Source organism: Triturus cristatus, chromosome 7 (genome assembly GCF_964204655.1).
Source record: "Triturus cristatus chromosome 7, aTriCri1.1, whole genome shotgun sequence".
Classification (NCBI taxonomy): Eukaryota; Metazoa; Chordata; class Amphibia; order Caudata; family Salamandridae; genus Triturus; species Triturus cristatus.
The window spans coordinates 814,336,724-814,480,902 of NC_140590.1; the positions used below are offsets into that span (position 1 = coordinate 814,336,724).

At 46.0% G+C, this 144,179-nt stretch overlaps 1 protein-coding gene across 1 annotated transcript; it reads left to right on the top strand.

The window, feature by feature from the left end:
* Positions 1-30,182: 30,182 nt before the first annotated feature.
* LOC146810636 (protein NDNF-like) lies at positions 30,183-105,634 on the top strand. The gene is made up of 4 exons (XM_085617694.1): positions 30,183-30,421; positions 58,111-58,337; positions 95,109-95,233; positions 102,301-105,634. The coding sequence occupies exons 2-4, from the start codon at positions 58,147-58,149 to the stop codon at positions 103,710-103,712; spliced, it is 1,728 nt and encodes a 575-aa protein (XP_085473820.1). The 5' UTR covers positions 30,183-30,421; positions 58,111-58,146; the 3' UTR covers positions 103,713-105,634.
* Positions 105,635-144,179: the final 38,545 nt, after the last annotated feature.

Genomic DNA, 144,179 nt, shown 5'->3' on the forward strand with positions numbered 1-144,179 from the left:
AAAATAAATCAGGAACACCGACATTTTTAAACAATTGAAATACCTGTGAAACATGCAAGTGATTTAACATATACAAAATGCAGACTGTGCTAGATCCCAGTAATAGTGCAAGTGGTGCATTCATGGTGAGCTATAGCATGATATGTAACAAAATGGTCAGTGGATATGTGCATAGGTAGTAGTTCCTGTCAGGGGTCAGAGGATGGTAAGGGGGAGATCGATCCCATGATATGTCGCCCATCAGGTCCAAATTTTTCTATGTTTATGAGGACAGCCGCGGGCCAGAAACACCGCAATCTCCGCACCCACTCATCTGTCAAGTTCGGTCTTGCATTTGCCTATAGTCGGAGGAGAGGTCCCCTTCCATATCTGGGCAATATCGTGCTTGGCGATGGTGAGGGCTAGGAAGAGTAGATGTTGCTTGTACTTATTTCCCCCAATGTTGTAGGTACTGAGAAATAGGAAGAGTCACGGGTCAAGTGGGAGTTCCCATGATAACACCTCCCTTAAACATGATGCTACCTTGCGCCAAAAGGGCTGCAATGCAGTGCAGCTCCAGACTGTATGCTAAAATGTCCCATCCTCCATCTCGCAGCGTAAACATGTGGGGGACTGGATAACGCCCATCTTCCAGAGCCTAACCCGTGTATAGTATGCGCGGTGTAAGTACTTGAACTGTAAAAGGCGATATCGTGTGGACACAGCATTGCCCCAGGGGCTAGCAATGGCCTTGGTCCAGTCGTCGTCTGTCATGTCAGGGATATCTTCTTGCCACGCTCTTCTAGTCTTATCAAGCGTCATCTGTGTATGAGTCGTGAAGGTTTGATATATTTGCCTGATTTTATGTAGACCCAAGTCCCCCATCAATAGGCGGCCCTCAAGAGGGTGAAACTCTGGTACTGTCTCCAAGGCATGAACCAAGAGGGTCAGAGCATGGCGGAATTAGAGGTATTTGTAGAATTGTGACCTATGTAGCTGGAATTCTACTTGTAGCTGTTAAAAAGATTTCAATGTGGTGCCTTGCATCACATCACCCTGGGTCCAAATCCCTACTAGGTCCCACCCGCAAAATCCCCTCAGCGCCGTCACCGGGCAGAGGTATGTACCGTGCCACAATGGGGTTGTTTGGGTGAGGGTCCCGCTCTATTCCATCTGTCAGACCGCAGTCTGCCAGAGCTGTATAACCACTCTACTAGCTGGGGGTAGAGCGTCTAGGTTCCTAGTACTATAGAGGAACTGAAGAAGGGGGGCCCCCTCCATTGCCGTATGCTCTATTGCAAAAGCCGGGTCGGTTGGGGAGTTATACCACTATTCATTTATTATTGGTAAATGAGAGGTTACATAATATGCATAGATATCGTCTGCTGCTATACCCCCAAAGTACGTAGACTGTGTACAGGTGTGAAGTGCAACCCTAATCGCACCTCTGTTCCAAAGAAATTTATTCTGTATGGCATTGACTTGTGCAAACCAGGATCATTGAATTTTGTAGGGGAAGTTTTGTAATCTGAGCAAAACTCTGGGAAAAGAAACCATCTTAAAGATGGCCGAATGTCCATATAGTGACAATGGGAGGGAGGACCACATTGCTGTTTCACAAGTGAGACTCGTAATCAATGGATTGATGTTGTTTGCCCATGAGATCTTAGGACATAGGGACACGAAGATGCTCAAATATTTAAAACCTCCTATTGCATGCAACAGCTGTGTCGCCTAGGTATTGCGCCCCTGGTTGCCGCAAACTGAGAAAAGCACGGATTTGGCAGGGTTGGTGTGGAGACCAGTAGTTTCCCCAAACACTCTAAGGATTTGTAGGATGCGAGCCCCCAAAAACCATGGGTTTGTCATAAAGAAAAGGACGTCATCCACATATAACGTGATGTGGTCTGATCTCGACTGGGACCATGAAATCCAAGGAGCACTGGGTCGCTCCAAACCCATCCAACAAAGGTTCCACTGCTAGGGTGAAAAACAGTGGGGACAGGGGGCATCCCTGTCTGGTGCCCCTGCGGATTGGCCAGGGGTCTGAATGGTGTCTGGCTATACGAACGGAGGCTGTTAAGTCAGTATACAATAAACGGACATATGCTATAAAGCGAGGACCAAAATGTACTGCCTCAAGCAACTGAAATAAGTAGACCCAGCTAAGCGAATTGAATGCCTTATCTATGTCTGCCAATAGTATAGCAGCAGGGCATAACAATGCTGGGGCATCCATCATGGCGTTATGTACCCTTCGTATTTTGTGGCAGGTAGCCCGATGGGGCATAAAGCCCGATTGGTCTGAATGGATTAAGTGGGACATGCATGACCGTAGGCGATCCACCAGGGCCTTCCCTAGTAATTTTGGCTCGAAATTAATGAGTGAGATAGGACGGTATGATGAGGGGTCTTCCAGAGGGCGACCCGGCTTGAGGAATAAGACTATCTCCGCATGTCGCCAATCTTGGGGTCAGATATTTTGTTCCTGGGCATCCTGTATAGCAGCCAATAGGTGGGGGCCTAACACGTGCATATTCAGCCTCAGGAGTTCCAGAGGGAATCCATTAGGTCCAGGGGCCTACCCTGGGTGTAGAGCATGCAGGGCCCTGCTCAGCTCGTCCATTGTGATAGGGGCGTCTAGTTGTTCACGTATGTGGTCCGTGAGCTTCCGAGGTGGAATATCTACCAGGAATTCTGCTTTTTGGGCTTCTGAGATTTGTTTGCGACCCTCGTAGAGGGTGGAAAAGTGTTTTGCGAATTCACGGGCCACCTGTTCTGGCGATGAGCATAGGAGTGGAGTTTTAGGGTGATCAGGGAATGGTCTGAGAGCCCTCGGGCGAGGTGGGCTACTTGGGAAAACCTATGGAGATATATGCGAAGTGTGAAGAAGTAATCTAATCGGGATTGGGAACCGTGGACCGCGGACATAAAAGTGTAGTTGAGTTCTGTGTGGTGATATTCCCGACGGATATCCGCCCAGCCTAAGGTGGATACCAAAGTGTTCAGTTTAGAGGGACCCGCTGGTGGGTTGACGGCTGGTATTATGCTGTCTATCTAATGGCCCCTTAGTGTCATTCCAGTCCCCGCCTAGGAGGTTGAGCCCTCCGGCAGTTCTCCCCAGATCCAGAGATCCTGTCGACAAAGGTCGCCCGTTGCGGAGGGGGAGCATATATACTACCGATGGTGATGTGCTCTCCATGCAATGTTCCCATTACAATAACAAATCTGTCCCCTGGATCCACCCAGTGGTTTGTGGCTGAAAAGGGACGATGTATAAGGATGGCCACTCCTCGTGACCCCCTGGTGAATCCTGCGTGGTAAACATAATGATAGCCAAATCTAGCCAGACAAGGGGTTTTTGTACCTAGGAGCTGAGTTTCTTGTAGGAGTAGGAGTAGGATGTCGGCCCCATATCCAGGATCAAATTCTGCTCTGAATCGGTCCTCTGGACATGATAATCACCGGATTAATTACGGATTTTGGCATGGACGCTCGGAGCTCGTTTAGGCTGCGTCAGCCATGATGGCTCTCCAAGCCACACCCCTTATACATAACTTTTAATAATTTATACTACAGAGTAAATACCTTTAAGTGCTGTACTTTACAAAGTTGTTTTACAATATATTTTTATTTTAATAAACTGTTAACTTTTTTCCTATACTTTACTATATGGTCCAGCTTAGATCTCCACCTACATGTTCAGAATTACAGGTAGTACCTTTACACTCATAGTTATGCTCCAACCTTTAAATTCAGTGAGTGGAGACATGTAAGTCAAACACTTTTGAGTAACTTTACACTTGTAAATGGTAAATAGACAAAGTAGTAAAGTTACTCATAAGCGTAAGAGTAAACTTTACTCATATTTAAATTTACCTTTGTGAATCAACCCCTTCTTCTCAGAAAGTTTCAAGCTGTTAAATGCATGGCATCAGACACCCATCTCCGCCTACAGACATTCACACACACATTACCAGCCACCCATTCATGATGAGACACAATTGTAGATGATCAGATATCAATGCACACCAGACACCCACCCAAATGGACACGTATACCACTGACACCTATGGTTCTACCAGACATCCGTGCATGTTTCCAAACAATCATTTTCCCCCCCAGAGACCCATCCACACTCCTATGGATAATCATACACTGATGTACACAATTAGAAATCCAGTACAACGGCATACACTCAAGAAATCAATGAGATAGCCATGCAGAGTCATACATTGCATTCAGACACTCATGCATGGTATCAGGCTCTCATGCATGCCACAAAACACCACACACTCCATCAAACACCAACTGACATAATCAGATAAGACACCATTGCAAAACAGGCACTTATGCACAAAGTCTGCCATGTGTACTATAAAGCACCCACACACAACACACACAACCAGACACCCAGAAGACTCATCAGACACACATTTTCCCACTCCCATGTATCCCATCGGACCCACATTGAAGCAAATAGACGCCCTCACACAGAGTCTGCCATGCTCACTGTCAGACATCCACACACACCCACAAACAGCATGCAACACTTGTATATACCATCAAACACTCAAGCACATAGGGGCATATATGCGAAGTGTAATGAAACAACAAACATCTGTGCTAAAGTGCAATGTGGAATTACACATATGAAATGAAATATGGTAATATTTTAACTAAATGTATGTATTAAAATATACAGTGGGTATGTTGTGACTAAAGAATACAATGTGGTATATATTATGCATAATACTAAAACCCAATAAACAATTGTGAATAAAAATCTTGTGCACGAGACAGCTCAATGTCATTTAAGAAGCACACATCATCGCACACCCATGCATGTGATCAGACACCCATGCATGATAGCAAACATCCATGCATAGCCATGACAACGACATCAGTAGACTCACCAGCAGACACCCAAGTGCACCACCAAACACCTTTGCACTGCTATGAGAGGGTGGACGGAGAGGCATGCATTTAGGGTAGATTGTTGGAAAGGAACGCTGGGTTGGAATGTAGTTCTGGAGGCAGGCTCTGCGGCCGGGAGGCAATGGGATTGTATTGGAGAGGCGCTGGTAGAGGATGTGGGATGTTGCAGGGTTTGCTCTACTGCAAGTTAATAGTTAATGAAGGAAAAGGTTTGGCAGAGAGCAGAGGCTTGTGAAAGGTGATTCCTCACAGCACACAAGATACCATTCTGTAGTAAAAGTTTCCACAAATCCTGTTGAACTCAGGTTCAGACTTTACAACCACCCGCCTATGGTTGCAATGCAATGAATCCCCGTATTAGAGCTTGTGCTTTCAAGAGATAAGGACAGCGAATCATCGGTACCTCAGCAGCCAACAACTCTTCCAATGCTAGCAAAAGGAACATGACTGTAGTCTGCCTGTAGATTCCTAGGCAGCCTTTTTTTTTTCTAGATATGTACAGTCCTTAATTGAGCCAGTGGTTTCCAGTGATCACCACAGGCACTTAATCATCAACACCAGAGCGTTTCATGAGCACCTGTTAAGGACACCTTCATTTATGGTAGGCACAGGGAGATTACATTATTTTCCAGAATCACAGGATGTTGAGCCGACGCTGAGACTTGAACCCGGTTCTCCAACTCCGAAGTCTGCAGCTCTGGCCATTACACCACATCCTCTCCCCACTTTCATGGTGAGTAGTTGGTTCTGTTTTAGGTGGCGCGAACAAGAGAAATGGGCTGGTGCAAGCTGCCTCCTGTTGAGAGCCCCGGCACTTGTTTTAGTACACATGGATATGTACAAGAAGTTTGGAGAGAAGTTTCAGTATGTTTATAAATGTCATACGTTTATCCCCCTGTAAAGACACAGCTTTTCCCACCCTGTCTCCTATGGATCCAATGCTTTGCCTTCTCTGTCACATACTCACCTCTCAAACGGCCTACACCAATCTCAGACTCCAGTTGCTCTACAGACAGAAGCAAGTGGGCAGCCAGACTGCAGCCCCGGACAGAACGGTAATGTGTGGAAAATATAAGTGGGACTTATACATTTGTTTAATAATCTATTGCCTAAGTCTATGTGAAGACATTTAGGCATCTGGCACAACCGACGTGCCTTTGTCAGGATTTATTTAGCGTTTAAAACAAAAGCACTATCCTAATGGGATTTTAGATTTTGCAAAAGGTTTATAACACGTCAATGCAGAACTAAAACAATATGATAACCCTACAGTTTTTTTATCTGTGTTATCTGCTGCACCCATTCATATGATACAAACACTTTTAAGAAGCCCAGGGATTTCAGAGGTGACTTGGCTATCATTGTGGCAATCAGAGACGTTTCCTGCTGGTGTCCTTGGGATTAACCCAACTACTGGATCTAAAACTGAGCACCAAGTAGATGCCTTTAGCACTTGACCCTCAGGGTATTGAAATTAAGTAGGCCACGTCTTAACATATAATCAGGGAGGTGGTGTATGGTTAGCGACTCAGCCCTTAACAAGTTAAACACCACAAGTCATTCATTCAATGCCCAGCCAATGGTTGTTTTAAAAACAATTATCTTATTCAAAATCACACCAAACGTAATAAAGTATAAAAGATCTTAGCAGCAAATACATGATATTGACTAGTTCTGACTGCTAGTACTATTAAATCTCAGTGATTAGAGGCCTACGCTGTTCCTGACTGAGGGGGCAAACCTCCTAAGGTATCTGTTTGTAACAGTCCTTAACCAGTCACTGAGGAACCCCTCACCCAGTGCTTAATTTGAGCCGGTGTTTTCCGGTGCTCAACACCGGCACTTAATCATCAACACCAGAGCTTTTCATGAGCACCAGTTAAGGACACATTCATTTATGGTAGGCATGGGAGATTAAGTGATTTGCCGAGACTCACAAGATGTTGAGCTGATGCTGAGACTTAAACCTGGTTCCCCAGTGCTGAGGTTGGCAGCACTGATAATTACGCCACCTCCTCTCCCCACTTTCGTGGTTAGTAGTTGGTTCTGCTTTAGGCTGTGCCAACTGGTGCAAGCTGTCTCTGGACGAGAGCCCCAGCACTTATTATTTTGCAGATTAACCACTGCCCTCGCCAAGGATTTGGTAGCCAGAGAAACTCTAAGGGGAATACTGCTTTCAGCGCAGGTCAACAGGTCTCAGGATTCCCTCCCTGTTGGTTGCAGTCTACCTCTTCCCACTCACTTCCTCAGCTCTCATGGGTTTCCACAGTAATTTAGTAATTGCCTCATTTAGTTCTTGTTGCATTTAGCACTACTGAAATTGAAAGAATACATCCCCTCTAAGAGATTCACTCATAAAATATACCACACTGCTGTAGGGGTGGCTGTCATGTTTTCATTGTAGAGGCCTGAAGTATTAGACTGAACAAACAAAACTATGACAGGGTCCTACCAACAAGATAAGTTACCCAAAAACATCCATTGGTGGTGACTCCCTCAGCAACAACAAATAAATATGGCAACTTTTTAAGGCCTGATCCCACTACAAGTGATCAGACAGATACCACATTGCACCAGTCACGGATGCTATGAAGGGCATTGTTCCCTTGTGGGGAGCCATGTCTAGTAGTCTCAATATTCGAAGACTCACTAGGGTGGTGGAAGGGGTAATAAATGCAACGGCTGGAATTCTGACTAATATTACAGCTGAGTTCCAGGCTACGAGACTTGTTGCCCTTCAGAACTGGATGGTGTTAGACATCATCCTTGCTGATCGGGTGGGGCCTGCCATGTCATTGGTAGTAGTTACTGTATATACACATTGGACCACACCCCGAATGTATATGCTTCTATACAGAAACTCCATAGGCTTTCCTCTGATATACACCAAGAGAATGGTACATGGTCTCTCAGTGGGTGGTTTTGGGGGCCTATTCACATCCTGGAGTTGGAAGATTATTATCTTCTTGATCGCCAAGGCTGGTATCATCTTAACATGCTGTCTCTGTGTACACTGCCTTTCTGCCTGTTGTGCCTGCTTTATAAAAATATTGACACCTCGCTCCAAATGCATGAAACATGACCCAAAGGGCAAGGCCATGATGATGCACGATATCCAGGATTTGATGTGCATAGACTAGCACATTTTCGAGTATTGATGGTGTGTTTTTAGGTTTGTTATATGCCCATTACGTAATACAGAGTTCTAGCTCTACGTAGTAACAAAATTAGTTAGCCAATGCTAAAAGGGGGGTCTGTTGGACTGGAAAATACTTCAGATCAGCTCCCCTATTGGATTGTGCTTAAGTTAGCATTTGCGGCACCATTTTTGCCACAGCCGCCATGTTGTCTAATGATCTAAACTAACTTCTGTCTCATTCTGTCTGCCTCAGCAGAAAGCAGTTCTGATATTTCATTTTATATTTCTTCAAGGTTAAGCACTGCTGTCTTAATGAATACATGAATGTGCCTTTGCATACCTTCCTTGTTTGATAGGCCCGTTCCCATGCTCTACCGTAGCGGGCATGGGCATAGTAACCTTGAGGTGGAGATAACATGTACCCGATCCCAGGAGCGTAACTCATCTTCTGTGTCTCCTTAGTTAGCGTGCTCAAACTGTAATTTTCAAGTTTTGGGCGGGTCTTGCTGGGCATTGGAAATGTATAACAATTGATGTAATGTTGGAGTGGGCCATTCCCCTTGGTAGCATCTTAGGAGGCTAGTCAGACAGGACTCCGCTCGAGTGAATACTAATAAATAACTTGGTTTGTATTCTTTACTGTCTGAGCGACTCTTCATTTGTGTGGAAAGCTAAGAGGTGTTCGCGAGTGACCCGGGTGACCCTGATCGGGTCACTTCCTTCAGGAGCTTTGAGATAGCACACAACAGAGATGACAACCTGGGAGTCGCAGATGGCCTGAGACTACCATGAAAAATATGGATTTAACAAAAGTAACACAGGGAGGCTCTGCTGCTACACCACTATCCTAGACACAAACCCTTTGCCTGCTTGCGTGATTAGTCAAGAGAGAAACAAACAATTGCAGTCATAGTCTCAATAAAATCCAAGCTGCTGAGTGGGAAATGTAACAGCAGAAATAAAAGATACGTGTAAATTCAAGTAGATGAAAGAATTTGGAATGACGTTAGATGTGTACTACTGAGGAAACTCTGGGTCAAATGAATGAAGCTGTGTAGGGGTCATTATTTAGAGTTTGGCACACAAGTTACTCCTTCACAACATCATCATAGAGAGGCATTGCATCAGCATCAGTCTGTATTCCCAGACAGATGCTGATGCAATGCCTCTCTCAGAACTCCTTAAAGTGTGTGCTTCCATGAATTCAGGAAGCCGTGCTAACTCAGAAGAGGCGCTGAGTAAGAATGCGTCTGTAGAAGCAGAAAGTCCCTGAACATGCTCCCTCCCTTCCCCGAGAAGGCGAGCTGGAAAAAAATCAAAAACATCCCACCGGGTGGGATATGGCTCGTACTTAGGAAAGCTGCATAACCGGTAACATCATACCAAAATGAGGAACGAGCAGGCCCTGAAGAAGTCAACTGATAGAGCGTAAACGTTTAATGACGGTTGCCTCTATCAATTCTCACCATCAAATGAGATTTATGAAATATTTTTTGATAAAAGCATGTAAAATGGTTGAAAACGAAAAACATGAGATTTATTACTGCATCGTAAAAGCATGCAGAAATGTTTTGAAACATGGAAATGTGAAAAACATCAATAAAGAGAGAGAAAAAGTTAACCTAGAAAATGTGCTTCTCATGAAATGTGATAAATGAAATTAATGCTTACCTAATGAACACTTGAAAATGGTTAAAATGCCTAGTATATGAAGAAAACTTGATAACATGAAGTTTCGCAGTTTTTTCTTCAGCATTATGTGATACAAACGTGTATAACAAAAATGATGCACATTTTAATTTGTTTGAAAATGAGTAACCTGCTAAATATTTTTTTTAGCAGTACCTAATACTGACATGTAACTTTTAAAAGGAAGAATAATGAGTAAATGAACTAATAAATCTGAATTATTCATATTAATGTGTGTTTTATATTAATCATAACGTGATAGTGACTCAGCAAGTTTACACGTAGGCCTCAAATGCTTCTTTTCCTTGTTCGAAAACACAGAATCTAACTGAAGTAGTCATTTTGGACACTGTGAGAACTTTTCATGAAGTTTCTTTCTTATGCTCACAAACAAAGGACTCTCTTTTGATTCAGCAACACTTTTGACTGAGATGTTTCAATACAATTGCAAACCCAGAGAGAGCATCTGGGAACGGACAGACTGTGAACAAAGTGAATTTTCGTACTTCTGAGGAAAGGATGGAAATATAAAGTTACCATAAGCAGCCCACTGTGGACAACCAATGGAAACCATATGGCAGGATGGAAAAGATACTTTGTGGGCATAAACTGAGAACTTCTGGAAGTATAATTGCCCCTTGGAGCAGGGGTTGGGCTGGTTGTTAATTTCAATTTCCCTGCCTGGCATGCTATCGAACTGAACTCTGATTTGAATTTTTCTATGCCAAACTTATTTGAACTGAACTTTCCGAACTGAACTCAAACCTGTACTTTGCCAGCTGGTAAAGTGTGCAGGTTAAACTCTTCGGCTGAAGAGTTTATGGACTCTTTCCTGTGACTCATTGTGCTTTAACTCTGCATATTTGGTTTGTATAACCTAAATGCTGAAACATGATTTTCCCATGTTTTTTCTTTCTTCTTTTCCTAGGTCACCAGGAAATGTTTATCTTGTTGAATCTGTATAACATTGTGTGACTAATTCTACTAAATGATTTCTATTAAATCGGATTGTAAAATGTGATTTATGTTCTTGACCATTCAAATTGAAGCTTAGATAAATGGTTTATATTAGCAAATATATCATATTTGAGTCATTTTTGGGGTGAACTTTGTTGTTGTAAGTCTTATCATTAGTAATATCCAAATAAATGGTTATATGTTGTTAGCATGAATTTAGCATTTTCTTATTCCAGGTCCTCATAAGAATTTGCCTCATGTTTTCTAAATATCCAAGTCCCAGCTAGCTCACATAAAAGATCCATTGGAGGACCAATGGCAGTTTAGTGATATGTTATGGGCCCACAGAGGAAATAGTTTGACAAAGGAAAAATATGTGATGTGAGTATAAGGAAACATTTGCCCAGCTTTCTGCTGCATCACAACTGAAGTGGACAAAACGTGTTGGGTGTCTTTGCTGTATCGTTTGGATTTCTGTCTTTAACAAGCAAAATAAAAAGAAGAACTGGAACACTTTTGGAAGTTTTATAGGACTTCTGTTTGCGAAAAAATCAAATGTGGTGCACAGCTATTTGTATTATAATTATGCTTTGACCATAGGCTTTCACTTTGGGGCAGCAGGTGCTCATTGTGAGTGTGCACGGATACAAATTGGACTATTTGTATTCATTTGGATTAGGACAAGTGGGAGCAACAGTGATTGCTGGTCCACTGCTCAGTTTCTCTTTTGTTGTATTAGATATATATTTTGGTTATAAAAAACAGAGGCAGAAGGGACAGAGGCAATTTGTCACGCAGATGGAAAATTTTGGAAGACTTTTCCAGGGTCACATCCTTATAATTTATTTTCTAGTGCTGAGGTTTTGGTTTATTAGAAGGATGTTAAAGATAAAGGCTTGATTCCTGAAACAAGTGCTTTTAGTAAGAGAATGCCATGCCACCTTGAATACTTACATTAAAACAAAATAGTGGGGTCTATTTGTAAATTCTCAGGTGGGCTATCAACGCAGTTAGCAGATTGTGAAATGTTTCTAATGGGGATGGAAGTCTCCAAGTTCTGAACTAGGAGAATTTCCCCAATTGGAGAGTTTCACAAAGCAGGGGTCTCTTCTGCAGTGATCTTTTCGATCCATGTGACCACAGACACCGTGTTTCTGTGTGATAATCTTATGCATTCTGGACATTGTGGTTTTGACTTGCTTCCAGTGGGATAACTAGACTAACACAACTGATAGGATTAACTTGTAAGTGAAAATTCCAGGACAGAAAACTTAGTGTTCTTGATGACGTGGAGTAAGTCAGACGACCCAGCTTTATGGCCTGTTTATTGGGATGAATTATAGCCATGCCCACATCATGCCCCTTGTTAGAAAACCGGGCAACCGGGTTAGCAGTCACCCGGCCTTTCCAGCATAAGGGGTAGCTTGGCTCGAGCGGTCGGGGGTCAGGCACCGTGCTAAGCGTACGTCACACCCTCACAATAACCATGCGTTCATCCGTTCCAAAAACGACACTACACCGTAAAAATTATGAAAGAATCTCTTTGTGTTTATCTTAATTTTCTCTTAGTTGCAGGGTTATGTCACAAATACAATACAAAAGGATTTTCTTCAGAAATAGCAGGTCAATTAAATAATAACTCTTCACAGGTGCAATAAATAGGTTTAGGTCATAAATACACAAGGAATAAATAGAGGTGCGATAAATACATAGGGCAAATAAATACTGTCAGACAATAAATACCAGGCAGGAATAAATACAGTCAGACAATAAATAACACTCCTTCAATAAATAATATAAGCAGTCAAACAATTGCAAATCAGATCACATTTATGAGGTAGATTGATTTTACCATGCCCAAGTACAGCTTGTGGTCACTGGGGTGGCCTGGGGATGTCCCACCTAGAGTGGTCAAGGCTGGGGCCTAAGCTGAGGTAAAATGAGGGTACTCTAAGGTTCTGGCTCACCAACTACACAGTCCCTCACACAGGTCCCTGCACCAGTCTCAGTTCACCCCCCTAGCACCTAGAATGGTCTTAACACCCCACTAGCCCCTAGAATGGTCTTTTAGGGCTCCACAGGGCCTCAGATGCCCTTTCTACCACTTACTGCCCTTTTCTCGGTGTTCGGCTCCACTCGGCGCCGGGTCGACGTCGATGGGCGGCTCCGGTTCGATGACGAGTCGATCGGTTCCGCTTGACGCCGTGTCGATGCCGTCGGCCGGTTCCGGTTCGATGTCGCTGGGCGGCCTCAGTTCGATGTCGGGTCGATCCGCTTTACCTGACGCCGGGTCGATGCCGTGAGGCGGCTCCGGATCGATGACGCTGGGCGGCCTCGGCTCGATGTCGGGTTCCGGCGTCACAGGGTCACGGTCTCCCCGCTTCCGGGCGACTCCGGAGTGCGACCTCCACTCCCGACCTCCGTCGGCTCTACTTCGGGTTCCGGCGACTCCGGAGTGCGATCTCCACTCCCGACCTCCTGCGCGCTTCGCCTCGACCTCAGGCGACTCCGGAGTGCGATCTCCACTCCCGATCTCCTGCGTGCTTCGCCTCGACCTCAGGCGACTCCGGAGTGCGATCTCCACTCCCGACCTCCTGCGCGCTTCACTTCAGCTTCCGGCGACTCCGGAGGGCGGACTTCACTCCCCCGTTGACGCCTCACCTCGACCTCAGGTGACTTCTACTTGACCTCCGGTGTCTCTCCACGACCTCCGTCGGCACCCTCACTCGACCTCTAGCAGCTCCGGGTACGACGTCTGCCTTCTGTCAGCGCCGCTTCTCCACCTCGGGCTCCAGGTCTCCAGGCTTCTCGACGTTGGGTCTCCAGGAGGATTCCACCAAACAGGTCAGGAACTTGCTGTTCTTCTCCTTTAAGGCCTGTTCCGGCTGTTCAGGTCCTTATGATGATTTTCTGGTCTTTATCCCACACAGGGCACTAGGCTGGGCTTGGTCAGTAGGGACTAGCATCAAGGGTGGGTTTCTGAACCCCACTCCAAGCACTGGTTTCCACCCCTGCTGCCTCACTCCTTCCTCCTTCTGAATCTCTGTCCTCTCTCTTCACTAGTCAGGTGCCAACTGCCAATTCCAACTGCCAACTCTGAGCTGGCTTCCCAACATTCCAAACCTGCCTCACACTGTCACAGGGTTCTAGAATGTTCTGGAAGGTACTAGTAGGTTCCAGTGATGTCACAGGTGACAATGGGTGGCCACCATTTTGTATCTCAGGCCCTCAGACAGAAGTTCCAGGGGTAGGGAAAATGGCTCCTTGACACTGCATCAACACTAAAAAGTCTGGTGGTTCCCAAAAAGGAAAAATCTTAACAGGGTTTGAGGCAAAAGTGGGACAAAATAAATAATGATGAGGAAGGACCACCCAAAGGGCTGACAGGTCTAACACGCGTCCCCCCAGCTGAAAGTTGGGAGAGCTACCCAACCCCTTGGGAGTTCTCATCACTAAGGCGGAAATACCTTGAGAGACCGTCTGCATTGGCGTGGTCCACTCCAGGCCGATGTTCCACCTGAAAGTCCATTCCCTGTAGGGAGATAGACCACCTTAGCAGCTTGGGATTCTCCCCCTTCATCTGCATCAGCCAACGAAGGGGTCTGTGGTCGGTCTGAACCAGGAAGTGCGAGCCAAACAGGTATGGCCGCAACTTCTTCAGAGCCCATACCACTGCAAAGGCTTCACGCTCTATTGCACTCCACTTCTGTTCCCTGGGAAGTAGTCTTCGGGATAGGAAGACCACGGGTTGATCCAGACCCTCTTCATTGAGTTGCGATAATACTGCCCCAATGCCATGTTCCGATGCATCCGTCTGGACAATGAACTCCTTGGAAAAATCTGGGGCCCTTAAGACCGGGGCCTTGCACATGGCTTGCTTCAGTTTCACAAAGGCCTGCTGGCAAGCCTCCGTCCAGACTACCCGTCGAGGTTGTTTCTTGGACGTGAGCTCCGTGAGGGGGGCTACAATGGTACCATATCCCTTCACGAAGCGGCGGTAATATCCCGTGAGGCCCAGAAAAGCTCGGACCTCAGTCTGAGTCTTGGGGGGTTCCCAGGCCATGATAGCCTCGATTTTCGCCTGGAGGGGTTGCACCGCTCCCCTACCCACCAAGTGTCCAAGGTACACTACCGACCCCTGCCCGATCTGGCATTTGCTGGCCTTGATCGTTAATCCAGCTTGTCTCAGGGTCTGGAGAACAGCTTGCAGGTGACGCAAGTGATCCTCCCAGCTGTTACTGAAGACGGCTATGTCATCCAGATAAGCAGCAGAGAAACTCTCCATTCCAGTGAGGATCTGGTTCACCAGACGCTGAAACGTGGCAGGTGCGTTCTTGAGCCCAAAGGGCATCACACAGAACTGGTAGTGGCCATTGGGCGTGGAGAAGGCTGACCTTTCCCTTGCTCCATTAGTCAGAGAGATCTGCCAGTACCCCGAAGTAAGGTCAAAGGTACTTAGATATTGGGCAGCTCCCAGCCGGTCAATCAATTCATCCGCCCTCGGGATCGGATGAGCATCAGTCTAGGTTACTGAGTTCAGTCCCCGGTAGTCCACACAGAACCTCAGTTCCGGTTGGGCACCCGGTGGTGCAGCTTTTGGTACTAACACCACCGGACTGGACCAGGGGCTGTTGGAAAGTTCGATCACTCCTAGCTCCAGCATCATAGTGACTTCACTGTGAATGCTGGCCTTCACCTTGTCTGACATCCGGTAGATCTTGGACTTCACAGGTGGGCTGTCTCCTGTGTCCACATCATGGACGCACAGGTGAGTCCTACCCGGAACAAGGGAGAACAACGAAGAGTACTGTCCCAGGACCTGGCGGCAGTCCTCCTGCTGTTCAGGAGTTAGAGATGGGGAGAGAATCACTCCCTCCACCGACCCATCCTTCTCTTGAGATGCAAATAAGTCGGAGAGAGGCTCGCTTTCCACGTCCTCTGCTCCGTCAGTCACCATCATCAATATGACTTCGGGCCTCTCGTGGTGGGGTTTGAGGCGGTTGGCATGCAGCACCCATAGGGGCTGGCGAGGGGTCTTGAGGTCCACCAAGTAGGTAGCCTTACCCTTCTTCTCCAATACCTCAAAGGGTCCTGACCAGCGATCCTGGAGGGCGCTAAGCTCTCCTGGTTCGATCACCCACACCTTCTGGCCAGGCTCCAATTCCACCGGGTGAGCGTTGTGGTCATACCACGCCTTCATTACTGCTTGGCTGGCTTCCAAGTTGTCAGAAGCTTGCTTCCACAACTTAGCCATTTGGCTCCGGAAGGCCAGCATGTAGCTCACCACATCCTGGGGAAGCTTTCTGGGAGTTCTTTCCCATCCGTCTCTCACCAGGCTGAGAGGTCCACGCACAGGGTGCCCATACAAAAGCTCGAAGGGGCTGAAGCCCACTCCCTTCTGTGGCACTTCCCTGTAAGAAAAGAGTAGACAGGGTAGGAGGACGTCCCATTTCCTCCGCAGGCTTTCAGGCAGACTTCTGATCATGCCTTTCAAGGTTTTGTTGAACCTCTCCACCAGACCATTGGTCTGGGGGTGGTAAGGAGTGGTGAACCGGTATGTCACTCCACACTCCTTCCACATCGCCCGCATGTATGCTGACATGAAGTTGGTCCCCCTGTCGGACACAACTTCCTTGGGAAAACCCACTCGGGTAAAGATTCCCATCAGGGCCCTAGCCACAACAGGTGCAGTAATGGTCCTCAGAGGTATGGCCTCTGGGTACCGTGTGGCATGATCCACCAGAACCAGGATAAACCTGTGACCAGCTGTAGTAGGCGGATCTAACGGACCCACAATGTCGATGCCCACCCTTTCAAAGGGGGTGCTAACGACAGGAAGTGGTTCCAGGGGAGCTTTCAGCTTCACCCCTGTTTTCCCACTGGCTTGGCAAGACACACATGTCCGGCAGTAGGTGTCGGATGACACTTTCATTTGAGGCCAATAAAAGTGTGGGACAAGACGGGCAAAGGTCTTGTCTTGCCCCAGGTGTCCTGCCAAGGGGATCTCGTGAGCCAACTCCAGTAGGAAGGCTCGATAACGTTGAGGGACTACTAAGGCTCGTGACGATCCATGTAGGGGTGCCTTGGGTTCACTGTAGAGGAGGCCATCCTCCCAGTAAACGTTGTAGTTCCCCTCAACGTTCCCTGCTGCCTGGGCCTCGGCCTGTCGCCTCAGTCCCTCAAGGGTAGGGCACTCCCTCTGGCCCTTGCAGAATTCCTCCCTGGTCGGCCCTCCCTCCACGTGCCACTCGGCCGGGATGGGTAGGTCCTCCAGTTTGGTAACATCCCCCACCGCGGACTCCTGGTCCACCACCTCCGGTGGCCTATCCGTCACACGGGGCGCGGATGCCGAGGCAGGCTCCCCCTGTCCTCGGTTCTTCCCTTGGTCGGCAGCTGGCTGGGCCTTTGTTCCAGGCTCCAGCCGAAACGAACTCCCTCTCCGGGTAGTCGCGGACCTTGTGCTGACACAGGCCCAGTCAGGTGTACCCAGCATCTCAGCATGAGTCCGGTATTCCACCTCCTTCCAAGCATTGTGCTCCATGTCATTCCCCAGCAGACAATCGACTGGCACGGCAGGGCTTACGGCAACTCGAAGTGAACCTGCAACCCCCTCCCATTCAAAGGGAACCTCGGCCACTGGATAGTGGCCTGTTCTGCCGTCAGCCATCGCGGCTGGGTGGAGTACATCGGGAATTACCTGCTCTGCAGACAACAGTTGGCTACGTACCATAGTCATACTGGCTCCTGTGTCTCTCAGAGCCTCCCCTCTTTGGCCGTTGATGGTGACCCACTGCCCATACTTTACGGTATTTGCGGGCACCTGGATCTTAGGAACCATCTCCCGTTCTCCCAGGGACACTAAAGTGACACCCGCCCACTCCCTTCCCTTAGTTAAGGGCATCTCCTCCCCGAGCACTGCACTAACTACTCCGGGGGCCTTTCCTCCAATGGGAGGGGGTGGTCTTTTCGGGCACTTTGCATCTCCCTTATAGTGTCCAATACCACCGCACTCGAAGCAATGGACAACCCTTGGCTGCTGACTCTGGCCAGGATTAGGGTTTCTGGGTGGGTTAGCCCTAGGGGTGAATCCTGTTCCCTTCCCTGGGAAACTATTTTGGGGGCCTTTAGAGAACTCCTTTTTCTTTTCCCCTCCCTCTTTCTTCTGGGGGGCACCCTGTCCGGCCTTTTGAGTATCCCCTCCAGTCCCCCTTGTGGACACCCGGGTACTAGCCCAAATGTCCGCCTCCTCAGCAAGCTTCCGGGGATTGGTCAGCTTGCTATCCACCAGGTGTTGACGCAGTTCGGGGAAACATTTTTCGAGCAGGTGTTCCTTCAACATTAAATCAAACAACCCCTCGTAGTCCCTCACCTCACTGCCCTGAATCCAACCCTCTAATGCCTTCTTCGCATAGTCCAGGAAATCCACCCAATTCTATGTGCCCAGTTTGTGGCTACCCCGGAACTTCTGTCTGTATTTCTCGGGTGTTAGTCCAAACTTTCTTACGAGCGCCACTTTCATGGTGGGGTAGTGGGTCTGCTCATCCTGCTCTAGGGCCAATAAGGCATCCCTACCAGCTGGAGGCATGTATTTGTACAATCACCCTCCCCAATATTTCTCTGGAACCCCATGGGCCCTTAAAGAGACCTCATAGGCCGCTAGCCACTGGGCAATATCATCCCCTGCACTATAGCTAGCTACTATGTCTTTTGGCAGATAGGGTTTGGGTTCCCTGGTGATTTCTCTGTCTTGGCTGCCACCATTAGGAACAGTGTGTGCCCCGACTTGTAGGATCTGGAGATCCATCTCGTTGAGCCTCAACTCGTGAGCCATCCTCCGTTCCTCCTTTTCTTTCTCCAGCTCCGCCAACTTCCATGTAAGCTGTCTTTTCTCCCTCCGGTCAATTAACTCCGCTTCAGATAAGCCCCCGCTAGAGACAGTGCTGCCCTTCCTGGAAAGAGTTTTGGGCCCCGCTAACAGGTTCTCCACCTCAGGTTGGTACAACCCAGCCCCCTCACTGTCAGGCTCTCCATCCCTGTCCTCCTGCTCAGCCTTACTTTCTCGTCGTGCCTCCCCCCAAGCCCTCAAGCTGGTCTGGAGTTCACCCTTCTTTGCACCTTGGGGACAAAACACCCCCTCTCTCTGACAGAACTCTCTGAGTTGGGCCACAGTGTAAGTTTCCACATCTTCCAACACAAACTCCATTTTGCCCACTCAGATTAGAAGACAGGTGTTTACAGAAGCTATGCAGGGGGGTACCTTTTGTAATACCTCCTCCCACCACCAGAGTAAATTTGGAAAAAACAAAACTCAGAATTAGGAAGTCCGCTTTGAGAAAACTCCCGGTGTAGGCCTATGGACTACCCACAGTTATTGTCGAGTGGACGCAAGCACAGCTCTATCCCACCACTGAACACCAATTATGTTAGAAAACCGGGCAACCGGGTTAGCAGTCACCCGGCCTTTCCAGCATAAGGGGTAGCTTGGCTCGAGCGGTCGGGGGTCAGGCACCGTGCTAAGCGTACGTCGCACCCTCACAATAACCATGCGTTCATCCGTTCCAAAAACGACACTACACCGTAAAAATTATGAAAAAATCTCTTTGTGTTTATCTTAATTTTCTCTTAGTTGCAGGGTTATGTCACAAATACAATACAAAAGGATTTTCTTCAGAAATAGCAGGTCAATTAAATAATAACTCTTCACAGGTGCAATAAATAGGTTTAGGTCATAAATACACAAGGAATAAATAGAGGTGCGATAAATACATAGGGCAAATAAATACTGTCAGACAATAAATACCAGGCAGGAATAAATACAGTCAGACAATAAATAACACTCCTTCAATAAATAATATAAGCAGTCAAACAATTGCAAATCAGATCACATTTATGAGGTAGATTGATTTTACCATGCCCAAGTACAGCTTGTGGTCACTGGGGTGGCCTGGGGATGTCCCACCTAGAGTGGTCAAGGCTGGGGCCTAAGCTGAGGTAAAATGAGGGTACTCTAAGGTTCTGGCTCACCAACTACACAGTCCCTCACACAGGTCCCTGCACCAGTCTCAGTTCACCCCCCCTAGCACCTAGAATGGTCTTAACACCCCACTAGCCCCTAGAATGGTCTTTTAGGGCTCCACAGGGCCTCAGATGCCCTTTCTACCACTTACTGCCCTTTTCTCGGTGTTCGGCTCCACTCGGCGCCGGGTCGACGTCGATGGGCGGCTCCGGTTCGATGACGAGTCGATCGGTTCCGCTTGATGCCGTGTCGATGCCGTCGGCCGGTTCCGGTTCGATGTCGCTGGGCGGCCTCAGTTCGATGTCGGGTCGATCCGCTTTACCTGACGCCGGGTCGATGCCGTGAGGCGGCTCCGGATCGATGACGCTGGGCGGCCTCGGCTCGATGTCGGGTTCCGGCGTCACAGGGTCACGGTCTCCCCGCTTCCGGGCGACTCCGGAGTGCGACCTCCACTCCCGACCTCCGTCGGCTCCACTTCGGGTTCCGGCGACTCCGGAGTGCGATCTCCACTCCCGACCTCCTGCGCGCTTCGCCTCGACCTCAGGCGACTCCGGAGTGCGATCTCCACTCCCGATCTCCTGCGCGCTTCGCCTCGACCTCAGGCGACTCCGGAGTGCGATCTCCACTCCCGACCTCCTGCGCGCTTCACTTCAGCTTCCGGCGACTCCGGAGGGCGGACTTCGCTCCCCCGTTGACGCCTCACCTCGACCTCAGGTGACTTCTACTTGACCTCCGGTGTCTCTCCACGACCTCCGTCGGCGCCCTCACTCGACCTCTAGCAGCTCCGGGTACGACGTCTGCCTTCTGTCAGCGCCGCTTCTCCACCTCGGGCTCCAGGTCTCCAGGCGTCTCGACGTTGGGTCTCCAGGAGGATTCCACCAAACAGGTCAGGAACTTGCTGTTCTTCTCCTTTAAGGCCTGTTCCGGCTGTTCAGGTCCTTAAGATGATTTTCTGGTCTTTATCCCACACAGGGCACTAGGCTGGGCTTGGTCAGTAGGGACTAGCATCAAGGGTGGGTTTCTGAACCCCACTCCAAGCACTGGTTTCCACCCCTGCTGCCTCACTCCTTCCTCCTTCTGAATCTCTGTCCTCTCTCTTCACTAGTCAGGTGCCAACTGCCAATTCCAACTGCCAACTCTGAGCTGGCTTCCCAACATTCCAAACCTGCCTCACACTGTCACAGGGTTCTAGAATGTTCTGGAAGGTACTAGTAGGTTCCAGTGATGTCACAGGTGACAATGGGTGGCCACCATTTTGTATCTCAGGCCCTCAGACAGAAGTTCCAGGGGTAGGGAAAATGGCTCCTTGACACTGCATCAACACTAAAAAGTCTGGTGGTTCCCAAAAAGGAAAAATCTTAACAGGGTTTGAGGCAAAAGTGGGACAAAATAAATAATGATGAGGAAGGACCACCCAAAGGGCTGACAGGTCTAACACCCCTTTAATTACCCTTAATACTTTTATAACAGGGAAGTAGGAAAGTATATATAGTTGTCAAGCAAGCTTCCATGAGGTAGAAACACTGATTTAATTTCATGTTCAAGATTAAAATGATCTAAAATGACTTATGCCCAACTGCAGGTGTACGTGTCCCTTTGAGGAAGGTTTTACGTCAATATGGGTTTTAAGGATTTGGGAGTCTTGGAGATGTGAGTTGGTTGTTGAGTAGGCAGCACAAGTCTTAATTTTCACGACATTTTTGTTTGGTTAAGAAGGGCTGGAGTTGGTCACAGTTGGGTACCGCCACACTAAACCAAGCTTGCTTAAGTGTGACACTGTGTGATAGTGTTATGCCGTTTATGTGCTGTAATTAATTGGGGCCTAGCAATTTCTAAATACTCCACGCCATAATGGGGTGAATCATCTACTGAAAGACTGCAAGCAGAAGCCTCCCATCAACCAAGAGACAAGATGCAAAAGAGTAGCAGAGCAAGCTTACAAAATTTGATGCCATGGTTCACACAACTTGAAACATGAAATTGTACTTTATAACTTAATCATTACCTCCTCATCTACCTCGCTTAAATTCATTAAAATGTGAGACATTTCTGTCTCCACAGACACCATCAATCAGCATAAAGCTTTACCCCATAAAGTACCACCCCACCACATCCTTTCTTATTGTGCCTTGCAGACCTATCATCAGTCCTGTGCATGGCAGTGACTGCATCAGTGTTTCTGAATTTCTCTGGAGCAGTCTGCAAGCATCACATTGCTGGAGGGCTACTCGCTCTGTGGCAACCACATGGTGATCATCATGCAGTCTGCCGGAACAGCAGTAGCTCTTCCTCTGGCACTATGTGAGAAGGAAGGAAATTCCACTGCTACTCAAACATATAATCTGAGGCTTGGGCCTAACCTGCCCCAGATGATGCAGAGGACCTTTTTTCACAGTGTGACAGAACTCCTTTGGTTGCTCCATGTGCCTAAATAAAAATGTTAAGGACTGGCAGTGAAAGGAGGTAGATTTCTGCAGAAGATGAATGGAGGAGATTATTCCTTATGATTTCAAGGTGGAAACCATCTTAGCTCCCTTGATTGGCCATACTTCGGTGAACCCAGAAAACTGTTCCTCTGTGGATATGGGGAACAGAAAGGTGGATAGTAGTTTAAAGAATTCCTTTGAAGCCAATAATCTGGTCCTCTATGCTAGTAATTACATGCCTCATGCTTTTCATTCTCACGTCAGGTTTTTCAAGTCTTTGACAGTAGCAATCCAGGAGGGTACAGATTGTTCTGATTTCCTGGTACAGATGGAACAGGAAGCAAAGGTTTTGGCTGATGCCTCCTGAGACATTTTGAGATCTGCTTCTGTGTCTTCAGGGGTTGGGGTGCTGGCCAGAAGGAATTTTAGGGATGAGGGATTGGACACAGGCTTTTGGGAGAAATCTGCCTGGTTCAAGATTCCCTTTGAGGCAGGGAATTGTTTAGAGATCACCTGGATTTCATGATCACTAAATCTTTCAAGGAGAGGAAGCATACGTTGCCCTACAAAGAAGGGTCATCATGTTCCTTCAGATCATGGAGTCAGAACTAAAATGACGCTTTCAAAAATGTTTCAAAATTCGACCCTTCATGCAAAGAGAAGTTTCAGCCTAACAAGTCTTCAAAAGTTCCAAGCTTCAGGCAATTCCAAGACCAAAAGTGGTAAGGGGAAGGATCATGACCTTTTAGTCAGTGTGACAGAGAAACATCTCTGACTCAATATTATCAGGAGAGGCTATCATACAGACTTTAGAAAGAGAGAGAGTGAGCGAGATGTTGGAAAAAATTAGTGATCATCCCAGCTCCTTCCGAAGAAAATTCGATATAGAGTATATTCTATAAGAATCAGGATACTACAGACCAGTTCTAGATCTTGAAAGGGTGAATTAATGGATAAAGACATCAGGGTGTTCACTTCGCAGAGATGATTCCAGTGATTTCCAAAGGGGGCTTTCTCTCCATCATCGACCTTCAGGGTGAATATCTAGACATCCCTATTCATGCGAAGTACTAGAGGTTCCTAAACTTATCAATAGAGGATCTTAACTTACTATTCCAAATCCTCCTGTTCTGGCTAATGTCCACTCTGTGAGTTGTTATCAAAGTCCTGGCACCTCTGGTAGTATTGCTTCATTAGGATGGGATCTTTGTTCAACCGTACCTAGATGACTGGATGGTTCATTTTTTGAGTGGTCTAACAGGTTCTCATACATAAAAAGAACTGTTGGTTGTAGGGGAGCATGAGTTTCTAATAAACCTGAAAAAGTCTCAGCTATGGCCCTCACAGGATCAAATATTCATCGTAACAATATTTCACTCATATTTGGGATTGATGACCCTCCAAGACAAGAGTGTTCATAAGTTTCAGAGTCACATAACAAGGGTTCGGTCCATCAGTTCTCCTACTGTGGCAGTCTGGTTACAGGTGATGGGTGATCTGGCCAAGACAATTCCTTTAGTACCTTTTCCGCAGTCTCTTGATCTCCAGATTCCGTTATCTCAAGAGATTGTTAAGGAGCTGCAGTAATGGCAAAACTCTCAGAATATGTTGAGAGGTGTTCTGTTATCTCCACTGGTGCTGTTAGTCATAACAATGCATTCCAGCTCTTTGGGTGGGAGGTCTGAATGGACTCACAGCAGATTAAGGGCCTATAGTCTCAAGTTCCGAAGCTCCGGTCATCCAAATAGAAAGGTTTGGAAGCTGTGCATTTGCCCCCCTTGACCTTCTCCACCCTATTAATTGACAAGTCCGTCTTTATCAGGATGGATAAAATGACAGAAAAACCATCTGGTGGTGCGAGCAACATCAGTTTCTTTGTCAAGTATCTCAGATCACATAATCAAGTGGGTGCAGCAAGTTGTGATGGCAGTTTTGGCAGTCGACATATAGGGTGTGTTGAGCAGAGTAGCAGACAAGTTGAGCAATTCAGTCCATCTTCCCAAGATTTTTGTCTAAACCCACAGATTTTTACTCAGATTTATCATTCCCTTCTGAGACTTTACTGTGCAAGGGTAATGGAGAAGGGGGTTAAGAAAGTGAATGCACTGTCTTGTCCTGGGTGCAGGGGTCTTCTTTATGCTTGTAGGAAGGTAGGATCCTTCTGCATGGTTACCCCCACTTTTTGTCTGGTGTTAAGCTGTTTTTGGGCTAGTCTGACTGTGATGCTGCTAATCAGGACCCCGGTCTATCTGCATTCTCCCTAAATTGTTATGTTCAGTACTTAGGTACATCCAAGATTGTATACTGGGGTACCCTTACAAGTCCCTAGTATATGGTACTAAGGTACCCAGGGCATAGGTACCCCAGAGGTCCCCAATGGGCTGGGGCATGCATTATGCCACCCATGGGAGACCATTTAAAATGGAACTCCATGCCTCTCATTGTAGCTAGCCTGTGTAAGCTGGTGCTAGCACCACATATTAAAGATATAGGTTTCCCATATCTAGGGTCACTGAACTTAATACCTATACGTCACTACTATAGCAGGCCTTTGCAATCCTGAAGGCAGGGTGATTGGTTCTAAGTGAAAGGGTGCCCCTGCATGAGTAGGCCAACCCTACAGCCTGCGGAGCCCATTCTCCCGGGTCGTCAGTGAAGCAGCCATATACTATATAGAGGAACACCGCATAATTATGCGATGACCATCTCGAAAACAACTGCAACAAATTCTATCATGTTTGATATCAAACATGTTGGAATCATACCCCAACACCGTAAATGGTGTGGGAGGTATGATTACAAGCACTGGAAGAGCTCTCCGCTAGGCTCTCCATGTCCACTGTACCAGTCTCCAGACCCAGACAGCACAAAATGGTTGCTGCCGACCAGAGGCATGATTCTGTCCTCCTGCTGTTGAGCCAAGCTCGAGCAGGGGAAGGCAGAACAATAGGCAGCCTGTCACAGGGAGGTGTGACCACCTCCCAGACAGGATTTAATGTATTGGGGCAGGGTGGGTGCACTTGCCAGTACCACTCAGTCTGCATGAGGGGCACATTTGGTCTCCCCATGAATAGTCCAGTTCAAACCAGTCCTGGGAGCCTTTGGCTCCCGCTCTGGCGAGAAACCGGACAGAGGACATGGGAGTAACCTCCCCACAGTCCAGACCCTCCCCTGGGAGGGTCTCCTGAATCGTCCCAACCCTTTCCTTAGGGTACTTAAGGGCTTACCTGGGTGTAAGTCCCTAGATTCTTCGTGGGATAAGATTCAGATGAGACATCACTTCTTCTTCTACCATCTGGGCACTCTGGACTTCGCTGAACTTCGTTTGGGCCGGACTGCATCTCCCTTTCCAGTCTGCTACATCATCTGTGCCTGTGCACCATACAGGAACCTCCCAAGGCCTGTGAAGCATCAAAGACACTTGAAGGAATCGCCCTTGAAGTGAAGGAGTCACTTCCCTGCATCCGCAGGCACTGCAACGAAGTCGACCGGTCTGCTGATCCTGAGATCCTCCTGACTCCAAAGGCTCTGCAACACAGGTTGTTGTTTTCCACAGCTCCCAAAACCTGCCCTGCCCTCTCACCAAGTTTGAGGCCAGTATCCTCCGTGGGGGTTGCAATAACCTAACCCCGTGTACAACGTCAACTTGCAGTTGCAAAGGCTTGTTGACTTTCTTCCAAAAAGATCTTCGGGCTCCTAGTAGCCTCAACCTCGAGCACCTTCAGTGACCAGAATCTTGGGCCACACTGTATCGTGGCCTACATCTTTTGGTGAGCTGCTTGAAGTCCTCTCGCGACTCCAGTGCCACCGGCCTGTGGGTCCATTTGAGGGTCACCTTTGCTTCTCTTGGGCTTCCCTCATTGCTTGGGGCCTGCCCTGACTCTCCTGCTTGTGGGGAGTCCACTGGACCTTGCTGGTCCCGACGTTGCTCCTTCTTCAACTCCTGTGTTGGGTGTTTTGTCAAGGCTTGTTGGTGCTCCCGCCAGACACCGACCCGTCAGCACCTGACATCCTTCATGGGACAGCTCATGCATGGCTCCTGGTCCTCCTCAGCATTGCCTGGTCCTCATAGCTGCAGAGTAAAGGTTATCTTCACCGGTCCTGCAACATCCGACAACGGAGTGACATAGACTCTGTCCATCCTGCTTGCAGGTACCTCTCTTCTAGAACCCACCTCTGGATTCCACCGGACACTTTCCCCTTCACCAGTAGCGCCACTTACCTGAAGTCCTCCATTGGGTTCGATGGCGGTTTCTGACACTACTCCACACCTATACACCCGGCTTCCCTGGTGTAGGTTACGTGGGTACTAGAGTATCCACAGGTGGGGTGGCTCTCCAACCTTCTGTCTCCCACAGGGTTTCTTCAGGGTCCACTGGGAAGGGTCCTTAATCTTTAAAAATCCAACCACGACTTACACCCAGACTGTAGGGAGCATGCGGTTGTGTTCCCACACTGCGCACGCTCTCGTCGGGTCCCTATCTACTCACCTTGGGTGGTCCACGGCACTTTTACGTCCTCTTGACCTTGTCTTGATCAGAGTTGTGGGTCTTATACCACTTCTTACTATATGGTTTGGTCCCCTCCTGGGGTTCACTCTGTATCACGGGCTATTTACTGTGTTGCTTTGCTAAAGTAGTGTGTGCATTGTGTATATCTCCGGGTAGGAGATATTTCTATGTGTTAGAGAGTATTATATAATAAATAGATAATTTAATAAATACTTTGTGTGGTTCTTTTTCACTTAATCTATACTATAAGATTGCATGTTGGTAAATCAAGCTGCTTTACACTCCTTCTGGACTAAGCTGGATTCGGCTCTCCCCAGCTACCACTTAGAGAGCTTAATAAGGTTGTCTGAGATCTCTTAAATCACCATAAGGGTTGTCTGGGCTGGTGCAAGGTGCCCACTTACATAGGTGGACATCATATACCAGGCCATCTTCTCACAATGCTTTTCCACCCTCTCGTCTGATACTTAAGTTCTTGATCAGAGCGAGGGATCAGGGGTCTTCTGTGATTCTTATCAAACACAAGGAGAGGATGGACAGAGCGCTGAAACGTTTCAGACACTCACCCCTCCCCCCAGTCACAGATCTGAGTTGAATCCATCATCATTCTTTAGCTCACTTCCCCATCTCAGTTCAGACCCACCTTGGTTCCACTCCTGCTGGTATCCTCTCCTGATATCAAGAAGATCTTCCAGGATATAGTTCTACCAATTTACCCTATCTTCACTGGCCTTTGCCCTCTCCATCTCAACACCCGAGACTGACATCTGAGAGGTTGACAGGCACTGGGCTGAAGAAAAAGGGCATTTCTGATCTTTAAGCTTTCACTCTCCAGTCTTCCGGGAGGCCATCTACATGGAAATCATACAGTAAGCATTGGTAAATTGGGGTGATGTTTGTCAAGGTATTCTAACCCTCAGGAAGTGTATTTAGTCCAGGTCCTTTCTTTTCTTCAAGATGGTTTCATGTTGGGACTAAATGTTTCCACATTCAAGATCCAGTAGGTAGTCGTAAAGGCATTCAGAGATTCCTGGGACTAGTTTAGCCCAGTGGTTGTTCAGACAGTTTAATAGCCTGACACCTTCTGTAGAACGTTTGCTTCCTTCCGGAGATCTCCTTATTGTCTTAGAGTCTCTTAAGAGTCCTCTTTTTGAGCCAATAAAGCTGGTGAATATTAGATTCTGACTCTAGCTGGTTGCCATATCTTCCAGCAGAAGGCTAGGAGAATTGGACTCTTTGTCTAGTAGGCAGCTGTGTTTTTTAGTTTTTGATAACAGAACAGCATCATCCTGTGTCCAAGTCCCTCATTTATTTTGATTCCAAACTTAATTCTACCTTTGATAAGGAACAGGATATAGTTCTTCGTGTGTTTTATTCTTCTGCTGATTCAGGAGAGATGTGATTGCAGGCCTTGGTTGTGGGAGTTCTCATTTATCTAGACAGGATGTCAGACTTCATGCTGTCCTCATCTTTTTATGTAAACTTTGCTCTGACCAAAAATAAGCCAAACCTTATGTACAAACCCTTAGCAGATGGATTGGACCCTTGGTTACCTTGGTAAATTAGAAGAAGGATTTCCGTACCCCTAGGAGTTCAGGACAAATCAACTAACAGGGATGTCAGCCTTTTTAGCAGAAATTCAGAGAGCTCCCATAGTAGATACATGGGGGCATTGTAGGCTAATGCAAAACAATAATTTCAATTATGTTCTTGGTTAAAATGTTTGCTGTCTGGAATGAAAATGAGGAAGAACTGATGTATATTAAAAATCTGAACATTCAATTGCAGTTGTCCTGGTGTTGCTTGGGTAGATATTACATCGTAATGAATTCAAGGGATGAAGCGGTAATACTTTAATTACCACCGGTAATTGCCTTAATCTGAGTCCTTCCTTCACTTTAATTCATTACTTCACTCCCTTTTATCTCAAGGCCAACTGGTTGATCTGTGGCTTGACACAAACAGGATTTGGTGAGGGGCATAACTTTTGGGCACACGTGTGATTGGTGATGTCTGTGGAGGCATGACTGCCTCCCATGGTAATGAATTAAAGCTAGGGAAGAACTTGGAGTAATGCAACTACCAGTAAGTAACTGAAGCCTTCTTAACAGCTAAATTGACCTTTGTAAGAGTGCAACAAATATTTAATTAGCCTATGAGACACCCCAGGTGGAGCCTTCTCAAGCGTCAGTGCTGCACTATTTATAGCCGTCAAGTGTCCCGCTGCTATGTGTCATGCAAGTCTTAGCATTTTATGAAGTTTATTTATATACAGCTTTTTTAAGACCATGCCTGCAATGGTAATAAAAGCTACAATTCCCATGCAAAGGATAATTGCCAAAAAGGAAAGGATTGGTTAAAAGTATCACATTGGGCATGAATGCACTTGGCACCCATTTTGCACAAGTTTTATTGCTGTGGTTAAATGGGTCTCTTTTATACTCATAATTACGTGGTCAAATGAAGGTAAGTGTCAGCCTGTACGCATCACTGTCATCAGGATGCCTACAATTGAGATGCATCCATCAAGGCTCATCATGTGACGAGCTAGTCCTTTGTTTACTAATTAGCAACTTGAGGCCTATAGGCCCCTACTTATAATCGGCAAAGTGAAACTACAAGTTCCTTGATACTTAGGGCATTTGGCTGAAAACCCTGGAAATACTAAACATTGCCCTTAGGACATGGGTGCCATCTGGCAGCTGGCAGCACAAGCAAACCCCTGTGACCTGGCTTTGTATCAACGGCATATCCATACCTGCCAACTCACACGGTGGCACACGGTACCAGCTCCCTTCACACGGTCTCCCAGTGAGGAGCTGATATAACACGGTGGCGGGGAAACCGAGCTGAAAACCACCCACTCTAGTACCCACGTTACGTACAACAGAGAAGCCGGGTGCATAGGTGTGTCAATTGTAAATAGTGGGTTTCCAGCTCGTTTTCCTAGGTTTTGAACTGTCAACGTCCATTGAAGGCCATGAAAACACCCCAGGACATTGGCACCAGCCTCAGCAAGCTTTTTTTGGGGGGGGGGGAGGCAGGGTTCAAACGTGCCTTGTAGATACTTCTCGGGACGAGGCCCCGCCCCCTCCTCACACAGTGAGATTGTTCTTCAAGTTGGCAGGTAGTGGTGGATGGGCCTACGGAAATTGAGAAGATTTCTAATTTGGCCCTTTGAACGGCAGGGCTGTTCGGGGATGGGTGAGTCAAATGTCAGTCCTGGTCTGAGTGTGACTGACTCTCTGCCAGCCCCCCTGTCCTCTCAGAGAATCGGGTCTGGTTGGGAAACCTCCCAACGTCCCTGTAGTTGAGTGTTCTTCTGGGCACCATAGGTGCTCACCCGGATGCCCGAGAGAGGCCGGCGGTGCGCCGCACAGAAGGGTCAGCAAACAAACAAGTCTGCCGGAGAGGAGGAATCTCCGCAGAGAGAGTATGTCGCTGTTTTTATCTTACGCAAACATGGTCAGGAGGCAACTTTCCCTGCTCTCGTGCGAGGCTGCAGGTGTGTCTGTTGTGTGCGCGCCTGGGTGCGGCTCTTTACTGCAGAGTGTCACGGTGCACGGGCCTCGCCCTGGTACTGGTGCCACCTGGGCTATCAGAAGGCGGGTCCTAGGCACAGGTCCGGACTGCGGACCAGAGACTCGGTGCAGGGGCCAGGGAACCCTCTCCCTTTGCATGGCAGGGCAGGCAGGGCCCGCCACACCGCTGGAGCACACCTGGGGAGAAAGACTCACTCACAGCCTGCCAAGAATCTCCACAGCAGGTGAGAAAACTTTACTGCACGTTGTCGCTCTGCACGATATTTCGGCTGCATGTTGGTACTGGTTCCAAATGACCTTAGTACCGTCTCGCTAGAGCTTGCTGCTATGATTTGGTATTTGTAGTTAACCGGGTGAATTTCTCTTTTCACGATATTTTGCATTTCTGTGAAAAGTTTAAAGGATGACACAAACGAAGAGACCAGAGAGATCGTTTTACAAATCAATGACATCCCGCATAAACCTTTCCAGAGTAAGGGGTCGCTTATGAGAACAGCGAGTCAGTCACAATCCAACATAAGGAGGAATACATTAAATACGCCATACAGCATCGACAAGCACAATCTCCTTAAGCCAGTTAGTAACGCAGATAAGATCTCACACTCATGGGTACATGAACCCAAAGGTCGATTTGCAAGAAAACACAGTGCAGAAATGAACAAGAAAGGATCTACTTACAATGAAGTTAAGGCAGTAGGAAAGAGGCACGCGTATTACCCATATATTAACAGTAATGTAGCAAGTGTGTCGTGGGCTCTAGTGCAAGGAATGAAATAGGCATTCATTCATATAGCGTTCAGGCCTCTGGGTCCCGGTGCCACTGCACCTGCCGCACCAATGGAAGCTACGTGCCTGTCTATTAGTAAGGTCATCATCTGCCTATATAACCTATCTTTAATATGTGGTATATGAACCTCCCAGTCACATACTCCACAAGGCAGCCCCATGTCGCTTTGATTTAATCTCCGCAGTTACAGATGCTGAACAGTTGCTTTTACAAAGCGGCTAAGGCCTTCATTTGAGAAATGCATTCTTCAGTGGAGAGCCTTCCTCGATTTCCATTTCTTAAAGGGGCCAAGCAGTGGACAAGACAATGATCTCTTTTTGCAGTCCATGTGACTGCACCTTCAACAATCCCTGTTTTCAGTGAGCCGAGGCTGTGGGCCATCCGCGGGGATGCTCCTTGCTGGCCCATACCATGGCAGAGAGTCGAATGCGGGCCAGGGTTAGAGGCTGGCTGAACTTACAGCCCAAGCCTCAAGGGCCTGCTGTTCCAGCAACCGAAACCATTCGAGGTGGAGGAACACCGGGCCAGTTATATTTGGACAGAGCGGATTCCTAGACCGGAACACTGCTCCGCCCAACACATATTTGGGGCCTTAATCTAAATTTTTCATTGCTGGTCTACTGCACACATGTAGATGAGTTTATTTGGTCATGTAGAAAGCGTTTCATAAAATGATCCGCTGTCAGATTCCAACAGGACACGTACCACGAATGTACCTTTCTGTAATTCATGTCTTGGTCATCTGAAGTACTAAGGATGTTGGGCTTGCAGCCTAAATTTATAAGGTGAATTGAGATTACAAGTCCAACGTGCTCCTCATCTTACCTACAGCAATGGACCCGATTCACCGGACGTGGCTTCGAGAACTGGACACAATACAGTCAATATGTTTTCTCTGAAACTGGACACAACGCTCCTGGTGTCACTTCCAAAGCTGAAATGATCCTGAAAATGTCACCTCTTAAACTAGACACCAAAAACGACATTTGGCCTCAAAAAGTAACACATTGATCATTATCTGGTATCCAGTTCATGCAATGCTCCAGATGTGGCCACTAGAACTGGATACAATATTCAGATGTGGACTCCATAATATGACACCACGTTCTGGGTGTTTCCTTCAGAACTAGACACAATCCTTTAAATGTTAGGGTAGAGGGATTATCAGAGCACGTGTCCTGGCATTGATACGGTCTCAGAGTACTCTCCGGGTGGACCTTCAGCCCTGGCCTCCTGCATAACGTCACAGACCACACGTGTATTTCTGTGTTTTTAGCTGGATCATCAGCAGTGTGTGGGGCTAATATGATGTTATTATGTACATATTTGTTTCAGTGAATATTAAATGCGGCTAGTGGTGTTTGATGTGTGTATGTTGTTGGGAATCTTTGAGTATGTGCCATGTGCCACGCCTGCTATGCGCCCTGCCAGGCTTGAAGTAGGTACCTTAGGTACCTGGGTGCATGGTATCTTGCTAGGTTTCCGCAGTAGTCCTTCTTGCAAGACTCTGGAGTACTGGTTAAGTGCTGATTTAGCTTCTGTTCTGTTAACATAGAGTTTGATATTGTTTTGCGACGAGTAGAGTGCTGTTGTGAACTCAATGAGATCCAACTTATAGTGTGTCTGAGTATGCTGAATGTTTATAAATTATGCAGTTTCATGCTTTGTGTTGGAAGTTGTTATAATTTGTTGGTATGATTAATACTGTAGTGAGCTCCGTGAAATTGATAGATAACTGTATGGAATATCAGAACTCTGCTGGGTGTGTGGTTGGTGTTTTGTATAATGGGTTCTGCTGGATGTTGTGTGTTCTTTTCTAGTCAAATGTTTTGTTGTATGCACAGTAACTTCAAAATATAGGTGCCCTCCAAAAACAAGCATTGGCAAAGCCAATACGTATTGCCTGTTCGAGATCAATTGACTTTGTCAATGTGTTTTTTATCCCTGTTGTACAGCAGCGTGGCAGCATCCTTCAGAGTTATATTGTTGAATGAGATGCTATTTTATCTTAAAGCAATATAAACTTTATATGCAAAATCAATTTACAGACTTGTGTGTTCTCGACTAATTAATCCATGCTACTCTTTGGCGTGATGGACTTCTGTAAATGAGAGCAACAGAAGGTACTGGCATCTCTTGTTTACTTCGCTCTCTATTTGTTTCTGTAGAAGTGACAGGATATCTCTATAAGCACCTAGAAACCTTCGGTTATTTGCTGTACAATAGAAGACACCCACACAGGACAACATTTCTTCAGTTCAGAGCCGCAGTAAAGAAACCTAAAATAAGTTTTTATCCTTATCCCTTACAAAATGCATGAAACACTTGCTTCCTAATACTACTAATAACGCAGTACACCTAGGATTGTTGGTGTCAAGTGTTGGAAATAAAGCGGTGCTTTTTGAAAGGGCCTAGCCGGTTATCACGGGAATTTGCAGTACAAGGCAATAGATTCCTTTGGAAGGCAGTGAGCAGCTTAAGTGCAGACCTGCTAAAATGGGAACATTTTTCACCCTCTGAGTTTAGATGTGGAGCCTTACAGGAGGCGGGACTAAGGATGAGAGCAGGGCTCTCCGACCATCATAGCCTGGTATCAGCTGGAGGGCAACTGGTGCAGGCATGGCCTGGCGATGGGGCCAGAGCTTAAAAGTATTGCAGGGTGAGCTGCTTTGGAGAAACATGGGAGAGGGCGGGGCCTGGAGGGGTGTCTCCTCCTACTTGAGCCAAAACAAAATGCTTCTGAACTGAAGCTACCACTATGTGTGTTAAGGGAAAATTGTGAAATGCATTAGCAGCCCATCCCCTGCCACGATAAGGGGGCGGGCCGAGTGAGGGAGGTGGAGAGGGAGGTGGGAAGGGTCAGGGACAAAAAAAAACCTAATAATAAAAAAAAACTTACCTTAGCGCCGCTGTCCCCCGCACCAGCTCTTTCTGCTTCTGGGCACAGACTCCCAGCCTGCCCTGCGGCCAATCCTCAAGCTGCTCTCACATGAGAGCAGCTTCAGGATTGGCCTGAGCACCGGCAACTTGCGCTCCCAGGCGGACTGGGAGCCTATGCCTGCTCTCTCCTACCCCAGCAATGCAGCTAAGGCTGGAGAGCATCACTGCGCGTGAGGTGTTTGGCCTGGTTGAGACGGTCAGCCAAACACCTCATGCGTAGTGAAGGGAGTGCCCACCAGGGCCGGACCGGCCGTAGCGGGCACCGGGCAATCCCCAAGTGCGTCGTACGGGTGGGGGGCGGTTTTGGGCCCCTGTGGGCCGTTTTTGTTACAGGGCCATTTTTGCAGCATAGCTGCAAAATCGGCCATGTAACAAAATCGGCCGAAAACCGGCCCTAAGAGCTCGGCGGCAACCCCCACCCCTGGGGGAAGGAGGGGGCGGCCGAGCACTTTGCCAGGGCCGGTTGTGGTTCCCAGTCCGGCCCTGGTGCTCACCACTCCCCACCAGCAGTATCATCCCCTGGACCCGCCCCCAAGACTCGTCAGAGTATTGGGGGCAGGTCCGGGGGATTAAAATAAAACAATTTATCATCATTTTATGTGCTGCTGGTGGCGGGGGCAGCACTCCTCAGCCCTCATGGAGCAGCCGCCACTGGTGAAATCCAGTGGATTTCAGTACTTCAACCACACGCAGCCTGAAAACACACTCTGTGAAAGGGTTTCCAGCTCACCAGGTGTTCACCATGTGATATTGACTCTTCACCACATGACTGTGTGAAATGAGCCCATATTGTGTGGCACACGGTGGCACTCTGTGAGATGGCATGTGTGTTAATGGTACTTTACTCCTCTGTCCCCAACGTTTATGATGCAGGTCAGTCAATAGAGCCCCTCCTCCCATATGTTCACACAAACAGCAGCTGTAGTGTTATAAAAATAAGTATTTATACTCCGTGAGGTAAATGTGTTGGCTGATGGCCTGCCAGTGATTCATCTGCCCCAGTGCACAGTAAACACCCACTTTCCCAACTAAGCAGGCAGCGACAGAATAAAAGCAGTCTTCAAAGAGAGACAGAGCAAAGACCTTTCACAGTTATTTACAGATTAGCAACAAAAGGACCTAGTGAACAAGTGCACAAGTGACTGTTTACCATTCTGAAGGCTGCAGGGATGGAAAGGTCAGAGGTCATTTGAAAATGTTATAAAGCAGACATGTTTTGGAACCAAGTCAGAACAATACCATCAGTTCCAGAGAAAAGACCCTCACAGTGACCCCTGTAATAAAGGGTGTGCTTAGGAAATACAACTGAGGAAGATTGCTCACTACTGGAAAGGGAAGGCTGATTCTGGAAGGCCAGAGACCCCCATCCTTGAGGTATTCGCAAGGTCTTGTAGTCAGGGAGCTGGTTGTACAGACTCCCTGTGTCAGTCTTCTCCTCTCCTGTTCCCTGGTGCTCTTCTCATGCTTGTGGGGGCTTCTTGTGCAGCCCCTCTGCTACCAGCCAGCCACCCTCCTGCCCACACTCCCAAGTTCCAGAGCAAACTAACTATCTTGCAGGGCACTTGAGGTGACAGGAGATTCCAAATATTCTCCCCCCATCTGGTCCTCAGGGGACATAAGGATGCCAGTGTCCCTAGAGAGACCCATATAGCCATATGCAGAGTCCCCACACCTACCCAGAAGTGTGGGCTTGGAAATGAACAGATGCTCCTCTGTGGTCTCTCTAAACCATTTCTGGGGCAGCTCCCCCTCCCACTGGGTTTGGAACCAAGGTGCCTAACAGGGCAATACAAAGGACAGGCCAGGTGTAAGCTACATCTACTCAAGACCCCTTTGAAGTTAAATCAAGTTTCTGGGTACATCCCCCAGACCATTCTGTCAAGAAGCGAAGCTCTCGCCCCACACCCAGGGCCCATTGTCCACTCTCTGGGAGCAATTCACATTTCACTACACGGAAGCGACCAGCAGTCATGTGAATCTGAAAGCTGGCAGAAAGGCCTTTTAGTTTTGGGCAAGAAAATTACAACTTTCTAAAAGTGTCATTTACAAAATAGTAAATTACAATCTGACTTGACCATTAAATTGGATCAAAAGCAAAACACTCTGGCACAATATATGGGCAGAACACACTGCAACATTGAGCCAACAAATTAATATGGAAAGCAGAAACAAAAGGTCTGGCTAGCTTTATAAGCCCATGCCAAGTTGTGAAAATATTTCACATGTACACATGCAACAAATATGATAAAATGTCTATAAATTCAAAAAAGTATATTTCTTCAATATGTAGAAGTGTTTCTCTTTACTATATGAGATAGTATGAAAAGTAGAACATTCTACATCATGGGTACACGAAAACATTTTCCCTGGGGCCAAAACGTTTTGTCTGTGGTGTGACCGAAGGCCGCAGTGTTGCCAGCAGGGTGGCGGTCAGGGAGGAGGGGTAAAGGTGGGTGTAGGGGAAGCAAATAATGTAGATCTAGAGCCTCTAATGAAAAATGCGAAAACAGAAAACCCGGAATCAATCCCGGCTTTTCCACTTGATCAAATTGTGTAATTCTGGGCAATTGTTTTATTTCACTTGCCCTCCTTTCACTTCATTATTACATATTAAAGGACCTTAAAATATACAACTTCAAGATGTGCACTGTACAAAACCTTCTCCTGTGGTTGATTTAATAAACTATAATGTTGTCCACGTATAATAGCAACCCAGGCCAACCGAAGGGTGCTCATAACCATTGACTTGCCTCTTAGTTCACTATTGGCATTGTTGTCAGGGTGGGGGACAGCATGAATACTTCTAAATCCATGATTGAAAGCTATAATTTTTTTAATACTTCTCAATGCACTGATATGAATGTGATGTGCTAAAGTACCGCGGTTCTGCATGTTAATGAAATACACATTTTGAATTTGAACAGAATTTATCTGTATTTATAAATATTTGTTGCAAGATATCTTTAAACGTGATGTTATAACCCGGTCGTTAGACCGCAGTAGGTTAAATCGCAGTTATTACAACGCAAGTCGTTACAACGACTTGCGCTGGAGGGCGCTGGACTTAGGAATAGTATGATTTACTATTCCGACTCCAGCCTACGTAACAGTAGGGAAGGTGTTGGAACGACTTGAGTTGTAATGACCGCGATGTAAACATACCGCGGTGTAACAACCGCGTTGTAAAGGTCGTTCACCGTTCCTAAAGTTAAGTGCTGCAGGACACCCTAGCTGCTTCCTTTTTTTTCTTGAACTAAATTGTAAATTAATGCATTAACGTTTATTTTACATATTTTTAATGTTGGTGCTGAGGCGAGTAAACAGCAGCCTGTTGCCGCTGTTGACGGGATAGTCACATTTAAATGTCAGGAGGGCCTTATGAGACCCCCGTGCCATACTCTGAGTATCACTGTTCTACAACAAGAGAGAGAGAACACAATATACTATCAGTTAACATTGGTTTGATTTTCTCAGTTATTTGAAGCCAATCACAACAGAAGATACTATTCAAACTGAAACTGGATGTTACAAATATAGACTTGACATCAAGTTTAACTGATGAGCCCTCCCAGCCTGTTCACTTCCCTCATCACAGGAAATTGTGGGCTCAAGGAAGGTGATTTGTGGGTGCTGTAGACCTTGTTATACTGTGCCATGTAGTTGTTGTTTCCCACCACAAATGCTCTTTTGGAACAATTGGAAACACTCTCAGGCCTTGTAGCTGTCTGCATTACAACCTTTACGTGCTTCTCCCCGTTTCAACACCAATCATTGTATTGTAACATTTATACAGAGCTTGATATCCCGATGTGGACTGCGGAAGTGCTCTTTCAGACAGGTAGCATGCTACACTGTGGGGGAGTGTAGGCTTGGCAGTGTGTTGTATTTGTTGTGATCCTCTGTGGGAAGTGTTTTGGTATTGTACGCGAGTGATTAGAGAGGTGCTCTTATCTTGTCTAGGAGTAGAGTGGAGGAGACGTTGTGTGAGATAGGCACACAGTTCTAAGGGTACAGTGTATAGGGCTAAGTTTACAAAGTTATAGGTACAAGGACAATAATACAGGATACAAGGATACGGGTAAAGAATATGTATACAGGGCTAAAGGTACAATGTTATGGGTATAGGTCTCGACATACAGGGTTCTGGGTGCAGGGCTAAGGATGCGGGTTAAGGGTACAGGACTAAGGTCAAAGCATACACGGCTAGGGCTACAGGGCTAAAGGTGCATGGTTATGGATACAGGTTAATGGTAAAGGTTATGGAAATGGGGCTATGGCTACAGGGTGCAGGGGTTAGGGTACGGGGTTATGGTATAGGGCCCATTGTACAGGATAAAGTGTTATGTTTACAGGTATAATAATAAAGTCTAAAAGATACATGAATAAGGTATAGGGTTATGGGTGCGGGGTTGTGTTTACAGAAGAAAGGCATACAATTACAGGGTACAGGGGTAAAGATACATGTTGGCTGTGTGTACCATATTTCTGTCCACAGGGCAAAAGATAAATGTTTAAGAGTACAGGGCTTTTTGTGATAGGTACAGGAATAAGGATACATGGCTAAATATATAAGGTTAATGGTTATGGCTTCAGGGAATCAATACAAGATAGCAAATGCTGGTTTATGGGTGGGGGTTTTAAGTATAATGGTATGCTAACAGGGTGCAGGATTAGGGGTGCATAATTATGGATACAGGGATATGGGAACATGGTGAATGGGTATGGCTACAGGCTTAAGGGTGCATGTTTATGGGTACATGTTTAAGAACATAAGGTTAAGTGTGAGGGTTAAGGGTACAGGGTTATGGACAAAGAGTTGTGGATAAAAGGATAGGAGTTATATTGTATTCTATTGTAGTTTTTATATAGCCCTTCACACCTGGTGGACTTTATTGCCCATTTAGTTTGGCCCTTGTGTAATACAAATTCCTGTGGTTTGCTCCCTGCCTCCTTGACACACACTCTGCATGCTCCGAGGAGTGCGTCTAAGTGGAATCTGACTCCTGAGAGCATATAGCACAGATCAATGATCGGTGATGCTACTAAATGTATTTCAAGGAATATAGCACAGCTGGTTGTAAAATGACAACACTTTGCCATGCCTGGTTAGACATTAACGTTGAAGTCCTCTTTACCTCCCAAGGGGAACAACTTTAATACATGGGATCTTTCTGAGGCCCATGTTATTTGTGGTTCGAACTGTAAATGCAGACCACTACTACAACTTGAAGTTGGTAGGTATTTCTCCTACATCCATTTGTGTGGGTAGAGCTATACAATTAAGCATGACATGGTGTATAGGGGTGGGCAGAATTTGCGTAATCGCGCTACGCAAAGCTCCGCGAAATGGTAAAAAATCTCCACGAGCACGCAGAAATTCTGTGAACACGCGGAATTGCTTGTTCGCGATGCTTTTTTCCTGTACCCAAACGCTGTTTGCGTGCTCGGGGGAAATATCTCGCGAGCACACATTTTGAGAACGCGAATAAGCAAAAAATTCCGCGAAGCTGCAGAACGCAGAATTTTGGGCAATTCCGTGTTCTCCGCGGAATGCGAAATTACCCAAATTCCGCAAATTCCGCGAGCGGAATGAAATTTACTGCCCAGGCCTAATGGTGTAGCTAATCTTTGCCAGATGTACACAACCTTAAAACCCTTTCCACAAGGGCCACCTTAAGCTCACACACCTGTACCTATCCATATAGTGGTCTTTAATGTCTAGGAGGCTTCACACTTTTTTTGTTTTGAATTCACACACAGGTACAATAACAAAACACAACACACTACTGATGCATAACATTAAATCATTACCCATATTAGCCACGTGAAAAACCCATAGTCTTCCATCCATAACACTCCCATGGAGTAGCATCCTACCTGTCCGCAAATATGCTTTGGTGCATTGCAACAGGTATGAAGATCTATATAAATGCAACTACAGTACAATGCAATACACCTGTACCTGGCAGCACTATCAGGTCATACTAATGGTGGCACAGCATTATACAAATCAATCAATCAAACAATCAATCAGGGGCTTGTAGAGCGCGCTACTCACCCATGAGGGTTTCAAGGCGATGGAGGGATGAGGGGAGAGGAGGTGCAGCTCCGGGTCAGCCGAAAAGCCAGGTCTTGAGGTTCTTCCAGAAGGTATACAGGGTGGGGGAGCGTATGATGTTGACTGGGAGCTCGTTCCAGGCCTTGGCCATGACATAGGAGAAGGCTCTTCCACCTGTTCTGGTTCTGCGGATGCGCGGGGCCTCTGCTAGGGCGAGGTCGGCGGAGCGGAGGTTTCTTTTGGGTACGTAGAAGGAGACTCCTTCATTGAGGTATTTGGGTCCAATGTTGTGGAGAGATTAGGCATGGGTGAGTAGCTTGAAGGTCACTCTCTTCTCGACGGGCAGCCAGGGGAGGTCTCGCAGGTGTTGAGTCATGTGCTCGTGTTGTGCGGTGCCGAGGATGAGTCTTGCTGTGGTGTTCTGGATGGTCTGGTGCTTGTGTAGCAGGGATTTGTTGATTCCACCATAGAGGGCGTTACTGTAGTCCAGTCTGCTTGTTATGAGTGCGCGGGTGACGGTCTTTCTGGCTTCGGGGGGATCCACTTGAAGGTCTTGCAGAGGATTAGGAGGGTATTGAAGCAAGTGGAGGCGACGGCGTTGATCTGGCGAGTCATGATGAGGGAGGAGTCTAGGGTGGGTGGGTTTCCGAAGGGGGAGGGCCACCAGGTTTTATCCCAAGCAGTGGGGGAGGGCCCAAGGATAAGGTCCTCTGTCTTCTCAGAGTTGAGCTTTAGACAGCTGTTGCTCAACCAGGCTGCAACGTCTTTAATTGTTCCTGGAAGCTGAGTCTGGTGTCTTTGGTGTTCTTCGTGAGGGAGAGGCTGAGCTGGGTGTCGTCGGCATAGGATACTATGCTGAGCCCATGATGTCCGACGATGGCAGCGAGGGGTGCCATGTAGATGTTGAAGAGCATGGGGCTGAGCGACGATCCTTGGGGTACTCCACAGTTGATCTCTGTGGGTTCGGAGAGGAAGGGTGGGAGTCTGATCCTTTGGGTTTTGCCGGCGAGAAAGGAGCGAGTCCAGTTGAGGGCGGTCCCACGTATGCCTGCGTCGTGGAGTCTTGTCGCAAGAGTGCAGTGGGAGACAGTGTCGAAAGCTGCGGAGATGTCTAGCAGGATGAGGGCCAAGGTGTGGCCCTGGTCGAGTAGCATGCGGATGTCATCGTTGGCAGAAAGGAGGGCGGTCTCAGTGCTGTGGTTGCTGCAGAATCCAGACTGGGAAGGGTCGAAGATTGCGTTTTCTGCGATGAAGGTGGTCAGCTGGGCGTTGACAAATGTCTCGGTGACTTTGGCTGCGAAGGGAAGGAGAGAGATGGTCCAGTAGTTTTTCAGGTCCGTTGGGTCAGCAGAGGGTTTTATGAGAAGGGGCTTGACCTCTGCCCACTTCCAGTCATGGGGGATAATGCCAGATTCGAAGGAGGCATTGATGGTGTGGCGAAGTTCGGGTGCTATGGCGGCGGTGACTCTGTGAATGTGTGCGGCGGGTAGGTGTCCGTGGGGGCCCCTGAGTGGGTGCTCTTCATGGTCGTGGTGATATCTTCAGTGGTGACTGGTATCCAGGTGTTGATGGTGGGCTGGCTGTCATTGCTGGAGGGGAGGGTGGTTTCCGGAGTCAGTTCGCTGAAGTTGTCATCGAGGGCCTTGATTTTCAGGTGGAAGTAGGAGCCGAGCTTGTTGCAGAGGTCCTGGGATGGCGTGACATCCGTGGCTTCGCTGGAGAGTTTTAGTGAACTGCTGGATGATGTTGAAGAGTTCCTTTGAGTTGCTGGCATTGGTGAGGATTTTGTTCCGGATGAAGGTCCTCTTGGTGGCTCCTGTGTGTTGGTGGTATTCTGTCATGGCGTACTAGTAGGGGTCTGGTCTTCGGTGGTTTTGCTGTTTCGCCAATGTTTTTCCAGACATCTGCAGGAGCATCTGGCTTCTTGGAGGTTAGTGGTGAACTAGGCAGTCCTCAAGGGGCGTTGTCTGTCCTGGTGGCGGTGGAGTGCGAGTTTGTCTGTGCATCTGGTGATCCAGCCGTGTAGTTCCTGGGCTGCAGAGTTGGCGTTGGTCGTGGCGAAGGGGGGGTCGTTGATGAGGGTGGAGTTGAGGTGCTCCTGTGTGACTTTGCTCCAATTCCTTCATGGTGGGCATGGGGCGGGCTTGTGTACGGTGGTGGTGTTGAAAGAGAAGTGTACGCAGTGACGGTCTGTCCAGAGGGGCTGTGAGCTGTGGCTGAAGTGGATGTTAGTCCCTCCTACAAAGATCGGGTCGAGGATGTGTCCGGCTTTGTGGGTGGAGATGGTGACGAGCTGCTTCAATCCGAGGTTGGCAACGTTGTCCAGGAGGGCGGTGGAATCGAGGTCACTGCAATTGTCTAGGTGGAAGTTCAGGTCTCTGATGAGTATGTAGTCCATGGAGACGATGGCGCCGGGAGTGATGAGGTCGGCAATAGTGGTGGTGAAAGAAGCGGGAGGTCCAGGGGGTCAGTAAGGAAGGTGCCGCGAAGTGTCGTTCTGGGGCTGGGCTGGATCTGGAAGTGAAGGTGTTCAGTGTTGGAGAGGGGCCTCTCGTGCTGGAGGTGGAGATTCGGAGGAAGCTCTAGTGTGTGATGGCGAGTCCTCCTCCTTACTCTTAACAGAAACCCAAAAATCAAAATGCAATAATCAGGCATAAATAGATAATAATGGCGCACGAGGTTAACAAGACTTGACGGACTTGTCAATTTCCCATCCTCCTACAACCTTGTAGATTCTACTTAGTCTTCACCTCTGTATTTGCTTCTCATACTGTGAAGCAGTCATTGTGTGGTGTATATAGTGCTAAAGAAAACAACAAATTATCTAATGAACTGCAAATTAGAGTTCTTCAGAGAGTAGGCTATGTCTGGAGCTAGTTTAGGGTTATTAAGTTGACGTCAGCACTAGAGAAACAGGGCTGACTACCCTTGAAATGTACAACCTGTCTAAGGCTGCATCCAGCAAAGCACAAACGTGCATGTACATGCATGTCAGACTTTAAAGCACTACAGAACAGTATGAATAGTGAAAATGCACTATGCAAATGCTACTAGCACGCTGAAAATCACAGGATAAAAGGTGGACCTGTTTTATTTTGTCAATTCCAGCTACACTTTCAAATCCGGCCCATAATGCCAGGGTTGGGTGTGTTATATGTACACACAGTGGGGCTGCTGATAATGTCTTTCTGTAAGCAAATAACCCCACCTTACAATGTGGCAGTCAAAGAATGAATGAGTGTTTCTGAAGGATACACTTTGACGTTCATCAGGAATGAGAAATCATCTTCTCACAAAGTGACAGATTGCACACACTTCACAAACGCAGTTCCCTGAATATTAACAGCAGAGGTGTTTAGTCTGACCAATCAAAACTGCACAGGTTTTGCAAGGATTATGATCTGTGCTGGCATGATTTTTAAATTTTTTGCCCATATTAGTATAACATTGAAGAATAGCTATGTTTAGTCCATTTCTCCTTTAAATGCACATAGCTGCTACACCATTGTCTGGAAACTATGAAGATATTATTGTCTCACTATGTATGCCACACACATGTACTGATGGGTGGAAAAGCTTTCTTTTACATTTTTATGATATTCAAGTAAAAATGGTGGCATTACTCTTGCTGGTTCTGCACATAAAAGTGCGTTATCACATTAAACTCAGTGTACAGAGAGACATGCTCGAACATGCATATGTTGCAATATCCCAGTGGGCAGACTGAAAACATACCTTTAGTCAGCAATGGGGCAGGAGAGACTTTTTGGATCTGCACTGATAAACATTTCATGCACACATTGTCCTACCACAGACGGATTGTGGATGAATTGGTTAAAACGGTTGACTCCTTGAAATAACTTTGCAAAAACCGGTTCTAGTGTGCTTTATATTGAAATCGGCTGAAGCTGCATTTTAGGTGTGATTGCATTCAATCCCTTTTCCACAGATCACTGGCAGCAGCCTATAAAATATCTAATCCACAAAACTCAGGTTTCTCTCATTGTACTGGGTCTGTCCAATGTTAAAACACACAGTTTGTTGCCACCATACTGCCTCTGTGGTTAACTGTCCTCACTGCTTGAAGCTTTATACTGCCCCAAATCTTTCAAGTGTTATCCCACCCCAAAGTTCAGGTCTAGCTGTGCTCCTGACTATGTGCGTGGATGTGCACCATGCGAAAGAGCCGACTGCTGCCACTCACAGTGAAGTTAGCCAGGATCTGAAGTGGGCGGGCCAATAGCTCTATGCCGAATGCTGTAAAGGACAGATGGAAATTGTGAATGACTGGATAAAAGGCCAGTAAAAGGAGACTAAGCAATAATATTTCTAAAACAAAGGTCAACTAATGACGTAAATGGGAAAGCAACATGAGGAGCAAGAGAATGACAGAAACACAGTGTGAGATAGAGAAATGGAGATTTGAAATGGAGAGCAATGATTACAGAGTTAGAAAATAAAATAATATAGTGGAAAAAGAATGACAGAATAGAAAAATAAGCAGCAAAGAGCTCATGCAATGATATAGATGCTGAATGGATAAAATGACTAAAATGGAGGTGCAGAGAAAACAGAAGATCATTAAATAAACTCTCTGTGCTACAGACTAAATCGTGAGTCGCAGGCCACCTGCAAGTACTGCACCTAGATCAGATGGGTTAATTAATGTATCTACTGAAGAGACCTAGACACCTATTAACCACAGGCTCCAATCACAGTGAGCTACATCAGGGGGTTTAGACAGACAGTGTAGAGTTCTTTATGTCAAAATGAGCACTATAAAACAAATTATTACTTTCAAATGAGGAACCTAAAAACCCTTAAAACATTTGCACCTAAAATGCGACATAAGGTCGTCTCATGCCGGCTTTCGGGCAGTAGGACTAATGCCCCCACACCTGGTGCCAAGGTGAAGGGGAGATACTTCTGCATGACAGGCTGAGCAGTGATAGGAGCAGCCTGGAGAGAACTTTAATTGCACATTTTTTTTCAGGGGATATTTACGGGGGCATGATCACTTTCTTGATTAATGCACTTGAGGGAGAGATTTGCCATTTGTCTAGTTGAACGTTTGAACGTTTGACTCATGATATAGTTGCATAGAGGGTTAATGCTCCTGCGGCAAAGCAAAACATGTGACATGCAGATTACAGATTAGTATTTTATGTAGACCGATTGGTGGGTTAATGCTTTTGTCACAGAAATACTTGCATTACTTGGAGTTCATGATATAGCACATTGAGATATGAAATGGCATTCTATTGCTGCAAGCAAATTGAAAGGTATAGGTTTAGAACCGTATTGTTTTTCCGCTCAACCTTCCATTATTCTAAGATTGCTAAAAAAGGGTTCCTTAGGCTTATAATACAATTTTATTAGTATGACAACCCAGTTATTGTGTTACATTGATAGGGTGGATTCACAAACACTTTCTGCCTGGTTTGCATTGCAAAAGTGATGAAAACCTAGTGCAAAGTTTTGTTCAGGGGCTTAATTTCCAGAGCAATTCCTGAATTGCATTGGACAGAAGCCCTAGGTAATAGAAAGTAGCACTGTGGGATACTTTACATCAAGGAGGTATACCATTGACGTAAATGGACGGTGCCATGAACTCACCCACAGATTCTGACTCTAATTTCTATCTACTAACTATGGTATAAAGGGATTAGTATCAAAAAATCATGCCTCCTTGAGGCAGGTGTATAGTGAGAGAAAAGTTTTACTTTCTCCAAACCTTTCCTACTCTGCATGTGTGCTGCACTGTACAGCACGCACATTGGAAAGTGTTAAACTTTGTCAAGGCATAGCATTTTGCGCTGGAATGGTAACCATTCAGTATAAACCTAAGCTTGACCTGACACAAACACTCTTGCACTATGGTGCACGGGTGTGTGCTTTGTCACAAGGCAGCCTAAGGTACACCAGCACTAGAGGAGAGGGCAACAGTTTCATATCTAAGTAGATATGATGCTATTGTGATCTCTCCTTTTCATACCACTCAGTGCAGCAACGCTGGTTACTGTGCATTATAAACACTTAGTTAATCTGCCCCTTTGTTACTCAAGACCAAGCACTCTTAACATATAATGCCTACCAGTATGGATGACCTGTGACCCCTACACCTTGTAGTTTTCATTGTCTTCAGTAACATATCATAAAGATTGATTTACATACTTGGATGAGTCATTGTCTCGTGTAATAAATAGTTTTGTGATATAAAGTGTTATAAAAGTCTACATTGGAATAAGTAGTGCTATAAAATAAATAAATGTGAGGGGGGCAAAGAAGTGGTGAGGGGCACTATTGGAGGGTGGCAGTAAGGGGATCCATGAAGAAGGCGGTCTGGGGTGGGCACCAACGCTAAAGCTGGCCCTGGATCAATTCAACCCCTGACCCCCTGTCACCCCCAATGCTCTTCCCCCACCCTAAGCGCATCCCCTAGGACTGCATCTCCCCACTGTAGTGCAGCTATCAATGGTGCAGGAGGAGCAGGAGCACTGGGGCACACCACAGCTGCATTATGGACTTCTTTCACTACCCAACCGGGAGGCACAGACTCCATTTTTAGGTCTCGCCTGACCCAGCGCATGCGCTGGTCTGGCGAGACTTATTGAGAGGGCTCCAAAAAGTGCTACCAGGCCAGCCTAGAGCTACAGTGCATGTGCGCGGGCGCGCGCGCCTCGTTTTACCGCGATTACTTTCACTTTCGGCCGCTTTGATGTTCGATCGCAGTCGGATCGCGATCACTTTCACTTTCGCGGACCCACGCCCGCTTTGCATATCCAATAGGTCTCGCTTTTGGGACCTTATAAGTATTTAGTTACGCAACTGTTGCATGGCTAAACACTTATAAGGTCCCAAAGGCGAGACCTATTGGCTATGCCAATGCTTGTTGTTGTTGCTTGTTGCCTCCCACTCACACCTGGGGACCAATCTATCTTGCTTATAGGACTCTTTGCTTTAAATCTAACACAGCCCTAAGCAGCCCATCTTCCTGAATCTCCTGTATAAGATATTTTGTCACAGTAAATGCCATTTTCCAACCACAGGAGCAGGCATCTGACAGAAAATACGAATATCAGCGCGGCTGCTATTTCATCCCAGGTGAAAGGTAGACACCGTGAAGGGCTCCTCGCAGAGGGCGGGGGTCGGCAGCTTCTTGATGCAGTCCCTGGTTCATCAGCAGGCCCGCATTGCTGTCGAGAAAGGAGGAGATTGGTGCTTCTCATCGCTAGTTGGTCCCATGGCAACCAAAGCTCTCCAGACTCGGTCAGTTAGGAGCATAGGTGGGGGCGGTCAGGCTACTGTGTCCTGTTCGTTAATGGACATTCCTGGTAACTTTCCTCTGATTCTTGACAGCAATTTCATAATATGTTTCAGTGGAGCACCTGGGCCCTTTCCCGCCACATCAGAGTTCTGCGCATCTACAGAGCATCTTATTCATCACTCAACTCACACGCTTCACTGATGGCTCACTGACGTCCCTTTGTCTAGACTCACACAGTCACAATCAGGGTTGGATTGGGATCAAATAGGCCTGGTCAACCTCAAAAAAAGAAGTGGCCCACATTTGCAGATTGTGCCTTTTCACAAAAAACTACCTCTGTGTTTTAAGTATAATGAAAAGAAGGAGGGGGTTCTCTAAAAGAGGCATGTTTTCTTAAATTCACTGAGATAAAAAGGAAATGTAAATCTCATCAGGACAAATTGTGCACGGATTAGTTCACAATGGTGAGCCACACCTGAATGTAAGTAAGGCCACTTCTGCTCGGGCCCCGTGCCCCTGCTCAATCTGCATTCGTTAATAGGACGGCCCAGCGAGACACTGAGAATGACACCTCTGCCCTGCTGGCAAAAGGGTGGTAATAAAGGCCCATCTGCCTCCAGAAAGCCCACTCAGGCCCCCACTAGGCCGCTGGCAGCATCTGAACAGCACAGACACAGCACAAATTTGCCCCCACGCTGTCCACAAAAGAGGCTCACAGCTGCAACTCCGATACTGGCCCATTGCCCGAGTGCCCGCCTTACCAATCCAACCCTGGTCACACTCCAGGGGAGTCGCCTTCATTCCTTGCATCACAGGTCACATACTCTTTAATGGAGCCTCACTCATTCCACAACCATTGTTTTTATTTGCCTCAGCAGAGCCCCGCTAATTCTTAACATCACTGGTCTCTTGAACCTCACATCACGAGTCTCATACACATCACTTGAGTCTCACTCATTCCTCACCCCACTCATCCTCAAACACTTCCTTGGAGCCTCACTCATTTCTCAGCATTGACCTCATATACCTTAGTGCAATCTCACGCTTTCTTTCGAAATATTGATACACAACAGTTGGGTTCACACACTCCCCGCATCACTAGCCTCTCACACTTTAATGTAGCTTAACTGATCTCCAGTACTCCCACTTATTCCTCATCACTGGCAACAGTAGATCTCACACTGTCCCCAAATCACTGACCTCTTGCACGTCAATGATGTCTCCCTGATACACCCCATCTAAACTCATCCAAATATGCCGAGTCCCACCTTTTCTCACATTGTTGACCTTATGCAATTCTGTTTGGGGCTACCCAATTCCTTCGATCACTGACTTTGCACACTTCAATAGAGCCTAACATATTACCCCAGTGCCAACCTCACACACTCAGTCGTGGTCCTACCGTTCCCTCGATCACTGGCTTTGCACACACCAATGAAGTTTCACGCATTCCACTACCACTGGCTTCATAACCCTCAATGGAGTCTCATTCATTTAGCCATCAATAGCCGTATATCAATGAATTCATTCTCTCACATTCTCCTTCACTAGCCTAGGACATTCAATGGAGTCTCCTCCTTTCCCAAATCTTTGGCCCGATACACTTCAGTGCAGTCTGCGTAATTCCTTGCATCTCTGGGCTCCCATATATCTGCAAGGGTTGTCTCATTTTCCACATCAGTAGTCTCAGACTTAAGATTCTTTCTGTATAGGATTATGATGTATAAAAAGAATCACTGGAACTACACTATTCTGCAGCATTGGCGTTTTTTTACGCATAATTATGGATTTTCCACATTTCCCTCGTAGCCCATCATCTGCTGCATAATCTACAGATTTTTACAGAAAACTATTTCGGGCTGATACGGGGCAAAAGTTACTAAAAAATTGACATTGTTTTCCCACGCAGTGAAAGGCCCTTTGAAAAGGTCGGCTGGTCATCTTTCAATTGCTTTCAATTGCTTATTGCTGTATTTGGTTGTTGAACTGCTACTAATGAGGTGACATATTTTCCCATACAGTGTTACCATGTATAGAAATTACAAAATAATGAAGTAATACTATCACACATTTGGCTGCAGTGCACCATATAATTTGCCTTTTCTTGCCACTTGATATAGTGATCCTTCCTACATAATTCCAGTGAAGTGGGGCATAAATATCTTTTTTCATAATTTGGTGGCTTGAGCATATGTAAATTATGTATAATGATCAAAGCTTTAAAATCTGTTCTAACTTTGATTGGCAACCAATGCAAGCTTTGGAAAAGGGAAATATATATTTGTGTCCTTGACACAGCCCTTACTACAGAATTCTGTAATCCTTACAGTTTCTTCCTCCTGGCAGTGTTAATCAATAAGGCATTACAATAACCAGTTTGGGATTCTACAAGGGCCAACATACTACAGGCCTCTGGACTACTAAAACACAGTTGTGAGTTCTGTGTCACAGTTTCCAATAGTAAGGTCAAGATGCTACTGTCCGATTGACATATTTATCCAAAGACATGGTAGAATCAATTAAACCCACTGGGTTTTTGTTTTAGCTTACTGAGAGATGTCGTCACATGAAAGCAAATTTAAAGGCATTTAAACTCCAACAATTCAGATTAATCTTGTCTTGAAGCCTAGCAGACAAAGATGTGAAGACCAGTGGATCTTGGTGTGGGCAGCTACTCAGCTTGAATAGTACCTGAGTCTTCTGTGCAGTTATAATAGTGTATTCCGAGGGTCTCTAGACGTTTGTTCCAGAGTAACATGTCAATAAGAGCCCTTTGGAACCCCGTAGATGACTAATGCTTCAGAGAAGGATTCCAGGCCCACACAACCTCTAGTCTATTATACAACAAAAAGGAACAGAACATGTGTGTAGTCTGTTCTGACACCTTCACCCCAACACCATTCCAACAAGCATAGGCTAAGCCAATAGGTCTCACCAATGCAAGAGCTATTTGCTTTGCCAATGTGTTTTGCCACGTTGTACACCAGCATGATTGCTGTTCAGCATAGGTAAAAGTTAGTGGCGCAGGAGAGAGGGGAGTGTTGTGGAGTGCCATGAGTGTTATGAGTGGCATAGAGTGGTGTGGAGTAGCATGGACTGACATGGAAAAGCGTAGAGTGGAGAAGAGTAGAGATGTACAGAGTGTCATGGAATGGCGTAGAGTGGAGTGGAATGTCATAGAGTGGGGTGGCGTAGAGTGTTGTGGAGTGTCATGCAGGGAGTAGAGTGGAGTAGGGTGGAAGGGCGTAGAGTGGTGTGGTGTAGAGTGGAGTAGAGTGTCATAAAGTAAAGTAGAGTGTCGTAGAGTTGGGAGGCATAGAGTGGCATAGAGTGGAGTGGCACTGAGTAGAGAAAAGTGGTGTGGAGTGGCATAGAAGGAGTTCCATAGAGAAGAGTAGCCTGTTGTAGAGTAGAGTGTTGTAGAGTAGAGTGTCATAAAGTAAATTGACATAGAATAGAGAAGAGTGGCATATAATGAAGTGGCACAAAGTATTGTGGAGTGTCGTGGAGGGAGTAGAGTGTCAGAGCGAAGTTGAATGGAGGGGCATAGAGTGGAGAGGAGTGTTGTGTGGGGCATAGAGGGTCATAGAGAGAGTTGTGGAGTAGAGTGTTGTGGTGTAGAGTGGAGTAGAGTGTTGTAGAATGCAATGGCATAGAGTGGAGTGTCGTAAAATACAGTGGAAAAGAGTGTTGTAGAGTTGAGTGTTGTTAAATGTTGTAAAGTCGAGTAGCATATAGTGGAGTGGTAATGAGTGGAGTACAGTTTTATAGAGTGTTGTATAGTGAAGCAGAGTGGAGTAAAGTGTTGTAGAGTGGAGTAAAGTTTCATAGAGTGGAGTGATGCAGAGTGAAGTGGCATAGAGTGGAGTGGTGAGGCATAGAGCTGCTTAAAGTGTCATAGAGTGGAGTGTCCTAGAGTAACGTGGCATGCAGTGTAATGACTTGCAGTGGAGGAGCGTAGAGAGGAGGGGTGTAAAGTGGATGGCTGTGGGATGGAGGGCCGTAGAGTGAAGGGGCGTGTCATACAATAGGATGGTGTGTCGCATGGTGGCATATACTGGAGTGGCATAGAGTAGAGAGATGTACAGTGGAGAAGAATGTCGTAGAGTGGAGTGTTATAGAGTGTCGTGAAATGGAGTGGCATAAAGTGGAGTGGCATAGAGTGTAGTAGTGGGGTAGAGATGAGTGGAGTAATGTGTCAGAGTAGAGGAGAGCAAAGTGGTGTGAAGTGGCATAGAGGGAGCTGCGTAGAGTGTCATAGAGTGGAGCGGCATGGAGTGGTGTAGAGTGGAGTGGCATAGAATGGAGTAGTGGTGTAATGTGTCAGAGTAGATTGGAGTAAAGTGGCGAGGTGTAGAGTCAGTTACGTAGAGTGTTGCAGAGTGGAGTAGAGTGTTGTAGAGTGGCATACGGTGGAGTAGAGTGCTGTAGAGTGGAGTGGCATAGAGGGGAGTAAAGTGTCAAAGTAGAGGGCAGTGGCATAGAGTGGAGTGACGTACAATGGAGTGTCATAAACTGACATAAAATGGGGGAAATGTCACAGAGTGGAGTGTCGTACAGTGGAGGAGCACAGAGAGGTCGAATGGAGGGGCGTAGAGTAGAGGAGCATGCCGGAAAGTAGAGTGGAGTGTTGTAGAGTGACAGAGTGGGGGGCATAGACTGGAGTGCAGTCGAGTGGAGTGGCGTAGTGTGGAGATGTGTGTCATAGAGTAGAGTGGAGTAGCATGTCGTAGAGTAGAGAGGCATGTCATAGAGTGCAGTGGTATGTCACAGAGTGGAGTGTCGCAGAATGGAGTAGATTGGCAATGAGTGGCGAAGAGAGGAGGGACTTAGCGTGGAACAGAATGTTATAGAGTGAAGTGGTGTAGAGTGGAGTAGCATAGTTTGGAGTATGAAATGGTGTGGTAGCCTTTACTTTCACAGCAAGATTGCCATATAAATCCTCTCACTTTGAAGTCAGGGAAAGAAAAGTAAACATCAAGCTCCCTAGGAAGACAGTGCCTGACATTTGACCTCTATATTTGAATTGTGAGAAAGTGCCACCTTTCTTGCATGGTATGCCCCCATATTTTGCTGAATTGCTGAATGTACTTTGACTGAGCGTGCCCTGGACTCCTGCCGATCAGGTGCCCAGGGCCTATGTCCCTTCCCTAAAAACATAAAACCCAAATTGGCAAACCCTGGCCAAATGTCAGCCCCTGGTAAATGGTACCCTAGGTACCCAGGGCCTTGTGACCAGGGAAGGCCTCTAAGGGCTGCAGCACTCATTGTGCCACCCTTAGAGGCCCTGTACCCTAACACACACACACTGCCCTTGCAGGCTGAGTGTCTGGGTACAGGACAAAACAAAGAGTCAACATGGCACACATCCCTGTGTGCCATGCTCACCACCTACACTGCCCTGGCATACATCAGCCACCCCCTAGCTGGGTGCCCTATGCCAGTGGTGTGGGCACATGAGCAGGAGACCTGGGCCCCTACAGTACCCAGGTCCATTCCTGGGCGCTGTAAGTGCAGTGCTGCGATTTAAGAGTACATGGTGCTGAGAGCTCATCAAACACAAACTCCACAGCACCATAATGGCAATACTGAAGACTGAGAAGTTTGGTATCAAACTTCGCAGCACATTAAACCCGCACTGATGCCAGTGTGGGATTTAATGTACCAAGCATCGCAGAGGGCATCTTAGAGATGCCCCCTGAAACCTAACCTACAATCCACGTCTGGTCTGAGAGGCTGCCTAGGCTGCCACACAGCAGACATGTTGCTGGACCCCTGGGTAGGAGAGCCCCTGCTCTCCTGGGCCTGCAACAATGCACATCCTGGGCGAGGTGCTAAATCTCCTCCCCCAGGATGGGCAGGGGGAAGCTTCAAAGGCATGCCGCCTCTGTGAGCTTCCCCAGGCCCCTGCAACCCCCCACTCTGGCGGGAAGCTTTGGCCGGAAACCCCAAATAAGGACAGGGGATGTGCCAGCCTGCCAACCCCACCCCTCAGGTGGGGGAGGCGAGGTGAAGCACATCTCCGGGCTCTCGCCATCTTCAAGATGGGGAGCCCTACCCTATCAGAACTAGGCTACTGCCCCCCTCTCACAGGAGAGAGGCAGGATAGGGGGTGTACCCACCCCAGGACAGGGGCCCATTGCTCCCTGCCCTTCTCCTACCTGTAACACCCCTAAATCTAGTATTTAGGGGCACCCTGAACCTTCCTTCCCCAGATTCCAGATTCAAAAACTACATAGGGCAACAGTGACTGGCTTTTTCCTGAAATTTCTTCAAAGTGTGGAGTTTTCAAAACTTAAAATATTCACCAAAAGGGGGGGAGGAGCCAAGATGGCGACCGGAGCAGACGCTTGAGCGCCTGGCTCCGTCGGCCCTTGGCCTCGGACTATCATCCTGATCCCTATCCTTGCCGATTTTCGAGGTGCAACGTGTGCGACGACGCGCTGACCGCGCCGCCGCTTTCCCGGAGTCTTAGCCCGCCCGGATGCCGGAGTTCTTGGTGCCTTTGTTCCCCGCACTGGACCCCTGCTCTACTGTGGCCTTGGCCGGCCCCCTGGAAGCGTCGCAGTCACCGGACCCGCTGGTGCAAATCTGAGCCCCGCGGTCCCGATCCCGCCTCACGCCACGGACTGTCGCCAGAAGACCCGGGGGAGAGACGCCCGGACACCTCCTGCACCCTGCACCTGACGGGCTGGAGCTAGAGGGTAAGCCCCGGCGTGGCGGGTCTCCTCCCCACTCTGTGGACCGCGCTGTGGAAGGCTGCAGACCCCCTTCTTCTATGGCCTAGTCGGCTGCAAAGAGAGCCCGAGGGAGGGGAAGCGACTGTTGGCTTTCACCTGTTGCGGCGCAGACCTGTTGGGAATTGCCTCCTTGTCACGATTCCCCCCTGGCCACGGTACCGTTTAGCGGTAAAACATGGCACTGATTGCCTGCTCGCTGCTGGGGGGTGATGCTCCGGTCTCGCCCGCTGCCCGCTTCGCCCTCCCTCTACCAGACTCCAGCTCCCCAGTGCCGCCCCGGACTGCTGCCGCTGTGGGGGCGCAGCTTCCGCTGACATACGGCTCTATTCTGGCTGCCCTGCGGGACTTTCGTCTGCAATTGTGTGTCGGCTTGCAAACGCTAAGTGAGCGGTTCGACTCTATACTGTCTGCTGCGGGTCGTGAGCGCCCCGTTTGTGATCAACAAGACGTGAGTCTGCTAGTGCTTTGGTCCTCCTGCGGGGACGCAACGACTGGGTATAATGGTGCTACACTGGGGTCTGCATTTGGCTTTTCCGGCACCCAGGATCAATCGCTCTCCTGCTCAATGGCGGATACTTTGTTTCCCCGGTCATTGCTGCCTGCTTTGTTGTTGCCTGCCTCACCGTGCCCGCAGGAGTATCCAGCTGAGCTACACCTGACGCCCCCGAGGAACCGTTCACGGTGGCCTACGGCTCCTTTTATGTGGAACTCCTGTACTTTGCAGGCCAGGTCTGGATTGTATATGGTGTGCAAGGGGACCTCGATAGATGATCGGCGGCCATTTTGTGACTCTACTTCTCCATCTTCTTCCAAGCGGCCATATTGTCTTTGTCTGTTTGGGATGCGGGGCCTTCACGAGGGGGCGGGTCTAATCTTAAGCCCGCGATCGGGCCAGGGCTAGATTACTTTATGTCGTCATGGTTTCACGGACGGGCTGGACTGGGACTGGAATTGTTTGCATATGTTGTGCGCACTCGTCGCGATCTGCCTGCCTTCATTTCCTTGTTGTTACATGCTATCTTCACACGACCGCCTTTGGGTGTAGTGGGGTTTCAGTGTGTGGAGGCTTGGTTGGCCGGTGGTGTCGGGCGCTCCGAGGTTACGTGGGCTCCTCCCCGCCTTCTTTCTTCTTTCTTCTCTTAGTTACTTTACTCTATTCCTACTTTCTCTCTCGTCTATATTTCGGGTTCATTGGGCGACAGGCACTATGCTGGGGGGGGGGCAGGCCGTAGCCTCCGCATTGGTGTAGGGTGGGGGGGTAATTTACTGTTTCTTTTTAGTCTATGGGCCTCTTTCTTTCATGTCTCTGCGCTATACTTGTTTCGATTCGGGGTCCGGGTGTGGGGTGGATTGAGTGGGGGCGGCTTTTAGGGGGTGCGTATTTACTAATGTGATGATCCTGTTATCTAACTGCATCGCCTTACTGTATGAGATTTTCTATGGCTGTTTTAATGATGTTGCTGCTCTCCCGTGTATGAAGCCATCTCGCGGACTCGAATCTCCTTGTTTCTATCCTTTACTGACTTTTTTTTCTCGATAAAATTATTTTGAAAACCTTAAAATTAACCTTCACTTCTCCTTCCCCTGGTGTCAAGGATCCCTCCAGTGTATGAATCCTGAATCGTTGCTAATCTTGATCATTGATGCACAGGGGATGTACTGTTTGTCTCTGTGCTCAACCGTATTGTGGCCGGCCTGATGGTTGTAGGCCCGTATTTGTTCTTTTCCTATGCACAAATAAAGGTTTTTAAAAAAAAAAAAAAAAAAAAAAATATTCACCAAAAATCAGCCGAGTAACGAAAACGAAAATACTCGCCTGCTATTAGGTGAGCTCCCAGTGCTGGATCTTGGTGCCCAGCACTGACTCTGAAAAATACTTAGAACTGTACTTACCAGTAACCCAATTTTCTCCCATAGGAAATCATTGACTGTTTTTCTGTGAAATTTCTTCTAAGTGACAAGTTCTGCAAACTTTAAATAGTCTTTAAAAATAGTATACTTTCTGAAAACTTGATTACTTACCCGTTTTGGATAAAGGTCCCAGTACTGAGTCTAGGCACCCAGTACTGGATTACAAAAGTAACGAGAACATACTATACCTGCAACTTGAATCTTCTTCCATAGGGAATCATTGACTGTTTTCTATGACATTACTTCTAAGTGTCAACTTTTAAAATAGTAAAATATTATTAAAAATCCTAGTAGTAACCAAGTCGACTTTTATCACTTGTTTCTGAGTACTGTCCCAGGACTGAATCTAGGATCCAGTCCTGGAATCCCAAAAGTAATCCTGAAAGTAATCTATTGCAAATAACTTGAAACTTCCATTGAACTCAATGCATTGTTGTGTTTAAAACTGTGTTGCCTATTGCAACAACGTGTAACTTTCTTCAAAAGCCAATTGCCTATTGCAAAAGTATTTATATAAAGCATCTCATCCTGAGAAAGTATATTTGAATTCCTATTGTTGGTTCTAAAAAAAAACAGACATATATTTTTTATATAAACCATTGGCCTAGAGTTCAGTTATTGAGTGTATGAAATCATTTTGCTGACTGAGTGTGTACAACAAATGCTTTACAATGTCCTCTGATACTGCCTTACTGCTCGACCAAGCTACCACTTTAGAGAGTAAGGTTATATCTAACTTTAGCCTCTGCCAAACCTCTGGGGACTGTGGACTCTGTACACCCTGTACCTATTTGGGAACAGTATATACATGAATGCACAGCAAATGTGATACGATAAGAACAAGATTTAAAGGCCTCTTTACAGAAAGCAAGCAGTCTTGGCAAAATACAGTAAATAGGATTTGATCCACTGGATGGATTAACTCAAGCTAAACAGCCTAAAACAAATAAAGCCAGCAAATAAAAAGAACGCAACTATCAGTTACAAAACACAAAGCCAATAGGCAGAATCCATTACCAGGGAAGTTTTCAGAATGTTCACAAGAAGTCTTTAGCAAACTAGCCTGCTGCGCTGTTCAGTCGGCTGTCTTCTAAAAGGTAATAGGGAGTAAGGAGAATATGTGGTAATTGCTACAAATGGGGCTGCAAGTTTTAGCAAGATAGCTTCTCTATTGTCAATGGATTCCTAAACAGAAGATTGGACATCTAGCACTTCTGTTTCCACATGGCTGTTGTACCTAAAGCCTGACAGATGATCGTCCAGTATATGCAAAGGATGATGGCAGCTTTCTCCAGGAGTTTTAGGTGATGTGATATTATAGAGACAGGCCGATTGGGTTAGCAATCCTTCTTGGCTTGAGCGTTTTTTAACTAATAAAGTCATCCAATCCTGTCATGAAGCGTCAGGAACAGAGTACATTCAGAAGCAACTCTTAATAAATTCCATGTCAGCAGGCATTAGGTTTGGCACATATTCCATGTTAATGGAAGATGGACCGGGACCCCCTTGGTAAGTTGATGTTCAGTGCTTTAATGATGTCCATTCTCTCTTCATAAGTTAAGTCATTCAATTTAAAGATATAGTTATCTTAGAATCTAATTGGTACACGATAAAAGACCCTATACAAATGAGTGTGTCTCCCAGGGTCTCCTTTAGGCCTGGTTAAAGGTACTGCCTCCATTCAGGCCTAAATACTTCCACCACCCACCATCTGCTGTCATGACCTTAGTGTTAATTGATTTTGACTATATGCTGGCAAGTCATGGCTGGAGGATGGCAGGCGGTGGTGAACATAAAACTGGAGGTGCAAGCACCACCATGCTGATGTTCCTGTATTCTTTGTAGGGTTGCCTTGAGGAAATCTGTTGTCAGATCTATGCTAGAGGGCTTTAGGAACAAGGAATTTCCCAGTGATTCTTATATTCCAGGGGTTCACTGTGCCAGTAATCCCAAGGATTACCTTGATGGGATGCGCAATCAGCCTCTCACGAAAGAGACACTGCACGCATGTGCTAATTACATTGCCTTGACAGCTAGGTGGCCAATGTCTGACATCACACACATCAGTATCCTTCTTGCCTATGATTCATAGCACAACAACATTTGAATGTTCTAAGATGAGACCCATGAATGGATGTGTATCGTAACGTAGGAGCCGTTTGGAAGTTTGCATTGTAAGGAATAAATGGCCTGTTTTCAATCTACTCCAGGTGCAGAAAGAGCTGTGTCCTTCCTCTTCATCGACCATGAATCTAGACTTTAGAAGAAGCATTTTCTTCCACTTGATGCTTCAGGTGCAGCTGTCTTTTCAAGTGCAGCAGAGCCAACATAGCAACAATTGGGGAGCATTTCCAAGACCTAATTTCCTGAAGGGTGTCTCAATCCTTCCTACCGATGCTCAAGTGACCAGATTCCTGACTACAGAGACACCAGCAAGGTAAAGGCCCTTCCACCCCATCTCTCATTTCATCTCTTCCATCTCTGATCAGTTCCATCTCCTATTGGCTCCTTCGCTCCTGACTATGAATCAGACTCTTCAATATGGACTTATGATGACTGTCATTTTACTTTGTAGCTGTCTCTCACTCTTGTGTCTTAAGCTAAAGGTTATTGGGACACTGCTGTCTCATGAGCACTGTACCTTACATTAATAGCTTCACAGTGGGTAATGCATCTGTTTTGGATAGTCTATGAAGAATACCATTGTGTAACATGGCCACAAAGTAGATAACACTATGTCAAGTTACATCAGCAATCAGTCGTTGGTCCAAACCACTCTGGTGGCAGCCCACCCTCATGCGACGAACTTGCCGCTTTCTTCTCGGAGAAATAAAGACTCATCTCCACTGACCTCGCCTCCAAGATGGCTCTATTGCCTTCTTCTAGTGCCGCCTCCCCCTTGACCCCTCTGAAAAGCGCAAATCGACCACCAAGAACACCAAGAACAATGCGTCATGGGGCACTTTTACCCCATTTAGTGAAAATGACATCCACAATATTCTTCAGAATATCAATCCTTCCAACCACTTCAGTGACCCGTTGCCCCCGACCATCTTCAAAGAACTCAAGGATGCACTCCTCCCAATCTGGACAATGATTGTAAATGCTTCTCAATCACAAGGCACGACCCACAATTGCCTAAAAGCAGGCCAGGTATCACCTATTCTAAAGAAACCTAACGCTGACAAATCTGATCTCAATAACTTCCGCCCCATTTCCAACATCCCCACCCTAGCGAAACTTCTAGTAAAATGTGTTCAATCCCAACTTTGTGCTCACATAGAGACCTACCAACTCCTATACCAGCATCAATCCAGATTTAGGAAGGTGCACAGCACCAAATCGGCTCTCACTCACGTTATGGATAACCAGTGCTTAATTTGTGCCTGTGCTTTCCGGTGCTAGGCACCGGCACTTATTTCTCAGGGCCGGGTCTACTGCACGGGGCGGCTTCCACACTATTCGTAAATAAAAGAAAAACCCACGGAATTTCTTTCATGAAAGGCTCCGTGGTGGTGCTTAGTTTCAGGTAGCACGTAACCTGAAACTTGTTTTTTAGCACTGTAAAAGCGGATGCAGCTGCGCATATGTGAGCCTGGGTGAGAGTGTACTGGCCCTGGAGGCACAAGGCAGTTTTGTGTCATCAGGATGGTGACAAAACTGGATCCCGTGTGGACCCCCGGTTCTGGGCCCTTCTGAGGCCCCTGCTGTGCTATGTTCTCCAGGACTCTTAGGCCCTCCTCAAGCCATGGCTGCCCGAGCCCTGCTCCTTTCTCTGGGGCCGCCATAGCAGCAGGGGTGGGGCGGCAACTCCCACCAGACACTCCGGGGCTGCTTTCACTTTCAGTTCTGGGCGTGGCCTCCACTTTGAAGAATGGAGTACTGCGAGCTTCAAGGCTGTGTGAGGGGGTCCTGGACCTGACCCCCGGGACCAGCCAGCCCTCTCCCCGAAGAGGCTGCAACTCAACCAGAGCTGAAGGCACAGGTGCTGTGGCCGATGCCCGAGGCCTGCAGGGAGCACTACATGTCCCTAGTGCTGAGTGAGGCGCTACAGAGATGGAAGGACCTGGAGGCCGTGGATGCTGATGGTGAGTTAAGGGGGTGAACCACGCACCGACTGGGAGTCTGGGGTGAGCGAGGGAAACTTTGTTTACAAGCATTAGTTAGATAAGTGGGGGTGGGCAGGGTTGTCATTTAGGGCCGAGGGGGGGCAGTGGGGTCCCCTAGCTCTAGCTGCTAATGTGTGCTCATGCCAGAGCCACAAAGTGCCAGAGAAGAGAACGGAACCCAGTTGTGGAGAAATACACTGATTATATTGAAAACTGTAGGAGAAAATATCTGTAACAAAAGGTTGTTTTGTTTCAGAAATGGTTGTCCCAAACAACATTTTAGAGGTAAACTATTCCCACCAAAACCGTTGTCGTCTGTTGAAGAGAACAATTTTTCAAAGTGCAAAAGTTTGTCGGCAGAGCCTGGAAAGCTGCTCGCTCTGGACAATGTTAAAACAGTTTAACCAGTGTTGAAATTGAAGAAACGTTACTCCTTGAAGCCGTAAATTGGGATGGTCAGGGTGTGGCAACGAAAACGGGGTAGGTTCAAAAAGCATCCTGACCGGTCAATTTATACATTCATTTTATTTTTTAATCTTTTTCCACAAGGGAATTGACAATAAAATGAAATGTGACAGTGAATGTGAATGTGAGCACCATTAATTCTATCACAGCAGCCCCCTTGCATAGATGGTCACAGGTCTTTCAGTTTCTATGGGTCAAAGCATGGTAACTAAGAGGAACTGACGCCCAGGCCCAGAAGCAAGAAGGCCCCCTGGTTCACCGACGAACTCAAGGACTCCAAGAAGGCCTGCCGCACCCTCGAGAAGGCCTGGCGCCTCGACAAGACCACCGACAACAGAACCGCCCTCAAACTCGCCACCCGCAGACATCATCAGCTCATCCGCACCACCAAGAAGAAATCTTTGAAGGAACGACTGGACAAGAACGCCCATGACAGCAAGGAGCTCTTCAACATCGTCAAGGAGTTCTCCAACCCCAGCGCCGGCAACAACGACATCACCCCCTCGCAGGACCTCTGCGACTCCCTCGCCTCGTACTTCCACCGCAAGATCGCCGACATCCACAACAGTTTCGGCGCTCCACCCCCGCACCCATCGACCGAACCTACACACCCCGCCGCTATCCTCCAGACATGGACCAAAGTGGCCACCGAAGACACGACACGCATGATGAACACCATCCACTCCGGATCTCCGACCGACCCATGCCCCCACCATGTCTTCAACAAGGCCGCCTCTACCATCGCACCTCACCTCCGAGACATCCTCAACGCCTCCTTCGACACAGCCACCTTCCCGGAGAGCTGGAAGCACGCCGAGCTCAGCGCACTACTGAAAAAACCAACAGCGGACCCGACCGACCTCAAGAACTTCCGCCCAATCTCGCTCCTTCCATTCCCTGCCAAAGTCATCGAGAAGGTCGTCAACAAGCAGCTGGCCGCCTTCCTCGAGACGAACGGATCCCTCGACCCATCGCAATCCGGATTCAGAGCCAACCACAGTACCGAGACCGCCCTCATCGCAGCCACCGATGACATCCGAGCCCTGCTCGACAAAGGTGAAACAGCGGCACTCATCCTCCTTGACCTCTCCGCAGCATTTGACACGGTCTGCCACCGCACCCTAGTCCAACGCCTCAATGACACCGGCATCCAGGGGACTGCTCTGGAATGGATCATCTCATTCCTCTCCGGCAGAACACAGAGAGTACGCCTCCCTCCGTTCCGCTCTGAGGCCACCGAAGTCATCTGCGGCGTCCCGCAAGGATCGTCGCTCAGCCCCACTCTCTTCAACATCTACATGAAACCCCTCGCTGCCATCGCACGCCAACACAACCTCAACATCATTTCCTACGCCGATGACACCCAGCTGATTCTCTCCCTCACCAGAGACCCCGACACCGCCAAAGCCGACCTACACGAAGGGATGAAAGATGTCGCCGAATGGATGAACATCAGCCGCCTGAAGTTGAACACGGACAAGACAGAAGTCCTCATCCTGGGACCGTCGCCCTCCGCATGGGACGACTCCTGGTGGCCCCCGGCCCTGGGCACCGCACCCAAGCCAACGGACCACGCACGCAACCTGGGCGTCATCCTGGACTCCTCCCTATCGATGACCAGACAAGTCAACGCTGTCTCCTCATCTTGCTTCCACAACCTCCGCATGCTCCGCAAGATCTTCAGATGGATCCCGACCGAGACCAGGAAGACTGTCACCCAGGCCCTCGTCACCAGCAGACTAGACTACGGAAACACCCTCTACGCCGGCACTACAGCCAAGCTTCTGAAAAGACTTCAGCGTATCCAGAACGCCTCCGCCCGTCTCATCCTGGACGCCCCCCGACGCAGCCACATCTCGAGCCACCTGAGAGACCTGCACTGGCTCCCTGTCAACAAGAGGATCACGTTCAGACTCCTCACCCACGCACACAAATCCCTCCACGACCTGGGCCCAAGGTACCTCAACGACCGCCTGACTTTCTACACGCCCACCCGACAGCTACGATCCGCAAACCTCGCCCTCGCCGCCGTCCCTCGCATCCAGAGAGCCACCGCCGGAGGAAGATCCTTCTCCTACCTAGCGGCCAAGACATGGAACTCCCTGCCCGTCCACCTGCGGCTGACCCAGGACCACTTCGCCTTCAGGAAGCAGCTCAAGACCTGGCTGTTCGAGCAGTAGCAGACCCCCTCCCCCAAGCGCCTTGAGACCCTTCCGGGTGAGTAGTGCGCGCTATAAATTCCATGATTGATTGATTGATTGATTGATTGATAGGTCTCGCGCACGTGGGATCTATTTCTTTGTCAATGTTTTTTTAGTGGTGTGTTGCATTGTGGTGTGGTATGCAATGGCATGTCATTCCATAGTGTTGTATGATATGGCCTGTCATTGTATAGTATAGTATGTGAGCAGTGTGCCTGTATGAGTGCAGGTTGACTTGTGTGCCTGCATGAGTGCAGGGTGACTTGTGTGGCTGTATGAGTGCATGGTGAGTGGTGTGCTTGTTTGAGTGCAGGGTGAGTGGTGTGCCTGTATGAGTGCTGGGTGAGTGGTGTGCTTGTGTGAGTGCAGGGTGAATGGTGTGCGTGTCTGAGTGCAGCGTGAGTGGTGTGCCTGTATGAGTGCAGTTTGACTTGTGTGCCTGTGTGAGTGCAGGGTGTGTGATGTGCCTGTATGACTGCAGGCTGAGTGGTGTGCCTGTATGCATGCTTAGTGGTGTGCCTGCATGAGTGTAGGGTGAGTGGTGTGCCTCTTTGAATGCCAGGTGAGCACTGTGCCTGTATGAGTGCAGGGTGAGCACTGTGCCTATATGAGTGTAGGGTGAGCAGTGTGCCTGTATGTGTGAAGCGTGAGGAGTGTGTCTGTATGTGTGCAGGGTGAGCAGTTTGCCTGTATGAATGCATGGTGAGCTATATGAGTGCGCGGTGAGCACTGTGCCTGTATGAGTGTTGGGTGAGCGGTTTGCCTGTATGTGTGCAGAGTGAGTGGTGTGTGTGTGTGTATGTGTGCAGGGTGAGGGGTGTGTGTGTGTATGTGTGCAGGGTGAGGGGTGTACCTGTATGAGTGCAGGGTGAGCACTGTGCCTGTATGAGTGCAGGGTGAGCGGTTTGCCTGTATAAGTGATGTAGAATCACTGTGCCTGTATGAGTGCAGGGGGAGTGATACACCTTTATGAGTGCAGGGTGAAGACCGTGCCTTTCTGAGTGCGGGGTGAAGACTGTGCCTGGGTGAGCGATGTGCCTGTATGACTGCAGGCTGAGTGCTGCACCTTCAAGACTGCAGGGTGAGCACTGTGCCTGTATGAGTGCAGGGTGAGCACAGGGCCTGTGTGAATACAGGGTGAATGATCTAACCAGAAGCCTGCAAAGATGAACATTTCTGACTCTGTATGTTCAGTTTACAGACCTCCTTTATTTGCGCTGTAATGCCTGAGTAATTTGCACCTCTGAAAAGTGCCATTTTCAGATACCACAGCATTACATACTGTGCATATTATGGGTCTGCATTGTATACTCCAGACATATTTTTGACATTGCATTTTACATGGGCCTATGTTATATGCCCATTTTGGAGACCTGATATATGCATATAATCAGAGGTTTTAGATGTCTATGTTGAGCATATGACAGGATTAAATGATGGAGAGGTGTGGCTCACTGGTTAGAGGCGGCAGACCCGTAAGCAGAGGACGGCCCGGGACCAGGGTTCAATTCCCGACGCGGCAGGGTCGTGGACCAGGGTCAGCGGGCTCGATAATTCCCGCCTCGGTGCCTACTCCAGTCAGGGACCACACTCGGCAACTCTGGGCATTAGCTTGCCTCATCTTCACAACGGCCTCCCCAGACCGCAGGGGATGCTTGGTCGCACCTTAGAGATACCCATTAGGGACCATCTCTCAGGGTGAGCCAGGACGGGTTCCCCAGTGGTCGAAGCGCGGAGATACTCCTCCGGGAGTCGATTCTAGCGCTATATAAACCCACAATTAAATTAAATTAAATGATGTGCGTAAATCAGTTACAGGTCGTTCATATGCCAGAGAGGTGCATAATGTGCATCTAGCAGGGTCCAATATATTCTTCATGTGATAGATGCCTTCATATTGGGCTTGATCCTCTGAACTCTATCATGTCATATATCCTTTGACAACAAAATGTACACATATTAGAGGTGAATTCACCAAATTATCAGAGCAAAATAATTGAGAGGTGTGTAAGGTGTGGTAAGGTCTTTTACTACTAGACTGGTCCGGGGCAGTTTAGAGTGTTATTTGAAGATCAAGCCTGGGAGACACAAAATACAACAGAAGTAGATAGTCATTTCAGCATTACCTTGGACTCGGGGCTTTCATGGTCAGAAAGGTTCATTATCTTTGGTTCCAAAAGTCAAGACATCCAGTCTCTTTTGCAGTTTTGCCTTGATTTTATTAAGATATCTTTCCCAGGGACCTGGTAAACCAACACTTGTCAACCATCATATTGCCGAGGTAGGAATTCCGGTGGGTATTACATCTGGCTTTCAGTGCCAGTTGAGGATGTGGGTGGAGCCAACTGAATAAGTGGGTTAAGCCAGTAAAGGAAGTGGGTGGAGCTATGGAAAGTGGGTGTGGCCTCCTACAAAAATTTGAGTACCTGGACTTAATATTTTACAAATTAAGCACTGTGGATAACATTTTAACCATGCTTGACCAAAACAAATCCTGCCTCCTGATCCTCCTTGACCTTTCCTCCGCATTCGAAACGGTTAATCATGACAACCTCCTATCCATCCTGCAAAACAGAATGGGTTTCACTGATCAAGTGCTACAATGGTACTCGTCTATCCTACATCACAGATCACAAAGAGTCAAGGCTAACCACTCGCACTCCCAGTCGTCTCCTGAACTCATGAGGGTCCTCCAGGGGTCCGCTCTATCTCCTACCCTCTTCAACCTTTTCCTGGAACCTCTCGCTAACTCATTAAACTCCATGAACATTCTCTTCCACATGTATGCAGACGACACACAACTCTATTTGAAAATCTCATCCCCGGAAAACATCATCTCTCTCAACACCACCCTAACGTCTATTCAAAACTGGTTAACGGAGAGCCATTTCCTGCTTAACACTTCCAAAACGGAATTCCTGCTCATCTCCCCCCCCCCCCCCCGAACCACATCCCCAAGCTAGACCTATGGTTGAGTCACCTCACTGCTTTCAACTGCACTCCTCTCATCATAGACTAGCCAAATCTCTCGAAGTCACCATGGACAAGCACCTGAACATGAAAAATCATATCAGCAATGCATGTAAGGGAGCAAACCACTTGATGAGGTCACTCAGAAATAGCAAACCTTTCCTTCCACTAAAAGATTTTAAGCAGGTGGTCCAAGCGCTTGTCTTGCGAGGCCAGACTACGGCAGTGCTACCCTCTGTGACCTTCCCAAATATGTCCTGGCTCCACTAAGATCATCACTGAACGTGGCAGCTAGACTGGCCACAGGCACTAAACGATACGAACATATATCCCCAGTCCTAAAATCTCTCAGATGGATGCCCTACGAAGCACGAATTCAGTTAAAGATTGCCGTTCTGGCGCACAAAGCCCTTCACTTCAATACTCCCAGGTACCTTGTGCAAAAACTTGAACTATCCTGTGGGTTAAGAGCCTCAAGAAGTGCCACTAACTTCCTCTTGAAACCACTCATCCTTAACAAAAAAATAACTTGTCACTGAGCCTTCTCCGGTGCTGCCCCAAAGATATGGAGCTCTCTTCCACCAGAAGTACGCAGAATCTCTTCAATGACGGCTTTCAAATTGGAAGCCAAACGATTCCTAATGAACAAATCTTACCCTAAGAGGGATAGGCTCACTTGCCGGCTTACACCTGTTTATTGTATTACCCTTCTGGGCGCAATTGTCCTGCATTCTGTGACCATTCATGTATTTTTTTTTTCTCTACCTGATGTTGATATTGCATTTATGTTCTTCCTTCCATCATATTGTAAAGCGCTCTGATATCCTTCGGGATCTTGTTCGCGCTATATAATACTTTATAAATAAATAAATAAATAAATCTGTGCTGTGGTTGGGCAAGGAAGGGTGTCTGTGCTTGTGGTGATGGAGGAGTTCTGTTTGAAGGCAATATGTTTCCCACCCACCTAAAGTGGGTGGGAAACATATTTAGGTGTCACTGACTGACAAGCCAAACCCTGTTGCAAAATACAATTTTGCCACACCTCCACTGACCCTGTTGCCAAGAATGTAGCATTGACATCAACAGCACAGCCCGCCACAAGCACCCACAGTCAGTTGGGATCCAGTGCATCTTTGCTACTCAAGTAGTCAGAAATCTGGAAGCCAGCAGACGTGCTTGAATTCCCATTTAACAAAAAGCCTAAGCCTTCAAACAGAACTCCTCCATCAGCACAAACACAGACAGCCTTCCTCGCCCAACTGCAAGCAGGCAAGCAGGGAATGAAGGGTGGGGTAGCCGGTAATTGGGAATGAGAGAGGCTACAATGTTCCCATTTGCTACAAAACAGAGATATTTCCCCCATGCAGTAAACCTACTGAAAAGATATATCTTAGAATGTACACAATCAGCAGGTCAGCTCTACAGGGAGGTACAAAGAGTGCCTGGACTCATTATATAAAGATCTCCATGTCTGCATGATTAGCTAATAATAACTTGTTTTATATATAATGGTATGCAACATAGCTTCCTCAGATGGATGGAAGGCAAACTTAGCCCAGCCGGAATCCAAACCTATGATCCTTAGGTCATATAAGATATGAGTAGAGAATGTTTGCTTCCCACATCAAAGATCTTACCACTTCTTCCATAATGTGGCATTTCCACGAGGAGGGGAGGCTTTGCTCTTGTCGGGGTAATCCAGTGACAGCTGCTAGCTATGCAGAGTGGTGGGCAAATGTGTGATGGGTACATACGGGCAAAACTACATTAGCTAAATTCATGCCGACATGCACTGCATAATCGTTTTAAAGTTAAAATATTTACTGCCACTAAGCGCTGGTTCAAAAAAGACAACCAGATTCGACAGGCAAAAGTTCATGACATGTCTACCTTTCGGCACATGCTGTTCAGTGTGAGGAACAGAGAGAAATAGGCGCTGCGACTGGAGACATGAGGAGGAGTCTTCATGACTTCAAGGCTTTGGTACTAGGACAACCTAGATAGGGACATTAGGAAGAAGAGAGACAATTAGAGTTCATGAATGAGAAACATATTCAGCAAATTACCACAAATCTAATAGCACTGGGCGCCAAGAAGCCAGACAATGGCAGACATTGCGCTTTATAAATACCCACAAACATAAGATAATACGCAAGAAACAGAAGCATGTCAGAATAGTTACTGTGAACTTGCAACATGGTTGTGATATTCCAGCAGGTCATCGCTGCACAGGTAACTGGAGATGCATAGGTCCAAGACTAGGATGCTGTGGGTGCACTCCAGTAGAAACATGACTTTTACCAGACAGCATAGACCGCAGTTTCATTGAAGAAGGGAAACCGTCTCTCCTCTTAGCGAGGGGAATTCATCAGCATTCTGACGAAAGAAGCCAGCACAGAGTCATGAAAGACTAGAAGCAGAGCGCCGACATGTAAAATAGAAGACCTGCTCTTCGAAGACATATTTCTAATCTAATAAAGACGCTAGAAATAAAGAGTCCAGCACGTGTTGCCTTGCTACGAGGACAACTGACTGTACCTTTACGAGCTCTAATTTTGTACAAATGATAAGCTCCATATTTAGTTTCCTAGGAACTAGGGGTGGGGAAGAATTCCGCTCCGCTGGCGGAGTTCGCAGAGTTTTGCCCACTCCGCGTAGAGTTCTGCAAAACTTCACAAAGTGACATGGAGCAGAGTTTTTTCTCTTGCACGGCTCACCAACGTTAAGCTGGCAAGCAAGAAAAATTGCACGCTAGACCTCCTCACAGTGAGATTTCTCAATGCAGGTGGTCACGGCAGGTCACGACCGCTCGCATTGAGAAATGTGCCATTCGTGTTGAGGCAGCTGTCACTCAAGTACAATATCTACTCGAGCAGCAGAAAGAAGCAGCGCTCTCTGGAGCGATGCGTAGTGCCATTCGCTGTGATTTTACAGCACAGGACAAACTCCCAGTGCTAAAAATCAATGCGAGCAGTGCAACTTACCACACTACGCTGCTCATGGAACTCCGCGGAGTCCCTCAGTGACCCAGAAGGCATATGTTTACAGGGGAAAACCCAAGCCACACACCGGACAGCAGATAGAAAATGTGACTGAAGCACATTAGCGATTCCGAGCTTTTTCGCGCTGAGTGAGGAAGCCATTAATTTTGCATTCCCTCTTTAATCTTATCCATCGTAATAAAGCAGTTGCTTGAAAATCAATAGTGGGTAGACGGAGAATTGCCTTTTTGGTCTGTGTCCACCTTTAACTGAATGTAGCCCTCTAATCTGTCAACCACACTGCACTTCAGACACAAGGAAAGGACCTGGGTCGGCGGCAGTAACTCAGAGTACACGTTGACAAGGCAAATAGATGTAGCAACATTTTCAGTAACTGGAAGTGCTTTTTCATTGGCTGGCGTGTTTGTGTGAAAGCGGTTGTGTGTAAATGCTAGATTGAGGTAATGGTTGAATAAAAGAGTGAGTAAATGAGTGCATAAATAGATACAAGTGTGAGGTAGTGCATTGGTGATGGACGAGTCAGTGAGAGCATGGTTGAATCAATGGGAAAGTGAGAAAATGGGTGAATATATGAATTAATAGATGGGTGAAGGGCCTATTCATCCACCCAGACTTATGTATTTTTTCCAGTCCTTCCAGCCACACTCTCACTCATACTCCTCTCCCCATCAACCCACAAATTCACGTACTCCTCCTTCCAACAATGTATATCTCACACCATCCATGTAGGCATTCATTTATTAACCCATATCCATGACTTATTCTAGCCAATTATGTATCCAGCCACACCTATGCACTATTGTACATCCATTACCCATCCACCTGTGTTTGCATGCATGCCTGTATTCATGTAGTCTGATTTGTATGTGTACCTCCATGTACATAGTATGTGTTTGCCCCTCTCTGTGTGTCATTTGTATGTAAAAAGGTGTCTGTATATTTGTCTGTGAGTGCTTTATTGGTTGCAAGTGTGTATTGGTGTTTCAGTGGGTTTCTGTGGATTCGTGTATGCATGTATGTCTGTTTGTCGGTGTTCACTGGTGCTGTGGTGATTGAAATGTCCTCTGCATAGCTCGGTAAAGCATGCACTCATGTCATGAGTTCATCTGCAGTGTGTTTCTGCTGAATTTAGATTTTTCATTTCACCACACATGACAACCAAGCGTGTGCGCTAAGGCATTCCTGTGAAAAGGCATGGGACTCAGAGCACGGCTCTGTGGTCTGGAGGGACACACCCAGTATGTGCGAGGCAAAAGCCAGCGAAAAGGTCACACAGTGATTAGCACACGTGTTTTAAACCGCCCAATGAAAGAAGATGAGCGGGCATGTAAAGGGGTCAAAAGGAAGGGCACAGGACCCTTGGTCATAATTGACCCTCGTCATGGTCCAGGGTTCCAGGGTTGGCATCATTGACAACCAACCCTCCTTCCAGTTTGGGCTTAGACCTGCTAACCTACATCCTGCTAGAAGTACTGCTTGGAAGAACTTTGAGGGAAGGAACCCACTCACCTAAATCGGAGACGGGTGCTGGAGATAGCTCTATATGAGAATATTGCACAGAACAGGCATCCACAGCCCAGCACCCAAGAAAGGTGGAAATGTGCAGGAGGGATTAGAACCTTATAACAATCATCAGGGAATCCAGGGGAGGTTCAGCCTTCCAAGATCTTAGGTGAGCTCCCTTTATCCCTGGTTCCCCACATGCCCCTAATTACCCCACTTGGGCCTCAAACATGCTCAGTCCTCTCTTCTGTCCTGAAGGTGTAATGAAGCTGTAGCTAGTGTGAAGAATAATCAAGCCCTGTGGCAACGTTCACACGGCTGCATCAGCCACATACATCCCGTGTAGTTGTGCTGCCTGCAGCCTGTTCTTATTGAACTGTGAATGGTGGCTACACAATGAGTAGGCCTGGGCAGAATTTCAATTATGCCAGAGTCATTTTGTCAATTGCGTGTTACTCTTTGACACATCACTACTGATAATAATGCATTTGCACTCACTTGAGTAATTAAGAGTAATTTGGGGGGAACAAATCCTACTGGAAAAGCACATTTGGTGAGCGTGATTAGCCACGCGCGCTTTCTATTCATGTTCTGTTTAATTTGGCACTATTTCTCATTGCAAAATGTATCCTTGCATGCATTTTAAATGCAAGGGTGCATTTTGTGCCAAGAAAATAGTGCTAAATGCTGGGAGCAGGTTGCGGAAAATCATACCCCAAGTAGGTATGAGCGAGTGGCTGCCTGCTCTTGCTATTCATGTTCTCTTGCATTTAGTGCTATTTCCTAACTCGAAATGCATCCTTGCAACCATCTTATATGTGAGGGGGCATTTTTGTGCTATAAAAAATAGTGTTAAATTCAGAATTACTCTTTGCATGTAATTCTGTGTAAACGTGTCGAATTTTGGGGAATTGTGCATGATTATGCTACACAAACTTTTTGCGAGTTAGTCCCATCCCTAATAATGAGCACACACTGAGTTCTCCCAGTGCTCACCTCCTCTTGTGCCTGACGATCCTTATAAACAGTAGATATATAATGGTGGAAGGGAGGAAGGAATAATATTAAACTGGCAGCCCATCATCCCCAAGGTAAGCTACTTATATCATTATAAAGCAGGATGTCACCGATCAGCTTTCAACAGGGACCCTATCCTTTTCCCAACTAAAGCGCTTTACATGAGCACCACTTGCATTACAGATGGACACATCAATTTTTTGTTAGGCATGGGGCGGCTGAAGGGTGACATATATAAGAAGATCCTTGTAACAGCTGCTTGGTTGCACCTTTAGTTTCACATCAGTTTCTCATCACTGTGTCTCGACACCTCCCTCTCTTTTCCCAAGGTCCACCACTGTTGCACCATTGATTTATTTGGTCCCATTTTGGGTGGCAATTTACTTGGGCCAGAGAGAATCCCAAGGGGAGTTCAGAGGACCTGGGGGCTCCAGCATTTGTGGCAGTCCCCCCGTGTAACATTCTCGAAGCCAGGCATCTCCTCTTACTCCTTTCACCCGGCCCGTGCACTGACCCAGCTCGAAGTGTAGGTGGTCTTTGACCACACGTGTGCAAGAGGGTGAGGCTGCATCTGGAAGAGCCCTGACCACCCCAAACAAACTGAGTTGAAGTTGGCATGTGAAGAAGCAGAGATGTATTTGACCGAAGGAGTTTGCCTCAACCCTGAGAGATTACTCACTGGGACACGTTTATCACAAATAGGCTTCTCTGAACTATAATGGGACCATTGAGGACCTAGATATGTGTATGTTCTGAAGCTAATTCTTACACGTGACAGTGTTACTGTTTGTAGAATTAAAAGTGTTTGAGCGTTGGGCTATTGAACACTGTTATGCACACTGAGTGTCTAGCTCACACAGCCTCCTCCTGTAAGCCTTGGACCGCTCTTCTAGCTATCCTAGGTGGAGTTCTGTTTTGGGTCCAATATCTCAGAGGCTCTGAGCATTTAGAGAGAAATGGTACAATTAACAATATTGATGCCCAGTAACTATTTTGTGCCCTAAGCCTCCCACGGGTGCTTATACCAACCATGGCCAAAAATGCCGAACTTGCTATCTCACATTTCCTCTATCATAAGATGTCTAAATCAAAGTCTCAGCAAAAAAGTGGAGAGAGGGAGACAGACAGTGATCAATCTTGTTCTGTTTGGTGGCTCCGCATACTCGTTAGCACAGATCCAGGTTGTAGTAAAATATGCAGAAGATAGAGGATTGAGGGCAGGGTGGTTAAAAAATCACAAGTCCAACTACATCAGGTATGAAGCCGCTGGTGGCACCTGATTCTATCCTTATTCTTTCTTAATGGTGGCAATGCAAATAAAACCCAATACACATGAACGTGCATAGTTGTCATGTGGCTCCATATCTCGTGGGGCACATCATGTCAGCTTCCAGCCCTACAAGCAGGTGGGTACAGCTCCCAGGGTGGGAAGGACTGTAGGCTAAATGCCGGGGCGGGCTATCTGTGTCCCTGTGGACACGGAGCCACGTGGAGCCATGCATGTCTCTCCTCTTCTCAGACGGAAATGTTGTTAATATTCTCCCTTGTTATTACTAAGCAAACTTCTGCTCTTCATCTAAATTAACATCAAGGAATTATTGTATTTGCCTTGAGAGCAGGCCTGAACAGGCCGCAGCGGGCATCGGAGGTTTTCCCGGGAGGCTGGAGGGGTGGGGACCGGTTTTGTCACTGGGGACCGGTTTTGTCACTGGGGGTCGGTTTTGCATTGGTGCTGCAATATCAGCCCCCGGTAACAAAAGCATCAGTGCTTCACCCTTGCACCTTGGGGCTGTTCCCCTGCTTCCTTTGGGGCTGGTCTGACAACATTGCAAGTGCTGCGTTGGGTTCCCAGTCCGGCCCTGCTTGAGAGGTTGGATGTAAGCTTCGAGTAGCTCAGCTGGTAGGTCCAGTGATCCCTTTGAATATTGGTACTTTAAATCCTCTATAATTTGAAAAACAAAACTACAAGTATCAGAATGGGGAGTACGTTCTAGGGCTGTACGACCTTCTCATGCCCCACATGATATTATTATTGCTGTCTGGTTCTTACATAGTGCACAGTCTGTGGGCCCTTGGGAGATCTAAACTAGTGAGAAAGGCTGGAAAAAATAAAAGCACACACCAAAGTGAGATACTTGACTTTGTTATATATAGTGTCTATTTATTTAGCAGCTTTACATGGAATTCTTGAGTCAAAGAGAGTATAAGGGTGCTTTATAGGGAAACCTTTTGGAGATTACATTGTAACTAACAGGTGTGCCACTTGAGCACGCACAGTTAATGTAACAAGGAAAAGCCCCCAGAGCAGCACATACATCAGCAGAGATGAGCCTTTGTTCTGGTAGATGATGATAAGATGACGGCCTTGTTGCTTCCTGAGTATTACAATTCACCTTTCTTCTCTGTCTGCCCACTGTGTTGTAGTTAGTTTTCTACAGCAGTAGGGGCTATTATTATAAATCTTGAGTGTTCGGGGGAGCTGGTATTATATAGTCCCATGTCTATGTCTGTGACCAGCAATCCTGGTTTTAGGTTTTAAAAATCTGGCTGCCCTATCCCTCTGTCTCCCTTTGGGAGCAGTGGCATAGTCTGCCATGGTCTGCTTCGGCAGAGGTGAATGTCTCTGGTGCCATCCAGATGCTGCTGGTGTTGCCGGATTACAGCAGCGCTTATGGGTTACTGGAGCTTGCCTTGCATCGACCTCTGTTGGGACATGACAAGCTAATGCTTCAAGATCCTACAAGCGTGATGGGGAAAAAAGGACTTCTTTCCACATACCGCTTTTGTTCCAAGGAAATGCCCAGAGACCATTTATGGGCAGTTACAGTCAACTTGTGGCTGATCAAAATGTGAATGATACTTAAAAACAACAACAGCTAAAGGGGGCTGACCTTTTCTTCTCTCCTCCTTGATCTGGGTGGCTCCTTCTTGCGTTTGCTGATGCTCATCGCTGGAACCCTGCACTACAACCTGCCAAAACGATTGGTACTGCCCAGGATGCTTGTACATATATTCCTGCATTTATATTGAGAATCTCCAAACTACATGTGCCAGAATGCACAGGAATATGTAAACAATGCACATTGACATGGACCGACTTGAGAGCCATGTTACATGTATGAGGCGCAATGTTTCGATAACCCTAGAACAAGTATTCCAAGGCGGCTTTTAGAGGGCAGGCTCTTGTGAACGCTGTCAGCTGTTATGTTAACACCTACTCGACTCAATCTGAGAAATGTTTTGAGCAAACCTTTGATCTAGAATCAGGGCATCAGGCCAAAGGAGGAAGAGCAGAACCAAAATATTTACTCACCCATCCCACTGTGAAATTCCTCGTTAATCACTAAAGACGCCATGATTGATGCACAAATGACATGTTGGCCTTATTTATATATTGTGCAACAACTTCGTGTGAAAACATGTCAAATTAACTAATACCTGAGATGATACCAGTTTAATACGTCTATTATAGAAAGGGGCTCTCGGCTCTATGGCCACATGAACGTGACACTTCAGAGCAATGACTCAGGGTCATAGGTACGTGGCTGTCAACTGGTCCCTTGGCAGGTGTGAAACCTTAAGTAGGTCCTGGCTTTGTAGTTAAAAACATTGAATGCTGGGACATTTAAGATATAAATATGAGTTTCTAAAGAAAACTGGTAGTCCCAGAATGATGCTGGCTGAAAAGGGAAAACTGGCTGAAGGCATCACAGATGACATGGGACCACTGGCAACTATACCCGGAGACTTGTTGGTAAACAGGAGAGTAATATTCTTAAACGTCGTAGGAGGCTCATGGCCTGTGTGGCATCTTCAGACAGTGTTGGTTTTTTAGTACTCTGGAATTTGGGGACCAACGCTAATAATGGGCAATGCAAGACTAAATGATGGGCAGCGGAACACCATGAAGAGTATGGATGTTTAATGACAAAAGAAAAACCGTACAAGACCCAAAATTCTATTTGCTTTTATTTAAAACATCAAGGGGCCGATTTACAGAGGGATATCACCACCAGAATGTCCCTTTTAGCGACGTACTGGTGGCAATATGCCCTTCTCCATATTCAGCAAGCGACTTTATGTAGCTCAGCGCCTCTTCTTGGTAACAAGGCCCCTTTACACACATTACTTAGCATGAAAGGGGCGTGCAATGGGTGTAGCTGTGGGCGTTCCACCACAACGCCTATTGCTTTTGATGCTGCCCCAGATTTACAAGGATGTGTAAATCTGAGACAGTGCAAAAAACGAATGTAAAAAACCAATCCCGTGCAAGAGCAGGCGTTAGACTGGCAAAATGAGAAGAAATACTTTTATTTCTCCTAGTTTTTGCTTTTTCTATGTGTGCTGCATTTTGCAGCACACATAGAAAAAGAACAATGCAATTAATGATTGTTTATGTGCAGGAAGGTATACCTTCCTGCACATAAACATCCATTAAATAATGAGGACCTGCTACTTCTATGTGTGCTGCATTCTGAAGCACACATAGAAGTAACAAATCACCATTAGTGATTGTTTATGTGCAGGAAGGGACTAAGGGCTTTTGGTAAAATTACAAGTATCTCTGTCTTTACATGCTAAAATGCATATAGTCATTTCACAAAAGTGAAACTGAAAATTTAGCAAGCAGTGAGAGAGGATATGATTTTGGGATCCTCCATAACCTGGGGAGAGAACCAAGTTGAAAACAAGGAGCACATCTTGCTGAACGATTCGGTGGTGGTCACATCCTCTTATGACCACCCCAAGCACAGTTATGGGCAAAAATACAATCCCAACCAAAGGCCCTGCAAAGCATTATGGGACGAGATTAGCAGTGGGCAATGAATATTACAGTATCCAATATCAAAATAATTCTACAAAGAGCTGCAGTTCAACTAGTCGTTACTAGGTGTCCCTCACGAGTCAAATGTAAAAGCATTGAAATTATTACATCAAGCTGCAGTTCAACTAGTCGTTGCTAGGTGTCCCTCAAGTCAAATGCTATTGCATTTGACTGCCCACTGCTAATCTCGTCCCATAATGCTTTGCAGGGTCTTTGGTTGGGATTGTATTTTTGTCCATAACTGAGGGAAGTCGACAGATAACGGAATAGGTATAATTAAATAAATAAATAAATAACACCCATTCTGTCGTCTGTCGGCTTCCACTTCCACGCCTCTCCGCGCTTACCTGTGCCGTCCGCCGCTGTACTTAATTACAGTTTTTTAACTTGTTTTTTCTTTTTCTCTTTTTTTCATTTCTCTGTATCCGTCCTCCCATTATCTGCCTTACTGTGGCAGCGCCCTACACAAGGACGAGCTCCTTCACTTTATTTAATCCCCACCCTCCTTTTTATTTGGTCCCCTAAAGTTTATACATTCGTGGCCTCTTCTCCCAGCCCCTCAACTTCATTCTTATTTTGATCTTTCCACATTTTATCCCCTATCCCCAACCCAACTTCTTTTCCCGACCTTTGTCTCTTTTCCCATATTCATCCTTACCTCTGTGCTTTGCTTCTACTCGTCTCAATGGCCTCTTCACCTGGTTTTTCTTCCGGAGTACGACACAGTAGACCTAGAAGACAGACTACTGCTTCCTACTTTTCATGAATTGTTTTTTCAGTTACTTTTCACTTAGGAATAGCTAGAGTTTTTTAGTGTACAGGACTCACTCATTTGTCAGTGGCAGTGCATTAAAAAGCATTATTTTGAAGCCTGGGCAAAGCACTACGCTACGCTCGCGTAGTTTGCGAAGTTTGCGCTACTTCGCACTACGCGAATTGCACATAGCACAGTGCAAACACGCGTAGCGTAGCGTTGCGTAGTGCAGCGGTCATTTTTTGCTTGCTCGCGGTCCTCAACGTCAAGTTGGTGACCGCGAGCAAGCAAAATGACATCCCGGCGAGACTTTTTCCTCGTTCGCGATCAGCAACATCAAGTTGGCGATCGCGAGTGAAGAACCGGGGTTTAACCCAGCGGCGTCAGGGGCACGCCTAAGATCCAGTTCACCTGTCTTGGTATACAGAGACACGGAATACTTCTGGATGGCATCAGAGACCAAGTTTATTAGCTGCAGCTAGTAACAATGATCCTAGAAATACATCACGGTGTAAATTCTCAGGAGACTGCTCATTTTACTAAGGCGTACGTCTCCTTTTATACCTAATATTAACATTATAAATGTACACCCACTGCACAAAATTCTAGCCAATAAAGTACATTTTCAAACAAAGTGTCACATAACAAAAACTCAATTTACAGTATCCCAACCCAAAAGTTAATTATTAGGAATGTCCCAAATTCAATCTCCACAAGCCGGACAAACCTATAATTGAAAGCAACGGTAACAGATGCTGAACAAGATAAGGCATGTGCAAGGAAACTAAAAGTTAATGATGTCCTGAACATTGATTGCCAATCTCAGACAAAGATCGATCAGGGAAATTGGCTTTGCGGGGTCAGTTTCAGGTGCAGAGGTCAGTTTCTTACAGTTCATTTCAGAGTCAAAAAGAAACCTAGTTAATGTATACATGAACTAAGAAGGCCAGGCCACTTTATTCGCCAGGCTACTTTCACAGGCCTATGTGAGGGCAACACAAAATGGTGGCACAGAACAAAATGGAGTCAGACTCGAAAATTACAGAGCCTCAGACCCTCCTTTTGCCATTACGTAGGCAATAACCTAAGACTCATGTTAATCTGAATCTAGGTCTATGTCGATATTCATTAGGTCATCAAGGTGTTGCTGTAGCATCATCTTATTATTCTCTACTTCTCTCGGGACAGGTCTCCGAACACACATAGTAGCACAAAAACTACAAATGGTGGGACCATACTGGATGCAAAGACAACAAGAGAAAAGGATGGTTAAAACCATACCAAGGAATGTCAAAATCTTCCATCCCCATTTGGACAGCAGTCCCCAAAACCATCCTGTCAATGACCAGTCTCCTTCGTCTACATGGATAGACTCAGAGATTTTATACAACCTACAGATGGCTTGGTACACTGGCGGGGCATTATCTGGTATGTAAACACAGCAACTGGATCCAATCAATTTACATACTCCTCCTCGATCTGCAAGTATGATGTCTAATACCATACGGTTCTGCAAAGTCATAAGACGGTCCACTTGAAGCTCAGCTGTAACATTACTAAGAGCACCTGCTGTCTCATTAATAGTAGCTTCAACAATGCGGACAAGCTGTCGAATATGCCTACTATTGATCATAGGACCCCAAAAGGGCAAGAAGCCCTTGAAGAAATCTCCTACTTCGTGTGCTGCGGTATCTTCCTTATCGAAGACACCTCTACCATAGTCTGAAGCAGTAGTGTATGTAGGGGGAAGTAGAAACGCCACATAACACGTTCCTGAAAAATCAGGTGGCAACCATGTGTAGGCTCTGTCATGACAAACAAAATATGTGCCTTTAGCTGGCACAAACGGTGGAGAAGTCCGAGATGAATAGACATAGGTTTGAGCACACACACTCTTTCCTAGCTGAGCTTTCGGATTCCGACCATTACCTTGAAAACAACAGTGGCCTCGGTGGGGTACAATCCAAATAGGGGGAGACCTTTTTCGTCTCTCCTTCTCTGTCAAACTGGTACTATATCCAGTCACGTTCCAACCAACGTAAGCCTGCACCTCATCCTTAGGGATAGCATTATATGCATCAATATCTCGGATCATAGCTACTATTCCCCTTATTAAGGCACTATTGCTCGAGTTATCTTTAAGGGAACGTAAGGGGCGTACCTCATTTGCATAGATAAACATGGTCTGAAAAGCCCACACAGACCCATTAAAAGAAAAAGGCAAAACCAAATATGGCATACCTTTATCTGTCGTATGAGGCATAAGACCACAAACCCAACAATCAGTGGTATTTACTACTAACTGATGCTGATGCAACAACTGTATAAACGAGTTGTTGACAAATTCTGATCTCCTTGTCTGTTCATGTTCAGGCAACGTATAAAACTGGTGCAAAGAAACAGTAGTGAAAGAAAGCATAGGTTGGGAGGTGGGTGCAGATGTCTGTTGTGTAGCATAGACAGTCCAACCCACACAAGCTAATGTGATACTTAAAAACATCAAAAAGCACAATATTATAAAACATTTGCTATGTATCAATGTACAAAATCTTATCTTAAGATCTATTCTCTCAACATCTCTTTCAGTTACAACAGACTCCATCCTCTAACGTGCTGCTCACGGCAATTTTCCTTCTTCACTCAAGTGTGCGTCCAGGAGTCCTAGACGTCCCTAGAACCGCGGACCTTTCGTCAATATGCAGGCCACCCCTTAAGTTCTTATACCGCGACCCTGCAGCTGAACCCGGATGGTGGTTCGAAAAGGAAAAAGAAAAATAGTCTCTTGTCTGAAAGAGTGTAATTCACAAAAAAAAATCAAATTTTATTTGTCCTTTTTAGACCTTACGTTGTAGCGTTCTTTACCAGGCACAGTTTGATCCTGAAAGCGTGTCTCTGGGTGCGTAGTATCAAGTCTCAAACACGGCGGCACAGCTTCTCGCAAGACTTTATCATCCGCACGTTCTGACTGAGTCCATTCCAGATGTGCATCGCTAAAAGGTACAAATCTCGGAACCCTTTCACTCTCGGAATCGGCAACACCTTCCCGGACCCACTTATCGTACGGTAAGGGCAAAGGTATCTTCTTACAATGGGTACCATGTACCCAGTTTTTCTTGCCGAACACCTTAATAGCAGTCCGAGTTGATAGCAGGACTTGGTATGGACCGGTCCATCTTGGTTCCAAGTTCTTTGACCTCTGGAAATTCTTGGTTAGAACCCAGTCGCCAGGTTGAATCGTGTGGCCTGCGTCTACAGAAACTGAAGGCAAAGTGTCATGGACCTGTTGGTGAAGAACACGCAATTTAGCAGTCAAATCATGTAAGTAGTCAACCAACATAGGGTACTCGATATCACTGTACTTCTTAGGCCTCGGCACACCCCAGACATTCGCCGGGCGTCCAAAAACAATCTCGTAGGGGCTAAGTTCCACGCGAGAATGTACTGTCGTTCTCGTGGACAAAAGTGCCAATGGTAAGGCGTCGGGCCATGTAAGACCAGAGCTCGCTTGCACCTTGGCCAACTTCAGCTTCAGAGTGCCATTATAGCACTCGACCAGGCCTACTGACTGGGGGTGATTTGCAGCGTGAAATTTCTGTTTAATACCCAGACCCGCACATACTTTCTTCATAATCTGACCCACGAATTCACTTCCATTATCACTCCATACCATCCTCGGCAAGCCATATCTGGGAAAGAATTCTTTGAGCAAAACCTTGGCTGTAAACAAGGCAGTATTATCCTTTAGGGGGTAAGCCTCTATCCATCTGGAAAAGGCCCAAACAACCACAAGGACATACTTCAAGTTATTGCATCTTTCCATATGAATATAGTCTATCTGCAGCACCTCGAACGGATACGTTGGAGGAGCAAAATGACCCGCTGGAGTTGGGGTTCCCTTTCCAGGATTATGCATCAAGCAAATCATGCAGTGTTTAACCAAATTCTCAGCACACTTAGGAATTCCATCATTCTGCCATACCGGAGCCAACAACTTACATATCCCTTTTGAACTAATGTGAGCCAACCCATGAGCCATAGTAACCACCGGAAGCACATATGCATCCGGCAACAACCATCGCTGGTGCTCTGACAACTCAACCCAACAGCCTGTTGAATCCAACATTCCTGTACTCTCTCTCCACATACTCAATTATTTCTCAGTAGCTTCTGCCTGAATCATCTTCACACTTTCTGTTGTATCTTCACACATTCCTCCTTCCACAACCCATCTGGCAGGACCTGCAACATACATCCGACTCGTCACATCTTTCGCCGTTTCTCTCGCTACTTCATCTGCAAACGCATTCCCTTGACCCACATCATCCGTAACCTTCTTATGCGCACTACACTTCACTATCGCAATTTGGGTCGGCAAAGTAAGTGATTCAAGAAGTTCACTCACTAATTGTCCATGCTGAATTTTCGTACCATGGGAAGTAAGAAATCATCTCTCTTTCCACAAGCGACCAAAACTGTGAGCCATGCCAAATGCGTATTGGCTATCAGTATTAACATTCACTCTCTTTCCTTTTGACAACACACACGCTCTAGTCAATGCTATCTACTCCGCTGCTTGCGCTGAATTCTGTGCAATACGTGCTGTTTCAACAATCGTGTGCAAAGTTGTGACAGCATATGCTGCAGTTGTCTCTCCATTCGGAAGCTTAAAGCACGAACCATCTACCCATAGGGTACCATCAGGATTCGTAAGAGGAGTATCTTTCAGATCAACTCTACCCTTCGTTTCCTCCTCTGTCCGGAGAAAACAGTCATGCTGTTCCTGAGCATCTGTCTCTACAAAAATCGGCAACAATGTAGCTGGATTCAATGTGTTGCACCGCTTGATGTGCACATGGCTAGCCAAAAGCGTCAACTCATAACCTGACAAACGCGCACTGGTAAGATGTTGAGTCTTCGTTCTATTCAATAGGGTATCCACTGCATGTGGGACCATCACAATCAATGTATTATCCAATACCAAACCAGCAGACTGTTGGATAGAAACAGCCGCTGCCGCTGTAGCTCTTAGACAACTAGGCAACGCCCTAGCCACCGGATCTAAAGTAGCTGAAAAATACGCACATGGGCGCTGCTTGTCTCCAAATTGTTGCGTCAACACTGACAACACACAACCTTCTCTCTCGTGTACATAAAGTGTAAAAGGTTTAATGTAGTCGGGGGTACCCAACACCGGAGCAGAACACAATGCATCACGCAATTCGGAAAAACTCTTCTGACATTCGTCAGACCAAGGAAGAGGGTGTGGTGTGTCCTTAAGAGTAAGTGCCAAAAAAGGTTTCGCTAGCAAAGAATAATTCAGAATCCACTGTCTACAATACGAGGTGATACCTAAGAAGGCACACACCTCTCTCTGTGTGCATGGCACAGTCATTTGGGCAATCGCTTGAATACGCTCTAGGGTCAATCGCCTTCCCTCCTTCAACGAGAGATGACCTAAGTAGGTCACTTCTTGGCGGCAATACTGCAACTTCGAAGGTGACACTTTATGATGAAGGTCAGACAGGTGTCACAACAAAGAAAGAGTAACTTCCTTACAAATCTCTTCATCATCAGCAGCAACCAACAGATCATCAACATACTGGATAAGAGTAACACCAAAAAGGCAATGCAAGAGTATCAAGCTGAGTTTTCAAAGCCTGACTGTAAATGGAGGGACTCTGACAATAACCTTGAGGAGCGCGCTTAAACCGGAAACTGCGGCCTCCTAAAGAGAAGCCAAAAATATCCCTACTTTCCTCAGCAATCGGAATACTGAAGAAAGCGTTCTTCAGATCAATAACAGAAAACCAAGCAGCTGAGGCAGGGATCATAGTCAGTAAAGCAGTAATGTCCGGGACAACAGGAAACTGTGGTACAACGATCTTATTGACCTCTCGAAGGTCGATCACAAACCGATACACAGGTGGCTGAGAAGAGTCAGTACGCTTAAGGACAGGCAGAACAGGACTGTTACACACATTACCTCTCATTTCTTCAACCACACCTTTCTCAACCAAATCATAGATAATTGCTAAAAGAGCTCTTTCGCCATCACTGGAAATGTTGTACTGGGGAATGCGAGGTAATTTAGCATTCAACTTAAGGGTAACAACGTAGGGTGGAATCTGCAAGAGACCAACATCATTGGGACCTGTAGCCCAAAGTGTATCAGGGAGAGAATGCAGTTCCAGTGGAAGGCGATCCTTAGACAGATACATCGGGGAAATCACTTTCTTACCCACCGTAAGATGTTCTCCCGAAGAAGAACAATGTAATGTCGCATGCAATCTTTTCAACAAGTCCAAACCCAACAGATTCTCGCCACAGCCCGTCGTGAGAATAAGGGGAGCCTCCAATTCACAGGGACCAATAGAAAGGGGCAAAGGACAAGAAACCGGATTACGAACTGGGGCGCCAGAAAATCCTACTGAAACATTGGTCAAGCCAGACAAAGGATCGCCGGGGAGTTTAGAGTGCATGATAGAACTCTTTGCTGCACCAGTATCCAAAAGAAAAGGTTCTGCCACACCTGATGTAATCACTTCAACATAAGGTCCACTCTGATCTACTGGAACTGACACTACTCCCTCCCTTTGTCCATGGCTGTCCTAACTATCATTAAAACCAGCACTCTCACTTCCAACATAATAATCATCAGTGTAGTACTGAGCGGACTGGACGGTCGGAACATTCTGTTGGTCAAAATAATTCATAGAATTCTGAGGGGAAAAGGAACGTTCATTCTGGGGAAACGTACCACGCCCCCTACCCCTAGGTACTTGTTGGAAACCACCACGACCTCTCAGACCAGACATACCATTCGCACGCTGTGGCAAGATCGGGCAACTATTCTTGAAGTGACCTGCTTCTTTACAATAAGCACACTGATTAGGGCCTAGCGGGAGTCGCAAAGCAAAAGACTCAGGCTTCTGCAACAGTTTCTAAAACTGTGGGGGTTGTTGAAACTGCGAAGGTTGCTGAAACTGACGCTGATTAGGGCGAGGCGGATAAGCCTGCTGAAGAAGAACTTTCGTTTTTAATTCTCTAGTCTTCTTCTCTACTTTATCCTTCTCATCTTTATCTCTATTCTCATAGTATTGTGCAGTAGCCAATATCTGAGCCGAAGAAGAAACAGCCCATGAACTCTCAGAGTCCTTTAACTTATTAGAAAGTTCAGGAAGTAAATTAAAAACAAACTTATCTACAAACAACCTCTGACCACCTTCTGTACTCATATCCTGAACACTATGATCAATGAATGTTTCCTCAAACCTAGTGAAGAAATCAGACACACTCTCGTCTTTCTTTTGTTTGCATGCTGCTAACTTGTCCCAATTCACCCGCAGAGGAGGCATCATAGTTTTCATTAAATTAATAATCCTACCAGGTATTTCTGCAACTAAGGGTTCAGGTTTGGCACCTCCTACCTGCCGACCATCTGCAGCAGTAATATTAACCCACGTATCTCCTAACTCTGGCGCGTGATCCTCGTGACGGATCTTCGCCCACAAGGGTTGAGGAACTACATTACCCATCAACATATCTATGTCAGCTAAATTCATAACACACGCATCAACTGTCTGAGACAACTCCTTATAATAACCAGCAGGATTTTTACGGGGGTCAGGCAAAGTCTGCTTAAGAGCCAGGACCTCAGCTCTCTTCCAAGGGACATGCACCCACACTCGCTGAAAATGAGCCCGTGCAGCCGCAATACCATGGGCGGCATCAGCCACAACTGCCTCTCTCCATACAGGGGGAACCTCTCTCATAGGATACTGCTTCACTTTTCTCCTAATAGAAGGGTCAGGTTCGAACAATGACTGAGGTGGAAGTCTAGACCTAAAAGTGAGTAGTGTCTCTACCGCTTCCTCAACATCGGAACCCACTATCGTCCCTTTAGCAAATTCAGACTGAACATTAGGCAATTCCAGTGGAATTGAACCCAACTCATTATCTTCCCACTCCTGACGAAGGAAGGTACACATGACATCAAAAACATACCTTTGTTTTGGTGCCTCCCACTGTAGGAAGATATCCATAACCACTTGTGGACTGTACTTGGAGGTATTCGAAACCCATCTACGAGCAAGGAGATCTAACACTACCCGCTCTTCGGGACCAGGGAGCTGACTACGTCTCTGCTTACGTTCAGAAACAGGGGTCATATTCCGTGACCCAAAGAAAGGAGACAAAAGTCTAGTGACAGTCTCAGTCATTCGTTGCCGAGCAGAAGGAGAAGAAGTTGACATGAGGACAGGAGACAAAGTGTTTTTAGGTGACAGAGACGTAGGGACAGAAATAAGAGAAGTCGAAGATAAAGGAGTGTAAGGCAAAGGAGTTTGAGGCAAGGCTGGTGGCAAGGCTGGTGGCCCTGGAGGGGGCTGCGCCGGGGGAGGAAGAACCACCTGTGAAGCAACGGGTGGCTGAACAACAACAGGGGGTTGAACGACAACAAGGGGTGCAACAACTGGAGGTAACGGAGGTGCAGTAGCACCCTGCACATAAGGGGTGGTAATCTCAGTAAATGTGACATCAAAGGATCCTTTTCAGGGTCTATAGTCACATTTGAAAGGGGAGGTGGCAAAGCTGGGTAACATTTGTCAATAGCCATACAATGTTGTCTATCTGACACTTCAATCGCCCGATCTTCTTCATCTTCCTTAAACTGCCTAGCAGCTTGCATTACCGATATATTCCTTTCCTTCCTATCTCTTTTAGCTTGCTTAATTTCTCGCTGTTTGGCTTTCTTACGCCAAAGGCGGAAAGAGTCAAACATCGCCGGCCGGGTTTTCTTCTTAAATAGCGCAACTTCTAGGTTATCTAAAACATCTGATTCAAAACTACCATGTTGGGGCCATCGTAAAACACCATCTTTCCTTGTATAACGGACCCATACTTCATTAAAGGTAATGGAACCTACACCATGCTTTGAATAGAGCTCATAAGTTGGAGTTCCAACCGGAGGTATCGGACATGAGTCCTCCAATTGGGAATCCCTATTACAACTACAACAAAACCATTTCCTAAATTTGCTAAAACCAGGCATCTTTTAGCTCACTAGTCTTGCTTCAAACTTCAAGGGGTTATTTAAAAATGATACACCCGCAAATATACGAACCCCCCGGCTTCGACCATTGCAATGGCCGAATCAAAACCAAGAAACAAAACAAAGTCGTGGGAGCGACCCACTTATACTTAACCAAAATGTCTGTCATGCCACCAGAAGACCGTCTAACGTCTCGCCTTACAAATCATCACAAGAGGGTCCAAGACAGGGCGACAGTCAGGGCAGCAGTCCTTCGCAGCCGTCGGAAAGGGGAAGCCTCGCAGAAAAAAACCTTCGGTCCACGTCGACATGCAGGGGTCGATGAAGTGGCGGCCGTCCTCCAGAATTTCCTCACGGGGCTCCTCACAATCTTCGGGCTTGGACCAGTACCGCTGAAGTCGCCCCACGTTGAGCGCCAGTTGAAGAACCGGGGTTTAACCCAGCGGCGTCTGGGGCACGCCTAAGATCTTCGAGTTCACCTGTTTTGGGATACAGAGACACGGAATACTTCTGGATGGCATCAGAGACCAAGTTTATTAGCTGCAGCTAGTAACAGTGATCCTAGAAATACATCACGGTGTAAATTCTCAGGAGACTGCTCATTTTACTAAGGCGAGACGTCTCCTTTTATACCCAATATTCACATTATAAATGTACACCCACTGCACAAAATTCTAGCCAATAAAGTACATTTTCAAACAAAGTGTCACATAACAAAAACTCAATTTACAGTATCCCAACCCAAAAGTTAATTATTAGGAATGTCCCAAATTCAATCTCCAAAAGCCGGACAAACCTATAATTAAAAGCATAGGCCATGTAATGAAGAAACATAAAAAAAGAAACGGTAACAGATGCCGAACAAGATAAGGCATGTGCAAGGAAACTAAAAGTTAACGATTCCTGAACATTGATTGGCAATCTCAGACAAAGATCGATCAGGGAAATTGACTTTGCGGGGTCAGTTTCAGGTGCAGAGGTCAGTTTCTTACAGTTCATTTCAGAGTCAAAAAGAAACCTAGTTAATGTATACATGAACTAAGAAGGCCAGGCCACTTTATTCGCCAGGCTACCTTCACAGGCCTATGTGAGGGCAACACAAAATGGTGGCACAGAACAAAATGGAGTCAGACTCGAGAATTACAGAACCTCACGAGCGTGGGAAATATACCTCCCCGTGAGATTCTCAACGCGGGGAGGTCAGGTTTCTCATTGCGAGTTGTTGCGTATGCTCGCGACCGCTCGCAATGAGAAACTACCAGTCCACGTTGAGAAAGCTGCCGCTCGAGTAAAAATCTACTCGAGTGTCAGAAAACTACAGCTCGCACTGTGCAAGATTCCGTTTTCAATGATTGCACAGTGCCGGATGCTTGTCTGCACTGTGCAATCATTGAAAACAACATCTTGCACAGTGCGAACAGGGTACTGCGCAGTTCGCAAAGTGCTACGCGTAGCTCGCGTAGTGCGAAGTGCACTTTGCATAGCTACGCGTAGCTACGCGTAGCGCTACTTCACGAACTACGCCCAGGGTTAATTATTTTTTATAGGGGAGAACGAAAAGTAAAATGTTCATTATGACTGGCCTATGACCAGGTATATGTAAAGTATGCAACTAAAATTCAATGGAAGATGCTGCTTTTATTTGGCCACCTAATGCATCAACAGCAGTGCAACAATGGATCTATTCTACCACTTCAGCTATACCAGCAGAGCATTGCCCCAGCACAGAATAGGGTTTATGCGGGGCAGAGACAATAGAAGCAATGACCATTCGGTGTGCACTGCAACGTTGCTGTGCCAGTGACTTTTTAAAGTGCACCTGGGATGTATTTAAATTCTATATTTCGAAATGACACATAATGCCTTTTTCTGTATGTGGGATGTCTTCCTTCAGAGATATGCACTGTCGTGTTGATATTTCTGCTGCTGGGACTCACAGTGCCTCTCTAGCCAGGCCCTCATTATGCAATGATGTCCCAAAGATATCATAAGAGCTCTTCCTATGCTCCTCTATCCTGACCTCCTGTATGCACTAGTATCACAACAGAGAAGCATCTGCAGAGTTTTCTCAGTGCCCGTCCGTTCTGACCTACTATACACTGCTGTGCCAATCCCAACGTTCTTAATTTCTCTGCCAAGGTAGCTCTCTGCTGTCCTGTGAAGCGCCGCTATGCTAGCAGTGAGACATGCACAGGCTCAGGAGTACCCCCGGTACTGAGAACTGCGGTAATCAGTTCCTGTAATCACAGCTCTCCCTGGTTTTCAAAGTGCTTTTGTTGCCATGTGTAGAAGAAAGCCGCATCTCACTTCTGGCCTATCCAGTGATGGGACTCTGGAGCATTCCCTTGAACTCTTGCCAAGCATGTTGCCTGAGCTAGTTAGATGATACTCTGTGGCCACCTGAAAATGTTCTGGCTACATTTGTTATGAAATGTCTTTATATATGCATCAAACATGACATTGGAAAACCACTGACTCTTTATACAAATACATAGGTCCTCTTTATGGATGGCCTAGAGAAATGGGGAGGGGGGCATCCCTCTTACTCCAGAGCTACCGATACTGTGGGTACCTGTAACTCCGTGGTTGGAAAGTGTGATCCATTATGGGCTGGGCTCTCATGGACCACTAAGAAAAGATGCATAGCCAGAGAAATCAAGAATTGCGCACCCGGGGGCATATTAACAACAGACATATCGCCGCTTTACTGGCGCATAGCGCTGGAAAAGCAGCGATCATAACTTTGTGATATTTACAATGCGCTGCTAACATGCATTAGCGCATGTTAGCAGCAGTTTACCTAACGCCTCGCCTTGCATCGTTAATTAGATGCAAAGTAGGCGTTCCTGAGTAAAACAGCAGTGCAATACACGTTGACACGGCTTCGCCAAATTATCAAGCCAGCAGCGGACCCGCTAAGTGATGCCTGAACTCGCGCTAAGCCCACATTATCGCCTGATTTTAACGTCTGCAAAAAAGCACACCTAGCATTATGTGGTTAAATCCACACTTCAGTATCAGCGAGCTGTGCCATTATCGCTGATCACTTATCTCCGGATTTCACGCACTGAAGGGGTTTTTGGCCGCTATGACTGGATTTTATATCACCAATGCGCAAAGCGTTGGTAATACAGCGCTATCAAGGCGATAAAATCCAGCGATAGCCGGCAACAGGAAAAAACGCGCTAAGTGCATTTGACGATAATTATCGCTACGTGTTTTTATTATGCCCCCCCAGTGCCTTATGTAAATCCGAATTTTCCCCCCGTTTTTCTGCTAGAGATTTCATGTAATTGGAGCAGGTGAACTAAACTGGAGAAAGGATATGAGTTGCTGTATGGGTGGATAATTCTGGACTTGCGGCGCTACTATTGTTAAGGCCCAATTTTATATGTGGCACAATCCTCGTAAATGGCTACACCCAAGAGCCATTGAAAAGATAAGGTTTAAGAAACGGTGGAGGGTAGTGCCTTCTTGAATGGTCCACGTCAATGGATAATCAACATCAAGAACATTGCTCGAAAGGGAATCGTTTGTGTTGTTTTTATTCGTATTATTGTCACAGGAATGTAAATATCAATCGTGAAAGAAAAAGCAAGGAGCCGACACGTGTTTCGCCCTAGTGGCCCATTGGCCGTGGGCTTTTTCAAGGCAGTTAGAAGTAATCGTCAGGGTCTTCCTGTGGATGTAGGAAAAACAATCTCTGCGGTCTCGGGGAAGTCGAATGAAATGAACTGTCAGATAGATTCCGAATCTATCTGACAGTTCCGAACCTTGAAAAAGCCCACGGCCAATGGGCCACTAGGGCGAAACACGTGTCGGCTCCTTGCTTTTTCTTTCACGATTGATATTTACATTCCTGTGACAAAAATACGAATAAAAACAACACAAACGATTCCCTTTCGAGCAATGTTCTTGATGTTGATTATCCATTGACGTGGACCATTCAAGAAGGCACTACCCTCCACCGTTTCTTAAACTGGAGAAAGGCACCATGTGCATGAGACATTCACACACCTCGCAACTCCGATGGGGCTGTTGCCGACCCATTCAAACTTGGTTCAACTTGTAATGAGGGTCATAATCTGGCAACTTGAAGGAATGTACGCAAGCTCATAGACAAAACAAAACACATATTCGAAAACGATGCATTCCTTTTCAAAGATGACCCGTGCCCTCCAGGTGTACGCCCATCTTGTATATGTATGTTCCCAATACAATAGTACAAAGAAACAAACAGGGAAAATCATTGTCAGAAAGAGGGCACTACCACTGGGACCAAGTCTGAGTCCTCTTATTAGAGTCTAGTTATAGGTGGGTATGAGAGAGATCATGACCTGTTGGGAAAAAAATATATATATATATATTCAGTTGCACTTTGTGGATTCTATATTGATGGCACCGTTGTCATTTGGAGAGCGTTTGAAAATCGATTACAAGAGTGCCTGGCATGTCTTCATAAAGGTTCCTATTGTGTAGTATAGTATAGGTTGTTCATTCACAGAAACCACAAATAGCTTTTTTTAGATTCAGTGCTTTTATATTATAGAAGATTAAAGCCATTGGTTCATATATAGAAAATCCATACTAACATGCCATTTCAGGACACCCAGGTAAAGGCAGATAGTTACGTTGACAAGAGGAAATTTACTAAAATTAGGAGTTTTCTTCGCAATGGAAATCTGGAGGAAAGTTTAAGAAAACAATAGTGAAAATATTGAGCTGGCTTAACCGGTCACATTTAGAGAAAACCAATCATGTGTAAAATTTACTCAAACTAATCTGAGTCAAGGAGCATGGGCCCATCTAGGTAATCTCTTGAAATGGGGCGTGGGTGGAGGGGGATGGCAGGTGGCCGGGGTGGGGTGGGGTCTCGGCAATAAGTGTCCTTGCTGAGCTCAGCGCTGGGCTCGTGGCCGGGGCCTGGCAGGACGCTCTGGAGCCCAGACTGCGGGGAGCAGGAGGTTGAATGTGAGGCATGTTATGTCCCTGTGCCAGGCAACAACATGACAACTGCAACAAGGAAGAATTAAGGCAGTGGCAGTGCCATGATCATAACAAGCCAAGAAAACAAGACTGTGCCCGCCATGAGAGAATAAAATGACACCACTCTGGACTCACCCATTACATTTTCGGACGCTGATGGCGGGTCATAGAATAGTGCTCCCCACTCCTTTCTTCATAACCTTGGCACCGAAAGTATCAGGAGGGTGGAAGTAACCTCAGTTTACCTTGAGCCAGGAACCACCTCTAGGCATTGGATTGTGGGCCCTGGATAGTTGCCTGGTCAGGGCAACACTACACTTGTGGAGTCTCTTGACTGTGGCGCCCTCTCCATTAAGTGACCAACAATGCTATAGGCAGAACTACATGGCAGGCTGGATGAGCATAATTGAGAGCACCCCTTTGTTTGCCTGTGACTTATTTGACATGTGATTGCAAGCATTACTTATTTGTGGCTCTTCCTGCCCAGCTTCTTGAGTCTTTCGAGGTGAGGCATCTGGGAGCCATTGAGAGTTGAAGTTTGAAGAAGCCACAATCAGAAATGTGGGAATGCAGTCCAGATTGGCTGCTTCAGCCCCATGTTTGTCCCAAACTATTCTGGCGATCTCTAAACAAGAGGCACCCTAGACGCAGTCCATGAAAGATCTCATGCATCAGAAGGAAAGAGCGGTCAGATACGAACTTGCCCCAAGACAGACCTAGACACTCTAGACACTCTAGACTCTAGGCTCAGGCCCCTGCCAAGGAAGGCAGTACCCTGTTCTCATCAAAGAATTTAAAGTTGAAATGTACACCCTTCCCCAGAACATTGCAAAATCCATATCTTACTTAGACTGGAACCTACAACGTGGTGAGATGAGACTTGACCAAGGCAAAACCTTCAAGTAAGATCAAGCCCCTGAGCAGGATGCTCTTGTGGAGGTAGTTTAACCAGTGGATGCGCAACAGTCCTAGACAAAGTTGGTGATTTTATCTACTACACTACGAGTCCCCCAAGATTTACTCTGAGATCCCCCAGGTAAAAGAGATGCTTGTCATCCCTCATGAGGTGGCTGTTGCTACTCAAGGGATGCAGTGGAATAAAACAGCAGGTCTGGATGGCTTCCCTACACCATTCTATAAATATTTCATACTATCCTGGCATATGCCTTGGCCAAATTATTCAATTACATAGGAGTATCTCAGAGGGCCACCCACTTAATGCTGAATGCTGTAATAATGGTGTCCCTAACCCAGAGATGGATCTCTTGAGCTATGGATCATATCCACGAATAGCTGTCCCTAATTATGATGTTAAACATCTTCATGAAGATTCTGGGTATTAAAATGAATCATGCCTGGCAACAGCTCTATTCTTCTATGGCGCCTCTAGTTTAGAAAATGACAGCTAATCAACTGATACACGTAATCACAGTCAAAGGCAATATGAATGAGCTTTGCACTGATGATATACTACGCTTCTTAATATATTCATCCAAATCCAGCCATCCCTGACATTTCCCAGATCCGCAGGATTCTAACTTGCTTTATGAACCACTGGCACTTCCCCTAGAAGTCACCATTGGACCCTAAAAGAGATTAATTCATGTCTTGTGCCCTTTCATTTGTGAGGGTAACTCTCCAAGGGTAGTGAGGGTAACACTATAAACTGAAGAGTGGACTAAGGGCTTCATTATGAGTTTGGCTGTCCATGAACCGCTGAATCCACTGTTCAACCGCCGCGAGCTCAGAGCTCTGATCGTCGTATTACGAGATTGGCGGATTGCTATTGCAAAGACCGCAACTGAACCGCAGACATTACCAGAACACCACAGACTGCTGGTGTCACGGTTGAGGGAAAGCAGCTGTCATAAGGCAGTACAGAGGAGCTTAACTGCCTCTGTATTCTGAGTTGGTCTTCTGATGAGTCGTTCACGCTGGTGGAACTGGCCTCTTCAAGTTGGCAGAAACAAAGGATTTGGGGTGTCATATACCCATTGACGGTAATGCCCACATATGGGCCAGACTCGGTAATGGGTAGATGGTATTTTTTCACATGTATCATGCATATATCTGCATTCGTCGCATATGCAATTGAAACACTGGCATCAATACATATGGAATATAAATCACCATTGTCGCAAGATCTCCGCAGCAACATTGCCCGCACCGTGGTAAACTCGTAATATGGTGGTCTTAAGAACACCAGTGCTGTGGTCTACTGGTGTCTGCAGATGCAGCGTTCAGGAGGTCATACCACCAAACTCGTAATCAGACCTTAAGTCTCCTAGATGTATCTTGCTACGTAAAATCAGCCCAATTTTGACAAGTGGAGCCTGATGGAAAGGAAATGGATAATAGTAGAGGAGGTGATCTCCACCGATCCATTGCAACACTTACTTTGGTTGCCTCCTTGTAATAAACCAGGTAGGGCAAAATTTCTATTCATTGTTCATACACCGTTTGAACATTGGGAGTGCCTGATCGGTACTGGCCGGGCCACAATTTTTCCATGCCCCCTACACTATTGACGCATAACCCAGATTTTCTGCCAGAGAGCTAAGACCCACTATTTTTACAGCCTGATGGCAGGGACCCACATAGACTTTATTACTTCCTCAATATTGGTGACTTGTTGACCACTGAAGTTAGCCCCTCCCCATAGAGTTGATAGATTTAGAAAGCTACATGTTCTCCACTGGGCGGGGACGGGTGAGAGATGTGTCCAGGAGGCCGCAAACTAAATATGAGTCCCTCACCTAAAACCGCATTAGATGATGGACCTGATACCATGCATCACAATTACATGTCCAAGTTGGAAAAAGAACTGGATCAAGAGATAGAGGAAGAAATTTGGGAAGCCAAAAGGCAGAGGGTTTCAAAGAGCTCCATCTGTACCAAATACTAGGAACATGCTCTTAAGGTTCTGACCCCTGTTAGGCTTTGGGCCATGTTCGTACCAGTCGATGTATGCTGCAGGGGTTGCCAGACGAGGGATATGATGACACATATCTGGTGGTCTTGCCCGCAGGTTCAAACGATTTGGGTGCTTTGAATAAATCTCATAAAAGGAACTATCGGAATTACCCTTCCACTGAACTCAGCAGTGGTTTTGGTGAGAGAGAGAAGACAGGATATATCCAATGCACTTGCCTATGAGACATCTCCTCTCCTTAGCACCCTCTGTTGGAAGCAGACGACCCCTCCACTGGTAGGTTTATGGTGGACAAAGATCTGGCATATCTATGCCATGGAAAAATGGACTCCATTGTTAGTTGACTGAATGCTTACATTTGAAAGAATATGACATACTTTTAAGGCATATATCAAAACTCAAGTAGGTGTTTGCCAAATGGTATAATGTGTCCCCGACATGGTGAGAAATAGTCACCATCATCAAATGTCTGGCTCCTCTGTGCAGGAGACCTCGGACCTGGACAACGCACCTGGCATTAATTGATCCAGAAGGCCTGTCGACGACCAACCTCCCGTGTCCTTTGGGGGACTCCACAGGTCTTGTAAGCCTGATGTGTATTATAATATAGCACTGCTTTTTGTGTCATGGCCCTACACCCAGCTCCCACTGACACTCCTCACTGGGGACCTTTCTCTCCTTCATTCTTGATACTTACACGCAATTATGTCTTATTTTTTCTTGATGGTATACTAGGTTTACTGTACGTTTTAGTATTGTTATTCAATAAGATTGAAATAAAGTGTGGTGGAAAAAAACACTTGTTCTTGACTAGAGTTCTGGGTCTAGAGAGGATCCAGCTCAGGCTGTGTTGCTCAGACTATTGCTCTGGCACAGTGCGAGCCCTGATCCAGGTCACTCATACCAGAGGAGTGATGAGGCACTCACATAGTCCTGTTCCTGACCTCCTGCATAGCTTAATGTGTTGCTTCTGCTGCCAGAACAGAGTAATGCAGACCTATTGAGAGGCACACAGAGGCCTACATCATGAACAACCCGTTCTGGGACCTTCTAACCCCCATCAGCAAGCGTGTGCTCACTCAGGTGTTTACTCAGCAGAGTGACTGACCAAAAAAACTGTTCCTTTTACAGTTCTCTCACATTTTAAGTAGTAACATCCATGATAGGTCTATTGACATTAAACATTTTACGTGCGTTTAATAAAAATAATGCACTTGAATTTTAATGTTTGGTTGACATCATCAACCCACAAAGTGTGCTGCTGTAAATCCCAGTCAAAGTCATGATTGGAAAGGTTGATAACTCTCTGTGGTTCACTGACGTTTCTTGAATATGCTGGCATTCCTTTTGAAAATATGCAAGTGCTGAAATATTTCTATTTTTCCCTTATCATAGGTACTTCTTTCTAGTGACAAAGAGCCTCACACCTGTAACAGTGCGCGTCACCCCATGTGAATCACCCCTCTCCTGGAGACTGAGCTTCCTGCAGATGCCCTCAGACGCCTTCAGAGGTGGCACAGGTACCCACTCAATATTGCCATTATTATACAAGAAACTTTGCTCAAGACTTTGGTCATTTACGTTTATGTGACACATCTTTTGAAATGTGTCCTTTTGTTTTGTAAGATCAAATCTTACACCTACTTATTACAGACAGACAGTAACCCACTGTAAAGGACTACTGGACAGAAACTGGAGACCTGTTTTGATCAATTATCCAATTGATGTCGGCTTATGGGTAATTGGACAGTGTTGAACATGTTACAAGTTCATTTCATACCTGAAATAACCAGGGCCACTGGAATTATGTGGAAGGGAAGGACTACATTTTGCATCAGGGTTTACAAGTTCAGTTCATATCTGATATAACTAGAGGCACTGAATTTATACAGCAGGGAAGGACCAAATTATGTGTCTGAGTTTACTAAATTATGCAGCAAGAAAAGGTCAATTCTGCGGCGTGGGCGGTGATTTCAACTGTCATTTTGAGCCACTCATGGACTCGATCATGGGTGGCCCAGATTACGTTGATTCACTGTGGGTGATTCCCCAACCATTGACCCCTTGGGTCAAGGTTTGGACCCCGTTAGTTCTACAACTGCAGTCATTTGTGCTTACAACCTCACTACGAGCCTGCAACGGGAGAGTGGAACCTGACAGACCGGGGAATGCAACATTTAATCGGCATAATCAGTCCTCGATAATTGATTACATCTTTTTAGAGGCTAGGCACTGGGACAAGGTGTACGAGTTTAGAGTTATTGAAAGAACTGATAGTGACCATAATGCCCTGGTACTCTCACTCAGGATAGGGAGCTTTGGGCTTAAATGTCAAACCTTAATTGAACACTCTGCCATTGCCCCTTTAATTATAACAAACTGTAGACGAAGAGTTAAATGGCTAGACTTCCAGATGTCCGATTCTAAGTTAGCTGCCTTATATAAGATCATTATCCCTTTTATTGAAGAAATGGGAAAAGTCGGTCATCTAGGCAGGGCATCAGAAATCCATGTCAACTTGGTAGCAGCAATTAAGGATATTCTTTGCCCTGAGAGAAGGGCCAATCGCCCACGGACCTCGTCCCCCCAGTGGTACAATGCTTTCTGTCGGGCCACCAGGAAGGCTCTCTGTAGAGCCTTAAAAACTAATAATAGGGAAGCCATTAAGCTACATCGTTCTGCGTATAAGAAGGCGCTTAGTGACGCCAAAAAGGATTGGGAAGTTGAAAAGTGGGCGAATCTGGGCTCTGCACTTGGTAACAATAACTCTAAACTATTTTGGACTATAGTAGCTTCTGGACTTAGTGGCCATAGTTTGGCCCCTGCCCCCAATATTGCCCCCTCCGTTTGGGAAAGCCATTTCTGTGCCCTTTATGGCACTTCTGAGTGTGGTGTTATGGCTATTGATGCCACTGAACTTCAGCAACTCCATAGTGCTAATGGATTTGAAGAATCTGTTCGGTCCACTGTTGTTAGCCAATGCCCTTCACTAGATGAATTAATTACCTTGCGTGAGGTTGAGATTGCTCTAGGAAATTTGCTCCCAGAAAAAGCTCCCGGTTTGGATAAACTGCCTGGGGACCTGTTTGGGACACAACCAAAAATCTGGGCTCCTTATCTAGTCACCTTATTTAACGGCATTTTGGTGGGCGATGACCTGCCGCCCACTTGGCTAGGAGCCGAAATTGTGCCGATTCTTAAAAAGGGCTGCCCTTTAACCCCCTCAAATTATAGACCCATCAGCCTAATTGATACATCACAAAAGCTGATGGGGAGGGTTATTTTGGATAGGATCCTCGGGTGGATCGAGGAAAAGGGGATACTAACTACGCTCCAAGCAGGATTCAGGTCTGGTATTTCTACATTAGACCAGATATTCCGCCTGCAGGTCCTGTACTGGAAAACAGCTAAGGTGGAGGGTGGCAGCCTCTACCTGGTATTTGTGGACCTGCGGGCGGCTTTTGACCTGGTCCCACGTGGGAAACTTTGGAAAGTCCTTGCGGAGATGGGTCTCCCGCCCTATTTGTTAGCCATTCTTTCGAGGTTTCACCTAAATAATTTTGCACAGGTTAGGTCTGGAAGGAATGGAGAACTCACAGACCAATTTCCAGTTTTGAAAGGAGTTCGCCAAGGGTGCGTTTTGGCACCTACCCTTTTCAGCCTTTATATTAACGGCCTTATTGAATATTTGAATGGTGTGCCCAATATTGATGCCCCTAGATTGGCCACAGGTAGAGTGCCCGCTCTGATGTTCGCGGAAGACACACTCTTGTTGTCTAGAACATCATCGGGCATTCAAAAAACCCTTGATGGTTTTGTAGAATTTTGCCATCTCCGGGGGTTGGAAATCAATATAGGAAAAACAAAGTTTATGATTTTCAACCCCCCAAAACGTACTCGCCCAAACCCTGTACTCTTTGGTAGCCCCTTGGAAAGGGTCAAAACGTTCATATATTTGGGTGTTACCCTCTCAGAGAAATTTGATTGGCATAAACAGATTGTTAGATCTACGCTTAGGCTCACCCAGCTAGCAGGGGGACTAACTAAAGTTTTTAAGGAATCCACCTTTAGGCCAGTTTCTCCTGCACTTACAATATACAGCCATCAAGCAAGAATGTCAGCAATCTATGGGGCTGAACTCTGGGGGCATATGCAGACCCAGATTCTCGATCTTAAAAGGGTGGAGCAGTCTTTTGTCAGAAACTTGATTGGTCTACCGCCTAGTACACCGTTGATCCCTCTTAGACTTGATCTTGAGTTAACCCCAATAGAGGAGATAATAGGCGCTAGACCAATCATGTACTGGAAGAGGCTGTAGTCTGTCCCTGAATTGCCCGACTATAGAGCTGAATTCTTTGAGATTTGGCCTATTCTTAGATCTAAAGTGATCCCTTGGCTTAGGCATATTAGTGCAGTTTGTACTCGGCTTGGCTTCCCTGCATTATGGGACGCTCCGGAGACCAACTGTGCTGGGATATCTAGGAATATACTCCTTTCTCACATCCACACGTTAAACCATCAGACGTTAATGAGTTCCTCTTCCTTGGGTAGGTTATCATCTGAGTTCCTCCTAATAAAAACAGAGCCTAGGGCCGAGGATTTTATGGATTTAATTGAACCCCCAGCTGCTCGTAAGCTGTATATTCAGCTACGTTATGGTACTCTTCCCGTAAGATCTTTTACTTCTAAGTGGACTAAATCGAGCACTGCAGTTTGCCCTGCATGCACCTACCATACTGAGAACATTTCTCATGTTTTGTTTTTTTGTCCTGCCTACTTTGTATTTAGAAAACGCTGGCTGATTCCTATTTGCAGGAATCTGGGATTCTTGCACTATACACAGGCTTGCAGGATATTGATTTATGACACTCATCCTCCCATTGTGTTTGCAGTTTCCCGTTATTTGTTGTATATGTGGCGTATTAGGCAGAACTTCTTAACTTAATTATTTTAAATGTCTTTTGTTGTTTTTTTTTTTATTATGCTTTTGTACTTTTTATGGTCTGTCGACCGAAATAAAGTTATTACAACAACAACAACAAGTTCATTTCATACCTGAAATAACCAGGGCCACTGGAATTATGTGGAAGGGAAGGACTACATTTTGCATCAGGGTTTACAAGTTCAGTTCATATCTGATATAACTAGAGGCACTGAATATATAGAGCAGGGAAGGACCAAATTATGTGTCTGAGTTTACTAAATTATGCAGCAAGAAAAGGTCAATTCTGCGGCGTAAAGCAGCACATTTTATTGTACTGTTACTGCATAGTTGTGTCAGTTTTTCACACGTTATCACTGTCTGGGCAAAGCTTTCAGTTCATTAGTACCATATAAATATCCAAATACAATAATGAGCAACTGAAAGACAATTAGTCAACGTTTGTGTAGGTCCTTTCACCAGTGGCAAGATATGTCACAGCTATTTAACAACTTTTTGTTAAAATTTGCAGATTATGCTGCAGATGAATCCATAATTATGCAAAAACACACACAGCTGCTGTAGAATCTCGTAATTCCAGTGGCCCTGGATTTAGCCCAGCACTTTTATTTTCTGTGACCCTGTAGTTTTTACCTCAACTTGGCCCATGCCACTGTAACACAAGCTTTATCATTAAAAAAAAAACATATTTTAAGTGCATTAGGAAGTCAATGTTCAGGCAGTGTTAAGAGTGGTGCTGTGTTACATACCATGTCAGATGCAACAGTATATGCATTGAAAGTGCCATATTTTTTTAACAATGAAGTGTTTGATAATGGCATTGGATTTCAATTGAAAATTGTACAATAGAAACTCAAAAACAGAGAGTTGTGCCTCACTGATTACTTCCACCAAATGAGAAGATTTGTGTATAATTACCCGTCTTGATTGTACCCCAAAAAGGTAGGATAGTCACACATGATTGAAGAAGTCTATGCATTTGTCATTTTGTATATAATTGTCTAAGCTAAGCTTGCATTCAGGATTCATCAGCAGCAATATACTTTTCTGTCTCTAACTGCCCCCCATCAAGGACCAAATATACAGAAGAATAAGATGTCCAGTGGTAGAGGCAGGGAGCGTGGAATGAGACAGAAGAGGTAACAGAGACACAGGACTCCACAACTGCTCCCTTATAACTTATAAGTATGAAGTGAAACTCTGCAAGACAAAAATATATTTTAAGTGTCTTGACATTCAGACAACTAAGCATAACTGTAGTTGTGAATGCATATACCTGAGCACTCTCTGATGGGTGATTCCTGAAAACTAAACACACATACAAAAGGTATCTCAAGCATACATGTCCATTAGTGCTTCTCCCTGAATTCAAGATAATTACCTCAAACTTCATCACTACACAATCTGTGGTGAAGAATGAGTTATAGTTTGTTCTAGACTTTTTTTAAAGCTATAAAATAACCAATACCATTAATAACTTTTGTAGTATTTCCCTTTCTGAGCTCACTTTGGCTCTCCCTTTGTTACACGTATTAGCAGCTTTAGACTGCCTTTGCTTTCTCACAGTCACTCATAATACATTTGCATTTGTGACATGATATTAGATATTAGAAATACGCTGTACATGTTCTTTGTTATTTAGTGACTCTTCTTGGGATTTAGTCTGAATACTTTGTACACGATCGAACAACATGGTATACTATTTCCTAGTGCCCGGTCAGCAACATCTCCTAACGTTTATAGGCATAACATAGAAGCACAGCTGCAGTTTTTTAACATAATAGTTCTTATCTCATAAACTGTGTCTCGTCCCCTTGGAGAGCAGAGGGGAGAATTCCAGCTGAGAGGCCTGTCTTGGTATGGCGGCAGCAGTCTTGCGTAAACTGTTTACACTCACGATGCAAACCACCTAACTACACACCAGGTTTGGGGTCCGGTGCTAAACCCCGATATCACTAATAAACCACTGTGCTCACATAGTGAGAGTAGCCCTAGATAGACATATTAGTTGCCATGGTTGGGCTTTTCATTGTATGCCGTCATCTAGTAATGTTGATTATGTGGCTCAGTGGTATTTGTCTACTAATTGCAGCACACCTACTTCAAAATAGACCGATAGCTTCAATAAATATATTGTAAACTTTCTTCATGTCTTTTCTTTTTATACTATGGACAAGCAGGAGTAAGAACGAAAGTTTTCTCAAGGGAATTTGTTTTCACGGTTCCCTTGGGGACTAGAGGTTCACGGTCTAGGTTTGCCGAAATCTCCTGTTACTCTGGAAGGTTAGGAGTTCAGGTGAGGCACTGTGAGCTAGTCGGATTTGGGCCTACAGGAAGTCAGAATGTAGGGACTGAGTCTCTCTACTGTCTCTGTATGCAGTAGAGAGACTCAGTCCCTATGTTTTGACGTCCTGTTGTTCCAAGGCACAGTTATTTATAAACAGAATACCACTAACTTTTTTTCGTTTCCTTGTTTTGGTAATGATATGAGTTTACTGAAACTCTCATACCTTATAAATGACATTTTTGCATATGCGATAATCCCCTTCATGATTAACCCCTGTTCCTTCACAGGGTAACCTAGATAATAATCCCTTGTCTAAATAGTTCAATAAATGTTCAAGAGAATAGTTAGAAACTTCATGTTCATCCACTTCAGGATACTTTTCTGCAATCTAAATGTCCAGTCAAAAAATCCTTTGAAGATCAACGAGTCCTTGCAAGAAAATCAGAATCTATATAGTGAGGTCTTACTATAGCACGATTGCCTAGCAATGGGCGACATGAGGACGGGGTATATCTGATAAACCAGGATGGCTGCTATCTCTGTGGGATATGTGAGAGATTAGATTAAATCCAAACAGTGCCATCACTCGTTGATGGCTGCCAGCCTTTCCTTTGTTGAAAGGCACCTTGCGGCAAGCCGATTTGGAGTACTACCTCCATACGTATGGGCCACACAAATCTGAGCCTCCAGCCTTGCTTCCTGATGAAAATTCCCTGTCTGAGGTGTATCCAGAAAGTGCAGAATGCCAACAAACCATACTTCATCGAAGAAGGCCATGTGTTTCAGAAAAAGGAATGTTCAGCCCCAGCTCATGTGCAACACAAATCCCGGAGCACAGGCCTTATGATCTGACTAGAGTGCCATTATGGTGCCAGCAAGGTAAACATCCTTTGTCTTCCCTGGAAGGGTAATGACAGCCAAAGGTATGAAATACCGCAATGTGCCTTGCAGCATAACCACATCTCCCATGTGGAAATGAAATCTAGTCAATTATAAAATAGATTGGTACCCCTCTGACACTCAACTGAAAGATATGCAGTGAAAAAAGGTATAGGCTGGACCTGGGAGCTTGACAACGCTGCAACTCTGTGTAGGGTGCCCAAATTGATGCCAATTTAACGTAGTCTAAGAAGGGCTTATGGTACTGTCTCGCATCCTGCAGGGTGAACGAATATATATTATGATAGACTGTTGCCAACGGTTTCAAAGCACATTTTCTCTCCCAGTTACCCATAGGCGCATGCTAGCTTAGGTTGGCATTGTTTATGTATAGTGTTGCTTAGAGCATGACCTGAAAAAGTGAACACTTTGGTGAACATATCTTGGCCTTGCTTAATACTTTTGTTTTCTTGTTTCAGAGGATGCTAGACATCTGAATTCCATGAGACACCCTAAAAGCCAAGCTGTTTGGACACCCCAAGAATTATTTTCATATCAAGGCAATGGGGAGGAGTCCTATCGTACAGCTAGTAGCTCAGTTGGTCTTTACAGACTGGACATCATCTCAATGGAAAAGGACACAGAATATCAGCTATTCACATCCACAAGTGCAGAGACCCCGGCACATCCGCTGCCGCTACCCCTGGATCCCAGGATGATTGTAACATCTGTCGGGCTGAGGGAAGTGACGCTGGCCTGGAATCCGAGCCCAGCGGGCTCTGGCAGTGGTATTGAGTATTGTGTCTTTGTGAACAGGCTCCATAACTATAAAACACTGTGTGCGGTCGAAGCCAGCTCCAAGATAAGAACTGGGGAGCTTGGCCATACACTGGCATCAAGCTTAAGTTTAACTGACGCTGGCATGAAGATGACTTCCTTGAAGAACAACAATCAAGCGTTTAATGAATCCAACCCCTCAATCAGCATTCCAAGGAGCTCCCATGATGAAAACAAAAGAGAAGTGTGGGTTCCCAGAAGTAAGCCAGACATTAAGAGACTCTGTGTGGGTAACCAGACCAACGCCACAGTGACCAGCCTCAGACCTGGAAGACATTATTACTTTGATGTGTTTGCTCTGCATCCTGAGACAGGAGATAGCATGGCTTACACGGGGACCTTTGCTGAAACCAAAGCCAAAATAAAGCCTCGCGTCTTCGAGCTGAGAGCCGAAGAGATGACAGACATTTTTCTCATGAGTAAAGCGATAAAGGCATTGAGATTTCCGGCCAAACGTCTGAACGGACGCATAAGCCTTTTCATTCATTCCTGTCTCCATAAAGCTCGTCTGCAAATCACTCTCGGCCAGGAAACTATGGTCTCCCGAAGCATTGAGGGAGCTCATCGGTTTGACCTCATTATAGACCAAGAAGCTGTCTACACCATTCTACTGAAAGCCAATCACAAAGGTCCAAGCTTAGTCAAACTCTTACTGACGAGCAAGCCCCAGAACCTCCCATTCACTTCCATTCCCTCTGACACGCGCCTGAGAGTTTCTGATCACCCAGAAGCATGCTCTGCAGTTACCGTCAGATGGATAGGCTCATGGGGGGCCACCAAGTACTGCATCTACCTCAGAACTATTGAGGGGAGCATTGACTTGCGATTGATTAAGAAGCACCAGAATAGCTGCCTGGGTCCAGACTCAAGGCCCAAGACTGAAGTGGTGACCTGTCGTCAACTACAGGGATCAGAACTCCAGGAAGCACTGAAAGAGGAAAAGATCAAAGGCCTGAAGTCTGGGAAGATGTATCTCATGGACGTCTACATGTTTGGGCGCAACAATTACACTCTAAAATATCCTACCAGGATTGTAAAGACACAGGCATGCTGAGGTACTGTGGGTCTGCCCTGCTGCTGATCTTGTAGAGTAAATAGATGAAAATCTATTTTTGACTTTTTGAACTCGCTTGCCACAGAATGCACAGCTTGGCTGTGGTAATAAGTAATACAATTACTCGCTGCTTCCTACTTGCAGCTGCAGAGTTTTTCGTAGCTTTGTGGCATGTGTTAGTGTAACAGATATGCTTCATAAGAGTCCAGAGATTTTGTTCGATGGGATTATACAATGGTGGACAGTCAGAGTGTGCGGCAAAGCAATGTTTATGCATGCTCTCATTGTGTGAGATAGTCACTGGTTAAATGAAAAGGATAACACATGTTCTGCGACAGGAATCACAGGTTAAATACAAAACGGGAGGTGAAGGTGCTGTCTATGGTCAGATGAAACATGACACATTAAATACAGAATTAACCATTGCATTATCAGTGCACCACTTCATTTCTATAGAACGTAGTGTCAGTTTCGGTGGTGTCCAGCCAGCCCATCTGGAGTGTCCTGCACTTTGTACTCTGTTTACATCACCCAATCAATAGGAGTTGACTAACCATGCATTGTTTAGAGGTTCCTTCCTCATTCTGACTTAAAATCAGGCCTTATGAGATTATGTGCCTCTGTGGACACTACAAATTCCACACAGTATATATGATCTACTATTTAATATGTTAGCAATAAAGAGCTTCTAGCTCAGCTGTATCTAAAGTTAAATACAGGTGAACAAACATAGGGGCATATTGCCAAGCCCTATCGCCACTGGAGTGTCCCTTTTTTAATGGTCTGGTGGCGTACTGCCATTTTCAATATTTACAAGGTGGCGCTAAGCGACTTAGCGGGGCTGAACGCCACCTTGTATATATGTCCCTTTCCGAAGCAGTTCTCTGTGACACAGGGGCATGCAATGGGTGTTCTTGTGGGCATTCCACCGCAACACCCATTGCTTTTTGACGCTGCCCCAGATTCGTAAGGAGGTGTACATCTTTGGCAGCGCCAAAAACTAACGCCATGCAAGAGCAGGCGTTGGAATGACGCACGAGGAGAAATGCTTTTATTTCTCCTTGTTTTTTACTTTTTGTATGTGGGCTGCATTCTGCAGCACACATAGAAAGAGCATAAAGCCATTAATGATTATTTATGTTCAGGAAGGTGACCCTTCCTGCACATAAACAATCATTAAATAATGACAATTTGCTACTTGCAGAATGCAGAACACAGAGAAGTAACAAAAAGCCATTATGGATTGTTTATGTGCAGGAAACACAAATATTCATTCCCTGCAACACAGGGCACCCTTACACTATGGTGCAAGGATGTCTTTGTTGGCGGTAGGCAGCAAATTTTAGGGCCAGGGCTAAAAAAACACAGGGGTGCACCGTATTGTAGTAAATATGGCGCATCTCAGCATTTTGAAAATGTTGGACGGCGGCGTTGCCAAATTTGGCGCAGCTCTATGCTCCAACATTTTCTAGTAAATATGCCCCATATTATGTACTAAATGGCGCTAGTTATTACTTTCGACCACTTCACAAGCTCAACTTTGTATTCAGCTGTATAAACCCAAAGGTAACACTTATTTACATTTGTGACAGAGAGGAAGCTATCATTAAATAAAGAGAAGGAAAATCTATACAAGAGGGTAATGCGGGGATTAGGGAAATTGAGAGATGGGGACTGCGCCAATGGTAATTGACAGACCACTAAAATTTAGGGGGTTTTCCCGACTGCAGATAATTACATTCAACTAGTAAGAGTGAAAACAATAATTTATTCCTCGAGTTTATTTTCTCATTTGTACTTCTGACCGAGAGGGGGAAGATCAGTGCATTGTTGCAATGGTATTTGAAGGGCAACACTGAGTGATGCCAAGCATAAAAGCATACAAGAAACACGCTTTCTCATAAATAAACGGATAAACCTTCGCCTACTGATTAACTTGCTTTCTTTTATGCCAACAGTGTGCTGCTTATTTGTTCTACTCCTGCTATTGCAGTTGGGATTTTGTTACATAATTCCAGGAGTCATGATTATTATAATTTGTCATCGGTTATTTGGAAACTCTATGACATTTCATTATTATTATTACACTAATTATTTTAAAGATGTTCCCTGTAACCCTGATAAGATGGTGGTGGCCCTGAAAGTGTGCTCTAAGTCTCCTTTAATGACAGACTGAGTGGTGACAGGTATCTTTTCCAATCCACTTATCCATTTCACTCTGCAGACTGCACATGTGTACTGTGTTCTATTGGAACTATTTCTGGCTCCTTGTCGAGAGGCCATTCAGAGAGCCGGGATCAAACGAGAGAGAGAGGGAGAGAGAGAGGGAGAGAGCGAGGGGGAGAGAGAGTGAAATCTGTTACATCTTCACTGATGAAGGAATCTGTAAAGAGTGGCTAAATAAATAATAATTTCACATTTGGAAAGCACAAATTTATCACCCCTAAGGGTATCTAGGCTTGGGGGGGGGGGGGCATCGAGGAGATTAAGTGAGCTATTGCCCAGAGTCACAAGACGCTGGGCTGCCGTTGGCCCTGGAAATTGGACTGTGAGCCCGAGGGGGTTCACAGCTAGTGATATCTAACTGCTGTCGTCTCTGGTTGTCTCTTTTTATGTGTTATATGTACTTCATATATGAACAAAAATAGAACCTGCACCCCTTCTCCTAAGGCTGGTGGAGTGGTAGCTATGTAGAAGGGGAAGATATATCTTAATAGCTTGCCACGTGTATAGAGGCGAAAGCTTTCACTGATAGAGGAGGAATGTACATTTTGACCTAAATTTAATACGTTTTTACCACTTTCTCTGCCAGGTACCATCCTCACCATTAATCAAGACAGCAGAAGATCTTTTAACCAAAACTATCTGTTACATTTCTGGCACTAGGTAATGTGTAGTTTTGCGCCTCATACGTTGCCGCCTTGGCTTCTGAGAGCTTGATGTGAGAATCAACAGCAGGGGCTTTGACAAGTGGCCCTGCTAAGAAGGCAGGGTGTGGGTTCTTATGCACGGCGACGTCTTTTTCTTCCAGAGAAAGTTGGCACAATTGTTACAAAGCGCACAAAACAATCCAAGGCCAACGCTCGCTCATGCTAAGAAGGAATTTACTTTTGGCAATGCCTATGAGAAATGTATAGTTGATTTTAGTTGTCACTCTAGAAACGTCTTTGTCTGGACATCACTCCAGTCAAATAACCTCTGAATTACCGGAATGTAAATGTAGTATGCTGGCCCAATTCAATCTCATCTGGCCTTAAACTGCATAGCAGTGACTTGAATGTTGTTGGCAGCTTTTCTGCCGGGAATTTTAGAACCCTAACAAAAGATTTAACATTGGGCATCGCAGCTAAAAAAGAGAATACAAGTCTTGTTCCACTATACTCGACTGAACCATATTGCATGAGCTTAACATGTGAGTTTTCACCACAATTCCTCATACTACATATCACTACAACTGCTACTCTACCAGCCAGGTCATCGCAGCTCAGCCTCAATTTACCCACAACTCCACACACCCAATTCAACAACACTTTCTTCAAAATACAACCCTCATAGGCACCATGGAGTCTCAAATGAGATTCACCGGCCATGTCCTTTACTAGTTCTCTTCCTACCTTTCCAAATGACACCAGTTTGTTCACATGGGCATGTCCAGGTGACAAAAGATCCCTGTTATGCACTAAGATCTGGGAGGGGTGCTTGCCCCAACTCAGATATGTAGGGTAGAGAGGTCCTTTCACTAGCAGAAATGAAGAGGGGGGAATATGTCCTCCCTAGCTATATATACACATAACTTACAGGTATCTCACCAACAGTTCCAGATATAGCATGCTGGAGAATACTAGTCATCACTAAGACACAACGTTTCTAAATGCGGGAAAGGAAAGACTTCCTTTACTCTAAATAATCCTCACACACTCTAGTAGTGTCATGCTTCTTCATCGCGTTCACCCCGACTCCTCAAGGTCAAAGTGGACTCAACCATCTTCCAGGGAGCTCCTAAAAGAAAAAGACCAGGGGGCGTACCTATGGATTAAAATTCCCTTAAATACTCCAAGGTATCCCTTAATTGGCGGAGTAGTCCGGGATATTAAAACTAAAAATACCAAGGAGTGTTTAGGATGCAAATGTAGTTGGACACCTAATCACAATACCTTTTGTCTATTCACAACGTCAATCCAGACGTGGTGTTATAACAAATAACTAAGTAGTAGGATCTTCCAGACAATGGGCAGGATAAACATAGAGAATGGGGCGGGTTGGGGAAACATCTGCGTGGAAAAGAAGCACAAAAAAAACGCTTCTTGAATATAGAACTGGCAGGAGTGTGCAACAAAGTAACACTGGGAGGAAGTCACTGAAACCAAGCAGGAGCGGGAAACAAAAGGCAGCTGAGGGGAAGGCAGATTACTGAGGACAGTTAGATTAGATCATGGATGGAAGCTAGGGCAAGAGCAGATCGCTGGGTACAAACGATGAGTTTTCAGGGACGGCAGCTGTGGATTCAGCTGCTCGCCGCAGACAAGCAGAAATCAGTCAATGGCAGCCGCTGAGAAGAAAGCTGCTCGCCACTACCGAGTGAGAGGCAATCAAAGGTGGCAGTTGGGGAAAAAGCAGCTCACCGGGAGCAAGCGGTCATACGTCATGGAAAGCAGCGGGGCAACAGCAGCCTGCTGGAGACCAATGAGAAACAATAACACCACTACAGTGGTACGTCAAGTGGCGTTCCTAGATTAGGTGTGGTCTATATGGTCCATATGGTTCCTAAATAAAGATTCCATAGAAATCAAGTATTTAGGACATGTAAAATGATATGTACAAAATTTCCGTATAATTTCCTAATAACTATTCCTACATAGTAGAAATCTCTATTAGGAAATCTGAGATAGGAAATGCCATTGCATTCCCACCTATGGGCCAAATAGGAACTGGTTTGCATTTACTAAATTGTGATTTCCAAATAGGAAATCGCAATTTTGGGAATCTAAAACCAAGAGTGTCTCTGGGTTTAAGCCCCCCTGGAGTCACTTCGAAATTCATAGTTTACATGTAAGTGCACATATGCCCTAGGGGCATATTTGCCTTCATGTCACATTAATATTGCACATGGTTACCATCGACTTTGAGTCAATGGTAATAGAATTTCCTAATTGCACAATTTGCATTTAGGAAATGCTTTGTACCGGTGTTGCAGGACTCGCAAATAGGTAATCCCTATCTGCGTTTCCTAAATCACGATCGCAATTTGCGATTTCTAAAAGTAGAAAGCGCAAATTGCAACCAGTTTTTGGCCTTTGCACATATGAAAAGCCTGTTTTGCATTTCTTAAAGGCTCGAAATTGCGATTAGGCCCTTTAAGATATGCAAAAAGCTTTCATACATCTGGCCCCAAATTCCCTATTCTATGAATCAAGTTCAGAGCTTTAGACTAAAAAAACCCATACAAAGTTTGAATTCAATGGAGCAAAAAGCTTTAAAGTTGAATTAGAGTGGCAGAACTCCCCATAAAGAGTAGTTCACAAGACTCTGCCGAGTCGTGATAAATCTAAATAGATCAGCATACAGTTGTAGTACTAAACTGTCAAATCAAATAGCAAGGAGCGTCTAAGGGAACAGCAGTAGCCACAACTGTCAAAAGTCCAGCCAGGGGAAAAGAGAAAAGTGTTTCTCCTGAAACTACATAGGAACACGCACTAATATAAAAGTCAAGGAAACATATCGAAAACATTGTAGCAGGCTTTCTTCTCCACGAGCCAAACATGAGACAAAGCTCTTTGACAAGCTGGCTCAGCTCCTCTGTTTCCACGGAAATACAGACAGATTAAACTTTTTATCATATGGTTAGCTATAGAGAGTCTTGCGTAATGAGATTCTGAAAACATCAGGCAGAGTTCCCAAAGGTTTTAAACACATTTAAATTTTTTTCACTGCAAAAAGAATGAACTACTAAATAAAAGGCAAAATCCCTCAGGTAAGACATTCATTTCGTTTATGAATCAATCATTATTGTTTAAATGCTCAAACTATACTATTCAAGCTTTGTTTGAAACAGAAGAAAGTTGAAAATTCATGACATTCAAGAATAAAAATGTTGCTTAATAAAGTAACACATTTTGTTAAAATGAAAGATTCGGCAGTTATGACAACGTCTCTAAGCATGTCATTCTAAAGTCAAGCTTCTATATCACGTTGTGCATATTTCAGCAATATCGTGTTCCCTTTTAGCTGGAAAAGTTTGTTTAATTTCTACATGAATTACAATTAACGTCTACTGCGAATTGGCACATTTTAAATGCATGTCAGTTTAACGTTATGTTTGAAACTTTTTATGGCACATTTAGCATACTATGGAGCATATTCTCAAGAACGTGTGATAACCATTGCAAAAGTAACTTAACGCAACTCCCAATATCACAGTTTATCTCGGGAAATTTACGCTGTGTCAACCAAGTATTCACAACACGGAGGTACCATGCGTTAGTCACCAGACACCGCGTCAAATGGGCGCATTCAAACCAACGCCACGCCACAAAAATGCGAAGCATGAATGCAAAAAAAGCTGCAATGAGACCAATCGCGTTGCAAAAATCAGCGATACCCAGCGACAGGCCTGCAATCCGCACGCGTCAGGCGGAAACAATCACCATAAAAGTTGAAAAAAAAAATGCCAAACAAACTGCAATACCAAAAATGTAGTTTATTGTATACTGTGTCCTTGTGGGTTACCTTACATTGGACAAACCCAACAGATTGTGAAAGCGCGGATAGGACAACATCGAAGTAGGATCAGGAATTCGGTCCCCAACGCCCCCTTAGTCAACCACTTCTTAGAGAAAGGCCTCACAGTAAATGACATCCGCTGGCAAGTGATAGACAAAGTGGTTGCCTCTAACAGAGGCGGAGATCTATCACAGATACTACAGAGACTAGAATGTCGCTGGATCGAACGTACCAACTCTATTACACAAGGATTGAATTCAGCTGAAGAATGGCGTGGATTCATTACTACCCTCACCTAAATTTTTCTCAATCTATATATGGTTCATTTTGTCCTTTTCAGCTGTTTATATTGTTCTTGATATTGTCCTCGAGGTTGTCTTACTTATACAACATTTCGATTTACCAATACTTGGCAAGATATAATAGGTAAAAAGAATTTGCTGGTTGAACTTGGGTTGCAGACATAAAGATGGTACATCTGTATTGATACATCAATCAATATTATAAACAGTGTTTTTTGTTGTGATTAACTGAAACATTGCTTCAGAAGAATCAATGATATATATGTTGAACTTGCATTAATGTGTAATCATTATGGAAAAAATATATTGATCTGTTGTATAGACAATAAGTGGTGATTTGCCAAAGGTCTTGATCTAAAGATTCTTTATTTGCAGGCAATGACAAGGACTTTTCTGTATAGAACATGACTGACGCACCAATTGTGAACTGCCTTCAAATCCTGTTCAGAATGTGTATTATTATTTTTTACAATTTAATATAAAATCGATCATGTGCCATTTTAAATAATATGGTAGTGTCCCCGCAGACTAGGATAGAAAGACTATGGAAGCAAAAGTTGTTTTGAATGAAATTGTCCGAACTTTATTGACAATGACTTGTATACATTCTATTTGCTCGTATTGGAATGAGTTGCCCTAGTTGCCTAGTAACACGAGACTCTTCCTTCCGCTTTCTTATTGTAAACGCGGCATTCTGATTTGCTGCCCTGTATCCAATCACCTTTAAATATTGCCTTTTCTCCACCAATCACTGTGATTGTACCAGACAGATTGAACCTCGTTCTTCTGTTGCAGCGTAATGCGGTAGACTTATACACCCGAAAGATTTCGAGAGAGGCCCGGATGGTTTCCTTTATCCCCATTAATTGTTTTCAACGGATATTAGGAAAACCTTTTCATGAGGCGCTCTCCCTTTTTTCTAATTCTGCTACAGCTTACTGAATTCCTCGAAAAAAGCGACAGCTACTACGCAGTTCGCTTATGTGTGTTTCGTCCTTCAGCTTCCCGCCACCAAATTGACTCTTACGCTAGGATTTCCTTACCATTTTACAAGCATAGGATAAGCAACGATTGGGCATTTGTTTCCTCCTGAGTCTTGTGGTAAATAATTTTCCTTTACCTGGACTTAATTTGATACAGAAACATAATTAAATAGCTCAGTAAAATGAGAGGCAGATTCCGTGGTATTAGAGGTTCGGAATGGGCTTTATTCCAATGATCGATTATAATCGGTTGCTCCAAGTTCCATCACCACGGAGGTTCAGGAAGTGAAGTACATACTTTATTGACAAGAAGTAACCTTTATAGTACATACATTACAATGAAGCGAATGCAATAGGCGTAACAATTGATAAGGAAAATGACGACTTATCTGCGTAACCAAAAAATGGGTGTAATAAGGAGTAAAAAGGAACATAATTGGTTATGATGTCACACATAGGTGGATCTATAAGATAATACTTGGCATAGATGTGCGCGCAGCAGTATGACGTGTGATTGACGTGCAACTAGGGGGTGAAGGGGACTTGACATTTAGCTCTACATGTGGAGACAAAAAGTCTGGGGGGTCAAGTCAACCTAATCCCAAATCATATCTAACATCCTATGTTTAAAGAACTATGTTATCCACAAAAGAAGGACTCTCGGACAGAATCTATTCTATACTGACTGTGAGTGCGTGTACAAGCGTCTAAGTGTCTACACTAAATGCGAGGGGGTAGGAATATTCCATGGTAACAGGGCTATGAATTACTTGCATGAGGACAGGGAAGTCGAGCCTTTTGCTCGGTAGCTGGAAGGATGTTTACTTAAACTACTAGACAGGAATGCATCGGCTGAGGGGGAAGCAGATAACTCGAAGGCGAAATACAGTTCTTGGCAGAGAATAGGCTGATGTCAGGCTTCGTGAGCCGCGCAGAGAATGAGACAAAGTTCATGGTCACAGATGCAGGCTCGAACTGGAGTTTTCAGAGGCAGAAAGCAAGAGGAGTTTGATGACAGAATCCGGGCCTACTTGCCTGGACTGTAAAATGGCATAAGTGAACCATATAAAGCCGGTGGCCTTTCATATTTAGGAATGGAATATCCAGCCTATTCATGGCGGATCTGACAGAGGGCATGTTGACGGTGGACGCACATGTATTTGCGTCTTCATAACTGGAACTGGAGGGAACATACATGTACTTGTGACATGCACATAGAACCGTTGGGGTCCAAGATAGGGGACATAACTGATCGGGAAAATCCATATTTCCACATTCCCTCCTTGTCCCCTACTTGCCCGTTAAGAGATATCAATCTTCATCAATCCATTGGTCTGTTAATATAACATCATTTGTTCTTCTTTCTTCTTCCGGGATGAACGAAATCTTGGTGGTGGAATACACGATGTGGTACACAGACCACAAATCGCTGGTCCACATTGCAGACATAGACAGCAACTGAATAGTATGAGAAGGCCAATACCTAGGAAGGATAAAACTCTCCATCCCCAGGCTGATATCACACTCCAAAACCAACTGGACCAAGTCCAAGTGCCTGGGTTCTGGTGTATCTGGTTTACAATCTTATGAAGGCGAGTGATGGCTTTATATACAGATGGTGAATTTTCTGGTATGAATACGCAGCAGCTTGATCCGATGACCCTACAAGCTCCGCCCCTATCAGCCAGGATGACGTCAAGAACAAGACGATTTTGAAGCACAACAATCCGCATAGCAGACTGCTCTTCCGTTAAATTGCCTAAGGCGGAAATAGTCTCATTCACTACTGCTTCAAGGGTTCTAGTTAATCTACGTATCAGTTTACTATTAGTAACAGTACCTATATAAGGAAAGATGCCTTTATTGAAATCTGTGTATTTTTCCCATGCTGTTTCAGTGTAATCGACAATTGGGAGATCTCTCCGCTCTCTGTTGTGTACTAAATGAATATTTCTGTAATAATCAGGAGGAGCTAGGAAAACAGGTGGCAAAAGGAATGCAATGTAGCAGGTACCATCCCAGTCTAGAGGTAGACGCATATATGCAGTCTGACCACATATAAAGTAGGAGTGGCGATAAGCTCTAAATGAAGATTTGCCTTGATCACTGAATTCTACTACAGTAGTGCATTTACTATGGCCCATATGTATGGAACCAACCTTTCTTACACATAATTCACCCTTCGCTGGGAATACTGACATGGTGGGCAAGACTAGTTCAACTTCGGATACGACATTTAGAATCATGAGATTAGGTGTAGAATTACCTAATCCATATACTTCATTTTCTAGATCAGTTCCTGTTCTCTTGGGGCGACCCTCCTTGTCAGGATAGCAGACCTTGAGTAAAACTAGGTTCAGATTTCCCCATACCCAATGATCTTGGTAAACTGCTGTGTCTGAGTCTATGGAATTGATTAAACTAAACCATGCTCCACAGGATCCATTATGTGTAAACGGATGTGGAAAGAAAGGCAGGACTCCTTCATAATTCTGATAGGGAGGGAGTCGGCCACACACCCAACAATTAGTGGCATTACTAGTCTGATGGGAATGATGTAACATACTAATGAAAGTGTTATTGCGCAGCGCAAGTCTATAAGACAATTCATGCGGAGGTAAGTCACTAAAAGAATGTTCAGCAGTAACATTATAAACATGTCTAGAAATAGGGTAATATATGTGCAACAATATGCTTGCAGTAATTATTAAAAGACTCAAGAAAAACAAGATTATTAATGTCACTATGCAATGGCTACGCAGTGATTTACAATACGCCTGTCGTTTCATCATTTTTCGCGACTGTCCATGATTCAGGTCTAGAGGATACATGTCAGAGACAGATTCAACCGCTTCACCTAGGAGAGGACTTAAACAATCAAATCGTCTGACGTTCTAGGCCTCAATTTAACTTTATAGAGTTCAGTTTCAGTCTTTTCAACTAAAGGAAGTTTTGAATCAGTCTGTGAGGGAGTGCAGGGCACAATGTCTATATCCGAGGATTGTCCATGAAATTTCTTGATATGACTTGAATGAATCCAGCCCTTGCGGCCCTCGATCTTCACGGCTGTTCTTGTGGTCAGCAGAACCAACTTGGGTGTCTTCCACCTGGGCTCCAGCTGAGTCTTTCGGTCGAAATTTTTCACAAACACGAAATCACCCGGAACTACGTCATGGGGTTTCACCTCAGTGTTGTCGGGAAATGCTGCAGCAACCTGTGAACGACAAGATTGTAGTGCAGACATCAAGGAAGCCAAGTAATCTGTCAGCATATTACAGTCAATATCAGTTATTTTGCGTGGTATGGGCGTCCCCCACATATTTGGTGGTCTTCCGAAGATCACCTCATACGGGGATAGCCCTGTTCGAGAGTGTGCTACCATTCTCATGTAAAAGAGTGCAACTGGTAATGCTACTATCCAGTCGACACCTTTCTCTCTGCATATTTTGGACAGTCTGATTTTCAGTATCTGATTATGTCTTTCTACGAGACCTGCTGCCTCGGGGTGTCGAACACAGTGGAATTTCCACTGATATCCTAGCAGAAGTGAAACATGTTTCATTAATTCGGATGAGAACGGCTGGCCGTTATCTGAGTAGACAACACGTGGTAAACCGTATCGTGGGAAGAATTCTCGAACCAACTGTTTGGCAGTAGTCGGGGCAGTGTAATCTGAAACCGGGTATGCCTCCGTCCAACGGGACAGAGCGCAGACAACTACGAGAACATATTTGAATCCTCGACATCGTTCCATCTGGATATAATCCATCTGGAGGACTTCAAAAGGGTGGTCAGGAGGATGAAATCCACCCTGTTCTACGGGAACGCTTTTTCCTGGGTTGAACTGGCAACAGATCATACAGGTACGGACCTTTTGTTTGGCTGCTGCTCGTAAATGTTTATTGAACCAAATGTGTTGAATGCTGTCTAGCATAGCTTTTTCTCCTAGATGCGCTGGACTATGTATAGTGTTAATTATAACTTGGACCATTGAATCAGGAAGGAACCATACAGACTTTTCCTTCATCATCCATCCTTGGTCCGTTTGGATCCCTCCTAATTCAGTCCATTTCTTTATTTCGTCTGGTGTAGCATGTGTCTGTATGTCAATTACGTCAAGGGTAGGATCTTTAACTGTCATACAATGTGTCGGTGTCGGGACTATTGTCTTTGTCATGTCGGGGGTTTGAGTTTGAGCAGTCTGTTTAGCTGTTCTGTCGGCTAGATCATTGCCTTGGGAAATGATATCAGTAACCTTCGTATGAGCCTTACATTTCATAATTGATATTGCAGTGGGTAGATGTATTGCATCTAATAAGGCATGAATGAGGGGTCCGTGCTGAATGTGGGCACCGTGGGAAGTTAAATAACCTCTCTCTCGCCACAGCACGCCGAAGTCATGTACAACTCCGAATGCATAACGTGAATCAGTGTATATGTTGACTTTTTTATTTGTGGCTTGAATACAGGCTTGTGTCAGAGCGATGAGCTCTGCGGCTTGAGCTGACAAAGTATTTATACGATTAGTTTCAATGACTTCAGTATCTGTGGTGACTGCGTAAGCAGCCACTAACTCTCCTGTACTTGTTCTCATACATGAACCATCTACATACAACGTCAGGTCTGGATCTGACAATGGGACATCTGTCAAGTCTTGTCTGGGTTTTGTCGTTATAGTAATAACTTCAATACAGTCATGAGCTAGTGGGTCTGTTCCGGTTACTGGCAAAAGTGTGGCAGGATTCAATGTGTTACAGCGTCTGATTTCTATATGTGGCTGAAACAATGTAAGTTCATACCCTGTAAGTCGCGCTATAGTCAAGTGTTGTGTTTGCGTTCTATTTACAAGGACCTCTACTGTGTGTGGTACTTGAACTGTCAATGGATGTCCTAACACTATGGCATCGCTTTGTCTGATTGCTAAAGCTGTCGCTGCTACTGATTTCAGGCATGCAGGCAAAGCCTGAGCTACTGGATCTAATGTACTAGAAAAATAAGCACATGGTTTGTGTGCTCCTGCTTGTTCCTGTGTGAGTACTGACAAGGCAGTACCTTCGCGTTCTGTAACAAAAAGTGTAAATTGTTTTCTGTAACATGGTGTTGCTAAAACAGGTGCTTGACATAAAGCTTTCTTTAGGCTTTCAAAAGCTTGTGTATGTTCTTGAGTCCAAGGGAGAACAGTCGATGTGGCTGCCTCCTGTGTTGTCAACTGAATGAGTGGTTTTGCTAGAAATGCATACTGAGGGATCCACTGCCTACAATATGAAGTGAGGCCTATGAAAGCCCGTACCTCCTTTTGTGTCTTGGGTATTGGCATATTAGCTATTAACTGAATGCGGTCGGGTGTAAGCTGCCTTCCCTCCTTGGACAGCGAGTGTCCAAGATAAACAACTCGCTGGACACAGAATTGCAGCTTAGAAGGGGACACCTTGTGCCCCTTTTCGGCTAGAAATTGTAAAACTGTCAGTGATGCTTTTTCACATTCCGGTTCGCTTCTCGCGGTGATCAGCAGATCATCGACGTATTGAAGCAGAGCAGTGTTAACTGGCATGTGGATACTATCGAGTTCTCGTTTCAGTGCTTGGCTATAGATGCTGGGGCTTTCTGTAAATCCTTGAGGTGCTCGTGAGAATTTAAAGCTACGTCCATTTAAACTAAATCCGAACAAATATTGGCTTTCCGGATCTATTGGGACGCTGAAAAAGGCATTCTTGAGATCAATTACAGTAAAGAATGTTGCTTCGGAATCAATAGCTGTCAGTAATGACGAGATATCTGGGACCACAGGAAATTGTGGCACAATGCATTTGTTTAACTCGCGCAGATCAATAACCAATCGATATACTGGCGGGGCCTTAGGATCTGTTCGTTTAAGAATCGGAATTATCGGTGAATTACATACATTGGAGTCTGTTTCTACAACTACTCCTTGGGCAATAAGCTCGTCAATGATTTGTAGTAAAGCCACTACAGCATCTGGTGGTAACTTGTATTGTCGCATTCGTGGTAGCACCACTCCTGCCTTTAACGTTACTCTATATGGTGTAATATTCATGCAACCAACATCAGTAGGGCCTTGTGCCCATAGACGTGTAGGTAAAGTCTGCAGTCGGGGATCCATGTCTCTAGACACATAGTGACCTTTAAAATCTCGTAAAAACAACCTTACTCCTTCCGGAGAACAACATATTATGGCTCCTAGAGCTTTTAATGTTTTTATTCCTAGCAAGTTTTCTGGACATGATTTAGTAAGCAATAAATCTGTAGTTCGGGTCAGAGGTCCTATCGTGAGTGGCAGAGGTTGTGACACTTCATTAACAATAGGTTTTCCTGAAAAACCAAGGGAAATATTCTGTGAGCCTGAGAGGGGTGCCCCTGGAACTTCACTACGTTTTATAGTTGTTCGACTTGCCCCTGTATCGAGTAAAAATTTCCTATCTTGGCCTAATAATTCACTATGTACATAAGGTCCTTCTTGATCTACAGGAATCTCGATAAGGGGTAAATCAACTTCCCTCTCTAGGCTAGTTCATGCGTAACGCTGATACTCAGGATATTCATACTGTGCGGTCTGATACATTTGTCGTGTTGTTGTCTGTGTGGCAGCAACAGGCAACGGTGGTGCAGCTGGCACAAACTGTATTGGCTGTTGTGCGGCTGGCATGGCCTGGGCATGCTGCAGGGGGAGATGCTGTAGAGCTCCTTGTTCATTCTGCTCTTGTCTAAATGGCCGTGGTCTTTCTTGTGTTTTACCTATGGCGATATTATGTTTTAAAACTGGACAATCGTGTACATAATGACCTGGCTTTTTACAATAATTGCATGTCCCTTTTACAGGTCCTGCTGAATCGGAATGTGTCATACCCTTTTTATGTCCTTCAGCTGGAACTGTCTGGGAAACTAACATTTTCATTTTCGTGTCTTTCATGCGTCTGTGTTCATGTTCTTGTTCCTCTCTAATTCTATTATGATGGTACTGTAACATTTGTAACATTTGTGATGGAGTGTTACCTTGCCAGGTACTCTCGAATTTTAATACTCTATTCTTTACTGGTGGCAGGGCATTTTCTACTAATTTTGTTACAAACAGATGTGGGTATGATTCGCTACTTGCTTTTATGCCACTATTTATACCAAAACATTTTTCAAATCGGGCATAGTAATCACTAGTGTCTTCATCTTGCTTCTGTTTACAGGCTGAAATTGTACCCCAATCTTCCTTTTTCGTAGTTAATAAACGTGGCAGTACCTGTACTAATAAACCTGGCAGTGCTTTAGTTTTATCCCCAAGTCCTGCTCCTGCAGTTCGGGCCTTTTCTTCCGCTTCTAACACTGACCATTCTATCTTTTGGTCTCCTACCTCCCACTCTTTTTCCTTGAGTTTCTCATAAATACCAGCAGGCATCAATACCTTTAATATTGTCATAATGTCGGGATAGGTATACTCTCCCATGAGTAACATGTCTTTAATTTCTCGGTGAAAACCCGCTGGATCTTTGTCATGACTGGGTACCACTTTCTTCATTTGTAACAATTCTATTTTCGATATGGGCGTATATACAAATACGCGCTTGAACTCGTTGTCCTCGCCTTTTATTGGGTGCACTTCTCGTAAGGGATTCTGTCTATCCATGTGATACGTGGTTCTTTCCTTGACGGGCAATGAGACATGCTCTGCGCATACAAAAAGAATATACTGCTTTCTTGATTCTAGAATTTCTTTAATTAATTTAGTACCTGCACCTCTCCATTTATTCATAAGCAATTCAGTCAGTATGTCAGGTAAGGGACCAGGGTCCGAATGCTGACTTCGATATAGTATAATGAGTTGTTGAATCATATAAATCCCAGCTAACCTCTGTTCATCTGGGGTAAGATTCAAAAATGTGCGTACTACTGTATCATCACTATATTTTCCGGGACTGTCCACCCAATGGACAGCTGCCCTGGCTAAATCTTGTTCATCCATAGAATCGAGAAAATGATAACCCCTTCGTTCTCGGAGTAGTTTGTCGGCGGTTTGGAACGAATGCTCGTTAGACCTTATATTAATTATAGGTATTTGGAAATTCCTGTTATTATCTGGACATATCGGACGTATCGAGTCAGTAAGACGTCTATTATTATTACAAGATCTTCCTCTACCTACATAGGCTATGGTGTCTGACTGTCCTGTGGGCAGTCCTGACCCTTCTTCCTCGCTTTGTTCGAACTCGTCTACCTCTAATCTCTCCTCGTGTAGGCGTTCTATTTCTTTACGGATCTTTCGGCACATGGCTATTATACAATTTTGTTTATCATGTCTCCCTTCTGATATATTCTGGCTCCATCTTGTAAGAATTTGCATTGCTTCCGGGTCTACCCCCGGTCGGTCTTGATTTCTGATCACACAGTTTATGAGGAAACGTAACAGTTCCCCCTGTATCTCCACTTTCTGGTATTCCATAGCTCTGTTAATACATTCTGGATCTCGCCCTGTTTGGACAAAATGATATATTTTATCTAGATGCGCAGTCATTCCTGGTAACTTTCCTAAATACACTGCGGCTCGTCTGATACGCAATGATGCCAGGGTCATTTCGTCCTCTTTACCGGGCACAGGGTCATATCTGCAATCTATAAGAAGTTCCTTCAGCGTACGGGCGCTTATGAGTTTGGGTGTACGTGAATGTGCTGACTCTTGAAAAGTAAGTTTATTTATTCTGGGTGGCGTAGAAAAGATATTGGTAGCACCTCCCGTGGCCCCATCTGGGGTGTCGGGTGTGAAAGGATTCGTCGAACGTGACACAGCAACTACAGGTGTGGACACAGCTATAGAAGTAGCTGTAGGAGCAGATGCAGAAACAGATGTGCTTGCCAGAACTTGTGACTCGATTTGTTGCTGTAGGGATACGGGTGCTGGATCTTGGCGTTGGACCTCCCTGGTATGCGGTCTATGCGGGGCGGAATTAGCATATTCGGGAGCTGCGTCATCTAAATATGAGGAAAGAAAAACATCTTCTGCTGCTCTAGGATGCCCCTTAGGATGTACCTTTATTGGGAACAATGGGGGTGGCAAGTCTTTCGGTATTTCTGGAGTAGCCTTAGGTAATCCTTCGGCCAGAAGGGGATACATACCATTCATAAGGGCGTTTCTTTGTCTGTCTACTTGTTCTGATTTCACTCGGATACCTTCCTCAATTAATAGATTTTCTCGAACTTTATTTGAACTTTCTTTATTCTTTTCTTCCTGTCTACGTGCTTTTTCTGTGCGTCTATGAGATTCTTTACGCCATAACTCAACGGCGTCTTTCTGTGACTGTCTGACTTTCCTTTTCCATAACTCTTCCTCGACTTTCATGATGCACTCTGCATCCCAGGTTCCCGCTGCGGGCCACCTCTGACTTTCTGGTAATCCCTTGGTGTAGTCTACCCATAAATCAAGAAATAATATAGCGTCTAAGCCATGTTTGTGATACATGAAGTGCCCTGGAGTGTCCCTAGGAGGAATAGGGACGGCTTCTTCGAGAACCCCTTTTCTAGTAGTGATCTGTCTTAATTTCGAAAAGAGCGGCATATTGACAACTGATCCGATACTTAATCTTGAACACACTTAATACAAAAGCACAATAATGAACAACCATTCATACCACAATATGCAGGACGTTTAACACATTAAACATTAAACATTAAAACATTTTTAACCTTTAAAATAACCAACAATGATGATCGTCTGCATAACTAATCACCAAGCTTAATTCTTGACAATAACTAGATACTTCGGAATACTTGATATACTGCTAAACAGTACAGATACACTGCTAAAACAGTGCAGACCGGATTTGTGTACCCAAACCCGTCTTGACCGGCACAACCTATGTGCACGTCAGAAATGCCTCCCCAGCAATGGTACTCACCGGGTAGCTTCGGAAACGGAAGGCCTCGGTAACTTGAACTTGAACCGGACTGGACTCGACTCGACTCGTCGGACCCTGGGCTTGACTTCGAACTGGTGGGTCTCTGTATACCTCGGATCTTGCTCTCTCAGCTAGGCTCTGGTCGGGATACTTCGCACTTCTCACCGCCTCGTCTGGGTGTTGATCGCAGTCTCAGTCGCCCCCGCCCGACCGGAGGGAGATACAGGAAATCCTGCTGGTACGCGTTATTGTCCGTCCAGCTGTGGCAGGAGACCGGGCCTGCAACTCACCGCCGGCGCGTGAGATGAGAAAGTGTCCCTGTTCGGGCGCCATTCATGTGGTAAATAATTTTCCTTTACCTGGACTTAATTTGATACAGAAACATAATTAAATAGCTCAGTAAAATGAGAGGCAGAATCCGTGGTATTAGAGGTTCGGAATGGGCTTTATTCCAATGATCGATTATAATCGGTTGCTCCAAGTTCCATCACCACGGAGGTTCAGGAAGTGAAGTACATACTTTATTGACAAGAAGTAACCTTTATAGTACATACATTACAATGAAGCGAATGCAATAGGCGTAACAATTGATAAGGAAAATGACGACTTATCTGCGTAACCAAAAAATGGGTGTAATAAGGAGTAAAAAGGAACATAATTGGTTATGATGTCACACATAGGTGGATCTATAAGATAATACTTGGCATAGATGTGCGCGCAGCAGTATGACGTGTGATTGACGTGCAACTAGGGGGTGAAGGGGACTTGACATTTAGCTCTACATGTGGAGACAAAAAGTCTGGGGGGTCAAGTCAACCTAATCCCAAATCATATCTAACATCCTATGTTTAAAGAACTATGTTATCCACAAAAGAAGGACTCTCGGACAGAATCTATTCTATACTGACTGTGAGTGCGTGTACAAGCGTCTAAGTGTCTACACTAAATGCGAGGGGGTAGGAATATTCCATGGTAACAGGGCTATGAATTACTTGCATGAGGACAGGGAAGTCGAGCCTTTTGCTCGGTAGCTGGAAGGATGTTTACTTAAACTACTAGACAGGAATGCATCGGCTGAGGGGGAAGCAGATAACTCGAAGGCGAAATACAGTTCTTGGCAGAGAATAGGCTGATGTCAGGCTTCGTGAGCCGCGCAGAGAATGAGACAAAGTTCATGGTCACAGATGCAGGCTCGAACTGGAGTTTTCAGAGGCAGAAAGCAAGAGGAGTTTGATGACAGAATCCGGGCCTACTTGCCTGGACTGTAAAATGGCATAAGTGAACCATATAAAGCCGGTGGCCTTTCATATTTAGGAATGGAATATCCGGCCTATTCATGGCGGATCTGACAGAGGGCATGTTGACGGTGGACGCACATGTATTTGCGTCTTCATAACTGGAACTGGAGGGAACATACATGTACTTGTGACATGCACATAGAACCGTTGGGGTCCAAGATAGGGGACATAACTGATCGGGAAAATCCATATTTCCACAGTCTCTCCTCACAGGGGTAAGTGATAAGTGTGTGCACTGTTAATAACGTGTACCCTTATAATTAGGGCTCCCGGTTTTCCGTATTTACGGATTTATACATATAAATACAGACGGAAATCGATATTTCCTTTGTCTGTATTTATATTTATAAATGGTAAAATACGAGTAAATGTTGCCGCGCTGCCGTGCCCTTTCTTTGCCACGCCCCCTGCTTCCAGGAAATGCCTTCCAGTCCCTTTCGATCTTCCAATCAGGGTCCTTTTGGTGCCCTCGTGTGGGCCCATGGGCTCAGGATCTTGCAGTGACGACCGGCCTCTTCGGCCAATCCTGGTCTGGTGTAAGCGTCACTGTGTGGGCGTGCCATTCCTACTCGCCAGGTAAAGTGTATTGCGACGACGATGGCGGAATGGTAGTGTTTTTTCTCTGCTTCATTTGTTCTGTTTTCCATGAGCTTGTTTTGTCCCCTCTCCCACCTTTCTTTTTCTTGTTTCTCTTTATTTTCTCCCGTCGCTCCGTTTTCCATTCTTCTCTTTCCCCGTTAATCGCTTTCTTTTTCTTTCTCTCGGCGGCTCCTTGAGTTACTCACTCTTCCTTGTCGTGTCCCCCCCCCTTCTCTTTTTAGCGCACTTTTACCCTCACCCTGAGGGCAGCCCTGCCTTCCTCTGCTTGCTTGCTTGCAGTGCGTACTGTCAGTGATCTCTCCACGCCCCTCTTCAACTGGCCCCCCTTCTGGACTCAGTCCTTGCCTGACAAATAAAGCGCACGCATCCGCTAGAAGTGCTGGGAGGGAGAGGCAGAGTGGACTCGCTATCCGAGGCAGTGCAGGGGCAGAGAGGACTCATCCATCGGGCAGTGCTACGCAGAGTGAGGCACTGTCGAGAATTTCTCATTCATCTCATATTAGTGAGATGCTCTTGTCATTTTTATAAAATGGTTGTAAACTAGTACAGTACTCTCGTGGAGATACTGTCAATCTCTGCCATCGCCTATTGAAGTCTGCGGGGAGTTTGTAACACTTTTAGAGAGTTCTGGTGACTTTCAGTGTCTCTGAGATAAAGAAAGAAAGGTCTTTCGAAGAATCGTGCAGTATCGTTGCTCACATGAAACAAGGAGAGGTTTTGACAATGGGGAGGGTAGGGGGAGATGAAGGGGGTGGTTAACGGGGGAGGAGGGGTGCATACCGGGATGATTTGAAACTGGCACAATGAAGCGGCCAGTGTTGGTTGCTTAACAGCGCTTTTTAGGTCCAGATAGCAGACACGGGGGAGGGGGTGGGCATTAAGAGTACAACAGACGGAAATGAGACCGTGGGAAGGAGGGAAAAAGCAAGATAGGAGAAGAGGGGAGGAGAGAACCCATGAGGGATAAGGAAGAAATGGAGAGAGAGATAGGAAGTGTATCAAAGAAAGCTAAATTAGGATAAAAACATTGGGGTGTGGCATAGGACTGCTGAATGTATTGTGTTGACCAATAACAACCGGGCGCAGGTGTGCCTTGTCAATGTAAATAAATGTCGCGTTTTGCTTGTGGCAAAAATAAATATGGATAAATACAGAAAAAAAGCCCAAAAAATAAATATGGATAAATACAGACGGAAATGGCAAAAAAATAAATACCATAAAACCGGGAGCCCTACTTATAATCCATCTTAAGTACTAATAATTTTCCAACCCTTATATTTATAGTACCCTGCCGGGCACCCTGTGAGTTATTCTGTTTCACATCGAGCACGGTGACACTACACATATCTATGTTAGGCAATATCTTTGCCGACCAGGTAGATAGATTAAACATTAATGCTCTATTACCGTTTTTGGAAAAAAGAGCATCTTACCCTGACGGTATTTTTATTTAATTTTTTAGGTGTCCCTATATTAGGTTGTCCTGAAGAGACCCTTTATCTCAAACAGGGTCGAAACGCCGTTGACGAGAAAGGCGAATCATTCCTTGACACTTACGATGATCAAGTGTTGACAATTACATTCTTTCATTTTTTATGATCGCCTTTGTAATGAATAATTGAAACCTTTTTTATGTTGCACCTTATGTCACTTTCTTTTGTTTAGGTTGAAATCACTTTTTTCACTGGTACACTCTTTAGAATTATGTACTAAGACTGCTATTTTGTGGATTATGTATTGTGAGATTGTTTTTACTTTTCAAAAAACTCTTTCATTATAAATATAAAGAACAAAGTTTTTTACCAAAATTCTAATGTGTATGGCTAACTTTTCTTTCTGACGTCACATTTAACCCCTTTTTTTTTATTACTATTATGCGTCGTATATCATATGACTGATTATTAATCCACACGAGCCACTGTTTCCTTGTAATAATTAATACCCAGGCTCTATGTGAGTAGGGTTTCCTTGTCTCCTAGTCAGATTAAACAATAGAGGAGAACCATGGATGTTGCCGGAGCAAGTACGGAGGAGAACCAGAACCTCACAAGCCCCCCAGAGACATGCCTGGAACCTCGGGGTCAGGGAAGGCCAAGGAAAAGAAGAGTAGGAAGAAGCGCTTCAGTCCGCAGGAAAACAGTATCCTGATAACGGAGGTGGTCAAACACCATCCACAACTGTTCATCACATCCACTGTGTCATTGGCAACTAAAAATGGACTATGGCAGACCACCGTGGACAAGGTGAATGCAGTGGGAGTGCTAAAGAGGACAATGGAAGAGGTCAAGAGGAGCTGGAATGACGTCAGTCGCAAATCCAAGCTGAAACTCACCGAACAACCGGAAGGCAGCAATGCAGACTGGAGGTGGGAGTCCTGCACCACAGGAGGAGCTGGACGACATGGAGGAAATGGTGTCCACAGTCATCAGTGGGGAGACGGAGGCAGGAGTTGGGGGACCCGACACTGCTCAACAGGACCGGACACAACAGCAACAGGGTGAGTAACGAGCAGGGACAAGTGGGATGGAGGGAGATGGGCACAATGGCACACATGCACAATTGAACTGAGCACATCTGCGGTCAAACCATGCCCCAGACCCCAACTCCCACCAAGAGAACAGGGTTCCCAAGTATGCTACATGTCAGCACTGCACAAGCTCAGAAGTCAAAGGCACACCGCAGGAAAGGGATAATGGGCAGCAAAACAGAGCAGCAGCCCCCCCAATGCAGCACACACACATAACATGCAGAGCACATCAACACTGACACTAAAGTGGCACAAACCGCAACACGTCCAAAACAGAACACAGGACACAACTGGCACCCACTGGGTGTAGACACTGGCCAATCACAAGTGGCATTGCAGAGAATTGTGGTTAGACAATGCACAAGTTCAAACACACATCCGTGATGTTGTCGAAATGTCCACTGTCCCGCAGCAAATAGGCAGGCCCTCCAAAACAGGCACGATGTACACAGTCATGCAGTCTGTATGTGAACATGTACAATCCGACAACACACATGTGAACACATTGTCAAACTGCATCTCCCCTTCACATTGCAGAGGGACAGTCTACACCTCCTGCAGAGCAGTCCGAAACTCTCTTCTCTGATGACGAAGAGGACCACCACAGCTTCGACTCCGACGCCCTCCAAGAGTTCATTAAAAGTCTCCACAGCCCACCTCCTGGAGCAGGGCAACCCAGCTGCAACGGGGAAACCCCCCCTGCACAGACCACACAGCAGGCAGCACCCACCACAACGGCTGCCTCCCAGGACCCCCACGAAGAACACATGGTCTTCCAACGCCACGTGTATTGGGATGCCAGGAGCAGCTGGCTGAACAGGTGCGGGCGGGCTTTGACTGCATGGCAGACAAACTAGATGCCATACGTAGGTGTCTAAGTCCCATCAGAGACCACTCACAGTTCCTAACGGACACCCACAGTCCACTCCATGCTCTCCAATGAACCATGGCTGACATCGCTAGAGTCCTGACGGTGAGACAAGAATGACTGTCTAGTCAGAGTGGCACTAGCGAGCTCGCCCGGGAGTTGGGACTCATGCGGGGGCTTATGGAGAACATGGAGCGGACGTGTGTGGAAAGAGCGGCTGCACACCAGCGAGAGGTAGCTGGGTTCCACAATGACCTCAAAACCATCCTCATGGCATTGCTGCCACCAGGTCTGGTGCTGATGCATGCTGCTGCTACCACTACATCCACATCTCCGCCCAACTGAAGTGTCAGTGCCACACAGTGCGGCAGACATTCCACCTCTGGCCCCTGAGGTGTCACTGCCTCACAGTGCTAGGGAAAGGCCAGCATCACCCACACGTGAGGCACATGAGATAGCAGAGGACGAAGATGCGGGTGAAACCGCCTCACTGGTACGGAGAAAACTGTAGCATTCATCTCCGCCACATGGCCGGTTTCAGCTTGGTTCTGCCCTCTGCATCATCACCTTCCACTGTCCCCCGATACACTCTGCGACACTCACCTTGGACCTCGCAATGGACTGACATTTTCTGTATGATCGCCAATGACACAGCTATCAGACTTCGGACTGAAAGCTTCCTTTTCCTTTGGATTAGTCATTCCCTGAAGGACTCTGGCTGGCCCTCCACGGGCCAACATTTGAAAGTGGGGTTTGCATAGCCCTGTACTGCTCTAGATGCAGCACTCCACTGAATGTGCATTAAACATTCCGAATCACACACATGTGTTGTCTCCATGGTCTTTCAAGTGTGATAGTATGGATGAATGTAGGGTCAGTGAATTCCTTTTACGCTCATGTCATTGGACTTGGGTCACAGGGTGACACATTGCCAATTGTTGTCCGGGTGGCGCTAACGCAACAACAGCGACACACGCATTTGTTACTTCCTTGTCCAGCCCCGTACAGAACCACGCCCGTGCCCCGGGATCATTGTTCAAACCCTTACACTGGACTGGCATACGCCAGGCCACCCCACTACGCTTACACTCCAGGGGGGGATATCAACACCACATGTTCCAGGACTCCCCTGTAGTGATCTGCTGCTCACAGGTCTAGTTGTCAGCATGCCACTGCCACTACTCCCTCACGGCTGGTTTACACCCACACCACACCGATCCAGCACGCGCGTCACAGCACATGTGACCCTGCCAATAAAAAAGGCCGGGCGCACATGCATGACACCATTTCCAGCCTCTCTCGGTGTATCCGTGTGGTGTGCATGTAAGCATGGGGGCCCATGGGCCTGCGACATCACATTCCACAGGCCCGGAGGGGACATGATGGCGTCCGCACCATGATACCCAAATAATAGAGGGTCCATGACTGTGGGGGCACAGACTTGGTGGCACCGGATACACTCGGCCGGCACAGGCACACCGCCACGGGACGGTGACTTTCGGTGCACTGAGGTAGGGGCACCTTAAGTGCTGAGCGGGTGTGCAGCCTGTGATGATGCCCCGTCCTGGCGGTCCGGACGGCTCAGGTTTTGTGTGCCCTGCTGGACCACAGTGTAGGCCTGAGCCAGTGGGCAGCGTGAGCCTACCGCTACGTGGTGTCGCCTCCTGGATCACAGACTTAGTGGCACCTATGGGGCTGAGCAGGTGTGCAGCCTGCGATGAGGCCGGTGCACTGGTGTGTCCTCTGCCATAGAGTAATCTAGACCCAGCACCAAATGTGAGACCTGATGGCCTGCGGAGCGGGGCTGCATGATGTGGAGGGTGTCCATGTCCGCGCCCTCTTTTCTACACGCCGGTGGCGGAAGGTGAGCAGCAAGGCCTGCGGGCACAGTGGCGGGCATGCACCACTGGGCGGCGGGAGGGGCTGGGGTGCAGCTGCAAGGGTGCGCAGGGGCGGACAGGCGATGTTGTTGTGTGCAATTGTATGTACTTTGCCATTCAGGTATCTGGACACTGTTTCAGATGACGGGTCTGTCTCAGATGTGGGACCTGGTGAACTGCACTACATACCGGCACATGGTTGGAGACACACCGGTGGCAGCAGGTGAGCAGTGTGGCCTGGGTGCACAGTGTCAGCACTCTCTCTCCCTGTCCCTCTCTTCTTTTCTCTATGTCTCTCTCCCTCTCTCTGTCCATCTATCTCTTCCCCCCCTCTCTGTCCGTCTATCTTTCTCTCCCCCTCTCTGTCTGTCTATCTCTCTCTCTACCTCTCTGTCTGTCTATCCCTCTATCCCCCTCTCTGTCCATCTATCTCCCTTTCCCTTTCTTTCTCTCTCTCTCCTTCGCTCTCTCTCTGTCCCTTGATGTGCGTAGGACACACCTTCTCATCATGATTTGTGTCTTGCAGGCTGTGAACTACAGATTGTCCCGAGGGGAGCCGCCATGTGTCTTCATTTCTGTTCTGTGTTTATTTTAATAAATTATCATTTGTTGCTTCGAAAGTGAATGTGTGATGCTCATTTTTGTGACCACACATGCATGTCTTTTAATCACAGAAAATACTCCAATTGACCAATCAGTGGTCAGAGTTGTTACTATATTACATATGTTAAAGGACAGGGAAGAAAAAATGAGGGGGGCCTCTCTAGTGGAAGGTTGTGCTAGTCACAACCCTGTGTCTGGGAAAGAGCACTTTTTGTTTTAATTACCCTCACACACCCTGGTTGTGTCATGCTTCATCATCGGGTCACCCCGACCCCTAAAAGTCAGGGTGGGCTCAACCACAGTGTTGGGAGCTCTTTGGATAGATGAAGGTAGAGGGGTTAAAGATAAAATACCTCAGTCAGACCCCGGTTTCCCTTTATTCTAAAAATCTAAAAACAGGTGTTGTTGGGGTATTATGGTCCTAAGACCCTAGTGCCGACATGTTTTAGTCCTGTGCGGCCATAAAGGTCCCGGACTTTCTTCAGGGCAAAGGGAGAACCCCCTATGTGAGGGGTACTACAGGATGGGAAGTCCCTATCCTCTCTGTGAAGCGAGGGCAGAGTAGCTACTCCTCGCGGAGTGTGAAGTGTACGTGTGTCTGTGTACTGCCAATCTCCATCTGAAAGATTAAATCGGGGACAGACACACCGTAAAAAAGTACATTAAAAATGTTCAATCAGTGCTTCATACCCAATAGGTGTATGGTGATAGTATGGTGAATAGCATGCTAACATTTGTGTGCATGCCTCTGTTCGAAGAGAAGTCCCCTCATTGTGCCACTTATCCTAGGTAGATCTGTGACATACTAATTATATGTGACAGACCATGTAAAGTGGCGATTTTTCTCGCATTCTAACACTATCTGCATGTTAGTTTCGCAGTCAGCAAAAACAATGCACCAATGAAAAACAGTCTCAAATTGCAGCAAATACCGTACCGCCTCGTGAAATATTATTGACTTTATAAACACCATGCACATATATACACATTCATTCACTCATGTCCATCATCTCTTCATACTGTTGTCGTAACTTACCAACTGCGGGAGGGCTGCGCGTTACATACAGGACCGGAGCGATAATGTGGGTGGTTCTAAAAATAGTATTAGAAAGGATGACAGTGATAGTGGGGGAGGGGAAGAAGCAGGTAGCCCCGGATAGCAGTGATAATGTACGCCTTGGCATGCGGACACAGAATGTGTCATAGAGCTGCTAACGCACTTACTCAAGTGAAGGTCCTCACCCAGCATTTCAACCTGTTGCAGTTCCGGTCCTCGGCTCGTGCACTGGTGAGACACGAGGCCGGAGTTTAAATGTATTGGTAGCGCGGTAAAGCCCAGGGAGGATGTCCGCCTCCCCCGGGTTTACCGGAAGTGACGTTACGAAGCCACCATGGATGCATAAGGGAGCGTGCTGGGAGTCATGGGAACTGCAGTTCAGACCCAGTACTCGGTAGAATTGGGTTTGCATCGGAGCCCATGTAATTTATTTAAGAGATGGTAACAAGTGTGAAACATGAAATGACAACACATAGGTTTGTCTAGGAGCCCGTGTAATTGATTTAGGAGATGGTAAAAAGTGTGAAGGAATGAAATGACAACACATAGGTCCCTGTCGGTGGAGAATATTCATAGAGGGTAATGAATAAGTTAAGACAGGTCTTCCTGATTCCATGTTTAAATCGGACACATGAAGACCGGGGTGGTAGACAGGAGCAGCAAGTTCTAAAGTACCGGTACTGCCGCACGTGTTTATGAGGGAACGATACGTGGTGGTATCTAAAGTCCGCAAGATACATGTAGTGTATAGGTCAGTTGAAATAGCTTATGAGGGGGTTCAAATAGGTGTACTTGCAGAATCTGCAGAAGAGCAGGTTATGTATATAGGGCCAAGGAGGTTTTCCATTGAGGAGGCTTATTCTAGTATAGGTACCGATGTAAAAACGTGTGGGGGTAACATCCTATTCATTTGTTGAGTTGGCTCCACGGGATGCTGTCATTTAATCCCGTCTCATGAGTTTTCAGACGGTATACCCAACGTTGTTCCTTGTCTAAGAGTCTCTTTTGTAGATTACCACTGCCCTTCACTTTCTCAATCACCGTCCATCTTATGTCAGTGTCCCTGTGATGTTTTTCCACGTAGTGTGCTGTAAGTCTAGTTGTTGTGACAGCCCTTCTTTTGTACTTCTGTGTTCGCTTATGCGAATCTTGACTTTTCGGCTGGTCATGCCCACATACACACTTGCATGTCACCAGATATGATTGTGCGACATCATGCGGGTTATTTGGTATATAATTCTGTGTTGTTGATGTGGCATGTCTTTGGCGGGGGGGAACTGGGGAGGGGGGGTTCTGGGTGTGGTGGGTGTTGTGGCCCTTCTTGGGTGTCCGGCACGCATGTTCAGTGGCTCCATGGCATCTGTTGTTCTTCAGGTGTGGCTCTGGGCTGGGCTCTCTTTTGTGGTGCAGGTTTTAGTCTGACTTTGCACCAGGTCGGAGCAGGTGTTAGTTTCCTGGTGCTAACACGCCTTATCTGGTGTTTTGTGATCTTGTCGCAGATCAGGCTGGTCGTTAGGAATGTTGTGGAGTGGTGTTGTCTCTGCTTTTTGCTCGGGAACGCCTACTCTGCATCTCTTTACTGATAGTTGCCGGGGTCATCCGTGGTGATGTTTTTTGCGGATGCTTTCGCCGGAAAACTGGTGATATCAGCTGTTTGCACCAGCTTGTGAATGGGGTGGTAAATGTGTGGCAAATTTGGCTGTGATAAAGTGCCGTTAACTCGGCGTAGCTCCTTGAGAATATGGCCCTATGTGTTATGAGGCAAAATCCATATAGATTTAACAAAGTATTTATTAGATGAATCTTACTCTATCAACAATGTCAACTTGCCAGTGCAGCTCCCAGTCTCCAAATGACACTCAATGGAACCTCACTTTCATGGAGACTGTGAACATTGCTGGTATGAGCTGCAGGAAAATGCACTACCATGTATCTACAACACGTCCCCCTTACATAACAATTGAAGAAAGAAAAGCAAATTATGTACATGCAAACCTATTATGGCAAACAGTTGTCGGGGTACTTCACCAACCTAGACATGTTCCACCTGCCCCCTGTGTGAAACGTTACTACATTTCTCTTAATGGAAGTTATGGCAAAAGGGTCCATAAACTGCCAACCCCTTCCTCTCCCACCTTGGTTTCATTTTTAGAACTAAATCTCACACATTCCACTTCTTGCCTTTTACTGAGTTGTTTACATCATTTTTGAGTTTATACTTTCATTGATAGGACCTGATTTTGGCCCCCATCTCCTTCTTATCCAAGTTGACAGTTTTCTGAGCCGGCAACCACTCAGGATTCAATCAATCAATCAAGATTCAGTTCATACAGACACTACAGTTTCATTTTGTTTAGGATCAAGTGTCTCAAGTGAGAATAGTTTTCCTACATTTCAATACACATTTTAAAAAAGATGAAATTGACGTTATACGGTATTTATGTTCCAGAAGTTGTAGTGTTAAAAATGCTGGTCTACATTGTCTCAAACCCATTAGTCTAAGAATTGGTAAGATTCATGTCCTTATTTGCATTGCATAAAACTTACAAAATAAAACCACATGAATTGTTGATTGCTTGGACAAATCTCCGCATGGGCAACTACTCAGTACTGTGGCCCAATCATTTATTACAGGGAAGCTTACCAAATGATGGAAGATTCCGAATCTAAAACGTGCTTATACAAATCTATCATAGCCACTTAATGTCAGTTCTAGATACGGCTATATTCCATAAGTGGTCAGAATCAATTGATTGGGCAGTAACGAAGATTTTGTTGCCTCAATCAATCAATCAATCAATCAATCAGAAATTTGTAGAGTGCACTACTCACCCGTGAGGGTCTCAAGGCGCTAGGGGGGAGGGGTGCTGCTACTGCTCGTATAGCCAGGTCTTGAGTAGCCTCCTGAAGGTTAGTAGGCCCTGGGTCTGCCGTAGGAGGATGGGGAGGGTGTTCCGTGTCTTGGCGGCGAGATGGGAGAACGATCTGCCGCCGGAGGTCGCTCTTCAGATGCAGGGGACGGTAGCAAGGGCGAGGTCAGCCGAGCGGAGCTGGCGGTTCACAGTGTAGAAGGTGAGTCGTCTGTTGAGGTATGCTGGTCCGGTGTCGTGGAATGCCTTGTGTGCATGGGTGAGGAGCTTGAAGGTGATCCTCTTGTTGACGGGGAGCCAGTGCAGTTCTCTCAGGTGGGGTGTGATGTGGCTGTGTCGAGGGATGCCGAGGATCAAGCGGGCGGAGGCGTTCTGTATGTGTTGCACCCGTTTCAGGAGTTTGGCCGGGGCTCCTGCGTAGAGGACATTTCCGTAGTCCAGCCTGCTGCTGACGAGGGCCTGGGTGACCGTTCTTCTTGTTTCGGTGGGGATCCACCTGTAGATCTTGCGGAGCATGCGGAGGGTGTTGAAGCAGGAGGACAAGACAGCGTTGACTTGCTTGGCCATGGAGAGAGTTGAGTCGAGGATGAACCCCAGGTTGCGTGCGTGGTCGATGGGGGTCAATGCTGCTCTCAGGGTGGTCGGCCACCAGGAGTTGTCCCAGGCTGAGAGGGTGGAGCCGAAGAGGAGGACCTCTGTCTTGTCCGAGTTCAGTTTCAGATGGCTGTTCTTCATCCATTCGGTGACGGCTTTCATTCCTTCGTGGAGACTGGTTTTGGTGGTGAGGGGGTCCTTGGTGAGGGAGAGGATCAGCTGGGTGTCATCGGCGTAGGAGATGATGTTGAGGTTGTGCAGTCTGGCGACGTGGGCGAGCGGGGCCATGTAGACGTTGAACAATGTCGGGCTGAGGGATGATCCTTGGGGCATGCCGCAGATGATTTCAGAGGCTTCGGAACGGAAAGGGGGAGGTGGACTCTCTGGGTTCTGCTGGAGAGGAAGGAGGTGGTCCATTCCAGAGCCTTGTCTCGGATTCCTGCGTTGTTGAGGCGTGTGCGTAGGGTGTGGTGGCAGACAGTGTCGAAGGCGGCTGATAGGTCCAGGAGGATGAGGGCCACGGTTTTGCCATTGTCCAGCGGGGCCCTGATGTCGTTGGTGGCGGCGATGAGGGCAGTTTCGGTGCTGTGGTTGCTGCGGAACCCAGATTGGGACGGGTCCAGGATTTATTCTCCTCGAGGGATCGGGTCAGCTGTTTGTTGACGGTTTTCTCAATGACCTTTGCCGGGAATGGGAGCAGGGAGATGGGCCGGTGGTTCTTGAGATCCCTCGGATCCGCCTTGGGTTTCTTGAGCAAGGCGTTGATCTCGTCGTGCTTCCAGCTCTCCGGGAAGGTAGCGGTCTCGAAGGAGATGTTGATGGCCTTGCAGAGATGGGGTGCGATGGTGGCACTGGCTTTGTTGAAGATGTGGTGTGGGCACGGGTCTGACGGAGCGCCGGAGTGGATAGGTGTTCATGATTTTGATGGTGTCGTCCTCGTTGAGGTTGCTCCAGGTGAGCAGGGGGTCGATGTCAGTGGTGGCCGTGGGGTCTGAGGTGTTGGTGGCTGCTGGAGCAGTTGGGTTGTCAAAGCTGTTGTGGATGTCTGCGATCTTGCGGTGGAAGAAGGTGGCGAGGGAGTTGCACAGGTCTTGCAATGGTGCGATGTTGTTGGTGTTGGAGCTGGGGTTGGAGAGTTCCTTCACGATGTTGAAGAGCTCTTTGCTGTTGTGTGCATTGTTGTCGAGGCGGTCTTTGAAGGAGGTCCTTTTGGCGGATCTGATGAGGTGATGGTGTTGGCGAATGGCATTCTTATGGGCTGGGTGGTTCTCCGGTGTCTGTTCGCGTAGCCATTTCTTCTCTAAGTATTGGCAGGTTTGCTTGGAGGTCTGGAGGTCCGCAGTGAACCAGCTGGCATTCTTGTTGGTGCGTCTGTTGGAGGGTTTCTTGATCGGGGCGAGAGTGTTGGCGCAGTCATCGATCCAACGTCTGAGGTTGCTGGCGGCGGTGTCGGGGTCGGTGGGGTCGGCGGGTGGGCTTCGGGCGAGGGCGGTGTTTAGCTGGTCTTCGGTGATTTTGCTCCAGTTACAGCGCGGTATCTGTTGGGTGCGGTGGTGCGTGGTGGGTTTCAGAAGTTGAAGTGGATGCAGCGGTGGTCGGTCCAGTGGAGTTCGGTGGTGTGGCTGAAGGCGACGTGGGAGCTTGCGGAGAAGATGGGGTCGGGCGTGTGGCCGGCGGAGTTGGTGGGCGTTGTAATGAGCTGTCTGAGTCCGAGGTTGGCGAGGTTGTCAATCAGGGTGGTGAAGTTGGTGTCGTTGTTGTTCTCGAGGTGAAAGTTCAGGTCTCTGAGAAGGATGTAGTCCGTGGAGACGAGAACGTGCTGACGAAGTCGGTGATGGAGTCGCTGAACTGAGGCCAGGGTCCAGGGGGTCTGTAGATCAGAGTTCCTCTCAGGGTGGTGTTGGGATCAGTGTGGATCTGGAAGTTCAGGTGTTCGGCGGTGCTGAGGGTGTTGGTCGAGACCTTGAGGGTGTGCTTGTGGATGATGGCGATTCCACCTCCTACTCCATTGGTGCAGTCTCTGCGGGTGATCTTGTAGCCGTCCGGGATGGCTATGGCAATGTCGGGTGCCGAGGAGCCGTTCATCCAGGTCTCTGTCAGGAAGGCGACGTCAGGGGAGGATGTGTCAAGCAGGTCCCAGAGTTCGACTGCGTGTTTGCGTGCGGAGCGGGTGTTCAGTAGTATGCATCTGAGGTGGTTGCGACCTGTCACGTTGGGTGGTTTGGCAGCTCAGAGGCTGGTGAAGCTGCAGCTCTGGCAGGAGAAGGATCCTTTGGTGTGCTTCGGGGCGGCCAGGAAGCAGGTGTGCGCTCGTCCGGTGTTGAGTGCGTGGAGGGTGCTGGCGTCGTAGCGGCGTTGGACGTCGTGGCATTCGTGGGGACCAGGGGTTCTGGCGCTGGGCACGGTCCAGGTGCAGATGGGCGCACAGCGGCTGACATATAAGGGAAGGTGGGAGGAAGGAGCAGCTGGGAGGTGGGGTGGCGAATGGGCAAGCAGGGGGACGGGGCCGCAGGGGACGCAGCAGCAGGAACAGGCGGAGAGCGGAGGAGGCTGGAGAAAATGGGGCACAGAGACAAGGGCAGCAGTGGGCACAGAAGCGAAGAATTCACAACAGTGTGGCACAGAAATTAAGCAAGGTAACAAAGGGGCACAAAAACGAAAAAGTCACAACAGTGGGGCACAGAAAATAAGCAAGGCAATAAAGAGGCACAAAAACGAAAAAGTCACAACAGTGGGGCACAGAAAATATGCAAGGCAACATAGGGGCACAAAGACAAAAGAAAAAATAAATAGTCACAACAGTTGGGCACAGAAAATAAGCAGGGCAACGAAGGGGCACAAAAACGAAAGAAAAAATAAATAGTCACAACAGTGGGGCACAGAAAATAGGCAAGGCAACAAAGGCGCACAAAAACGAAAGATAAAATAAAGAGTCACAACACTGGGGCACAGAAAATAAGCAGGGCAACAACGGGGCACAGGGTGCATGGGGGAGGCAGAGAGACACAGCTGAGGCAGGGGCCTCGAACTTACAGTGGCAGCGAGCACAGGGCAGGGGCGCACTGGTGGTGCTGTGCGGCGTGGGGGAGCGACCTGCCTGAAACAGGGTCAAGGGTTGCTATTCAAAAGGTTCGGGAAGAGGAAGAAAGAAACAACGTTGCATTTATTGTGCTTATATCTATGTATTAACCTTTTGAATACATGTTATACAGTCTTACAACTATAATTATTTGATGTTCAGAATAATCATTTGAATAATTGAACAATATCTTGTTTGGCCAGCTCAACAACATTTCAATGTGATTTGAAGTTCCAAATAATGTTTGTTATTTATTTATATGTACATTTGCATTGGTTTTAAATTATGTCTATATATGTTTCCCTTTAGCCCTGAAGAAGTCTCTCTCGAGACGAAACTCGTTGGCAAAATTGCTCAATGAAATGTGTGTGTATATTGGATTTTAATGACTGTACTTATTCATCAATAAAGGAAATATTTTTGATGACAAAGAGATATCTGGACCTGGCAATTTCTTCAAGTCATCATGGACAATTGATATCATTTGAACTCTAAACAATACTTTAATTTGATGTGTGATGATTCCACTTTTTTGTGCTCTTTTAAAATCCTTTCTGGAGACAGAACTTATGGTACTTGGGTTGTTGTAATAAACAGGGTGACCAAGATCGTTCAAAAAATCCTTTATATATTTTAACTATGGTATCTCCAGTACCCAGTCCAACTTAAGACTATCTTTTAAAATATCACGGTTCAATGTAGACTTTGTAGAAGTCCAAATCCTGTGCCATAAAAGGACAGGTTGGGCTTTTATTAGGTCTGAGATTTATTGTGTCCCTAATTTAGAGTGGCAAATATATGTTGATGTACTGCCTGGGACCGCCAAAAGAAACTTTAAAAAGGTGTCCTCAACCTGCTGTATAGATTTTGTATCACGATAACCCAACACTCCAGAACAGTAAATTGCCATACTGACATATTTCGCTTGATAGATATGCAGCAGCTCGACCGGTGGCCTTCTTCCCAATTTCCTAGTGAAGTTGGCCAGAGCTGCCGTCGATTTGATAAAAAGTAAACTCCAATTTTTAACTGCTTGGGACCATGTTCCCTTTTGATCGAATAAAATGCCTAAGTAGGAAAATGTCCTGGTGAATTCCACCTTCCTATTGCCAATAACCATATCTCTGCATTTTGCGCTGCCTTTCCCGCACTTCATGATAAAAGTTTTTGTCGTGTTTACATTCAATCCCAAATTATCCATGTACTCAGTATATACTGTAAGGGCCCTTTGGAGTCCCAGTTGTGTTGTTGCTATCAACACTGCGTCATCCACGTAAAGAAGGGTGGGTGGGGGGCGATTGTTTATTTGTGGCACATCCATGCCCTTTTCCACCATTGTATGTTCTAAACCGTTGGTGTAGAGTGTAAATAGAAACGTTGCCAGGATGCAGCCCTGTCTAACCCCCTTTCCAAGAACGGTGCAGTGCATTCGCCCTTTACTCCATATCGAGCCCTTGCCTTCGCGTTACCATAGAGTTGTCTTAAAAATGAATTAGTGGAGCATCCACCCCCATCTCGGCTAGAATGTTCCATAACTTGTCATGAACCACGCAGTCAAAAGGTGCCGTAAGATCTACGAATGAAAGGTATAGCCTCCCTTGTTTAGACAGCGTGTACTTCCCCAACAAAATATTTAGAATTATTCCTTGTTCCGGGGTACCCGATCCCTGCCGAAAATCAAATTGTACTTGTGAGAGAATGTTCTTGTCTTCGGGCGAATCTTGGAGCCAATTGAGCACAATCTGGCCCACCACCTTAGCCAATGAGTCTAACAAGGACATTGGGCAGTAGCACACTGGGTTCTGTCGATCGCCCTTTTTGAATATAGGGACCAGTATTGACTCCAACCTCGTCTCTATGAAACCTGTGGAACATGCTGCTAAAACCTGTCTTAAACAAGGACCCATAAAGGTATATTTGATTTAAAAAGGTCTACTGGCACTCCGTCTGGGCCGGAGGCCTTCCCTCCCTTACTTGCAGTTATTGCGCAGATGACCTCGTCTCAGGTAAAACTTAAGTCTATCGGGTATTTGCCTGGATTGCTGTCTCCCTGTTGTGTTGATGCAATTATCTTGCTGCTTCCGTCCGGTTCTTGTTTATACACCTTAGAAAAGCACTCCACCCATTGACGTTCATCTATGGCAATCTCTATGGCTTGAGCTATAAGGAATGGGGCGTTTATCGCACGCCAATAGGCTGCACTATCTCTATTCCGGGTTGCTTAGTGTAATATAGCCCAAGCTCTATCTTTTAATTTGCGTTTGCGTGATTTCAGAGCCTGGTTGTATTCCTTTCTGGTTTCCCTTATTTTACTGCTATATCTTACAGATTGATGTAGTGTGTTCTTTAATTTTGTATAAGCTATTGTGCATTTTCTATTAAACCAACCTTGCTTATTCCCATGTGCTTTTTTATTCTCTACCCTCAGAGCCTTTTTTATTTCAGATGTGATCTGGGTGATAGATCTTAAAATATCGTCATGGGCAATTGTCTCATCCAGTCATAGAAAAAGGAGTTTGGGCAATTTACCTCAATTTTCTTTGTGAATTCCATAGGTTCTACCTGGGACAAACTTAGTGAATATCCATTTCTTTTGTCCAACACTGTGTTTTGGAATGAGTAAACTGAATTGTTCTGGGTATTTCGCACATAATTCGGGGAGGATAAAATTATGCTCATTGGGAAATGGTTGCTCACGGCATTGTCGAGGGTTCTAAACATTATGAGTTTAGCAGAATGCCTATTGGGCAGAATTATGCAGTCAGTGGTTGAATTCATGCCTCTCCCATTAAATGTCTGTGTGAAGGGGACTGGGGAAACAAAGATTATTCGCAAATACTAAATTGAATGAAAATAATATCTCATTTAAAAGCTCCCCATACATTGTGTGGGGGAAATGGGGGTATATGTTATCATCCTCAGCTATTAAAACACAATTTTCCCCTCCGCTTAATATGCACACACCAATGTTAAATTCTCCACCCCGTACAATTAACACATCCTTCATATTATCACATTGTAACTTGTTCAAGTCACTGGTTAGCCTTTTCAAAACTCCCACTATTTGATCCTTTGGGGCGTTATTGTAAAAGTTAACCGGTGCGAGGCAATGATGGCTATCCATATACATGGTCACGATTTGATAATAGCAATCAGATGTCAACAGGATTGTCTTCTCTACATTCACCTTATTAGACACAAATGTGCTTAGAACCCCTTTAGATCTCCCATGAGTAGAAGGGACTGCAGCAGTATGAAACATCTCATAACCATTAATATGGATGCTGTCTAACGTCAAAGTTTCTTCAAAACAAAGAGCATCAAATTTTCCAACAAAGTCAAGCCATACGGGATTTGAAAATTTCGTGTGCAAGCCTGCAATATTGCAGTATAATACACATACATTTTCCATCTAATCATTATTGGGATTAACATTTGGGTCCGCAGACAATTCGGTGATGGTTGATGGCGGTTTGTGTATTCTGCCCCTTTCTTTGGACGATCTTGACCCCAGGGTGAAAGGTGGAGTAACTGGAGTTACAGATATGATATCTGGAGATCTATCTGTAAAGACACCCGCTATGCCCTTTTCCTGGTTTAGATCATGGACGGGAAACAACCTAAGTGCTTCTGCCGGGGTAAGTGAATCATATGTCTGTTTGGGCGAGTTGTTTGTATCTCCGATATTTAGTCAGCCAATCTTGTCTAATGTAGGGCGAGACTCAAACCGGTTATTTACTGGTACATTATATGTGTAGTGGCTATTCTCGTATATTGCTCTTCTGTTGTCTTTTAGCCCTATGTTGGGAGGAGGTTGATAAAAATAGCCCAAGGGTAAGATATTGATACCACAAGAAGTTATATTTTTATTTCCAACTCTCCAGAGTATACTCTTAATTAGTTGAGGAGTTATGAACGTTAAGACTATACAATCCCTGGGAAGTTTTTATGATCCCTACCGAGCCAGCTTACTCTTCTGGCCATTTTGAATTCAATGAACAGGGCCTCGGTTAACCCTGTTTTTACCCCCAACAATGCCGCTCCTTGTTTTTCAGAGAGTCCCAAGATTCCTTTTGCCCGGCCATCAGTCTTGGGACATTAGCAAGTATTACTGAGTATGGTGTAGCGGCTGGGGGCAGATCTAAACAATTTAAATTGTCTTGGGAATTCATCCAAGATGGGGGATAGATAAATGGCTGGCTGTGTGGCATTACCCTCTGGTATAGTTATACCTTTCCTCTCATAACCCCGTTTAACATTAAATCGATTGATGTTGTGGGGATTTATTATAGGTTCATCTAGTGTTCTTGAGGCTTTCGTTACATGGTATGCAGTGTCTTGTGTCCCTGAGCTTACTCAATCTGACATTTGCAGCGTCTGTCTGATGGTACTGTCTGTTCTTGTAACCCTATTTGGTTCACCCATGCCCACTTGGTTATGCAGACTTCTAGCCTGATTATCAGTACTCTCTGGTCTCTGCCATCTCTGTGTATTATTCAGACTTTCTTCGATCCTGGTGGCTCTCTCAGTTAGACTAGCTAATGCACCTCTTAAGAAAGTATCTAATTCTACCACTAATGTGGTTAAGCAGCCAAGATCATTAGCAGAGATGGTGGGTTGGATTATTGAGTGAGCCCTTCCCTTTTACCCCTTGTCTAAACAGGTTAGTGTTTAGTCGCTTTTTTGCCAGTTTTCAGGGGCAAAGACTTGGGTTCCCTAGGGGTTATCTGCTTTTGTGACCCCTCTACTATTAGCGTTTTTGATGACTCTGGGTTTCTTGGGTGGTTTAGCGGGGGTTGTGAGTCAGACTCCTGATCGCTGAATAGTATTTCTTAAGGGACGATTTAGATGCAACCGTTCAGGGGTTGAATACCCTTTGTTACTTCTGTGCTATTTTTTCTGAGATCCTCTGAGGTAATCTGTCTCTCAATAGCCCCCATTGCCCCAATGAGAAAGTTCAATAATGTTGAGCAAGATGCCCCCTTGGTCATTGTCGACGGCGATGTCTGGTTGGTCATGATCGCAGCCTTTCTTTTCCCAATCTTTTGGAATAGAGATCACAGGGTCTTATGTCTTTCTGCGCAACAATGTGGTGTCTTAACGTGTACTCTACTAATTCTCCACAGCTCCTGACAGTAGCATATACAAATGTAAACTAAATATGATATTTAAAACACTTTAGAATAAAACTTACAGGTCCAGCCCGCTGACAGTGGCTTTAACTTCATAGTTGGATGTATATCCAGATAACGAGAATCTCTATTGGGCGACTAAACCAATGTTTTCAAGAGTTTTCCAAATTGCCAGACCGAGTGGCCAAGGGGGGAGACCCAGCCCAGCCTCCTCCAGGCTCCTCCGGGCGCGGACGAGCCCGCCCTTGGCCCGGGCACGCCCGTGCGCGTCCCGCGCTGCGGGAGCCTGGGAATCCTCTTAAGTGCCTACCGGCGCGGGTAAATGCGTTGGCACCTCCTGGCACTTTGAACTATGGGAGATGGAGTCCCCAGCAGGCAAGGCAGCAATTTAGCAATAACGGGCTTCCATGCTGCGGAAGCCCTGGACTGTTCTTAAGCGCCTCCCGGCCCGGGTGAATGCGTTGGCGCCTCCTGGCGCTTTGAACTATGGGGGATGGAGTCCCCAGCAGGCAAGGCAGCAATTTGGCGATAACGGGACTCAATTTGGAAATGGCTGTTCTGCCCAATACAAACTCAAAAAGAGATTTCTGCACCACACAATTGAGTGTGGTGTGATGCACCCACCACCACTAAGTACTTCTTTGAGTGGAACCCTTATTTCCATAGCTCTCTTCACACAGGCCTTCACCATGCTATTCATGCGTATCACAAGGCCAATGGCTTGAGGTGCAGAGTGAGCCATATTGTGATGAGTTACCGCAAAATCAGTCAAGAACTCCTGCATCTCTTGTGAGGTAAGCTGCTCCCCATTATCAGTGACCAGAAATGTGGGTACCTCTTCACTTGCAAACTCACCCTTGAGAAAGTCTAAGAATGTCCTCATAATCACTGTGTTCACCTATTTTGAAGTGTAATCCACCAACAACAACAAAAACCTCTCAGTAGGTGGTAACCACTCGAATGGGCCCATAATATATAGATCTAACTTGGCCCATGGCTCCTCAGCACAACAGCCAGTGATAGAGGAGCAGAATTAGTGACGCGTGTCTTATCATTAGAGGAACAACATTCCTTGACTACCTTCTCCACCTGGCCACCAATATCTCTCCCAGAAAAGGGCTTTAGTGAATTTCCTGCCAAGATGTCCCTCATAACCAAAGTTCATTATCTTATAGCTCATGTTCTCTGGGAGAACAATTCTTTCACCTCTCGTAAGGCCACCTTGGTACAAAATGAGTTCATTCCTTACTGACCAGAATGGTTTCAAGACTGAATCAAACCCCTTATAATCCGTCCAGCCTTTTATGACATATCCTGTTCTCCAGGGTCTTTGACCCATCTCACACAATTCCAATCCTTAGTGACCCTCTCATTCTTCCTTTCAACTGGCAACAGTGACAAGCAATCTGAGTCTGGGGGTTAACCTCTCACTGTGGCTGCAGGAAGAGATTTGAAATAGAAGACGATGGTCTGTCCTCACTAAAAAGGTGATGCCCCAGAAATAGAACCTATAATGGCTAACTGCCCAAACTATAGCTGAGGCTTCTCTCTCAATACATGTTAATGTTAATACATTTGTAGAGCACGCATATACCCAAAAAGGTGTCTTGGCACTATGTCTGAAATGGTTCCTGAAGAAAAAAAAACCAGAATGAGAGAAAGACTCTAGTTAGTGTTCAAGTAGAACAGGCAGGTCTTTAATTGCTTAAAAACAGATTGGTGTGTGCTCGAAGGTGGTCAGGCAGTGCATTCCACCACTTACAGGCAGTGGGGGCTCCTCCACTAAGGTGTAGGAACCTCGCCTTACTGCTTTGAAGCAGTGAAAGAAAGGAAAAATAAAAAGATAATAACTTAATTTTATTATCATTTTATTGGTTCCTGCTGCGGCAGCTTTGTGTGATGGGGCGGGGCTGCTCTGCTCACAGCAGGGGAGGAGTGGTAGCACCCTCCTAAGTGCGCAATGACTGTTTGGCCGGCCCTCTTGGGTCGGCCAAACAGTCATGCGCACTTCGCAAGTTCTCCATGCAGGCTGCATTACAGCCTGCGTGGAGAACATGC

What these genes read in the sequence shown, in the direction of transcription:
- LOC146810636 (XM_085617694.1), top strand. Translation starts at nt 58,147, where the DNA reads ATGAATCTAGACTTTAGAAGAAGCATTTTCTTCCACTTGATGCTTCAG. An exon ending in ACTACAGAGACACCAGCAAG is followed by an intron (nt 58,338 to 95,108) that starts GTAAAGGCCCTT and finishes CCCTTATCATAG; the next exon opens with GTACTTCTTTCTAGTGACAA. An exon ending in CGCCTTCAGAGGTGGCACAG is followed by an intron (nt 95,234 to 102,300) that starts GTACCCACTCAA and finishes TTCTTGTTTCAG; the next exon opens with AGGATGCTAGACATCTGAAT.